At 48.5% G+C, this 137842-nt stretch overlaps 9 protein-coding genes and 1 long non-coding RNA gene across 23 annotated transcripts; 6 read left to right on the top strand and 4 right to left on the bottom strand.

The window, feature by feature from the left end:
- The first annotated feature begins 2539 nt into the window (after window positions 1-2539).
- PIGV (phosphatidylinositol glycan anchor biosynthesis class V) lies at window positions 2540-13141 on the top strand. 7 transcript variants are annotated; one of them, XM_036444732.2, is made up of 6 exons: window positions 3001-3367; window positions 3614-3696; window positions 6553-6671; window positions 10040-10133; window positions 10761-11161; window positions 12779-13141. In XM_036444732.2, the coding sequence occupies exons 3-6, from the start codon at window positions 6594-6596 to the stop codon at window positions 13058-13060; spliced, it is 855 nt and encodes a 284-aa protein (XP_036300625.1). In that variant the 5' UTR covers window positions 3001-3367; window positions 3614-3696; window positions 6553-6593; the 3' UTR covers window positions 13061-13141. The 7 variants fall into 7 exon arrangements, with proteins under 7 accessions (XP_036300623.1, XP_045440939.1, XP_036300625.1 ...); XM_036444730.2 differs by lacking the exon at window positions 3001-3367 and adding an exon at window positions 2540-2667 and having other exon boundaries at window positions 10040-11161; XM_045584982.1 differs by having other exon boundaries at window positions 3001-3268; window positions 10040-11161.
- Window positions 13142-28076: 14935 nt separating this feature from the next.
- ZDHHC18 (zinc finger DHHC-type palmitoyltransferase 18) lies at window positions 28077-61235 on the top strand. Of its 7 annotated transcripts, XM_036444737.2 has the most exons (10): window positions 28078-28495; window positions 32760-32920; window positions 47832-47981; window positions 49890-50027; window positions 50146-50194; window positions 50697-50799; window positions 52306-52418; window positions 53409-53508; window positions 55883-55960; window positions 56507-57253. In XM_036444737.2, exons 1-9 carry the CDS (start codon window positions 28179-28181, stop codon window positions 55922-55924), a joined length of 1173 nt encoding a protein of 390 aa, XP_036300630.1. In that variant the 5' UTR covers window positions 28078-28178; the 3' UTR covers window positions 55925-55960; window positions 56507-57253. The 7 variants fall into 7 exon arrangements, with proteins under 7 accessions (XP_036300627.1, XP_045440937.1, XP_036300630.1 ...); XM_036444734.2 differs by lacking the exons at window positions 55883-55960; window positions 56507-57253 and adding an exon at window positions 60638-61235 and having other exon boundaries at window positions 28077-28495; XM_045584981.1 differs by lacking the exons at window positions 55883-55960; window positions 56507-57253 and adding an exon at window positions 53000-53027 and having other exon boundaries at window positions 28077-28495; window positions 53409-55446.
- Window positions 37262-38007, top strand: LOC118722772 (60S ribosomal protein L35a-like). Its single transcript, XM_036444743.2, has 2 exons — window positions 37262-37472; window positions 37700-38007. The coding sequence occupies exons 1-2, from the start codon at window positions 37379-37381 to the stop codon at window positions 37936-37938; spliced, it is 333 nt and encodes a 110-aa protein (XP_036300636.1). The 5' UTR covers window positions 37262-37378; the 3' UTR covers window positions 37939-38007.
- Window positions 61236-62274: 1039 nt separating the features above from the next.
- SFN (stratifin) lies at window positions 62275-63722 on the top strand. Its single transcript, XM_036444742.2, has one exon. It carries the CDS (start codon window positions 62424-62426, stop codon window positions 63168-63170), a length of 747 nt encoding a protein of 248 aa, XP_036300635.1. The 5' UTR covers window positions 62275-62423; the 3' UTR covers window positions 63171-63722.
- A 9974-nt stretch (window positions 63723-73696) lies between these two features.
- LOC123652744 lies at window positions 73697-74392 on the top strand. Its single transcript, XR_006742233.1, has 2 exons — window positions 73697-74060; window positions 74295-74392. It is a non-coding gene; the product is annotated as an uncharacterized LOC123652744 (long non-coding RNA).
- Window positions 74393-74651: 259 nt separating this feature from the next.
- Window positions 74652-86471, bottom strand: GPN2 (GPN-loop GTPase 2). Its single transcript, XM_036444741.2, has 6 exons — window positions 86336-86471; window positions 85271-86062; window positions 84567-84723; window positions 82775-82935; window positions 79714-79844; window positions 74652-75025 (listed from the first exon to the last, which is right to left on the bottom strand). Exons 2-6 carry the CDS (start codon window positions 85679-85681, stop codon window positions 74953-74955), a joined length of 933 nt encoding a protein of 310 aa, XP_036300634.1. The 5' UTR covers window positions 85682-86062; window positions 86336-86471; the 3' UTR covers window positions 74652-74952.
- GPATCH3 (G-patch domain containing 3) lies at window positions 86326-93399 on the bottom strand. The gene is made up of 7 exons (XM_036444727.2): window positions 92726-93399; window positions 91043-91467; window positions 89061-89235; window positions 88424-88483; window positions 87740-87861; window positions 87494-87621; window positions 86326-87045 (listed from the first exon to the last, which is right to left on the bottom strand). Exons 1-7 carry the CDS (start codon window positions 93150-93152, stop codon window positions 86829-86831), a joined length of 1554 nt encoding a protein of 517 aa, XP_036300620.1. The 5' UTR covers window positions 93153-93399; the 3' UTR covers window positions 86326-86828.
- Window positions 93400-102774: 9375 nt separating this feature from the next.
- NR0B2 (nuclear receptor subfamily 0 group B member 2) lies at window positions 102775-105188 on the bottom strand. Its single transcript, XM_036447412.2, has 2 exons — window positions 104648-105188; window positions 102775-103239 (listed from the first exon to the last, which is right to left on the bottom strand). The coding sequence occupies exons 1-2, from the start codon at window positions 105186-105188 to the stop codon at window positions 102941-102943; spliced, it is 840 nt and encodes a 279-aa protein (XP_036303305.1). The 3' UTR covers window positions 102775-102940.
- Window positions 105189-110982: 5794 nt separating this feature from the next.
- Window positions 110983-124348, top strand: NUDC (nuclear distribution C, dynein complex regulator). Its single transcript, XM_036447411.2, has 9 exons — window positions 110983-111200; window positions 114772-114849; window positions 120177-120380; window positions 120469-120534; window positions 121724-121840; window positions 121914-122108; window positions 123426-123509; window positions 123604-123722; window positions 124084-124348. Exons 1-9 carry the CDS (start codon window positions 111120-111122, stop codon window positions 124133-124135), a joined length of 996 nt encoding a protein of 331 aa, XP_036303304.1. The 5' UTR covers window positions 110983-111119; the 3' UTR covers window positions 124136-124348.
- Window positions 124349-126624: 2276 nt separating this feature from the next.
- KDF1 (keratinocyte differentiation factor 1) lies at window positions 126625-137249 on the bottom strand. Of its 2 annotated transcripts, none has more exons than XM_036447410.2 (4): window positions 137058-137249; window positions 128783-129853; window positions 127778-127852; window positions 126625-127221 (listed from the first exon to the last, which is right to left on the bottom strand). In XM_036447410.2, the coding sequence occupies exons 2-4, from the start codon at window positions 129819-129821 to the stop codon at window positions 127139-127141; spliced, it is 1197 nt and encodes a 398-aa protein (XP_036303303.1). In that variant the 5' UTR covers window positions 129822-129853; window positions 137058-137249; the 3' UTR covers window positions 126625-127138. The 2 variants fall into 2 exon arrangements, with proteins under 2 accessions (XP_036303303.1, XP_036303302.1); XM_036447409.2 differs by lacking the exon at window positions 137058-137249 and adding an exon at window positions 136986-137051.
- Between the last annotated feature and the right edge of the window lie 593 nt (window positions 137250-137842).

The following is a 137842-nucleotide window of genomic DNA, read 5'->3' as shown; positions in this document are numbered from 1 at the left end:
AAAGAAGGTTAACAAACAAAACAAGAAAACAGAACCGGGCTGTGATTGTGGCTGGACAGTCGAGGGAAGGCCTCTGAGGAGATGACATTCGCTGACATCTGGATGCAGTGGGTTTGCCGAAAGGCAGTCTGGTGGGGAAGGGTTCAGGCAGAGGAAATGGCCTGAGCAGAGCCAGGCAAGTTAAAAAACCAGAAATGTCACTTCCATTCCAGGATTCTAGAAACAGAGATGTATTGTTTAGGTGAGGGATGTGTGTTATGAAGTTGTTTCTTGGTGGTGTACAATCTCTGCTGCTTCATGGAAGCGGCTGGGTGGTGTAGTCATTCTGAGCCCTGGGATCCCTCTCTGTCTCCCTGGCTCTCCCACAGTGCTGCTCACTCAGCTGGTTCAGTGCAGATGCAGCCACCATTTTAGCTGCCGACTCTAAAGCAGACAAGGTAGAGTTGCCTCTTCCACTACTTACTCACAGCCTTTGGAGGCTGAGAACCCCCTCCCATCCCACCCAGTCTTCTGTTCTGACAAGCAGGGGCTTTGAGAGCATGAGATTCAGCTTCCTTGTTTTCCTGTCGGAGCAGGAGCCAGAAAATGAAACAGGAAATAGAGCAGAAGAGGAGGGGGGTGGGTAGCAAAGAAGGGAAAGAAGGAGAAATCGCAGGGAAGTAGAACAGAAGATCTGGACAAAGTTCTATCTCTGAAGGGTGACAGATGAGTTTTTAGTTAACATTTTTACAGTCTGCAGTAAAAGAGACTCGTGCCCTTTTTTTAGAAAACAAAACAAAACATTTTTATTGATTTCAGAGAAGGGAGCAGGAAAGAAACAGAAACATCAATGATGGAAGAGAATCGTCGATGGGCTGCCTCCTGCACACCCCCTACTGGGGATAAGGCCTGCAACCCAGACATGTGCCCTGACGGGGGAATTAAACCTTGACCTTCTGGTTCTTAGGCTGACATCAGCCACTGAGCCACACTGGTCAGACCAAGGTTTTATTTTATTTTTACTTCTCCTTGCTCTTATGAGCATTTGTAGCGTCAGGGGATCCAGAGAGGTTGAGTGACAGGCCTGGGGTCCCACAGCCATTTCAAAGCAGAGCTGGGGCTGGGCTCCTTGACTTGGGGACTCTGTCTTTCACCCAAGACTCTGCCTCCAGCTCTTCCCTGTCCTGTCCTCCGTTGGGAGGAGGTGGATCCCCTGAAGTGCCCTGACCTGAATCAAACTGTGACCTGGTCAACCACGGAGCCACACAGGCCAGGGGAAACCACTGTCCTTTTCACAAGTAGATTTTTGAGGGAATTCAACGTGGGCAGAGGGAAACTTTGAATGCATTTCTTTTCCCCATGTGAATTCACAAAGCAAGGGCAGTTCGTTTCTGTTTTGTCTTTGCAAGCAGAGTGCTGCTTGGAGCCCCACAGGCTTCTGGAGTCTCCAGCCATAACCAAGTCACAAAGTTTCCGGAGCTGAGAACCAGTGTCTGCCACTAAAAAGTCTTCTCAACTCCATGTCCCCTTCTCCTCTAACGAAATGGGGTTTATATTTTATCCACCTTACACACAACAAATACCTAGAAGGGTTAGTTGAGGTCTCGGGGCCTGAAATGACTTACAAAGAACCAAGAGATGCAGTCCCTGGCCAGCACAGCCCGGATCTGGGCTAGTCTGCCTGAGAGCCGGCAACCATGGCCTTTGTTCGCAGCCACAGGAGAGGCTGGGGCTGCAGATAAACCCCTCCCTCGCCGGGGCTGCGGCCAGAGGCTCACCCGGCCCGGCTGCCTTCCGAGGGCTGATAACTGAAACCGCAGAGGCTTTGGGATCCTGAGAAACGAGAAATCGACCAACGGAGAAGGATTTATTATCTGCTTCCTTTAAGCAGGGCGCTAAGTTGTTCTAACAGTTTCCGTTACAGGGGTGCCCGCCGGCCGCTCCTCCCCAACAGACGGTTGTGTCGAGTCGGCTTTTTTTCTTCTCCTTTTTTGGCCCCACTTCCTATGAGAGCAACTGCTTGAATGAGGAAGAAGGGAGTCCTGGGGGAGGGCGTGGGGGAGGGGGGCTGTTCTCTGAAGTTCCCTTCTCCGTCCTCGCCAGCCGCCTGAGGTGGGGCCTGGACAGAACAGAAGGTCCCTGTAGCTGGAGGAGTTGAAAGTCGAGGGGATCCCCCACTTTCTTCACACCCAAGACGCAGGGGGCCGCCCCTGGCCACAGAAACCCCGAGAAGGCGTTTCTCTCCATTCGGAGAACATGTACTGGGCGCCGGGCCCCGGGCTGAGCGGTTGCCGCCACACGGCAGGGAAAGTGCTGCTCGGGCTTCGGTGAAGAGAGGCCGCGGGGCAGCCCCGACTCCGGAGCCTCGCGCACCCCGGAGGCTCAGTGATGTGATGTCTGCGGGTGGCGCTGGGGCGAGAACCCGCCCCCGAGACGGCTGCCCCGGGGGCCGAGTGAAGGCGGGGGAGGGGGCCGAGGACGGGGCAGTGCGGCGGGAAGCCTCCAGGTGTCACCGGGGCGGGAAGGTGCGAGACCGAGGGCTCGGAGCGGCGGGGCTCGGCGTCCCCGCCCCGCAGGCCCGGAGTCATCATGGCCGCCGCGGAGGGGGCGGGGCAGCGCCGGGCGGGGCCGCCGCCGCGGAGCCAGTGCGCAGGCGCGGCCGCTGGGGCCCCGGATGGAGGCGCGGAGGTGCGGACCCCGTCTGGGAGGTCGAGGCGGGCTGACGCCGGGGACTCGGCGCCGGCGTGGGAGCCCGAGAGTTCTTGGGGGAGGGAAGTTGTGAAACGGGGGGTGGAGGGAAGCGAGGCGGAGGCCGCCGAGAAGCGGGAGCCCCGCCCCTCCGCCATAGCGGCCTCGGGGCGCCGCCTCTTCCTCTCCAGTCTCCCGCCCTCCCCTACCTTCCGGCCCCGCGGCCCGGCCCGCCGCCCCCTCGGAAACACCCCTTCGCCCTTTGGGGAGAGGAGATCCCCGGGGCCAGCGGGGGGCTGTGTCTGAGAGAAGCGGGCTAGCCGCGGCTCGCGACGGCCAGCGAGGCCCCGGGCCTGGAGGACCCCCGTGACAGCCATTCCCCACCCACACAGGATGGCGTCTCCCCCAGAGCCAAGGTTCCAGTGCAGCGGCTCCCTGTTTCCTCAGGCCTCCCTCGCTCAGCTCACCCGGCGGGAGCTCGCGCCGTCCTCGGACAGACCGGGCGGGGCTGGGGAGACCTGGGCTGAAATCCTGTCCTAGGAAGAGCGCGTCCCCTCTGGCCCGTGTGAGGCCTGCTAGGAGGACCATGAGGTTTCAGAGTGTAAGAATGAAAGAAAAGGACGTTCTCTTTAAATACAGACTTTAGTGTGCCGCTTGCCCCCAGTGAGCCTCAGTTTCCACATCTATAAAAATGGCGACGGTAATTACACTGGCCTCACAGGGTTTAATGAGATCTCTGATGTAGAAACCGGGGAGGTTTTTATTACTCACCTCGGGGGCATATGTATCTCATGGGAAAATGGGAGCAAAACGAGTAGCTCTCTGTCCGGACAGCTCAGAGAGAGTGACTTGGCGAAGGGTTTGCTGGGAAGGGAGGGTGGCAATTAGCTGAGAGGGAGCACTCACTGGCTTTGTTTTGTTTTCACTTGGTTTGCCTGGAAATTAGGGCTGCAAGTCTCCCGTGGTCGCTGGGGCTAGAGCTTGACTCGAGAGAGGAAGGAAGAATGGCGGCCTGGTGAAGAGGCAGAGGTGGGTTAAGTGCTTTTCTGTTCCTAACTTCTCTTCTGCATGTGGGTGGGAACGGAAGAAGGGCAAAAAGTGAATTCAGGCAAGGGTAGAGAACCAGTGGACCGTGTGAGGTTTGATGGTGCCTGTTTCTGCGATTTCTCTCGATTCAGCGAGTCAGATGTTGGAAATGTTGGATAGAGTCACAAACTGCCTCTTTGGGGTTTTCCGAAGCTTGCCTTTGAACTGAATTTTGATGAGCAAACCGGTGTGGTGTTGGTGGCCCCTCCCTTCCTCTTGGCTTCCTGGTAAAGGAGTAAGCAGTAGGCGCCCCCTTGTGCCGAGGATAGGTACTGTTGCTATTGGCCAATCTTGCTTCCATTATGGAGACATTTTATTTTTCTACTAGAGGCCCAGTGCACGAAATTTGTGCGTGAGGGGTGGCCCTCAGTCTGGGAGCCCTCTGGGGATGACCCACTGAGGAGAGTGGGCCTAAGATGGCAGTCAGACTTCCTTAGTGCTGCCGTGGAGGCGGGAGAGGCTTCCTGCATTGAGCCTCTTCCCTCTGGTGGTTAGTGTGCATCATACTGGCCAGTCTTTCCACTGTTCGGTCGATTTGCATATTATCCTTTTATTATATAGAACTAGAGACCTGTGGGGTCCCTCAGCCTGGCCTGTACCCTCTCACAATCTGGGACCCCTCTGCAGATATCAGACTGCCAGTTTCTGCCTGATCCCAGCAGGCCAGTCTGAAGGACCACCCGAGCACGAATCTGCACCGGGCCGCTAGTATCCATATAAGATCTTTGGTTAATCTCTTCCCACCCTCTCGGCTCCTCCCTTCCCTCTGAGATTCATCAGTCTGTTCCACGTTTCCATGCCTGTGCGTTGAGTGTCTGCCCACTATGGTCAGTGTGTGTCATAGCTACTGGTCCAGTGGTCACTTAGGCTATTAGATATGTAGACAGCTTCTCATGACTTTGTAGTCTTGCTCTTAACACGAGTATGGTGAGAGGAATACTTGGAGCAGTGATTTTTATACCCAGAGTCAATGAACTGGTAATGACACATCCTGTGCTTGCCACTTACACTTAATCGGAACACAGGCTTAAAATAGTCTATTTGTATGCTAGGCCCTGAGGATATAGTTGTGAACCCTTAAGGTAGACACCCCCTACCCTCCCAAGCAACTTATTTAAGCAAGAGCACTAAGACCACATGTCAGAGTACAATGAAAGCATATCACATAGTCTGATGAATTCCAGACAAGGGATACCTGAAGGCTTGGTAGGTATTAGCCATATAAGAGAAGAAAGAAAAATATTCCAGTCCTCCCTGTTAGTTTTTCAATTTAAATTTTTTTTTTTTTTTTTTTTTTTAGGGATAGAACCCTAGCATACGTCAGGAACTCAGTGGATGTTTGTGGGGTGGAACTGGGGCAAGAACACCAAATCAGGGACTTGTATCTGATATTCTTGCCCTTCTTTCTGATTTCCCAGACTTGTTCTGTGAGAGCCATTGCTACTTCTTTTAGCCCAAGAGACTGTGTGGTGTATTATTTTTTTAATAATAAAAATCCTTGAAGTGCATTCCTTGCCTCAAAATGGCTTTGCAGCTGTTTATATGTTGCTGCCATTCCGACAAAGAAAGGCGAAATACGTTTCCTCTGTCTCTAGTAGTCAGCTCTGTCTTCCCCCTGAGTTTGTGTTAGCAATGTAAGCTGGTTTAAGTCCTCCCGAGTGGCGGTTTTCTTTTCCTTCTCCACTTACTTTAACAGACCAGCTGAACACACATCAGAGAGCTGAGCTGAAGTGTGTAGTCATTATGGTCTTCCAGTGCAGTTCTAGGCCCCATTTTTGGGACTCTGGTTTGGGCCCTCGTTTATTATTCTGGGCAAGAGGCAAAGGGCACACACCAAATAGCACCAACCACAAGACAACGAAGTAGTCCTTCTTCACACTTGAGTCCATTTCACCATCATGACAGTTTTGTGAGATGGGCAAAATAATCTGGTCTCATTGTTTACATAAAGAACCGAGGTTCAGAAGGACTAAATGAGAATTTGTGAGTGACAGAGCCCGGACCTGAACTTAGGTCCTGCATATTGTGTGGGGAAGGGAGGCATGCAACAAAGCTTTATTTTTTATTATTGTTTTTTAAATATATTTTATTGATTTATTTTATTTTATTTATTTTATTATTTTTTTTATTTTTTTTACAGAGAGGAAGGGAGAGAGATAGAGAGTTAGAAACATCAATGAGAGCGAGACATCGATCAGCTGCCCCCTGCACATCCCCCCACTGGGGATGTGCCTGCAACCAAGGTACATGCCCCTGACTGGAATCAAACCTGGGACCTTTCAGTCCTCAGTACGATGCTCTATCCATTGAGCCAAACCGGTCTCGGCACAACAAGCTTTTTAAAGATTTGCTGCGAGCCCTAGCTTTTTTGGCTCACTGGTTAAAATGTTGGCCCCGGGAGACTGAAGAGTCCCCGATTCCTTTCCTGTCAAAGGACGGGAATGAGTGCAAGGCAACCAACCGATGTGTCTCAGTCTCTTCCCCTCCTTTCCATTCTCTCTCTAAAAAGAAGAAAGAAATCAATGGTAAAACCATGCTTGGGTGAGGATTAATAACAAACAAACAAAAAGATTTGCTGTGAATTTAGATTTCAGATTTCATGCCTATGAGTGGAATTTTCCCAACAAGAATTCAGTGTTTCAGAATGACGTCTGCCTTCACGAGGCTTTTCCCTCATTTGGGAAGTTAAGTGGTCAAATTTGACTAGTAATGCTGAAGGGGGTAGTCTTCTGTGGAGAACGCTTTTAAGAATTTACTTTCAGCCCACGTGACATTTCCTTCTTGGGTTTTGGAGTTTAGAAGCCTAAGGGAGCTCAGTCCTGGATTCCTGTGGTGAGAGGATGTGGCCCCTGGACCCGTCCCGGAGAGAGGTGCTGAGGTTTGCGGTCAGCTGCCGGGTCCTGACTCTGGTGCTGCAGGTCAGTCTCTGATCTTTTGTGCTGAACATGCCGTTGCCACGTGACTGGGCCAGACACTAAGAATAGTCCCCATCTTTCCACCTCTGAGGTGTGCCCCTCCAGGTGGCGGAACCATAGACACTGAGACTTCATGGCTGGAAAATGGGCAAGACTTTTAGAAATGGTCTTGAATCCCTTGTCTTACTCATGAACAGCAGAGGCCCAGAAAGTTTAAAGAGCTTCCCTAAAGTCATACACGTTAGAGAAGGGCTAGAATCAGAACCCAGGTTTTCTAGCTCCTTCCAGCAGGCCATGATGTTCTGTACCCAGAGGTGACAGGGTGTGACAACTCAAAGCATTGGCCTGGATCCCCTGAGCAGGAGACTGAGCACTGTGTCAGTCAGTTGAATGGGAAAGAGGTGGAATGTCCTGAGACCATCTGTGTGTATTCGTTTAGTCAGTAGTGTCTCCTGCTCTTTGTCTCCCCTTGCTGTCTCACCCACACACAGCCCTCAGAATGCATTCACTTTGGCAAAACTCCCTTCCCCCTCCAAGGCTGTCCTTATACATATTTTAATTGCTTTTCATATATGTATGCGTTAAATGCAGTGCCTAGCACAATGCCCAATGTTTAATAGGTCCTTAGTATGTGTTGGTAAATGTAGTCAACATCTTAGGTATGTTGTTATATGAGCATAATTATTGTATGTGTATCTTTTATCACAAGTTTCATTCTCTCTGAGGTTCAGCGAGTTCCTTTGTGGAAATCCCCTTTTCTCTTTTCTCCCTTACTATAGGAGGCACAGTAGGCTCTGCTGGCTTCCAAGTTTAGTTAAAAGTCTTGCCAGAACCAGTTTGGCTCAGTGGATAGAGCGTCGGCCTGCGGACTGAAAGGTCCCGGGTTCGAGTCCAGTCAAGGACATGTACCTTGGTTTTGGGCACATCCCCAATGGGGGGTGGGGGGTGCAAGAAACAGATGATTCTCTCTCATCGATGTTTCTAGCTCTCTCTCCCTCTCTCTTCCGCTCTGTAAAAAAAAATCAATAAAATATATTTTAAAAAAGAATATATTAAAAAAAAAAAAAAAAAGTGTCTTCAACATGGAGACTCGGGCTGTTTTCACTATTAGAAATGGCCTGATTACCAAAAAAACTGACCAAAACAAGAAAGAGCCTTAAAAGTGGGGTTGTACTCCTGGTGCCAGGCTGGAGAAACTGACTCAGTGATAGCTTGGAACCAGTATTAGCTGAGTGATTGGCAGAACCAAAGGAGCAATACTGTGAATTGGCATCTGGGATAGGAAACCAGTACAGCTGGGTTCTAATTCAGTTGATTTGGAATCAAGGATGTTTTGTAAACTGTTCGCTCAATCACCAAAAGTTTATTTAGTACCTACTCTGTTCCACGAACTGCGCTAGGTGGCGAGTATAAAAGTAATGGTGTCTTTTCCCTAAGTAACTGACAATCTAATTGGGCAAAAAGATATTTAACAATATGCTATTTTGTTCTTTCTCCCACTGCCAACCCTTCTAGTTTTAAAGGTAATGCCATCAGAATATATTGCCAATTACCCTTCATTGTTGCTGTCATCTGTGGTTTTTTTAAAAAATATGTTTTTATTGATTTCGGAGAGGCAGGGAGAGGGAGAGATAGAAACATCAATAATGAGAGAGAATCATTGACCGGCTGCCTCCTGCACACCCCCCACTGGGGATTGAGCCCACAACCCAGGCATGTGCCATTGACCGAATCGAAACCAGGATCCTTCAGTTTGCAGGCAGACGCTCTATCCACTGCCCCAAACTGAGTATGGCTGTCATCTGTGTTAATGACAGCTCATTCCTCATTCCTTGAAGGTTTTCGCTTCTGATTCAGTTTCTCTTTCCAACACAACTATTGATTTCTTGATGGTTTGAATATTAATAAGACTAATACACCTGACCATTATCTCCTATCATTTCAGCTCACTTTCTGTAGTATCCCAGCTCTAATGATTCTTCTAACCCCTCAGGATTTATAATCCATTGATCCTACCACTTTTCATTGACTCTCACCCATCTCAAGGATTCAGCTCCACTTTTTACCTGGCTTGGATCACATGTTTCATCATGCATAGCCACACAACTCACTAACTCCGTACTCTGTATGTCCAACCTTGGTTAAATTCAGTTCTCTGTCATACCATGCTTGCATCTGCACAGAGTAAAACACACAACTGTAGTAACTAGTTTCCTTTTATTCAAGATCATTAATCCAATTGAGTCCTTAATGCTACCTGTCAATGTTAGTGTATTTCTCTTGTCCATCCACTGCACCCCTATAATCTTCCTTTCCCTTCTCCTTCCCCCACATTGTCATTCTCCTACTACCCCATTTCTCTGCTCGCCTTTACAGGAAATCTCCTCCAAATAATTGTCTTATGCACTATCTCCCTTCTTCCCTTCGCTGTTGAACCCAGTCTAGGCATTCTTCTCTCTCCTCCACCCCACTGAAATAGCTCTTGTCAAAGTCACCATTGACCTTCACATTGCTAAATCTACTGGTCAGTTTTCAGTTCCCATCTTATTTGATTTATTGACAGCATTTAACAAAGCTGATCACTCCCTTGCTTCACTTAGATCTAAGACACCATACTCTCCTATTTCCCCCCTACCTCACTGACTGTTTATTCTTTCTTGTGTGTGATTTTAAAAGCACATTTATTAGAGCTGGGGACAGTTAAACAAGGAAGAGCTTAGAATAGAAGAAGCAACTTTTCTATCCTAGGTAGGGCTGCTTAGCTCTCTAGACATGCTATAGAAAAGAAATGAGTCTAGGCGGAACTGCTTTGGCTCACTGAGAAATCAGAGAAAAGGGGAAATTGGAAACAATGAGGGTGAGTCCAGGACGAGCTGCCCGCTGCCCACGGTTCCCCTGGTTGCAAGTCTCCTGCGGTCCCTTAGAGTTTAGGAGATCCATGCCGGAAAGGGAAGAAGAAGGGAAAGGAAGAGTGTAGGGGTGCTCTCGGGAGGAGGAGTGTGCCTGACTGTTCTTTATCTTCACTGTTGGATCCTCACCCCCTTTCAAGTCACTAAATGTTGATGTGACCAGGGACCAGTCTTTGGAGCTCTATCTGTATGTCCTAGTGCTCGCATTCAGCCCCATACATTTAAATACTGCCCATTACTTATGACTCCCAAATTTATATCTCTAGCCCTGATCATTCTTCTGACCTTCAGACTCATATATCTCACTGCCTCATTGACCTCTGCACTGGAATGTCCAACTCAGATTTAACCAGTCCAAAACTGACTGATTCCCCCCAAACAAATCTGTTCTTAATTTTATTAAATAGTAATTATTTTCGTCTAGTTGTTCAACCAAACTCCTGGTTCTTCTTCATCCCACAGGCTCTCTTCAATGCCTTCATCCCAGATCACCGTGCAGAAGCCTTCTCTCCTCCTCGCCTTGCTCCCTCAGGCTCTGCAGACCAACTCATGGAAGGTCTTCTGGGCGGCCTGTCTCGCTGGGATGCTGAGCACTTTCTGTTCATTGCTGAGCATGGCTACCTGTATGAGCACAACTTTGCCTTCTTCCCTGGTTTCCCCCTGACCCTATTGGTGGGGACTGAATTGCTGAGACCCCTGCGGGGGTTACTGAGCCTGCGGAGTTGCCTGTTAATCTCGGTAGCATTGCTCAATTCCTTGTTCTCCATCCTGGCTGCGGTTGCCCTTCACGACCTGGGCTGTCTGGTGTTGCACTGTCCCCGCCAGGCCTTTTACGCAGCACTGCTTTTCTGCCTCAGCCCTGCCAATGTCTTCCTGGCTGCCGGCTACTCAGAAGCTTTGTTTGCCCTCCTGACATTCACCGCCATGGGGCAGCTGGAAAGGGGCCGGAGCTGGACTAGCGGACTCCTCTTTGCCCTCGCTACTGGGGTACGCTCCAACGGGCTGGTGAGCATTGGCTTCCTTGTGCATTCTCAGTGCCGAGGCTTCTTCTCTTCTTTCCTGGTGCGGAATCCTCTGAGACAGCTCTTGAAGCTCATGGGCTCTGTGCTCCTGTCTGTGCTCACCCTTGGGCTTCCTTTCGCCCTCTTTCAGTATTATGCCTACACCCAGTTCTGTCTGCCAGGCTCAGCCCACTCCATTCCTGAGCCCTTGCTGCAGTTAGCTGTGGACAAGGGCTACCGGATTGCAGAGGGAAACGAACCTCGCTGGTGCTCCTGGGAACTTCCTCTGATATACAGCTATATTCAGGATGTCTACTGGAATGTTGGCTTTCTGAGATACTATGAGCTTAAGCAGGTGCCCAATTTCCTGCTGGCTGCACCAGTGGCTATCCTGGTTACCTGGGCAACGTGGACATATGTGACCACCCACCCTTGGCTCTGCCTTACACTTGGGATGCGAAGGAGCAAGAGCGATGAGACTCTGGAGAAGCCGGATCCCGGATTCCTCAGTCCTCGGGTGTTTGTGTACCTGGTTCACGCTGCAGCGCTGCTGCTGTTTGGCAGTCTGTGCATGCACGTTCAGGTGAGTGGACTCCTGGCTGGGAAAGGATGTGAATTCAGACAGAATCCCTGGGCCAGGAACCGGGAAGACAGCTAACTTCTCCCATCTGAGTGAACCGTACCTGGTTTGTTTATTCACCAACTATGTGAGGGCTTTGTTTGTGTTAGACCCTGTCAGACCACTGAAGATGGAACATGAATAAGATAAGATTGCTGTTCTAATGCGTCTTGTGTTATAAATGGGAGACAGACATTGAACAGGTAAAATTATAGGGCAGTGGATGGGAGAGAATTTGCTGTTTTGAGATAAAGTATTGTGGGAAGCACAGAGGAAATAAGTAGCTGACTGAAGGAGGGTGTCATAGTTAGGCCAGGTTGTAAAGAATAAGAAGAAATTCCATTTAAGAAGCAAAGAAAGAATATTCTGGGCAAATGAAGGGTGTGTGCAAAGATATGAGAGTTGTAAGAGGACCTGATTTGACTGAGATAGAAGAATGGGCACAAGGAATACATCTGGGACCTTCCCCTGATACACAGTTATACCCGGAATGTCAGCTTGAGAGTTGGCTCTCAGGTACTCAGTGGGTGCTCAGTTTTCAGAGGAGACATCTTGTGCAATCAGTGTTCAGGGTGGTAGTGTAATATAAAGGGATGGGAAAGGTTTGATCATTAATCCCATTTCTTTTTTTTCTTTTCTTTTTTTTAATCCTCACTCGATATTTTTTCATTGATTTTTAGAGAGTGGAAGAAAGGGAGAGACAGAGAGAAACATCGATGTGAGAGAGACACATCTTTTGGTTGCCTCCTGCATGTACGCCCCCCAGGGCTGGGGGACCTGCAGCCACGGTACGTGCCCTTGACTGGGATTGAGCCCAGGACGCTTCAGTCTGTGGGCCGACACTCCATCTACTGAGCCAAAATGGTTAAGGCAATTTCATCTTTTTTGTTTCTGGCTGTGGCTCCAGTTTCAACTTAACTCTGAGGAAGTCTTCTTGTCTCCATGCTGGCCTCTCCTTAGCAGTTTCTGCCTCTTGGAGGCACACTTTGGCCGTTTGTAAAGTTCTCTGAACTGTGTGAATAAGAGGCAGAGGGGAAACAGAAAATAGCATTTTCTGTGTTTGTAGCTGGATTAGCTAGTAGAGGGAATGCCAGCAAACGTTAGCATTTCCAGGTAGATGAGGGAGGCCATTTGGCTCTGAACGCCCCTAAAAGGGAGAATGTTAAACCATAGTATCCTCTGCCCCCTTTCCCTCTGCTTTGTATCCCCATGGGATGAGGGAACCACCTTACATTCCAAAGCTCCACATCACAGCCTAGAGTTTAGAGACCAAGCCCTAAGTTATCATTGAACCCCTAAAAGGTGTTGTTTTTTTATTGTTTTTTTTATTTTTATTGATTAACTCATTATTTGTGGTAATTAGTTTAGCTATCTTCATTTGTAACATTGAGGTCACCTGGCTGGTATCATGCACAGCTTTATAAGGCATATCCTAAGCTATACTAAATTTTATATCCAATGTAATACATTTCTAGTCATGGGGTTATAGTTCACCCAGCAGCAGGCAAGCCCCAGGCTGGTCCAATTTCAGGCAGTGACATTCCAATAAATGTGTGGGTTTCCCCCTGTTATGATTTCCAGGTTCTCACCAGGTTTTTGGGGTCCTCCACTCCTGTCGTGTACTGGTTTCCAGCTTACTTGCTTCAGCATCAGGAGCCACTGCTGAGGTCTCTAGAGACTGTGCCTTGGAAGCCTCTTGCAGAAGACTCTCCACCAGGACACAACGTCCCCAGAAACGCTATCATTGGACTTTTGTACAACTGGAAAGCCTGTTCTCCAGTCACACGGTGCATTCTCGGCTACTTCCTGACTTACTGGCTCCTGGGACTACTTCTGCATTGCAACTTCCTGCCTTGGACATGACCTGGAGTCTCAGGGGACAGACTGGAAGCCAACTTAACCAGGAATCTGAAAGAACAAATATAAAAACACTGCCTGCACTGCCTTCGGATCCTTACTCTGTCTGTGGGCCAACACTCCGTCTACTGAGCCACTCCAACCTTCTCTATTTGAAGGTTGGTTAGGAGCGGGAACAATACGAGCCACTGGAGATCCCCTATGGTCCTGGCTTTGGGAAATTTTAGAATAGTAACTATTTTTGCTGAAAGTAAAAAAATAATATTCCAATTCTAAAGTATAAAAGTTACATTTAAAAATAATAATAATAAATAAAGTATACCTGGATTTGTCTCTTCAACCAAGAACAGCAGAAATAGTTTTAAATTTACCACTGACCCACATGTAATTTTGTTGTTGTTAATCCTCACTTAAGGATATTTTCCATTGATTTTTAAAAATATATATTTTATTGATTTTGTACAGAGAGGAAGGGAGAGAGACAGAGAGTTAGAAACATCGATGAGAGAGAAACATCGATCAGCTGCCTCTTGCACACCCCCTACTGGGGATATGCCCGCAACCAAGGTACATGCCCTTGACTGGAATCGAACCCGGGACCTTTCAGTCCCCAAGCTGACGCTCTATCCATTGAGCCATACAGGTTTCGGCTCCATTGATTTTTTTTTTTTTTTTTAATATATCTTTTTATTGATTTGGGAGAAGGAGGGATAGAAACATCAATGATGTGAGAGAATCACTGATTGGCTGCCTCCTGCATGCTCCCCCTACTGGGGATCGAGCCTAGAACCCTTCAGTATGCAGGCTGATGTCCTATCCACTGAACCAAACTGGATAGGGTTCCATTGATTTTTGTAGAGTGGAAGGGAGGGAAAGAGGAGAGAGGGAGAGAGAGAAAGATCCATGTGAAAGAAATACATTAATCAGATGTTTCCTGCATACCTGCATAAGCCCCAACCGGGGTCAGGGATCAAACCTGCACCCCAGGTGATGGAACCTGCTACCCTTTGGTGTTTGGGGAAGGGAGGAGGGAGATGGAGGACGCTCTAACAATTTAGCAAACTGGCCAGGACCCACATGTAAATTATTTAAATGTAAATTTCATCATCCCTGACTGGGTAGCTCAGGAACATCGCCCAATGCACCAAGGTTACGGGTTCCATCCCCAGTCAGAGCACATGCAAGAATGAATGAGCCTTAACTATTTGGCTCAGTGGATAGAGTGTTGGTCCGTGCACTGAAAGGTCCAAGGTTCAATTCTGGTCAAGGGCATGTACCTTGGTTGCAGGCTCAATTCCCAGTAGGGGCTGTGCAGGAGGAGGCAGCTGATCCATGTTTCTCTCTCATCCATGTTTCTATCTCTTCCTCTGTAAAAATCAACAGAATTTGCTAAGACCGGTTTGGCTCAGTGGATAGAGCGTCGGCCTGTGGACTCAAGGGTACCGGGTTCGATTCCGGTCAAAGGCATGTACCTTGGTTGTGGGCACATCCCCTGTGGGGGGTGTGCAGGAGGCAGCTGATCGATGTTTCTAACTCTATCTCTCTCCCTTCCTCTATGTAAAAAAATCAATAATATATATTTTTTTAAATCAACAGAATTTTTTAAAAAAGGATCAGCTTTATCTAATGAGTGCATAGATAGGTGAAATAACAAATCAATGTTTCTCAAAATAAATAAATATAAATTTCATCAAAAGCTCTAGCTAATAGGCTGCTGATAGTCCTCAGGTGATGGCAGAGGCCTGAACAGTGTCATGGCAGTAGTAAGTAAAGTAGAACCTTCTTTTCTAATTGGGACATTGTTTCTGATGATTTTTTTGATTCATTTATTTATATGGAAAGTCTTACAGAGATATGCAAATTAACTTTTGGTTAAAGGAGCAATCAGTTAACTTTTTTTTTTTTTTTAATATATTTTATTGATTTTTTACAGAGAGGAAGGGAGAGAGATAGAGAGCTAGAAACATCAATGAGAGAAAATCGACCAGCTGGGGATGTGCCCACAACCAATGTACATGCCCCTGACCGGAATCGAACCTGGGACCCTTCAGTCCGCAGACCGACGCTCTACCACTGAGCCAAACCGGTTTCGGCATCAATCAGTTAACTTTTAAAAAAACAATGCAAATTATTGGGGTTGTGGGGGTGGGGAGTCATAGTAAGAAAAGCATTGCACAAGGAAGCAGCAGACCTGGATTCTAGACCTCCCATATCCACTATGTGACCTTGGGAGAGTTTTCAGAGCCTTAGCATCTCTTCTGAAACTAGAGGAAATGATACCCATAGGGGAAGTTGGGGGTGGAGGGGGTGGTATTAATCTCTTATAGGTCCCTTTCTCTAAGATCTTAAGAACTGCCTTAAACAATGGAATTATCCCAATCTAAACACTTATATAGAGGCTCAAAAGTGATTTTAGGAGAAAATAGTTCTGCTTTCAGCTCTTAGAAGGAACTCTCCCCCTCTTTGGGTGCAAGAGGAGTAACTTAAGTGACCTTTTCTTAGAGGGAAAGCAGTGGTACCTGGTAAATAGGCTCCTTGTTCTGCATAGGTAAACCAGTGCCAGGCAATAAACGGCCAAAGTGGTGACTGGTTTGCCTGCCATGCCCAAGTACCTGTGCTTGCCTGATGGGTGGGCATGGGTCAGAGGAGCCAACAAGACAGCATGAGCTGATAATTTGTAGGTTGAATGAAAGGGTATCTGACGCCTCATTTGGTTATGAGCCCGTCACTCGAATGGGAGTAAGGTCATTGACCCCTGTGGAGCTATTTCTGCCCATTCTTTGAGCTAAAATAAGAGGCTCTGCATCATCACCATTCATTCCCCGTTTGAGTGAAAAATTCTAACAAGCAGAAACTTCAAAATAAATGGTTAATCATAAGCAGCTCTGGAGAGCCCTGAGAACTGGAATTCTGACACGCTCCTTTTGACCATGACAGAAAGCTAAACTTGCCAGCTGAAAGGAAGCTCCTGGCTGAGCCCCAGCACCCTCTGTTGGAGCTTCCAGTCAGCCTGGCCAATAAGCATTTCCCATCCATTACCCCAGCTTTAGCACAGCTGAGAGAATTTGGTCCAGAGTCAAATGCTTCTGAAAATGTACACACAGATTGGGGCAGCCCTCTGCCTTCTGCCAAGACACCGAGTGCCCTTCTTGGCAAAAGATCATCCCTGCCTTAGTGTCCTTCCAGTTGGCAGGAATTGTGCCCTCCCACCTCATCAACAGCTGCAAACCCAGGGACTTCCACTCTGTGCAGGAAGAACCGCGGTCCTGTTTCAGCTCTTCATTGCAGAGGTAGGAGCGCGAGGCTCTGCTCTCACGCAGTCTCTTCTTGGGGGACAATCAGGACTGAAAGAGGTGACTCAAACTCCACAGGATAGGGTGATTTCACTGCTCAGGCAACCTCAGCCTAACCTTTACACTAGATCTCATCACCCCCAGAACCAAGTGATTCCAAGGATCAGAGACCTTATAAATGGGAATCCCATCTTCTCAACTAAAACACTCTGGTGTTCAGCAAAGACCAATATGGTTACAATTGATCATTGAGGTGAAAACTAAGGACCCCAGCGAGGTGGGCACACCTGTGTGACCGGAGACCACAGTTTTCTCTATGACCTTGGAAGGATGGAGCTGCTCTTCTCTAAGGATCTAAGGGATGGGATGGTTTTATGGCCAGCAGCTGTCTCTTTACCATCCTAATAACAGCCTTTGAATAGTCTGGGAGAGGGACATGAAGGGCAGGAAGCTTCCTGTTTGCCCTGAGGTCTCACAATGCTGCAGCTGGATTGGGCGTCTACAATTTCAGAGAAAAGTAATTTCCTCCTGAGACATAGCTAAAACAGAAACCAGAGCTTCTTGTACCTTGAAATCGGTGCTTTTTTGTTCTTTAATGAAGGTGGGAGGAGAGGGAATGTTTGACATGTCTTCACCAGTCCCCCAAGGGAGGTGGAGGCTGCTTTTCTTGAACAAACTCTCACCTTCATCTAAAAATGTAATGTGTGCAGGTTCAAGGGATTGGAAACAATTCCTTCAGCAATTATTTATTCCTATTTTAGGGGAATAAAGATGACTTGCTATACCTCCTGTTCTCATGTAACTGTCTCATAGAGTTGCTAGCAGATACATAGAAACATTAATCAAGATAGAAACTGATCACCCTAGCTCATTTGGCTCAGTGGATAGAGCATGGGCCTGCAGACTGAAAGGTCCCAGGTTCACTGTAGTCAAGGGCACTTGCATGAGTTGTGGACTCGATCCCCAATAGGGGGCGTGCAGGAGGCAGCCAATCAATGATTCTCTCTCATTGAAGTTTCTATCTCTCCCTCTCCCTTCCTCTCTAAAATAAATAAAAATGTGTGTGTGTGTGTGTTTTTTAAGATTGAAACTGATCAGCCGAAGCCAGTTTGGCTCAGTGGTAGAGCGTCGGTCTGTGGATTGAAAGGTCCCAGGTTCGATCCCGGTCAAGGGCATGTACATTGGTTGCAGGCACATCCCCGGTAGGGGGTGTGCAAGAGGCAGCTGGTCGATGTTTCTCTCTCATCGACGTTTCTAGCTCTCTATCTCTCTCCCTTCCTCCCTGTAAAAAATCAATAAAATATATTAAATAAATAAATAAATAAAGATAGAAACTGATCAATTCTGGGGAATGAAATGAAGGGATACTTAAACGTCTCATTCTGTATCTCTATACTTGGACTTTTTATGAAGAGGATGAATTAAAGCTTTGCTCCCATGCTTAGGAAGAGGTCAGTGAGATACAGAGTAAGAACTTCATAAATTCACATAAGGTGGAGATCCCTTCCAGCTTGAAATACCTGAAAAGGCTTCCTAGAGAAATGGCCTTCGAGCTGGACTTTGAAGAACCAGTAGGGTCCTTCACAAAAACATTTATACTGTCCTAACCGGTTTGGCTCAGTGGATAGAGTGTCAGCCTGCAGTCTGAAAGGTCCCAGGTTCGATTCCAGTCAAGGGTATGTATCTTGGTTGTGGGCACATCCCCAGTAGGAGGTGTGCAGGAGACAGTTGATCGATGTTTCTGACTCTCTATTCCTCTCCCTCCCTCTCTGTAAAAAAATTAATAAAATGCATATTTAAAAAAATCGATACTAATAAAAGGGTAATAGGCTAATTAGACCAGGAGACCTTCTGGTCATCCTTTTGGACAAAGCTGTGGAGGCAGGGCTGAGGCAGAGGTGGTTAGGGGTGATCAGGCCAGCAGCAGGGGGGCAGGGGGAGACAGATGGGAGCAAGCAGGCCCGCAGGGGAGGGGCAGATGGGGGTGAGTAGGCTAATAAGCAGGTGAGCGGTTAGGAGCCAGTGGTGCCAGATTGCAAGAGGGATGTCCGACTGCTGGTTTAAACCGGCAGTCAGACATCCCTTGACGGGTCCCAGATTGGAGAGGGTGAAGGCTGGGCTGAGGGACACCCCCTTGCACAAATTTCGTGCACTGGGCCACTAGTACTATATAATAAAAGGCTAATATGCAAATTGACCAAACAGCAGAATGACTGGTCACTATTATGTGCACTGACCACCAGAGGGCAGAAGTTCAACACAGGAGCTGCCCCCTGGTGGACAGTTCGCTCTCACAGGGAAACACCACTCAGCCAGAAGCTAGGCTCACAGCTGGCGAGTGCAGCTACAGAGGCAGGAGCTTCTCCCGCCTCCCCAGCGCTAAGGATGTCAGTCAGACATCCCCTGAGGGTTCCCTGACTGTGAGAGGGCACAGGCCAGGCTGGGGACGCCCCCCTGAGGGCACGAATTTCATGCACCGGGCCTCTACTCTAGAATAATATTTGACCAAATATCTGCATACTGCAGCTAGCCAAGTTGACATACAAAATTAACACAACAGGTTTCTGTTCTATTTGCTGGTAGTCATATTCACGTGAGGCTAACCACACTCAAGTTCTTTCCTAGATATAATTCTCAACCTAAGATATTTATTTGCTTCTTCACCCCTTCCCTGACTCTCAGCGTAATGATGGCTCCATTAAAGCTGTGTGAATTAACTGGGAAGATCATGCTCTTCACTGGGTATTTGCCTAGAGGTGATCACATCTTTCAATTCCTGTGGCTCAATATCTTTTATTTTTATATATATATATATATATATATATATATATATATATATATATATATTGATTTTTAGAGAAAAAGGAAGGGAGGGGGAGAGAGAAACATCAATGTGAGAGGGAGACATTGATTGTTTTCATGCCCCCTACCAGGAATTGAGCTGCGACACAGGTATGTGCCCTGATTAGGAACCGAACAGGCAACCTTTTGGTGCATGGGATGACACCCAACCAACTGAACCACATCAGCCAGGGCCAATCTCCTTTTTCAATCTTATTTGTCGTCAGCTTTTCCCACCCTGAAAGTCCCATCACCTCTAGACTTTCTCTACAGGGTGGAGCAAAAGTAGGTTTACAGTTATTCATTTGGAAAATAATACAATAATTAATAAACAATAACAATACAAGAATAAACTCTATGAGTCCATGTACTGAGAACTGTAAACCTACTTTTGCCCCAAACTGTATTTCCCTTCTGTGTCTGCTTGAATTCCAGCTAATTGTCACCTAAGTCCACCTCTTCTTTCAAATACTTTATAAAGGAACCTGTGCTAGTTATTCAGCTATTGTCTTTCAGCCCCAAACCCACCATCCTACTTTCTGCTAGGAGATACTGGAGCTGAGATTCTGCAAATCACATTTCTGCTTTGTCAGTCTGGCTCTGCCAAAGATGGCCACCAGAGGGAGATACTGAGGTGGGAGGAGGAAGAAAGGACTCCTATTTGCTTCCTGTGCTGTGAGGTAACCCCAGCGATGCTCCCTCACCCTGGCGGCAGCAGTTCCTTCCTGTAGCAGGAGCTGATTCCACTTTGCAGTTTTTTCTCCAACAATTGCAGCTTCGTAGTGTCCCACTCAGAGACACCAACATCAACTGGGCAGCACCCCTTTCCTCAGAGGTGTTGGTCCCTCTTCCAAGTTCAGAGACACCAGCATCAGACTTGGAGGTCTGAGTTTCAGCTCTGTAGAGCCCCTTTCCTAAGTGTCTAAATTTTAGTAATTCCAAACTCTTTCCTTTGCTCTCCTAGTTCTGGGAATTATAGATGCTTCCTGTTGTTGTTACCTCTCAGAGTTTTTTTTTTTTTACCCTTTCAGTTGTCTAGTTAAAACTCGATATTTAGTTAGCCATTCTACCATTCTTTATATTAAACTAGAGGCCCAGTGCACAAAATTCATGTCTGGAGGGGGGCTGTCTCTCAGCCCAGCCCACACCCTCTCCAATCTGGGACCCTTTGGGGGATGTTCAACTGCCGGTTTAGGCCCTATGGAATCAGGCCTAAACCAGCAGTTGGACATCCTTCTCATAATTCGGGACTCCTGGCACCCAACTGCTCACCTGCCTGCCTGCCTGATTGCTCCTAACCGCTTCTGCCTGCCAGCTTGATCAACCCCTAACCATTCCCCTGCCAGCTCGATCAACACCTAATTGCTCCCCTGCCGGCCTGGTCTCTCCCAACTGCCCTCCCCTTCTGGCCCAGTCACCCCCAACTGCCCTCCCCTGCAAGCCTGGTTGCCCTTAACTGTCCTCCCCTGCTGGCTTGATTGCCCACAACTACCCTCCCCTGCCAGCCATCTTGTGGCAGCCATCTTGTGACCACATGAGGGTGGCCATTTTGTGCAAGAGGATGATGGTCAATTTGCATATTACCTCTTTATTATATATTATTATCTAAGAGTCTTCTCTGCCTAGTGAATGGTATGATTACTGTCTCATTGGCTGGACCCTGACTGCTATAAAAAGTGGGCTCTTGCCCTAGCCGGTTTGGCTTTGTGGATAGAGCATTGGCCTGCAAACTGAAGGGTTCGGGGTTCGATTCTAGTCAAGGGCACATGCCTGGATTTTGGGCTTGAGCCCCAGTAGGGGGCGTGCAGGAGGCATCTGATCAATGATTCTCTCTCATCATTGATGTTTGTCTCTCTCTCCCTCTCTCTTCCTCTCTGAAATCAATAAAACTATATTTTTAAAAACACACACAACATTTACAAAAAAGAAATTGGTATTAGTACTGGTCCTAGAAAATAGACTTTGAAAGTTAGGATTAGGGAACTGGCTTGGTTGTGTCATTAAGTTTGAATGTGCTAAGTAAGCTCCTTGCCAATGAGAAATGTGAAGCTACTAATCCATGGCATGCTGTGGCATCATGATTAATCAAATTATCACCCGGGTTATTTGTGATGAAGTGTTAACCAAAGCAAGTGCCTTGGAGGCCCAAATGGTTGTTGCAGTTGTCTGTTGTGGCAGTGGTGATGACTACAGGGACTTGATATGGGAGGAATTCTGAATGCATGAATCCTTGTAGAAAATGACAAATTTGGGTCTTTAAACTCCCCCCTCAAATCATGGTAAGAGAATCAAAAAGCTTCTATGATAGCCATAAAATAATCTCTTATTTCTTGTAGCCACAAGAGTTATTTGCTACAAATAAAACAAACAAAAATTATGCATGGTGCAGTTATATCTGTTTAATTCAGTCTTTTTTAAAATTTTTAATTTCTTTATTGATTAAGGTATCACATATTTGTCCTCAACCCCCCATTCCAATCCCCCAACCTTCCCCACTCATGCTCCCATCCCCTATTGTCCTTGACCATTGGTTAGGCTCATATGTATGCACACAAGTCCTTTTATTCCCACCCTCCCTTTGAGGTCCAACAGTCTGACCCATGGCTCCTTATCTCTGGGTCTGTTCTTGTTCATCAGTCTATGTTGTTCACCATTTCCCCTAGATGAATGAGATCATGTCCTACTGGAAATACACTTATAAGAATCGAAAATGAGACAAGCAATAATGGTTAGGCTGAAAGACATATGAATCAGTCTGTAGTGAGTTTCTTTCTGAGCCAATAGTTCTTTTGAGACCCAATTTCAATGTCAAACAGTTCCTTATGTGTATATGTCAGCAATGATATTTCAGTTCTGGATGGTGGACAAATGCAGGTCCAACCCTCTCTGGTTTGGTCCTGGACAACCTGCAGTGATACACAGCTGCTGACTGCTATTATGGCAAGGTGTCGTCAGCGTCTTCCATCTCTGGCCTGCTTCTCTTCTGTCTTCATGGTTAGAGTAGTCCTGTCAATTCCTCTCTGTTGCCGAAATCCACATGGTCTCAGAATTGTTTTCTGAAAATATACAAACATATTCTTGACCAAAAGTTAATAAAGAAATCTGGGATCCTTTTTCATTTTTTTTTTGCCCAAATGATTTTCCTCTGGCTTGTTTTGACACCATGTGTGTTTTTCATGGGTGTCTTGCTGTTAGCATTACAATTAATTTTCTAAAGTACAAATTTTCTAGATGTAATTTATTTATAGGATATTTTTTTCTTATATGATATTCTTCTACTTTCCCCCTTTTTTGATTTAAATATTAGGAGGCTTTTGAAAATTTTATAATGTAGTCTTGATAGCTTTTAAATTTTAATTTTTTGCACTTAATTATTTTATTTTTGTTGTTGTTGTTGTTGTTGTTAATATATTTTATTGATTTTTCACAGAGATGAAGAGAGAGGGATAGAAAGTTAGAAACATCTATGAGAGAGAATCATCGATCAGCTGCCTCTTGCACACCCCCTACTGGGGATGTGCCCGCAACCAAGGCACATGCCCTTGCCCGGAATCGAACCTGGGACCTTTCAGTCTGCAGGCTGATGCTCTATCCACTGAGCCAAACCGGTCCCGGCAATTTTTTGCACTTTAATATGACTGCTTTAGGTTCATTTCTGTTGTGAGATTTTATCATGAGATGAACTACCAATAAAAATTTTAGTAAACACTTTAGGAACAGCTTTTTGTCCAGTGCAATTAATTTTTCTAGAATATTTGCTTATTTCAATTAGCCAATTTAAATTAGCCTGAAAACTTGTCTACTATTTTACTGTCAAACTTATTACTCTAAAACAATCTTATTATTATTTTTTTTAATATATTTTTTTTATTGATTCTTTTACAGAGAGGAAGGGAGAGAGATAGAGAGCTAGAAACGTCGATGAGAGAGAAACATCAACCAGATGCCTCTTGCATACCCCCTTACTGGGGATGTGCCCGCAACCAATGTACATGCCCTTGACCAGAATCGAACCTGGGACCTTTCAGTCCGCAGACTGACGCTTTACCACTGAGCCAAACCGGCTTTGGCTAAAACAATCTTATTTATTAGTGGAAAGGATTATTTGCCTTCTTGAGTAGGCCCTGAGTATTCCTGGTGGTAGGCTGGATTTAGATATCAAAAACCTACTTCCCCACACCATGGGTACAAGACAACTCAAACAAGTCTTGTTGTAGTGAGAGGGCAGCTGCTGTCAGCCAAGTCTCTGTCTGTTACCTGGGTCCCAATTTGAGCTGGGCATGGGAAGTTAATCAGCCATGGGGGCAGGAGACTCCCTCATCAGGGGTGAGGGTTCAGGCCTCTGCAAAGTTGGGGGGTGAGGGTCTGTGCCCCACCTCAGATGACCCCCAAGTTCTCTCCTGATGGCCCCTCTTGACTGTGCTTGTCTTAGGTTGTTCCTTCCCTGAGGAATCTTACCTGTCTCTGGCTATCCAGTCATCCTCTGGGACCAAGCAGGGTGATGTGAGGTTCAGTTCTGTCTCCTTGGTATCCTATGCCCCCGTGGCCTCCATGTCCAGCTCCTGCCTTAGGATCCCCTTGCCTGCTGGTGGGGCCCCAGCACTGATCACATATTTTGGGGAACCCTGGTTTCTTCTCCAGGGAGGGCCCAGCTCGCTCCACTGGGTGAGAGACAGATCCACGCTACCAGTCATTATGAGGCTTCAACCTCGACATGAACAGAAAACTCGGCAGCGACTGTGGGTAATTCAGTCTTAATAAGTTTTTTTTAAAAAATATATATTTTATTGATTTTTTACAGAGAGGAAGGGAAAGAGATAGAGAGCTAGAAACGTCGATGAGAGAGAAACATCAACCAGCTGCCTCTTGCACACCCCCTTACCGGGGATGTGCCCGCAACCAATGTACATGCCCTTGACCGGAATCGAACCTGGGACCTTTCAGTCTGCAGACCGATGCTCTACACTGAGCCAAACTGGCTTCGGCTTAATAAGTCTTTTGTGATTAAAAATGAGTGGGATCCTGAAACTTGGAATGGGGGCATCTGGTTGACTTTCTTTAGGTCCTTAGAGTCTCCTCTGTTCTGCTAGCAGATGGGAGAGAGCAAGGATCGGCACTTCGGAGTTTTATGGGCCAGCCTGTCATTTTCACTCATATTCTATTAGCCAGAATTCAGTCCCTTGGCTATGCCTATTTATAAAAGAGTCTGGGAACTGTGGGTAATTGGTGAGAATGCCATACAAAATGCATCACTAGTGCCCTAGGCAGTTTGACTGAGCGGACAGAGCATCAGTCTGCAGACTGAAGGGTCCCAGGTTCGATTCCAGCCAAGGGCACATGCTTGGGTTTGGGGCTCGATCCCCCGTAGTAGGCAGCTGAACAGTGATTCTCTCTCATCATTGATGTTTCTATCTCTCTATCCCTCTCCCTTCCTCTCTGAAATCAATAAAAATGTTTTTTAAAAATGCATCCCTAGGGACATTTAAGGTAGAAGTTTTAGGAGAGTGATGTAGACTGGCCAAATTATAAGTTAAGGAATGAATAGGTGACCAGGAAATTGTAGTTGCTCTTTAACGTGACTCTATTAGAGAGAGAAAAAGATAAACCTGAAGCTATAGTAAGGAGGTAGCCAAACTTGGGAAGCTGTTTCTGTCATGTTTTTTATTTTTTTAAATATTTTTTAAATTAATTTTTTTAACAGAGAGGAAGGGAGAGGGACAGAGAGTTAGAAACATCGATGAGAGAGAAACATCAATCAGCTGCTTCCTGCACACCCCCTACTGGGGATGTGCCCGCAACCATGGTACATGCCCTTAACTGGAATTGAACCTGGGACCCTTGAGTCCAAAGGCCGACGCTCTGTCCACTGAACCAAACCATTTAGGGCTCTGTCTTTTTTTTTTAAATACGTGTCTATTGATTTTTTGGAGAGAGAAAGGGAGAGGGAGAGATAGAAACATCTTTGCATTAACATCAATTGGCTGTCTCCTGTTGGGAATCCAGCCTCAGGGCATGTGCCCTGACCAGAAATCAAACTGGTGACCTCTTGGTGCATGGGTTGGCATTCAACCACTGAGCCATACTAGCCAGGCTGTCGTCGGTTTTTTAGTTTAGTTTTGCTTTTTAATTGATAGAGGAGAATTGAGTATGTGTTTGCAGTCTCAATGAACAGGAAGAAATGAGGCATGAGTGGAGGGTTGGCCATAGGCAGGTCCACATATTTAAGACTAGAATTCATGCACCAGTGAGGTTCCTCGGCCTGGCCTGAGGGATCAGGCTGAAACCGGTCCTCCAACATCTCCCAAGGGATACCGGATTGTGAGAGGGCGCAGGCTAGCCCAAGGGACCCCTACATGATTGGGGATGGGGAGGGATGCAGGAGGTTGGCAAGCCAGGGAGGGACCAAGGGAAGACTCCAGGGCATGTCTGGCCCATCTCACTCAGTCCTGATGGGCTAGACCCCAGCAGCAAGCTAACCTACCTATTGGAGCGTCTGCCCCCCTGGTGTTCAGTGCATGTCATAGCAAGCAATTGAGCCTCCTTAGCATATCATAAGCATATTATGCTTTGATTGGTTGAACAGATGACCAGACAACTGGACACTTAGCATATTATGCTTTTTATTATATAGGACTAGAGGCCTGATGCATGAAATTCATGCAGAAGTAGGCCTTCCTTCTCCCAGCTGCTGCTACCAGCTTTCCTCTGGCACCTGGGAACCGGGCTGGCTTCCCTCCGGCCCCAGCTTTGTCTGGAAGGATTTCTGGACTAATTAGCATATTACCCTTTTATTATCATAGATAAGAGGAAAGCATAGATTCAAATAGAAATGATAAGGTAGAGAGGAGGAAAGCTGAAAATCAAGTTGGTTTGTACAAAGTGACAAGGAATAAGATATTTAGGGTTTAAAGAGGACTCACTTGAGGCGGGACAGCAGGAATGTGTACTGGAACCAGTGTGTCCAGTTTTGTAACTTTTCCCATAGCCAACAAGTGAGAAGGAAGGAAGCCCACAACTTGGTTCACTCCAAGGTAGGGTTTATCAAATGCAGAATCTTTGGCATCAAGGGCATATGTGGGTGGCCTTGGGCATTGTACCAGTTAGTGTTCCTTGAGGTTATTGTTGTGGCCTTTCTACCCCTTCTCATTGTGTATATTGACTTCCTTTCTTACTCTTTCCCACCGTAGTTCCAGCCTTCTTTCTATACTTTTCCAATAACCCCAGTCTGGTGGACAGACCCTAAGATGACTCCCAGTGATTGCTGCCTCCTCATATTCACACCTCTGTGCAATCCTCTCCTTGTGTGTTAAAGAGAGACCTCTGACTTTCTTCCAACCTAAAGGATATGGCGAAAGTTCTGGGATGTTGCTCCCGTTACATATATATCGATAGTTGAATCTTGAACAATGCAGGGGTTGCGGGTACCAACCTCTGTGCAGTCAAAAATCCATGTTTAGCCGAAACCGGTTTGGCTCAGTGGATAGAGCATAGGCCTGCAGACTTGAAGGTCCCAGGTTCGATTCCGGTCAAGGGCATGTATCTTGGTTGCGGGCACATCCCCAGTGGGGAGTGTGCAAGAGGCAGCTGGTCGATGATTCTCTCTCATCGATGTTTCTAACTCTCTATCCCTCTCTCTTCCTCTCTGTGAAAAAAATCAATAAAATATATATTTTTAAAAATCCATGTTTAACTTTTAACTCTCACGGTATCCATGGGGGAACGGAGGTTGCAAGACCCAGGCAGATACCAAAATCTGAAGATGCTCAAGTCCCCAATCGAAAACGGTGTACATCAATGCATATAGTCAGCCCTCCCATCGTGGACTCCCAATTGTGGGAGGGGGAAAAAAATACTTATTGAAAAAATATCTGTGTATAAACAGACCAGTGTAGTTCAAACCCATGGTGTTCAAGGGTCAGCTGGACAATAGAATAAGTCACGTTATAGAAAACGCTGTCCTGGCAGCCTAGAGCTAAAACTCTCCTGTGGGCTTGAAGTAAGCGCCCTGCTGGAGAAGCCCACGTGGCTCGGAACCGTGGTAACTGACCTTCAGGAGCTGCAGGTGGCTGAGGGGCACCTCCCATGGACAGCCAGAAAAATCACGAGCCCTCAGTCATCCGTTCGCAAGGAAATCAGGTTTGCCAACAACCTGAATGGGCTTGCAAGTGGATTCTTCCCCGGCTGAGTCTCCACAGGAGAATGCAGCCTGGCTGACACCTTTCCCTGATGGTAACCTTCTGAGACGCTAAGGACTCAGCTGAGCCTGTGAGATAATGTGTCGCTGTAAGCCGCTAGATCTGTTACACACCAATAGCAAATGAATGTACCCAGAATTCCCGAAAGACACTGCGTCCCTGAAGCACGAAAATTCCTCTTGTGCTGAAGTGGGACCTGTGACATGAGGTGACACCTGGATCCCTGGGTCTGTGTCCGGATCACAGAGCTGGGTAAGGAAGGCCAGAGCATGTGCCACACACAACGCCTGGGCACTTTGAACTGCAGGACGGCGGTTAACAGGCCCCTGGCTTTCAAGTAAGATCGTGTCCCCACTCCCACCCCTGCTTGCCCGGAAAATGTCTTTCCGGTCAGTCCTGAGACAGGTGGAGCCTGGCCCTGAATTACAGGCAGAGACTCCGCCACCGAATCGCGGCGTTGGGCACGGTGCGCGCACCCCGGGGCCGCCCAGCAAATGGCTCGCTGGAAAGGGAACGGAAAGCCCTGAGTGCGCATCTGCCGCCCAGGCATTGTGCGGAGGGGCCGGGCGGCTGGGGCGCAGGGACCGGCGCCGGCACCGGGCAGGACCGGCGCGGGCCCGAGCGCCATCCCCGGCGCGGGCGGAGGGGGCGCTGCGGCGGGAGGCCGCGCGGGCGGGGCGGGCGGGGTGGGGCCGCCCCCGGCGAGGGAGCGAGCGCCGCGCGCCGCCAGCTCCGCCGCTCGGCCGGTCCCGGTGCGGCGGCCGGGCCGCGGGCGCGGAGCGAGGCCGCGGCCGCATGAAGGACTGTGAGTACCAGCAGATCAGCCCCGGGGCCGCGCCGCCGCCCGCCTCCCCAGGGGCGCGCCGCCCCGGCCCCGCCGCGCCCCCGGGCGCCGGCCCCGGGCCCCCGCCGCCCGCCCCGCGCTGGGGCAGCAGCGGCAGCGGCAGCGGCAGCGGCAGCATCGGCCACCGCCCGCGGCGCAAGTGGGAGGTGTTCCCGGGCCGCAACCGCTTCTACTGCGGCGGCCGCCTCATGCTGGCCGGCCACGGCAGCGTCTTTGCGCTCACGCTGCTGCTCATCCTCTCCACCACCGTCCTCTTCTTCGTCTTCGAGTGAGTGCCCCATCCCCATCCCCTCCGGCCTCCTCCGGCCCTGCACGCCCTTCCCCCGCTTCGCCAGCCTTTGATGGGCACCCAGCCCCTCCGGTCCCCGCCGGGCACCGTCCTCTCTCTCTCCACCCTGCGCAGCACCTGCAGGCACCTTCCGATCCCCGGCTCCGGGGCCTGCATCCTCCCGGGGCCTGAGGGTCTGCCTTCAGGCCCCTCCTCCTTGCCTATCTCTTATCTTATCCTTCCTTCCTGGTCCCCATCCACCCTCCTAGCCACCCCATTCTCTGTGCTCCCTCCCTGGCATCCCCATCCTTCCCTGGCACCCCGCCTTTGCCAGCCTCTGCCAGGAACACCGCCCTCACATGTCCCTTGGCCCCCGACCCCCCTCCCGCTGCCTCCACCACCACCGCCTTCCCTGCTCCTTGGAGATCTCTCTCCTTACCTGTCCCCAGGACTGCCCCCCCCCCTCTCTCCCCCAGGTTCTTTCTGACCCCTTGAGGCATCTTTTCTCGATCTTATCCCTTCCTGATAACTTCTGGGTTTCTGCCTTGGCTTTTGGCTACACACTCCCCACCACAGGTTTCCTAGCCGTCTTCCCGTTACCTTCAGGGTCCCTCTAGGACCCGCTTGGTCATCTCTCTGCTCTGACCTCTCACCTTGCTCCTCTCCCATTGCTGGGTCCTCGGGCAATCTTCCGTCAGACATGTTTGGGCCTCTCAGACCCCCTTTCCCTCCCCAGCACTTTCCTTAGCTTCTTCAGAGCTTCTTTTCCTTCCTCCATCTCCCTGTTTCCCCCAAGACTGCTCCCCACCCCTCCCCCTCCTCACCTCCTGGCTTCCGCCCTCAGCACCGGAGCATCCCTCCGGCCTGCCCATGGCAGCAGCTGCGGCGCCTCTGTTTTTCGGGAGAGTCCAGAGTGCTTTTGTGTGACAGGTCATGTCTGCTCCTGTGAGTTCTAACGTCTTCATGTCCCCAGTTTGGCCCACATGCTAACTCCAGCTTATGGATGAGGAAGGGCACCTGTCATTTTACGAGGGTCACATATTTGGATCAGAAGTTTTCCATCTTCCCCTGGGGCCCTAGCTTCAGCCTTGCACGCACACATGTACGCACATGTACACGCCCACTCCATGCTGTATGAGCTGCACTTTCCCTCCGAGGTCTCCCCATCTTCTGTGGTCTTGCATCATTATCCAGTGTAGTTAGAGACTGCCATCTCTGGCGCCAAGAAACCTGGTTCAAATTCCGGATCCACCACGCGGTAACTGGGACTTCGGGCAGTCACGTCACCTCTCAGAGCCTCAGTTTCCTCCTCTATAAATGGGGTTTATAACAGTTTATAACCCACGCCCTCAGGCTGTCATGAGGGTGGCATGGTCACTCCTGTGGCTTTCAGTCTATAACGGGAATTTAATGCTAGTGGCAGCTCTGACTGTTATCTTTGCCAAAAACTCTTCCCTGGGGCGTGGGGCCATGATGAATGCGGCTGCCACAAAGACAATAGCCCCCGGCTAACCTTTCGGGCTGCCAGGTCATGTGTCTGCCACCTTGGTTTTCCCCTTGAAGCAAGGTGAGGACTTCCTACCACTGCGCTTCTCCTTTCACCCTTCCTTCTGAGGCGGGTGGACAAAGAGTTCTGGGGTAGTTTAACGAGCAGAAGCGCCCCCTCCCTGGCCCCTGGCTGAGTTTCAGATCCATGTCCTAGGGCCTGCCCACGGGATGTTTTGAAAGTTCCCTTTCCAGTATTCTGCCCGGTCTTCCCACCAGGGCCCCGCAGCGAGGGCAGGAGGGCAGGAGGAAGCGGCCCCGTGACCTGCTGTGTGGGATTTGGCCAGTTCAGAAGCAGGACTTTCTCTGGGCTGAGTGGGTGTCTTCACTGCTGACAGAGTTGTCCCCAGATGGGAGGAAGTGAGGACTTTTGGGGTCGGGGGAGCTTCTCCATTTCTGCTCCTCCCCGCTTGGGGTAGTGGAGTTGGCAGGGGGTTGGGGTTTGGGCCAAGTGCTCCCCTCAGAATGGATTGGGGAGGGAGCTGGCAGGCATGATGAGAATGCTGCCGTGAGGGTGTGGAGGATGAAAGGTGCTCATGCTCGCCTTTTGCTCTGGGGAAAGGCAGAGGCGGCTCTCTAGGGCCTTCCTGCTGAGAACGGTTTTGCCTCGTTGTTTGTTTGGTGGGTTATTGCACAGGCTCCAAGCAGGGCTCCCAGCTTCTGCCCTGCTTCCCGCCCCAGAGGGTGTGTCTTTCATTGTAAGTGCTCCCCGGCCCTCTGGATCAGGGCCAGAGCCCTGATAAAGGACTTTCTCCCTGTACCCATCTCCTCCCGCTCCCCCTGTGCATTTCCCTCCAGGCACAATGGCCTCCTGGCACACTCCTGCCCCAGGTCTTTCATCTTTAGGTAGCCTCGTGGCTCACGCCCTTTCCCTCTTCCGTCCTTCCCTTACCATCCCTATAACATGGCAAACCAGTCCCTTTGCCCTGGCTTATTCTCATCTGACATACCATATGTGTACGTTTTGTTTCAGGCCTCTCTTCGTGAGAGCAGGATTTTATTCTCCTCGCTATTGTAGTCTTAGTGCCTAGAATAGTGTCTGGTGTGTAGTGGCCACTCAATACGATATATTGATATATTTGTTGAATATGAACGGACAGAGCATTTGCTGGGAGCCCCTAGAGACGCAGTCCTGTTACTGGCTGGGTGACCTTGGATATGACTGTGTGTGTGTCTGAGTCCCCTTTTATAAAATCTGGGGGCTGGGACTTGCTGATTTTGAGGGCTCTATAACTCTCAGACCTCAAGTTTTCTCTATTCCCCCCAAAAGTCTGGTTGGACATGAACTGGTCAAGTTGTCATGTGGGTGACATGGAAGGCTCAGCTCTGAGGTTTGGACCTGGGAGCACTGAGAGGTTTGGAGCAGAATATGTCCCACTGGAGCCCTTGGCCTTGGCAGTCTCTGCTCCTCAAGGTGTGGGCCTCTCTGGTAGCCAGAACCTCAGATGATGGAAGCTCCAGAAATAGCACACAGGTGCCCACAGGTTTGCTTCCTGCTGTGATGCTGGTTCCTGGAATCTTGGCTGATTCGGGCCTCCCAGTGGCCAGTTATCCTCCAAATAGCAGCTCCTCACTCACTGTGGCTCCGGGGGGAAGGCAGCGGAGGACTGTGGTTTTTAATGTGGGAGGGCCTCAAAATCACACCTGTGCATGGGGTGTCCTCCAAGCCGGCTGGGGTCAGAGGCCTGACAGAACGGACTTGAGACACCAGTCTTTGGTTAACAGTGTTAGTGGCTGGACCATGCTCTTCTCCGGACCCCCTTCACCTGACTGATTCTATTCATTCTTTGTTTTTAAATATATTTTTATTCATTTCAGAGAAGAAAGAGAGAAACATCACTGATGAGAGAGAATCATTAATCGGCTGCCTCTTGCATGCCCCCTGCTGGGGATCGAGCCTGCAACCCGTGCATGTGCCCTGACTGGGAATCAAACCATGACCGCCTGATTCACAGGCCGATGTTCAACCACTGAGCCACACCAGTCAGGCTGTTTTTCCTTTTTAATATGCTTTCTATTGGTTTAAGAGAGAGAGAAGGAAGAGGAAGAGAGAGAAACATCGATTGGCTGCTCCCCCCCGCCCTGCAGTGGACACCCCCTACTGGGGATTGAGCCCGCAAACCCGGGCATATACCCTGACCCGTAATCACACCAGCGACCTCGCAGGGCATAGGACGATGCTCAGTTACTAAGCCACACCGCCAGGGCTAATCAGACTCATTCTTCAGGTTTCAGCTTAGGCGTCTCCTTCAGCCAGTCTGTTTTCCTGACTGTTCTACTCCCTTTCCCTTCCATCATACTATGCAGGGCCGTGTGGCAATTCTCTGCTTACGTGTCACTAGACCTAAGCCCCATTGAGAGAACAGGGGACGCTTGTCTTATCATGGCCAAGTATTCCTGCTTCTTACTGAAGGTGTTGCCTGCAGTCAATATTGTGGAGTGACGGACTGACCGGATGAATGAGTGGACATTGTCATGGGTGGGTCATCTCAAGTGCCATTCCAGTGAACTGGTAGAAGCCGCCTGAGGCTCTGTGTTTAGGATTCTGAGGCTGCAGCTAAGTGTGCAGTGCTGGATGTCAGGCGCTCATGGGGAAGTGGCTGCTGCCTCTGGGAGGGGCTCTGTTCACATACGCGGGGGTGTTTGCTGCCTCGCATGTTAGCCCTGTGCCCAGGGAGCCTGTGGGTAACTGCCCGTCTGTCTCTCCCTCTCTCTCCAGCTGTCCCTTCTTGGCCCGCCAGCTGACCCTCGCCATCCCCATCATCGCTGCTCTCCTCTTCTTCTTCGTCATGAGCTGCCTGCTGCAGACGAGCTTCACCGACCCTGGGATCCTGCCCCGGGCCACCGTCTGCGAAGCAGCCGCCCTGGAGAAGCAGATCGGTGAGGCCCGACTTCAGTGCCCGATGGGAGAGGAGGCCTGGCTTTCTCTCCCCACTCCGTGCTGGGAACGGGGGTCAGTAGTGAGGAAGGAGGCGGGAGCTGACACCAGAATGATAAGGAAGGGAGTAATAAACAAGAAGTGCTAGCAAGTGAATTAAAAAAAAAAAAAAAAAAATATATATATATATATATATATATATATATATATATATATATCACTGATTTTTTACAGAGAGGAAAGGAGAGGGACAGAAAGTTAGAAACATCGATGAGAGAGAAACATCAACCAGCTGCCTCCTGCACATCCCCCACTGCGGATACGCCCACAACCAAGGCACATGCCCCTGACAGGAATCGAACCCGGGGCCCCTTAGTCCACAGGCTGACGCTCTATCCACAGAGCCAAACTGGTTTCGGCTGCATGATCTTATTTAATCACCCAATAATCCTCTGAGGCAAGTAACTGTTGTTACTCTCCTTTTACTAATTAGAGTCTCAGGGGGGTTAAGTGGTCCAAGATCACACAGTAAATGGAAGAGCTGAGATGAGACCCCAGGCCAGGGGTCCTCAAACTTTTTAAAGTGGGGGCCAGATCACGGTCCCTCAGAGAGCTGGAGGGCTGGACTATATGAACTACTAATCCCTACTGTAACACCTCGGCTGCGCTCACTGCCCAAAAAACCTGGCGGGCCGGATCAGACTCCTCTGCGGGCCGCATGTGGCCCGCGGGCCGTAGTTTGAAGACGCCTGCCCCAGGCAGTCTGACCAGAGCCCCTCCTCTTAAACATGTGTATACACTTATCCATTTACTCCTCAAACATTTATTGAATTCCTGCTAAGTGCCAGGTACTTTTCTAGAGGCTGGTAACACAGCAGTAAACAAATCTGACAATAATCTCTGCCTCTTGGAGCTGACATTCCAGCGGAAAGAATTAAACAGCAACGAAAGAAAGATCTAGGAAGTGAGACAGAGAAGAGGAAACCAGGGAGGTGGGATGAGAGCTGGGGGAGAGTGGTCAGGGAAGGCTTTGTGAATGAGATGACATCTGAGCAAAGAAACGAAAACCTGCGGAGATGAGGGTTTGAGTTGTGAGGATCTGAGGGGAGAGCACAGTAGGTGGGGGAGTGGGCTAATTTAGATGAGGTAGTCAGGGGAGGCCTCTAGGAGGAGGTGGCACTTGAGATGAGCCTGAATGGTGCAATGGAGCCGGTAATATGTGGTTTGGAAACAATAAAAACAAAACCCTGGAGTTGCAAATAAAGAGGTGTGTGTGTGTGAGGAATGGCAGGAAAGCCGGTGTGGCAGAAGGTGTGTGCTCCCAGGCACTCCTCAGTGCGGGGCCCCCTGGTGGCTGGGCAGCTGCGGGTGCAGGGAGGGAGGCAGGGCCTTAATCTCAGCTTGCTCCACCCAAGCTCCTTCCTGCTGAGAAGTGACGTCAGTATTTGTACACCTCACAGGTTTCCGGTTCGTGGTTGGCTCCTTCCCCTAACGGGGTGACTTTTAGACAAGCTTTTAACACCCAGTTGGCCCTGAAAAGACCTCGTGGTTTATAAATGCAGAGGCTGCCGCACCCATCACTGGAGTCACTCCACTGATTTCTGCCGCAACTCGGGAGGGAGGTAGGAGGGGAGAGGATCTTCTCTTGCTCTCAGTCTGCTCCTTGTCTCATCCTCCTCCCAGGCCCATCCTCAGTCACGCCCTCGGTTGCTGTCTTCCTCTGCCTGCATCCAGCTTCCTTCCCTCTTGCATGTCTGAGTCACTCGGCCTGGTTTCTGCTCTGTCAGAACCGCAAGGTCTGACCTGGGCCAGTCCGCCCGGCAGCGGGGGGCTCAGCTGCAGCCCCATTCCTCCTACTCAGGAGGCAGGATTATTATCCAGCGCAACCTGAGCTCAGGCCTGGCTGCCTGGAGCCCTCTGCTTCCTGTGAGCTGTCCGGGTGCTGCTGACGACAGCAATCCCCACGTGTGGGGAGAGCGTGACTGTGCTGAGGGCTTCCCGTCCATTATCCCCACAAATCCTCCCGGCAGCCGGCCGCGCCCATGCAGAGACTGTGTGCCTGGACTTCCAAACCCCTGTCCTCATGTCTCTGCTCAGATGCCTTTGTGACCCCAGTTGGGCCACACCTCCCATGATGCACTCCCAAAACACCTTTTCCTGCCGCCTCGGTCCTGTGCTGCCTGATGATCTATGGAATTGTCAGGCAGCCCAATAGCCTTTCCCAGTGAGTCTCCACCTGTCAGCCGCCTGCACAGCTGAGTGACTGGGGCTCAATGTCTGAGCCTCCTTACTGTCCCCATGGGACGGTGGAGAGACAGTGGAACTTCTCCCGATTAGGCCATTTATGTGTGGATTCTATATGCTGACTACTAACTGTGTGTGTTTTGGGACAGGGGTGAGGAGCAGTGAGCAAAGGTAGACCTGACTGGCTGCCACAGGTGAGGTCAGGCTTTGGAAGAGGATCAGGAAACCAGGAGTACCTTCTGTCCAGAGGGCATGGGGAGGCCTCAGAGAGGGGTGCATTGATCTAAACTGTAAAGTTTGGGTCGGGTTCAAGCACAGGAAGATGTGAGAGGGAAGCCCTCCAGGCTGGAACAGAAGGAGGAGGACAGATTGGGAGGAAGGGGGACAGGCCATGTTGACTGGAACACAGAGGGTACTTCAGAGAATTTGAGAGATTCTCCTTGGAGGATGGATGGGGTGATGGCAGTCTAGTGGGGCCCACATGTCAGGGTTGGAGACCTTCCTTTGATAACTGTTGCCAAGCCTAGGCATCTTTGGGGGCTCTGTGTTCTCAAACTCAGGAGGCTTCCAATCAGGGTGAAACATTTCTTGAAAGGGACTAAGGTCACTGAGCATTTTTTTTATTTTTATTTTTTATTCTTTATTTCAGAGAGGAAGGGAGAGAGAGAAATATCTGAGAGAGAATCATCATTGATCGGCTGCCTCCTGCAAGCCCCTTATTGGGGACCGAGCCCACAACGGAGCACATGCCCTTGACTGGAATGGAACCTGGGGCCCTTCGGTCTGCAGGCCGACGCTCTATCCACTGAGCCAACCAGCCAGGGCTCACTGAGAGTTTTTGAAAAGTTGCGGGCTGGCTCTGGGCTGGTGGTGCTGTTCACATAAACGTGAACTGATTACTGGGCCTGGTTCCATGCAGCCTGTGGCCATCTTACTTTGGCCCTCAGACCAGCGGCCCAACAGGATCAGGCCCAGGCTCCCAGCGCTCCCACCCCACAAGCTCTGTCTGAGGTTGGAGGACCAGGGCCTCCCACTTTTCCCAGAACTGGCCCTGGCCCTGGCCCTGTCTTGGGGAAACCCCTGGTCTGAGATTCTGACTTGTCAGCTGGCAAGTCATGCAGCTGGATCACCTGCAGGGCCACACAGAGCTCAGTGCACTGGGCAGTTGGCAAAGGGGTAGGAGGCCCATAGCCTCCTGCTGCGATGGGAGAGGATAGAAACATCTAAACTCCATGGACAGACCCTCATCTGGAATCACAGCACATAGGACAGACACGAAGGCCTCTTCCTCTCCAGCACATAGCAGGTCACAGACCCCATGCTGTCCCCAGGATGTCTCCTCTCAGGTCCGTCCACAGTCCCAGGACTGACTCCATCCCGATGGGCTCTGCCGACCAGGCCTGGACACCTGGCCTCTCCTTTCGATCATGGTTGTCTCTCCAAGACTCCTATTTGGCCCTGGCCCTCCCAGGCTCAGAATGTGGGTGACTCCCTAGCGCCCTCAGCAGCATTTCCTGAAGTTCCGTCACTGGAGTACAACCTTTGTGTACAACCTTTGTGACTTTTGCCTTTTCTGCATCGGACCTTGTACCTTCATTTCTTAGTATTTTCCTTCCAATGGCTTGTTTTTAAATGTAGTTTACAAGGAAACGTTATATCATCCCTGTAAGCAGAAAGCCGCTTGTTCTGCACGGCAGCTAAAACCAAAACATAACGTAATGGGATTTTTGGTGGTTGCAGCTGCCTGCTGAGAGCAGCCGCTTTGGGGCCAGTGAGGACCACAGTTGTTAGTATTAAAAGTGGAGACTTCCTCAGAGTTGCACTTGGTTATATTTACTCATAGCATTTTGTAAAAAGATTCTTGATGGGGAAATTTTAAATTGAAAATATATCTCCAGAGAAATGATTATTACTTTAAACAAGTGTAGGTGGTCACAGTGACACACTGTGATGAGCGTTTTTCCCGGACGGAATCACTCTGTGCAGCGGCAGCAGTACTGTCATACCCAGAGTGTGTGGCCTGAGCATCTATTCACTTTCAAATAAAAGAATGGCCACTATAAAAAAATAATAATAATTAAAAAAAAAAGTGGAGACTTCCTCCTGATGGGAGGAAAGGCTTGAAACAGAGCTGAAAAAGGAATAACGTTGCCTTCTTTGCTCCATCGCGGAGCCTGTGGAGGCCTGATGGGAGCAGGGCTTCTGTAACAACACACATGTCTGGAAGGTTGTGGTTCAAGGCCACTTCTGTTGGCTCTCAGCAGGGTCTCCAGAACCAGAGGGAGCACACAGCTCTTCTTAAAATTAGAGGTGCTGCCCTAGCTGGTTTGGCTCAGTGGATAGAGCATTGGCCTTCGGACTGAAGGGTCCCAGGTCCCATTCCAGTCAAGGGCATATGCCCAGGTTGTGGGCTCGGTTCCCAGGAGGAGACATGCAGGAGGCAGCCAAACAATGATTCTCTCTCAACATTGATATTTCTATCTCTCCCTCTCCCTTCCTCTCTGGAATAATATATATATATTTAAAAAAAATTAAAGGTGCTTATGCTCAAGATGAAACTGAAGTCTATCTAGGCAAGAGATGTGCTTATGTGTACAAAGCAAAGAACAAGACAGTGACTCCTGGTGGTAAAAGGAGTGAAACCGGAGTAAGCCGGGGAAAGGGAACTTGTGCTCACGGGAACAGTGGCATGGCTCGTGCTCAATTCCAAAGCAACCTTCCCACTAAGGCCATTGGACACAGAGTCCGGGTAATGCCGCACCCCTCAAGAATGTAAACTTATTGAAAAGTAAAGATATAAAATGGATTTGTTTAAAACAAAGAAAAGGGAATAGCCCGGCCAAGGTGGCTCAGTGGTTGAACATAAACTTATTCTCTGCCAGGGCACATGCCCAGGTTTAAAAATTAAAAATTAAAATAAATATGCCGAAACCGGTTTGGCTCAGTGGTAGAGCGTTGGTCTGCGGACTGAAAGGTCCCGGGTTCGATTCCGGTCAGGGGCATGTACGTTGGTTGCGGGCACATCCCCGGTAGGGGGTGTGCAAGAGGCAGCTGGTCGATGTTTCTCTCTCATCGACGTTTCTAGCTCTCTCTCTCTCCCTTCCTCTCTGTAAAAAATCAATAAAATATATTTTAAAAAAATTAAAATAAATAAAAAGGGAATTAACTTTCTCATCACATGATTCAAGGTTGCTTAGTGTCATGGTCAGTGAACAAACTATCTTCCACTTTCCTGAAAACTCGCCTGTCCGCAGAGGCGCACTTGCCTGCAGGATCCAGGCAAGCCCCAGGCCCCTCCTCCTCCATCTCCTGCTGCTCTCCCGCTCTCCCGTGCCCCCGGCCATGTGGTGCAATTCACGCCTTGGAGCCTTTGCTCACTGCCATGCCCGCCTTCCCTGGCAGTGAGCAAAGGAAGAATCGTTTTTTTCCCCTGATCCAACTTACTGGTAATTGCCACTTCATCTTTTGTTGCTTTCTTGAACGCTGCTTCCTGCCCCACCCCACATATTCCCTGTATGCTCACGGTATTGAATCTAGACATCAGTAATACCATGAATTGCTTAGCTATGGGCTAGGCTTTTCTGTTATGTCATCTCTAATGTGCACCTTCATCTCATAAGGTTGATACTACTACCCAGTGAGGAAACTAAGGCTCAGAGAGGTTGAGCAACTTCCTCAAAGTCACAAGCTAACAAGTGGCCAGAGTAGGTTTCAAAATGAGACCAGGCTGGCTCCGGAGTCGCCACCCTTAAGTCATGGAGCCTCTTACACTGACTCTGTAATTATCACTTTGGCTCTTGCTGCCCTCAGAGGGAGCTCTTCCTGTATTCCCAGGTTACCACTAAGCCTGCATGTGGTGGAGGCTCCACAAACCTCTGGAATGAACAGAAATGGTCAGGTGGGTCAGGGTGCGACCCAGCACTCACAGCCTGTGCGCTGTGACTGACCTTGAGCTGAACCAGAAGTTGGGGAGACCGCAAGCCTACAGCCGTTTCCTCCACAGGTGGGAACAGCAGAAGGGCGACAGGGCCCTGCGGGGCGGGCAGATCCCCGCTTCCCCTCACTAAAGCCTTCTGAGAAGGTCATGGCCAGCCCCAGGGGACTTCCAGGCGAGCCACTGGCTTCATTCACAGCCCCAGCATTTGGGTTCTTACTGCAGGAGCCTGCCCGCTCCTCTCTGTGGGTTGTGGCTGGGGTGTAGCAGGCCTATCCCTTGGTCAGGGGAAGGATGTGGAGACCCATTGGTTTGTCATGGCCCTTCAGTGGGAAGTAGTCTTCCCCCCATTGCCACTTCCCCAGGGGCGTGGTGTCCCCCAGGAAGGCAGCAGGAAGGCCTCACGGTGGGAGGGCGCCTTTTGACTTCTTGGGGAAGAACCTAAAGTAGAAAGAGCCCTGGAGTGGATCTTAGATTCCCTTTCGGTAGGGGTAGCATCTCTTTTATCGCTCTCTTCATTGCTCTTTTTTCTTTTTTGATATATTTTATTGATTTTTTACAGAGAGGAAGAGAGAGGGGTAGAGAGTTAGAAACATCGATGAGAGAGAATCATTGATCAGCTGCCCTTGCACACCCCCTACTGGGGATGTGCCTGCAACCAAGGTACATGCCCCTGACCGGAATCGAACCTGGGACCTTTTAGTCCACAGGCCGACGCTCTATCCACTGAGCCAAACCGGTTTTGGCTTTTTTTTTTTTTAATATATACATATTTAATATATATATATTTTTATTTATTTTAGAGAGGAAGGGAGAGGAAGAGAGAGAAACATCAATGATGAGAGAGAGTGGCTGCCTCCCGCTTGCTCACACAATCCAGGCATGTGCCCTGACTAGGAACCGAACCGTGACCTCCTGGTTCATAGGTCTACACTCAACTACTGAGCCGCACTGGCCAGGCTCTCTTCATTTCTTCAACAAATTATTTTCTAAACTGGTGACCAAACAAAACATGTTTGACTCATCTATATGTACTTGCTTTTCTCCCCTCACCTGTCACCCTCAGTCAGGCCTTGTGCAATAGCTTGTCATAGTAGATGTTAATGTTTGTAAGAATGAACAGATGAATGCATTGGATGACAAAGATTTTTATTTCAGCCCCATCTTATATTGTTGGAATGAAGTCCGTTTTCCCATCTATAAAATGTGGGCACGTATCCCCTTACCCAGCCCAGAGCACTTTTTAGTGCATCAGTGAGACAGGGATTGTCAGTATACTTTGAAAATTGTTTTCCTCTATTGAAACTTAAGAGGCTTGAGCCCTGTAATAAGAATGGCAAAGGGACGTGCTCCGGGCACTAACAAGCTACCATTGGTAGTGGCTGCTGGGAGGAATGGGTTGAGGAGAATTCTGAGGCCAGATCTAGGGTGGTGACTGGCCAGGACTGTTTGGCCCGAGAACAAGCATGGGGTTCAGCCTCTGTAGGGGCATCCCCACAGAGCCTCTTTTGGTCCAACTTACATAGGGCCCTGCAGTTGTTGGCTTTCCTTCTGCATCTGGGTGGCCTCCTTGCTCCAGCACGACACAGTCTCTCCTTTGCCTCTGGCTCTTGGCAGCCTGAGGAAGTTGGGTGTGCAGAGCTTTACTTTCTCTGAGGTCTGGAGAGGGAATCCTGGCCCTGAGGCCAGAATATACTGGGAGGAGTTCCCTCCCTGCCTTGGAGGAGAGCCTTAGGCTCTTCCTGCTCTGGGGAGGGCTTGTGGGAACCCTGCAAGGACACCCATACTTTTAGTCCTGAAGAGGGTCTGTGCTGTCCTCCCTTAGGATGGGTTGTGTTCTGAAGGTTTGTGTGTTTTTTTTGTAAATCAGTTGTTTAGAATATAGTGTTACATAGAAAAAAAGCAATTCGCTAATATTTCTTTTTTTAATTTTTCTCTTTTGTATTTTTGTTTGGTTTACTTTTTGTGCTTTTTGTAATACTTCTTTTTTAAAAAAGATTGATTTTATAATATATATATTGATTTTAGAAAGGAAAGGAGAAGACAGAAACAAATGATGAGAGAGAATCATTGATCAGCTGCCTGCTGCACGCCCCCTGCTGGGGATCAAGCCCGCAACCTGGGCATGTACCCTGACCTGGAATCTTATACTGACCTCCTAGTTCAGTGGTTCTCAACCTTTCTAATGCCGAGACCCTTTAATACAGTTCCTCATGTTGTGGTGACCCCCCCAACATAAAATTATTTTTGATGCTACTTCATAACTGTAATTTTGCTACTGTTAAGAATGGTAATGTAAATATCTGTGTTTTCAGGTGGTCTTAGGCTCTATAGCAGTCGAGAACCACAGGTTAAGAACCGCTAGCAGGGTCGCCTAAGACCATTAGATTACGATTAATAACAGTAGCAAAAATAAAATTATGAAGTAGCAACGAAAATAATTTTATGGTTGGGGGTCATCACAACATGAGGAACTGTATTAAAGGGTTGCGGCATTAGAAAGGTTGAGAACCACTGTACCTAGTTCATAGGTCAATGCTCAACCACTGAGCCATGCTGGCAGGGCTATTTTTTATTTTTTTAGAGAAGGAGGGAGAGAGAGAAACATTAATGTGAGAGTGATACATCTGTCAACTGCCTCCTACATGCCCTGTCCTACAACCCGGGCATGTGCCCTGACTGGGAATCAAACCAGCAACCTTTTGGTGCATGGGACATTGCCCAACTGAGCCACATCTGCCATGGCTCTTTTTTTTTTTTTTAATTGATATTAGAGAGAGAGGAAGAGAGAAGGAAAACATCAATTTGTTGTTCCACTTACCGTATTTATTCATTCATTGTTTGATTCTTGTATGTGCCCTGATCAAGGATTGAACTTACAACCTTGGCATATCAGGATGGCCCTCTGACCAATGGAGCTACTTGGCCAGGGTTGCTAATATTTCTTAAGCTCTTGCCAGGTACTAGACACTTGACTAAATCCATTTAATGAATTCTCACCTAATACTTGTAACAACACTAAAAAAAAAAGTGGACTTTATTATGTTCCATTTTCATATGAGGGCACAGAGAAGTTAAGCAACTTGACCCTCATCACACAGCTAGTAAGTAGTTGAGTCAAGATTCATACCCACACATCTGAGCACAGCCACAGCATGAACTGTTTGTCAGGACCAAGGCTCCCGTGAACCTAGTGCTGTGCTCAGCTGTCCTAGCAGTATCTCATTCAGCCCTTTGAGATTGAGACTCTCTTATCTCGAGTCTATGGATGAGGACTCTGAGTCTCAGAGAGGTGAAGGGCGTCCTTACGTAGCAAGCGGTTAGCAAAACCAGGGTTTAAACTCAGGGTTGCAGACTCCAGAGCCTGCCCCTGGCTGCCCCTTTTGCAAACAGCTTCTAATAGGTAACTCACCAGGTGCCAGTTCCTTTATGGGTAGTAGTTTGGTCCTTACAACCCTTCAAGATAGATGTTCTTACCTGTCTGCTTTTACAGAGGCAACAACAGGCCCACAGAGGCTGAGTAACTTCTCTAAGGACACCAGCTCTTAAATGGAAGGGTCAACATTTGAACTTCAGGCTGCCTAACTCCAAAGCATATTTTATTTCCTCTTTGCCTGCCGTCTCACAGCTCGTAGGCCTGGGACTGCCTGTTTATTCCACCCTCCTTGCTCTCAGGGGATGTGTAGTCTATTGGAGAGACAGTGTGCACACACAGTAGTCCTCACACCTCAACACAGCCGTGAGCAGGATGAGGTGCTGTGGGCAGGCTGTGAGAGCACTGAGGCTGAAGGGGCCAAAGAAGCTCTTAGAGATTAGACAAATCCTGGTGAGCAACTACGAGGGAGGAACTGGGACGTGGTAGGAGTAAGGGCCGGAAGCCCTAAGCTCCAGTGACTCGTGAAGGAAAAGAAGTGGGAGAAAGGCCGGGAATGGAGACTGGGCCAGATTGTGAAGGGCCCTTCTATCATGACAAGAAGCTTTTCTTCTATTTTGTGTTTTAGGGAAGGCAAATGAATGGTTTTGAGCTGAGAGGTGACTCAAAAGGGGCTATTTAGAGGAATGTTCCAGTTGTATACAACCAGGAAGTCATGGTTCAGTTCCCATCAGGGCATGTGCCCAGGTTGCGGGCTCAATCCCCAGTATGGGCAAGAGGCAGCTGATCAATGATGATGTTTCTAGCACTCTCTCCCTCTCCCTTCCTCTCTGAAATCAATAAAAATTATTTTTTTAAAAAGAGACTCCAAGCCAAAACCGGTTTGGCTCAGTGGGTAGAGCGTCAGCCTGTGGACTGAAAGGTCACGGGTTCGATTCCGGTTAAGGGCATGTACGTTGGTTGCGGGCACATCCCCAGTAGAGGGTGTGCAAGAGGCAGCTGATCGATGATTCTCTCTCATCGATTTTTCTAACTCCCTATCCCTCTCTCTTCCTCTCTGTAAAAAAATGAATAAAATATGTATTTTAAGAGACTCCAAACTGGTTTCCCTTGTCCCTGCCTGTGTTACCTTGGGCAAATCCCCTAAACTCGCTGGGCCTCTTGTTTATAAACTGAATGGGTTAGAACAGAGGCAGTGAGCAAAGGGACATTTATCAATGGTCTGCCATGTGCTGGGGCTGTGTAGTCTGTTCTTTGAGGTTCCTGCCAGCTCTTGGTTGTGCCACCGGCAGAAATAAGGAACCAGGCAGGGGTAAATAACACTCATTATGACACTTTAAATTTTACACACACAAAAACCCTCAACCCGAAGCTTTGGAAACTTGGTTTCACATCCTGGTTCTGCCACTTACTAGCTGTGTGGCGCTGGACAAGTCACGGAAGCTCACTTTAAAGTCTCCGTGACCTGATGATAATGATAACCTAACCTCTTGGGATGTTATCGGGGTTAAAGAAGATAACTGTATACAGAGTGCTCAGCATACTTGGTACAGTAGACTCTCAGTGAAGTGTTCTCTTTCCCTTGCCTTTTCCCTTCATTTAAATATATATATATTGATTTCAGAGAGGAAGGGAGAAAGAGATAGAAACATCAATGATGAGAGAGAATCATTGATCGGCTGCCTCCTGCACAGCCCCTACTGGGAATCGAGCCCACAACCTGGGCATGTGCCTTTGACTGGAATCAAACTCGGGATCCTTCAGTCTGCAGGCCAAGGCTCTATCCACTGAGCCAAACCAGCTAGGGCGTCTTTCCCCTTCTTCCTCTTAGTTATTCTACGAGCCAGTAATAACAGGCACACTTCTTAAGCATTTACTTTGTGCTATTTCACAATAACCTGATGAGGAGGGTACCATAATCCCCATTTCAGTGACTGAGGAAACAGTCACAGAGAGGTTCAATGATTTGCCCTGCCACAGCCGATGGTATCATCAGGAGAAACCCTGCTAGTAAGAGGGGGAGCCAGGATTCATGTGCCAGTCTACCTGTTATTCCCATTTTACAAATGAGAAAACTGAGGCTCACACACAACCAGTCAGTGGCAAAACCAGGTTTCAGAGTGTGTAATTGGCCTCAATCCCCCTGCCCTTTACCATGCTGCTGGGTTTTAAGAAGAAATGGAGGCTCAGATACTTGGTTCCATTTCAAGCACACTGAGGTGATGGTGAAACAGCCTAGTAGCTGGACCTGAGAGATGTGTCTGTTTGCTTCACTGATGCCTGCCATGTGCTTAGAATGGTGCCTGCACTTGGTACATAGTCAGTGAAGAATCACTGGAGGCAAGTCATCAAATTGGAGCTCTCTGGAGAGTCTGTCCAGCGGAAGTGGTGGCTGAGTGCTGGGGACCACAGGCAGCCCATGTGACTAGGCAGTCTGTCTAGGAAGGAGCCACTGCTCTGTGGCCTGGGTACCAAGAGGCTCAGTGGGCAGAACTGTGGGCTTTGCATTGGCAGACCTGGTTTCAGATTCCTGTTTTGCCAGCATTCCAGCTTGGATGTGACTTCGGTCCTTTCTTTTTCTTAGCTTTTTACTAAAGTGTAACAGGCCTACCAAAAGTGTACAAATCGTAAGTGTCTGTATGCTAATATAGAATGCTGGCAGCATATAGATCAAGAAACACCCTAACCAGTTTGGCTCAGTGGATAGAGCATCGGCTTGTGGACTGAAGGGTCCCGGGTTCAATTCTGATCAAGGGCATGTACTTTGGTTGTGGGTACATCCCCAGTGGGAGGTGTGCAGGAGGCAGCTTATTGATGTTCCTAACTATCCCTCTCAACTTCTTCTGTAAAAAATCAATAAAATATATATTTTTTAAAAAGAAAAAGAAACACTGTATGAGCAGTCCCCTTTTCTCCCTTTCTGATCACTGTCACCCCGCCAAGTGTAACCACGGTCTGACCTCTAACACCATAGATTACTTTTACCTGTTTTTGGACATTTTGTGTTCTTACATGTGTGATTTCTTCATTTTACACAATGTTGATGAGATTCATTTGTATTGTTGTGTGTAGTTGTGGATCATTCATTCTCATTGCTATATTAGAACTCCATTGTGTGAATATATTCAATACCATTTTTTTAACTCATTCTGCTATTGATGGGCGTTGGGTAGGTCCAGCTTTGGGCTATGAGGAGAGTTGTTGTGAACATTCTGTGCATGTCTTTTGGCTCACTTCACATCACGCACCTTTCTGGTGGGAAGACACCAGGAGTGGGATTGCGGGGGGGCCTATGGTGAACTTTCATAGTTAGTACCCGTTTTCCAAAGTGCTCATAGGAGATTTCTAGTTGCTTTACATTTTTGCCAACACTGGATTTAATTTTTATTTTTAGCTCTTCTGGTGCGTGTGTAGTGGTAGCATATTGTGGTTTTAATTTGCATTTCTCTGATGACTAAGGAGTATGAGGACCTTTTCATGTGCTTATTAGTCATTTGAACAGCTTCTTTTATGAAATGCCTTTTTGAATCTTTTGTCCACTTTGAATTCAGTTGTCTGACTTTTTCTTACTGATTTTATAAGACTTCTTTCTATATTCTGGATATAAATCCTTTGTCTTTTGTCAGATATTATGTCATCTACTCTGAAAGTCACCTCTTTGTTCTTTGAATGATATCTTTAGGTGAACAGAAGTTCTTAATTGTGACATATGCAGTTTAGCAACTTGCTCTTTTATGATTAGCCCTTTTGTATCTTTTTAAAAAAAATGTTATTGATTTTTAGAGAGGGAGAGAGAAGCATCGATTTGTTGTTCCACTGATTTATGCATTCATTGGTTGATTCTTGTATGTGCCCTGACTGGGGATTGACCCTTCAACCTTAGCATATTGGGATGATACTCTAGCCAACTGAGTTACCCAGCCAGGCAAGCCCTTTTGGGTCTTGTTTAAAAAATATTTGTCTACTTCAAAGTCATGAAGCCATTCTCCTATTTTTAAAAAATATATTTTTATTGATTTTAGAAAAGAAGGGAGAGGGAGAGAGAAACATCAATGATGAGAGAGAATCATTGTATTGCTGTGTGTAGTTGTGGATCATTCATTCTCATTACTGTATTAGGACTCTATTTTTTATTTTTTTATTTTTTTGTTTTTGCTGCCTCCAGCACACCCTCCACTAGGAATCAAGCCTGCAATCTGAGCATGTGCCCTGACTGGGAATCAAACCGTGATCTCCTGGTTCATAGGTTGGCACTCAAACCCTGAGCTACACTGGCCAAGCTTTATCTTCAAAATTTAAAGGCAGCCTCCAACATAAACACAATTCCATGACCACATTTAGGAAAATTAATAATTCCCAAATTTATAATCTATAGTCGTTTTCTGCCAATTACCCTCCAACTGTCTTTTGTTGCTGTGTTTTATTTTGTTTTTCAAAACAGGATCCAAGCTAGGATCATGCATTGCTTGTCTCCTAAATCTTTTAAAAAATATATATTTTGCCGAAACCGGTTTGGCTCAGTGGATAGAGCTTCGGCTTGTGGACTGAAGGGTCCCAGGTTCAATTCTGGTCAAGGGCATGGACATGGGTTGCAGGCACATCTCCAGTGGGGGGTGTGCAGGAGGGACTATCTGTCCCTCTCCCTTCCTCTCTGTAAAAAGTCAATAAAATATATATTTTTTATTTTTAAAATATATTTTATTGATTTTTCACAGAGAGGAAGGGAGAGAGTTAGAGAGTTAGAAACATTGATGAGAAAGAAACATCGATCAGCTGCCTCCTGCACACCCCCAACCGGGGATATGCCTGCAACCAAGCTGGAACCTGGGACCCTTCAGTCCACAGGCCCAGGCTCTATCTACTGAGCCAAACCGGTTAGGGCTCCTAAATCTTTTTTAACTTAGGACCATTCCCCTTCTCTTTTTGTAAGTGACTGACTTTTGTTGGTGATCAGGCCAGTGGTCTTGTAGGTGCCCCACATTTTGGATCTGACTATTTCTTATAGCATTGCTTCCTTTGTCCCTCCACATCCTGAGCCTCCTGAATTTGGAAATTGGATCTAGGCTTGAATAGATGCAGATAAACCTCACCACGCCTTTCTGGGGCCTTCTCTGCTAGCCTTTTCAGAGTTGTGTAAGGATCTCTGTGTGTGAGCAGGCGTGTAAAGTTTTAACACTTCCCAGTAAGTGGTAGCAGTTCTCATTATTTGTCCCACCTTAGGCTGGCATTTTACTCTAACATTTGTTCCCTGGAAAGTTTCCCCAAGGCTTCTCTTGTCCCAGCCAGGAAGCAGTAGCTTCTCCCCAGCTGGGGCTCCTGGATCCAGGCTTGGACATCCCCTGTCTTTCTCTCCCACCCTCAGACAACACAGGCAGTTCCACCTACCGGCCACCCCCTCGGACCCAGGAGGTGATGATCAACGGGCAGATGGTGAAGTTGAAGTATTGTTTCACCTGCAAGATGTTTCGACCACCCCGGACCTCACACTGCAGTGTCTGCGACAACTGTGTGGGTAGGTGCGGGGCCACAGGGAGGGATGTGGAGATCCCTGAGAGAGATGAAGACTGGAGAAAAGGGAGTCACTCATGTGGGGCTGGAGCGGGGTGGCATGTTGGAGAGATCCAGGACTGAGCAGGAAATCTGGTTCACTCAGATTTGTTCTGACCAAGGAGTAACCTGAGAATGACCAGTGGCTCTGAGTGTGAGCACTGGTGTCTTGGCTTCAGCCGGGGATCAGTGGATTTCTTCCCCCAGCTCTGAAGTGAGGCAGACACTGAGAGGCCCTGAACTCTTCTTTTAGGCCTCAGCCTGGTCCTCAGAGGTCCAAGGTCCCAGAAACCAGAGACTTGGACCAATAACATTCTAGATGCATTTGGGCCAGAAAGGAAATGATTTACCACCCAGTACCTGGGACCAGTTATACTGAAATACTTTGATCTGACTCTCAGGGTTTGGGAGGGACAAGAGTCTGGGAACAGAGGGGTTTAAGCTGGTGAGGTGGAGAAGAGGTAGCCGGGATTGGAAGCTGAGCTGCTGACCCACAACTGCAGTGGTTGCTGGGGAACCAGAGACTGTGTTGTCCCCTCTCCCTGCTTTCCAGAGGCTGGCAGCTCTGATGGGGACCAAGGGTGTGCCCCTGGGAGGTATCATAAGGTAAATGCTATGCAAGAGGGCCCGGTGAGCTGTGCCTCTGTGACTGCACAGTCCCCAGGGCAGTGAGCTCATCAAGCTGGCTCAGCATTCCCTGAGCAAGAGAACAGTGGGGAACACCCCATGACGACAGGCAGTGAAGTGGGTGACTCAGTGGGCGTCATTCATCTGTGAGAATCAGCCCCACCCACCCTCTGCACAGGGTGCTGGGCTTGGTGCGAGGCCTACAATGGGCTTGTGACCCATATTCCCACAGGGGACTTTCCTCGCCAGTCTGGGTGTGACCCTGCCCCCGGGGACATGGTGCTGGTATAAGATCAGCCCTCTGACCAGGCCTCAGGTGCCAGTTCTCCACTAGTTACATAGCAATCTAGCCCCTCCGTGGGCCTCTAGTTCTAGCTCGAGGGACAAGGGTCATTAGTTTGCGGTGTGTGGCAGGGTTCGTAGGCTGGGCAACAAGTATTTTTTGTGGATCTTCCTTGTACCAGGCACACCTGGGCCCTGGTGTTCAGCTCATTGTGAGGCCAACACAGGCCTCCCTTGTGGAGCTTACAATTGAGCAGGGGACACTGGCCAGTCTACTAATTGTAAATAAATATGTGAAACTCTGGGGGGGGAGGGCATGTATGGGGGGGGGGGAAGCAATGGTATATGTACAAAGATAATTTAATTAAAATTTTAAAATAAATAAATAAATATGTGAACACCATAGACAAAGTGCTCCAAAAGATAAGTGCCAGGGAAACAGGGCAAATAACAGGAACCCTTACCTTGCCTGGGGTCAGAGGACACTTTTTTTTTTTAATATATATTTTATTGATTTTTTTACAGAAAGGAAGAGAGAGGGACAGAGAGTTAGAAACCTCGATGAGAGAGAATCATTGATCAGCTGCCTCTTGCACACCCCCCACTGGGGATGTGCCTGCAATCAAGGTAGATGCCCTTGACCGGAATTGAACCTGGGATCTTTCAGTCCGCAGGCTGATGCTCTATCCGCTGAGCCAAACCGGTTCCGGCAGAAAACACTTTTTTAAGGAAGTGACTTTGCAGCCAAGACATGAAAGAGGGATTTCCCTTCACCAGGAAAGAGGGGGAAGAATGTGTGAGCTCTCACAGGACCAGAAGCAGGGAGTGTCTGAGGAACTAAGAGCTGCTGGTGCGGAGAGTGAGGGGGTGGGAAAGCCAGCCAAGGTGTGAGGCCTCTGAACACCTGTGCTGGTTGGTTGCCAGCCAGGCCTGCACTAACCCCTCTCCCCCGGCCCTTTTCCAGAACGGTTTGACCATCACTGCCCCTGGGTGGGCAACTGTGTGGGGAGACGGAACTACCGCTTCTTCTATGCGTTCATTCTCTCCCTCTCGTTCCTGACGGCCTTCATCTTCGCCTGTGTGGTCACCCACCTGACGCTCCGTGAGTTGGCAGAGGCAGTGGGAGCAGGGACAGGCAGAGGGCGGGCCAGCCAGCTCAGCCAGGCTGAGGAGCCGTGGTCACCGTCCCTCTGAGCCGTATCCTCTCCTGTTTCTTCCAGGCTCTCAGGGAAGCAATTTCCTCTCCACTCTGAAGGAGACACCAGCAAGATATCCTTTGCCTTTGTCTGCTAGTGGGCAGCCTGATGGGAACTGAGGCCCCGCCACTGGGGTGGGTTCCCACACATCCTGTAAACAGAGGGCAGCCATGTCGAGCAGGTGTTTGTCCTCTAGAATCCAATACACACCCAGGCTTGAGCCGATCTTAAATGGGCTCTTGTGGGACCGAGTGTCTGGGAACTCTCAAGAGCCATGGTCCCTGTCTTCCCTTAAGGCACCAAGCTCCCTGGACCACGTCCACAGTAGCATGGAACCCTTAGTTCCAACTACTGTCCATCAACCTGGGCTGGTCCTGCTCTTGAGGGGAGCTCTTCAACCCTTCTTGAGGCCCAGGAGGTGATCCCGCTGAGAGAGGTGACTGCCATAGGACGGTTACACACCTATTTCCTTTCTGGGGAAGGAGAGGGGAGAAAGGCTGGGCGTGGCAAGATTTCAGGCGCAGGGGAGGCTCCCAGCCCTGATCCTGGTTGTGGATCCTTGACCGCCTGCTCACTGTGCTGGAGTTGGTGATCTGCTTCTTCTCCATCTGGTCCATCCTGGGCCTCTCAGGGTTTCACACTTACCTCGTCGCCTCCAACCTGACAACTAACGAAGATGTGAGTAAGGCTGGAGCAACCCCTGGTTCTAGGCAGGACCCTTGGCAGGAGGCAGGGCTGAAGGAGCTGGAGTGGCAGCAGTGCAGCCCTGACTCTCAGCCTGCTGGGGAACGTGGGTGGAGATGTTAGCCGCCAGATGGCTCCTTCAGTGCTCCTGTCTTCGCCCTAAGAGACCCAGGGCAGGCTTCTGTGGCCCCCAAGATGCTGTCTTGGCGCTCAGTGCAGGCACCAGGGGCCCCCAAGATGCTGTCTCCCTAATCCCAGAAAAGGAGCACTCGCACCATAACAGTCATCACATTCGGTCAGCACATTGTGGTGTCCAGAGTTCTTTCAGTTCCCATCATCTCTCGGTCCTTTTGCCAACTCTGAGGGATGCTTTTTCTCCACTTGATGGCTGGGTGACTTGGCCCAAGATTATGCAGCTGGGAAGGGATAGAGTTAGGATTTCACCCAGATGCCATGTCCATGTTCACTGTCCCCTGCTGCAATTGTAGACAGCAGAGATGTGACTGTTCTTTGGTGTCCTTGAGGCTCCCTGGGGCTTCCTTATTGAGGGGGAACAGCCCGGACAAGACTCTGAGGTTCCATCAGTTCTCCCTACCTGCTGCCTTACAGACCCTCACCAACAGGCATTGTCTGAGCACTCACTATGTGCTCAGCCCTGGGCCAGGGACCTGACCTCCCCATTCCCGTTCTCCCAAATAACGAATAAGCAAACAAGAGCGTCCACTCCAGGGTCACTATGTGATACTAAAGGGCCCATCGACCAACAGAAAATGCCTTCTGTGACCTCAGCTTCTCATTTAGTGAAACAAAACTTAACACACATGATAGGGTATCATGTGCCTGGTGATTGGTACAGAGCAGAATCTCCTACGGTGGTTTCCTGGGTGCTGGTTCTGTAGGTTATTACTAAGGGGTTAAGTAAAGAGGGCTGATATAGCCAAATAAATTTGGAAATCTCTGGGTTAAAGTTAAGCAGGTGTCCTTCACTGCTAAACTCCTCAGTGCCTTTGATAGTAGGCTTCACGGAGCTAGAGATGGGTGAGATTTCGTCTGTGCTCCAACAGTACTATCAGAAAGTTGGTATCAGAGAGTTCCCTATTTTTCAAATGAGGATTCAGAGAAGTAGTGATCTATCCGGGGTTATGCAAGAGAGTCAGGGGCAGGGAACGCAGCCTGGGCCCTGAGCCCTTGTCCTGCCCTCCACCTTAGGAGGCTGGCCAGAGAAGGAAGGATGCACCCCAGAAGTTCCTTTGGAGGCTTCTCTATGGCTCTCCCTTGTCTTCCTTCCTGTTTGGGGTCTCCTCCTCTCCACTAGGTGCCCCCCACCATCCCGAAGTGCCCCACGTTCTCTCTGAATGGCCCCAATTAAAGGCATGTCCTCTCCAGTAATCTAGTTGGAACTGGTTTTAGAATTTGCCAGTTTCCCCGTGCCTCTAGACCCCCCTCTTAGAAAAGCAAGCAAAGGGAGATAGGTGTCTGACCCAGTCCTTCTACTTGCAGATCAAAGGCTCATGGTCCAGCAAGAGAGGTGGCGAGGCCTCTGTCAACCCCTACAGCCATAAAAGTGTTGTCACCAACTGCTGTGCTGTGCTCTGCAGCCCCCTACCTCCCAGGTGAGACGGGTGACCTTGTGAGTCCACATCTCTCAAAGAGGTTCTGGAATCAGCAGACCTCTCCCCACGTTACACTCCTCTGTCCCCATCCCCTGCTGAACGCTCTCAGGACATCTGTCACATAAAGGAGTTCTATGGAGAGTTGTAATTTTAAATCATGTGCTCATTGTAAATAAAAATTAAGTACAAAATATGAAAAAGAAGAGTATTAGGTCTCACAGGTAATCTTACTCCCCAAGGATAACCACAATTAATCTATTGGCCACACTTGAGCAGCGCTGCCCTTCTGGTGCTGCTGGTGCTGCTGGTCAGACTGGGGCAGGGGGTGGGCGGACTGGGGGGCGGGGGGCGGGGGGTTCCTCCTCCCTCCTAGAAGGAGAAAGCCCTGTGGTTCAGCCCTTTTAAGAAGCGCCCCATCCATTCTGACAGCAGAGGGCGCCAGATGGGAGCTAATTGGCAATGGACACGGAGTAAAACTTCCCACACCGTCCCCTTCTCCTCCCACCAATTCTGCCAGAAAAGGGACAGTAGGAGTCGCACTATCTCCAAAAGCCCTTTCATCCCTTTCCTCTGGCCTGCAGCCTGGCTTCTTGGCAGCCGCACAGAAAAGTGAGCTAGTTTGGATTAACAGTGAATAAATTCTGTGGCCAAAAGCCAGGTGTCCAGAGTGTGGAGAGAGGGCCCTTCTGGAAGGAGGGAGTCTTGAGTTCCCAGCGGGAAGACAGCTAGCTCCCTTTGCCTCAGTCTTTCTAGGTCTTGGACTTCCCTTAGTGGGGCCATTTATTTCCCACCCTGTGTGCTAACCCCACACCTCTGCTCCCCAAACCCAGGTTCCCACGGCCTGAGGTGTGAGATTCCCCCCAGAGGGACAGGATAGAGAGGCCAGGGCCAGGTGCCCAGAGGACCACACCAAGTCTCTGCCATCCAGCCCCCAGTCTGGAGCCCTGGTGTCAGGCAGAGCCCTCACATGTCCACCTTGTGTTTTTGAAGCCTGATTGACCGGAGGGGATTTGTGCAGCCTGACACCCTGCTGCCCTCGCCCATCAGAAGCGACGAGCCAGCCTGTGGAGCCAAGGCCGATGCCAGCATGGTAGGAGGCCACCCCTGAACCTGGCTCAGCATTTGCCACCTGCTGGCCTGTTTGCCCTCCGCACTCACCTGCCGCACTCCACACTTGCCGGGACCCTTCCCATCCCACCCGAGGGAAGTAGAGCCACCAAAGACTCAAGTCTTTTCGTATTTATTTCCCACCCTGCGTGCTGTCCCCACACCGTTCCATGGCTGTACCCTCCGCTCCTCAGACCCAGGTTTCTTCGGCCTGAGATCCCCCCAGCTGTCCAGTGGCAGGAGTGACAGGATAGAGAGGCCAGGGCCAGGTGCCCAGAGGACCACACCAAGTCTCTGTGCCAGGGCGAGCCCTGTATGAGTGAGGGTGCGGACTGAGTGGAATGCCTCCAGTTGGGGGAGCTGCTGAACTCTGCTGAGCTGGGGTTCTGGGGTGAAACAAGACCCAGGAGCAGTGGCCTTGGACAGTGGGCCATGGGACAGATGTTCCCATGGGCTACTTTGGTTTGCCGGCTCCTTCATTCTTTTTGTGATGATCATTGTTTTTCTTCGATTTTATTTTTTTTATATGGAGTCGGCCAATAGGATAGAGCTGGGTTCTAGGTAGAGAAGGCAGAGTTGGAGGTTGATGGGGCGATGGGGGCAGGGTAGCCTGTGTCAGAGAAGCCAAACCAGCTGGCCAGGCACCCAAGACCTCATCTCCAGCATGATTCCTGGGAAGCACACTAGGAAGTGGGGCCTCGCCATTTCTCCGCCCATAGAGGGTTCTCTATGGGATCCCAGGCTGGGCCTCCACCTCTTTCCCAAGTCAGGTCTGGGATGGGTAGGTAATACTCATGCTGGCAATACTTGAAACGGGTTTATTAATGCTGGGTATTTTGCACAATTTTATAGACCTCTTTTCTACATTTTTTAAATGGAAGAAGAATTCTTAAAAAGTCAGCCATTTTTCTGTCTGTGTAGTGCCAGGTTAAGGATTATCAGAAGAAAAAAATTAATTTTAATAAGTTTATTACAAAAGACCTTTTGACTGTGAGTATATGTGGTGTGTGTGTGTGTGTGTGTGTGTATGCTTGCCCTTGTACAAATGTGGCTGGCTCCCACTTCCCCACATCCCCTGGGCTACCCTCCTCCTCACCATCCCCCTCCAGTGTCAGCCAGCAGCAGCAGTACCGGCCTGAGCCATGGGGACAAGGAATGCGCTCAGTGGTTACAAGAGATCCCTGGGCTCCCGTGTAGCTCAGCCCACATCCTCCTTCCTCCCCCTCCTCGAGGGACTTCAGACAGCCAGTGGCTGGGACTCAGCCACCCCCAACCCCACCCCTGCCACCCAGCCCCCCAGGTCAGGCTTCCGGCTGGGATCTGCCTAGACAGGCTGAGGCTGGGTGTGGTGCATGGGGTAATGGCTAGGAGGAGCCGCTGCCACCCTACAAGCCACACCCCCTCCTCCAAGCCCTGAGTATGGGACCCAGTGCCAAGGGCTAAAGGACAGGGAATCTCTGCCAACTGGAGGCCTCCATCCAGAGGAAAGGAAGGAAGGAATGAAGGAACAAGGTGGGCCAACGTGCGTGAAATTGGCTTAAATCTAGGCTGGAAACTCAGAGGATGTCCCTCCTCTGCTAGGAACTATAGTTTTTTGTCAAAATACATAGCAAATTGTTCCTCTCTCCCCCACTTGGTCCTTCAAAAGGGCTGAAGTCCTTGGAAAATGACTTAAGAAGTCCCCTTATCTTGCCCTTCCTTGCTCCAGAGGCTAGTGCGTCACAGGCAGCTGAGAAGTGGCAGCCACAGATCTCCTCTGGGAAAATAGCTTCCCTTCACCCAGCCTTAGTGCCCGCGCCATCCTGCAGTGGCACTGGGAGGGGAGCAGGAAGCTGGCTAGAGGAGGTTGATTCCCACCTGACTTTTATTTAAGCTAGTATTCTTTGTTTCTGCTTGTAATAAACTTTTGTTTTTAAGAGTTGATTTGCTTTGGTTTGGTTTTTATTTGCTCTTCTTTGCTGAGGCCCCAAATGGCAGCCGTCTATTCTTTCAGTCAAACTTTGTCTTTCCTGGGGATACAGAGAGAAGGCAGGCAGCCCACTGACCTGGCTGAAGTTCTCTCCTGGCTGGAGTCTGTCTGCTGGAGGCAGAACAGAGAGGACTGAGGCTAGGGATAGTGTGTAAGAAGAGGCCGCCTGTCCCCTCCACCTTCCCCTGCCACAGGGGCTTGGAGACCCCAAGTTCTTGTTCCTTGCTCTCTTTCTACTCTGACCTCCAGTGACGGCTCCACTAAGAAAATGTTTATGAGACAGTAGATTCCAGTTTGAGAGCTGGAGCCTTCCTGGCCCTCTGTCTGGGCAGCAGAGCCCAGCCAGACACCTCATAACACTGGCCCACCTCTCTGGTATCTCCCCCAGGAGGACACCTGTCAGGATTTTGCCATCTCCTGCACAGCCTGAGGGGAGCTAACAGTCCTCTTTGCAGAGGGTTAGCTGGTAAGACCATCTCTCCCCTGTCAGCCGGCACTGCCCGCTCCCCTCACACACCATCTCATCCTCATCGCATGCCTCACAACCCCATGGAGCCCATTCATCTGTCTGGTGTGTGGTGTGGTGTGTATGCTGTTGGTGGTAGAGTCCCCAGGGCTCCCCCCTGAGCAGAAGGATGGGGTCAGGGCGAAGAGCCCAGCCCCCCTCCGAAAGAGGAAGTAGCTTCGCACATAACAGCTCTCCGACTGACGCAGGAGGTGAAGGGTGAGGGTGGGGAAAGGCTAGCTACCTGTTCTCAGATGCCTGGGCCTATTCTGGTGGTGTCCTGGTGTATAGGGGCCTTTGATCACTAACACGGTGTCCTGGCTTTCTGTCCCTGCTGAGCTTGCTCTCACCTGCCTGTTTTCTCTCCTGCTTCGTTGCCTGCTGCCCAAGCCTTGGTCCTCCTGTGGGGAAGAGGCCTTTTTGTGGGACCCCTGTAGGCCTCTTCTTTCCTCCCAATCCACTAACCCTCTCTCTTCTCCTTCTTTGCTGTCTTTCCGGGATCTCCAGTGTGTGCGGGGGCTTAAGGACCTCCTGAGGACCGCTGCTCTCTTCCTCTCCAGGAGTGGTCTGGGGGGAGCCAAGCACCTGGCACCTCCACCTGCCTAACCTGTGGCCCATCTGCCACCATCTGTGCCTACAGGGTCTACCCCCAAGCCTGCCCCACATGTGTGCTCTCTAGGGTCCCCCCATAGGAGCCAGGGGACTGACCTCTTTGCCCCTGTCCCCACTCCATGCTGGCCAGAGTATAGAAAAGCCAGAACGCAGCTGTCAGCACAATGATGTAATACTATGCTGAAACTTACCCTCCCCTCTTTTACCTTACGTCCCCTTCCCCAGATTTGTAAGGTGTCAAGACTCTTTAGGAATCTTGCCTTACAGCCTGCCCCCCGGAATCAGGCATAGCCATAGTCGAGCTGAGCAGGTTTCTTTAGGAGCTGTCTGGGCTGGGGTGTTATGGTTGATGACGCTGCTGAACAAGTTTGGTAACAGTTTTAAGCACAACTGGTTTGACGCTGTTCCCACGGCCCCCTCCACCCCAGCACTTGAGTAAAAAGGTTGCAAGAAAGATGCTTGTACCCTTTGCTCCAGGCACCGAGGGACTGAGCGACGGTAGTTCTAGCAGCCCCTTGTTCTCCAGAGGAATTAAAGAAAACCGGGCTTGGCCTCTGAAATCTGCTTAGCCCATGGCTGGGGGCTGCTTCTCTGCTGTCCTGTACCTTTTTTAACCAAAATAAAGATTTCCCTCTTCTTGCCGTATCTTTGGCTGTCTGGTGCCACCTTTTAGGGGGTTTCGGGGTAGGGCCTATGATGAGTGTGCAGGAGAACCACTGCTTATAGCTGCCAGTTCTGTTCCAGCTGGTCAGTGCTGTTTGGAGATTTTTAAAAGGCACGGCATCCCTGCTGGGTGGCTCAGTTGGTGGGAATGTTGTCCCGAGAATGCCAAGGTTGTGGGTTCCATCCCCAGTCGGGGCACATACAAGAGTCAACCAATGAATGGATGGATGGGTGAACAACAAATTAAAGTTTCTTGCTCTCTCTCCCTAAAAATAAATTAAAAAAAAAAAAAAGACATAACAAAGCCAGGAGTGACACAGGGAGAATGACCAGCATCCTCTTCACTGTGCCCCTCCAGAACTCCTGGTGTCAGCTCCAGAGACCTTTTAGCCTTAGCTGACCTCTGAACTCTGAAAGGTCCCAGCCTTGTCTGGGACAGAGGGTTTGACTCAGTCTGGGACTGTCACACCCCTGAACTGAGCTTAGCCCGGGGTAACACTCATGGAGCCTTCCCTCTCCCAGATGCTTTCCTACATCAAATACACACACAGTATGCTAGGAGCTAAATAATAGTAATAATAATAACTACAGTGGCCATTTAGCAGGGACTTGCCAAGTGCCAGGCCCATTTTCTCACCTAAACATATGAGGAAAGTGCTGTCAGCCTTTACAGACGAGGGAACTGAGGCTCAAGGAAGGCATAGGAGTTGCTCAGGGTCTCCCCGCATATAAAAGCAGCAAATTCAGTATTTTACCCTGATCTCTGCCCTTACCTCTAACCCTTCTGCACTACCCAAAGAATGACTACTGCTGCTTCAGGAGAAGGGAATCTCAAGAGGAGAAACTCTAAAGTTAGAGAAGGTCATTCACAGCCAGCTGGGGGCTTAGAGAAGACCTGCGAGGCCTCCTTGAACCTATGGGGAAACAGGCCGAGAGGAAGGAACCTGCCCAGGGCTTTTTACCTGAGCTGGAATGCAGCCCCACACCCTGAATTCATTCCAATTTTCCCCCAAAAATTCCACACCACGTTAGACTGGACTGGTCTAGAAAATGTGGGATACTCTAAACAGCAGTATCTTATGGAGGAAAAGTCTCAGGACAGCTGACTCACTTAAAATTAATCTAATCCCCACCACCACCACCACCACCAAAGGCAACTAGTAGAGTGAGCTCTTGACTGGATAACTGAACTCTATAATTAGGGGGAGAAGATGATCACCTCTTTAGTTTGATCATTCTAAAACCGGAAAAATGGCCTAGGAAATTCTTCCTAGAATCTTAAGTCCTTCCTGCTGCAATCAGAGCCCTATCCTCTGTTCTCAGTAGAGATAGACAACTAGTTGCTGCCTTCCTCTCTCTGCTACAACCCTCAAAAGCCTATTTACCAGCTAAGGATTGGTTGTCTCTGGGACCAGAGGCCTTAAGCATGTTGGTAGGATGGATGTTATACAGAAGGGAGGGAGGTAGGCAAGATGAGGAAAGCCCCTTTGGGCTGCAGCCCCAGCTCTTGTCCTGCTGACTCAGGCGGCTGACTGTGGAACTCAGTGCCCTGCCGGGGCCTGCTGCCTCCTGCCTGCTGCCTCCTGCCTGCCTGGGCTTCTGGACTTGGGAAATGGAAGCCTGGAGGCAAAGGGAGGTGCATCAGACAGGATCTGAGTCAGGATATCAGGATCTCAGAATCGACAGGCCAGAGCCAGCAGGAGATGTCAGGCAGCCTGGCTCCCAGATTCAGCAGGGAAGGGGAGAGAGGGGCTTCCTTTCTCTTACCCAGAGTCTGTGCCAAGGGCATGCCATCAGGTCTCCAGGTTTGAGTGATGGAAAAGAGAATACTCCCTCTCTAGAGACTGAAATAGCTCCAAAATTGCCAGGTCCCAAGTTTATGTTGTTCTGGGACCTCCAGCTTTCCCTCACGACTTGGAAAGCCTGGGCTGGGTGACTAATCAAAAGAAGGTCCTTGAAGGGCCCAGGGTTTTCATAGGCCAGAGGAATGTCTAAGATGGAGAAGGAGGAGGCAGTATTGAATGAGCATATCTGACCATTCATCTGTCTTCCTTCCCATGTGGACACCCAGCTGGGCCTGGTGAGGGGCTCTTCTTCATTTCATAGGCTTCAGATCCATGTTCATGCTGTGAGTGTATATTTTTATAATAATAGTTAGCCAAAACCGGTTTGGCTCAGTGGATAGAGTGTCGGCCTGCGGACTCAAAGATTCCAGGTTTGATTCTGGCCAAGGACATGTACAATACCTTGGTTGCGGGCACATCCCCAATAGGGGGGCGTGTAAGAGGCAGCTGATTGATGATTCTCTCTCATCGATGTTTCTAACTCTCTATCCCTCTCTCTTCCTCTCTGTAAAAAACAAACAAACAAAAACAACCAATAAAATATATTTTTTAAATGTTTTAAAAAAATAATAATGAAGTTGGATTTTTTCCTACATGATAATAATAGTTACCATCCACCACTCAAGTAAGTACTTTCCATTAACTCATTTAATCCTCACAACCCCATTTTATACTTAGGAACACTGAGGCACACAGAGGTTATTAAATCATTTGGCAAAGGCCACAACAGCGTGTAAGAACTGAACCTGGCTGATCTGATTCCAAATATACTCGCTATTCTATCTCTCAGAAAAATAATACACATTCATGATTGATGATTTGAGTAAAATAGGAAAAGGAAAAAAGTCAGTTTCACTCCCTAAAGACACCCTCAGTAAGTTGTATTTTAGTGTACTAGTATTTCCTTTCCATCATTTCCTGTCTGGATTGAGCTAAGCCCTCAAGATATCAAGCCTAAAATCCCTTCTGCTTCTTTGGAAAACCTATAGCTTTAGCCCAAATATGTCCCTGTTTTTCCTTCTAAGGGGCAGATCTCATCTTGGAGCCTCAGAGTTCTAGGCTCCCTCCCTCCAGAAGGGGGGATGGGTGTTCAGACACCAAGAACAACCCAGGGAAGGACCGGCCTGTGACATGGTCCTGGCTCCAGGGTTAAGCTGGCTAGATCCCAGTGAGGGGAGCCCCACCCCTGAGCCCCATCTGAGCTATAGCTAGGGGTGAGGCAGATAAGCAGGAACCCACCTTCATGGGCACAGTGCCAACACCTTTAGATGAAAGAAACCCTTGACTGACACGAGGGCAGCTAACAACAATAGTTGCTACCCAGCTAACAGGGACAGAAGGTTGGCAACAGAGACCTCTCCATCCATGCCAGAGGTCAGAGGTGGGGCCATGGTCAAAGGGAAGGGGCAGCAAAACTCCTGAGAGTCAGGCTTTGGGAGGCAGTCCTCAGCTGGGACTGCCCCATAAAACAAAATGGTATGTGTCGCCTCTTTTTTCTTAGCCCTGTCTCTCTCCCCAGTTGCTAGCGTCCCCCCTGGGGAACCAAACTGGGCTGAGCACCCAGGTGGCCTGCTTCCCAGCCTCAGAGGGTGAGCTGAGTCAGGCAGGAAAGTGGGCCAGCCAGCATCTGGGCCCCCACCCTCTGTGAGGCCCACTCATACAGGATGGCTGGTGACTTGGAGGGGGCAGGTGACCTGGCATGGAGAGCCAGAGGGTAAGTCCTCAAACAAGTGGCAACAGGCCACCAACTTGAAAGGGAAAATTGTGCTGTGATGGGAAAGGTGGCCAACAAACCTACTGAGTGACTAATTACGATGGCTGGGCTGGAGCGTCAGAGACTGCTCATTAAACACCTCATTAAGTGGCACCCTGAAAGCTGCCACCTGTGCACTCTGGGAGTTCAGAGGGGACAGGATCCTGAGGGAGAGTGAGGATGGGGGATGGAACCATTCCAAGAAGCTCGGATCACACTTCTAAATACGTCCTGGAGCTCACAAACCAGAGGGCTTGATGGAGCGAGAAGTCAAGGAAGTAGGATGCAGGGGACTTAGTGGCTGTGTGACCTTGAGCAAATCTCATCCCTCTCTGAGGCTTAGTATTCCTGTCTCTAAAATGGGGTACCAGTTGGTCCGAAGGTTGTGGGTTATTGTTAAGCTGATTAAAATGGGGTACCTAGCCGAGATCGGTTTGTCTCAATGGATAGAGCGTCGGCTTGGGGCCTGAAGGGACCTGGGTTCGATTCCGGTCAAGGGCATGTATTATACCTTGATTGCGGGCATATCCCCAGTAGGGGGTGTGCAAGAGGCAGCTGATTGATGACTCTCTCTCATCGATGTTTCTAGCTCTCTATCTCTCTCCCTTCCTCTCTGTACAAAATCAATAAAATATATTTATAAAAAAAAATAAAAATAAAATGGGGTACCTAGTAGTCATAATCCTGCCCACCTCACAGAGACGTCACAGGGATTAGATTGGACACTGGATACCAAGGTTGGGTAACTGGAGCCCTAGCTACACATGAGTCCTCTCCCCTGAACCAAGGGGGGAACCTATCCGGCAGGAATAAGAACCCCATCCTCTAGAATAGGGGTGTCGAACTCAATCAGAGAAGGGGCCAAAATCTAAAATCCAGCCTAAATCGCGGGCCGAATGGTTTACTGAACAGTCATAAACTGTCATTGTGATGGAAACGCAGCGGAGTGCAGTGATGACAGCGCGGTGCGGGCCACATTGCAAGGCCTGGCGGGACAGATTTGGCCCGCGGGCCTTGTGTTTGACACATGTGCTCTAGAATGAAAAAAAAAAACCAACCCATCCTCCTGCACTTGGCTTTATGTGGTCTGCCTAGGGTGAGGCAGCCTGGTGGCTGAGCCATCCTTAGCCCCTGGAAGGACATCGTGAAGGAGAATCTGAGTTGAGAAACTGGGGCAGCTACCTCATGTGGGCACCCATGTAATGGAAGCCCTGAACAAGAGGGGGCAGCTTGGAGCGTGGAAAGGTTCCTGTGCAGGTGGAGCCAACACCCAGATTTCTCCTGGTGACTGTCCCGATGACTCACCCCACATCCCGGCCCTTTTACCTTTAAGGAAGAGCCGGAAAGGGTGTGGGGAGGAGAGGAGAGGCGAGGCGGTAGGTCCAGAGCCTCAGTCCCGCCCTCTGTCCCTCCCCACCCCACCCTGCTCTGAGCCAGGCCATCCAGCCAAAAGGCAGGTAGCGATCTGGGGAAGCACAGAATCCTGCTTGATCCCCGAGGCAGCCGTTTAGCCTGCCGCCTGCCTGCCTGTCTGTCTGCCCAAAGCTGAGCCATGGAGAGAGCAAGTCTGATCCAGAAGGCCAAGTTAGCAGAGCAGGCCGAACGCTATGAGGACATGGCAGCCTTCATGAAGAGTGCTGTGGAGAAGGGCGAGGAGCTCTCCTGTGAAGAGCGAAACCTGCTGTCCGTGGCCTACAAGAACGTGGTGGGTGGCCAGCGGGCCGCCTGGAGGGTCCTGTCCAGTATCGAACAGAAAGGCCAGGAGGAGGGCTCGGAGGAGAAAGGCCCAGAGGTGGGAGAGTACCGGCAGAAGGTGGAGACTGAGCTCCGGGGCGTGTGCGACACCGTGCTGGGCCTGCTGGACTCACACCTCATCAAGGAGGCCGGTGACGCCGAGAGCCGGGTCTTCTACCTGAAAATGAAGGGCGACTACTACCGCTATCTGGCCGAGGTGGCCACCGGCGATGACAAGAAGCGCATCATCGACTCTGCCCGGTCAGCCTACCAGGAGGCCATGGACATCAGCAAGAAGGAGATGCCGCCCACCAACCCCATCCGCCTGGGCCTGGCCCTGAACTTTTCCGTTTTCCACTATGAGATCGCAAATAGCCCGGAGGAGGCCATCTCACTGGCCAAGACCACCTTCGACGAGGCTATGGCTGACCTGCATACGCTCAGTGAGGACTCCTACAAGGACAGCACCCTCATCATGCAGCTGCTGCGAGACAACCTGACTCTGTGGACGGCCGACAACGCCGGGGAAGAGGGGGGCGAGGCACCCGAGGAGCCCCAGAGCTGAGCCATGCTGCTACCCTCCTGCCCTGCCCTGCCCGCTCCAGTCCCCCCCACCCCCAGCAGAGAGGACTAGTATGGGGTGGGAGGCCCGACGCTCTCCCTGAATGCTCTGCCCCAGCTCAGCGAGGCTCCATGGAGAGGGATCGGCAGAGTGGAGGCCCCCTGGAGCCACTGGATCCCACTCTTCCTGCCGCTGTCGGGTTCTCCTAACCACTGGTCATTCCACCCAGCCCTGCTCTCTGCGCCCCCTCCAGACCCTGCCCGTGAACCTGCCACTTCTGCCTCTTCCCCCCTCTTGACCCCCTCCTGCCCCTGCTGCCTCTGGATCTTAGGAATTGAGGAGCGTCCCACCCAGTGACTGAGAACTGGACCATGTCAGAGGCTGGAGATGAGAGTGAGGTGTGTGTGTGTGTGTGTGTGTGTGTGTGTGTGTGTGTGAGAGAGAGAGAGAGAGAGAGAGAGAGAGAGAGAGAGAGAGAGAGCGCGCGCACAGAATGAGAGGGAAAGCATGTCTGCTGGGTGTGACCATGTTTCCTCTCAATAAAGTTCCCTTGTGTCAATTCCCCTTGTCTTTTCCAGTTATTGGCAGAGGGCTGGGACTGGGATTGGTGTATGATTTACAGAAAGCCTGACTTGGGACCTCTGATTTAGGGCCCGAACCTCCCATGGGGTTGGCTCAGTGACCCGCAGGCCAGACTTTGGGGCCGGTGACTCCTGGCGAGCGGCCAGGGGACAGGCTCCCCGCCACCGAGGCCCCAAACAAGCCGGTCTGGTCTCGGGAGGGTCGGGTAGCGCCAAGGCGGCTCCTCAGCTCGGAGGGGACGGGAAACAGTGACGTCTCTGAGGTCCGAGCACAGCGCTGCTGGGATACGCAGCAGTGAGCAGCACTGAGCACCAGGTCTGAAAGCTCGGCGGTGGGGAAGGTTGGGGGGGTTGTCCCCCTGAGACGCGCAGATCTGAGGCGGGAATTCCGATCTGAGGCGGGGGCGTGACGCCACCAGGAAAAGCCCAGCTCGGAAGCGAGGGGAACGTCCCCAGCGTGCGCAGACGGGACCGAATGAGACGGGCTAGCGGAGAGGAGGCCGGTGTGGGGAGCGGAGGCCGGGGGGGGGGGGGGGGGGGCAGAACCGGTGGGGGGGAGTTGAGGCCGGTGTGGGGAACGGAGGCCGGTGAGGGGGAGCGGAGGCCGGGGAGGGGGAGCGGAGGCCGGGAGGGGGCGCGGAGGCCGATGACGGGGAGCGAGGCCGGGGAGGGGGAGCGGAGGCCGGGAGGGGGCGCGGAGGCCGATGACGGGGAGCGAGGCCGGGGAGGGGGAGCGGAGGCCGGTCCCCGAAAGCCCACCCGCCACCTCAGTCCAGAGGCAGCACTACAGGCTCGGCAGGCGCCCCCCTCGGTCCCGCCCTAAAAGCCCGGGCTGGAGGCGGGCCCGAGGCCGGTAGCGTCCAATCACGGGCGGGCGATGCTCGGATACTGGCCAATGAGAGCGCGAGCAGCGGCCGCGCGCTGCGGCGCGTCTTCCCGGCGGCCGCGGGCCGGAGGGCTCGGAGCCGCCCCTGCGGGGCTGAGGCGCCCCCGCCGCCCGAACTGCAGGGCGGCGCGCTCCGGTTTCACTCAGACAAGTCGCTACCCGCCGGGCCGGAGAGCCAGGCCTCCGCGGAGCGCGGAGCGGCGGGACGGGGCGGTGTGGAAAAAGCAGCCCTGCCCTTTGAGTCATCGCTTAACCGAGGGCCCCCGCTGACAGGACGGCTGGGAATAGGCCACCAAGGCGTCTCCGCCACGCACCAAAGTCCAGGCAGCCTGGCGGGTGGCGGGGAAACTTAGATTGTGTCCCAGACCTGGCTGTGCGACCTTGGAAAAGCCTTTTTATACCTCCCTGTGCCTCAGTTTTCCCTTCTGTGTCAAAGGGGCTGGAACTAAACACTGACGAATCTGGGTTCTGGAGTCAAACTGCCTGGGCCTGCCTCCCAGCCTGCCTCTGCCAAGGCTCTTAACCTTGCTTACTTTTTGTGTCCTCATTTATAAAGTGGGGATTAAAAAACAGTGCCTTCCTCTTCTTAAGAATTGCTATTGCCCAAATGAGTTTGGCTCAGTGGATAGAGCATCAGCCTGTGGACTGAAGGGTCCTGGGTTCGATTCCAGTCAAAGGCAAGTACATTGGTTGCGGGCACATCCCCAATGGGGGTTGTGCAGGAGGCAGCTGATCGATGTTTCTCTCTCATTGATGATTCTGGCTTTCTACCCCTTTTATTTTAAAAATAAAACATATTTTTAAAAAAGAGTTACTATGAAGTTTGAGAAAATAAATGCACTTAAAGTAGCTCATAGTGCTTGTTAGCTATTACCAATCCTTCTAGCATCAGTAGTCTAGGATTTACCCAGCATTTCTGTGCCAAAAGCAGAATCATCATCCTGGCAGGCTTGGCTCAGTGAATAGAGCATTTTGGGCAAGAGCACATGCCCAGGTTGCAGGCTGGATCCCCAGTAGGGGGCGTGCAGGAGGCAGCCGATTCCCTCTCATCATTGATGTTTCTCTCTCCCTCTCCCTGCCTCTCTAAAAAAAAAAAAAAAAAAAAAAAAAAAAAATAGTAATAATATATATATATATATATTTTAATTTTTTTAAAGCAGAATCATCAGTCAGACCCAGTTCTGAGGAGCAGCTGATCTGCATGCTCACTGGGCCACCCCAGGATGCTGGCCTGACTTCAAGTGGTCACTCCTCACCTGGCATGATTGGGGGAACTCAGTCCAGCACCATCAGGTTCCCAGAGCCCAAGTTTGGCCACACCCATGAGACTCAAAATTGAAGGGCTCTTATCAGAGTAGTAATTCTACAGGGGAAGTTGGCAAGACCACAGCGATGCCTTCTGAGCCCCTGTTTTCTCCCCTCCTTTCCTGAAAGTGTGTTGGATTTCCAAGCCTGGCAGAGATTCTGGGCTAGGGCAAGTGACTCCCCCTCAGCTCTGAAAGTGACCCGGTTTCTCTTACCAGACAGGTCTGGTAACTTTCTCTTAAAGGGGTAGGTCCTGGGAAAGGAACCTCCTTTCTTTTCTCTCAGCCTCCCTACACCACTCATGGTTGCCCTATGGGGAAAGAAATGAGCATGTTGGTGTTGAAGGATTTCAGAAGTACATGGTGTGGCCCTAGCTGGTTTGGCTCAGTGGATAGAGTGTAGGCCTGCAGACTGAAGGGTCTCAAGTTTGATCCCGTCAAGTCAAGGGCACAAGCCCGGGTTTTGGGCTCAATCCCCAGTAGGGGGCATGCAGGGGACAGCTGGTCAATGATTCTCTCTCATCATTGATGTTTCTATTTCTTTCCCTCTTCCTTCCTCTCTGAAATCAATAAAATATATATTTTTTAAAGTATATAGTGTGGATTGCTCAGATGTGGAATCTCATTAACAAAATAAACTGATGAAAGGAGTGCATCCAGAGACATGGGGGCATGGACCAGAGGGTGGAATCTTAGAGGCAAGGCAGGGGAGGGAGGAGCATGGGAAGTAATCAGCCAAAGACCTTGTATGTATATATGTATAACCCATGGACGCAGACAATGGGGAGGTGAGGGCCTGGGGTGGGGGTGGGCTGGGCTGGAGGGGACAATGGTGGGTGAGGTGGGTGGGGGAGGGGACATATGTAATACTTTCAACAATAAAGTTGTTTTTTAAGTATTGATATATGGTGTGGATTGGAACATCATCAAATCAGATGGCTAAATGTAAGCTGGCTTAGGCATCAGACCATGAGGGTTCCAGACCTTTTATTTTTGACATATTTTTTGTTTTAATCTCTGTAAAACTATTTATTTTTAATATATTTTATTGATTTTTTACAGAAAGAAAGAGAGAGGGACAGAGAGTTAGAAACATTGATGAGAGAGAATCATTGATCAGCTGCCGCCTGCACACCCTCTACTGGGGATGTGCCTGCAACCAAGGTACATGCCCTTGACCAGAATCGAACCTGGGACCTTTCAGTTCGCAGGCCAACGCTCTATCCACTAAGCCAAACCGGTTTCAGCTAAAACTTTATTTATTTCAGAGAGGGGGGAAGGGAGAGAGAGAAACATTGCATGAGACAATGCTCCAACTAACTGAGCCACACCCGCCAGAGGTCTGTAAAGTTTTCTTACTATTAGCCAGAGTGGGGTTTCCATCAGCATTTCCTGCCATCTTTCCCTGGCCTACATTGCTGTTTTAGAAATGTTAGTTCTACTGCTAATGGGTATAGAGTTTCCTTCGGAGAATGAAATGTTCTGAACTTATTTATTTTGTTTTTAAGTTGATTTTAGAGAGAGAAACATCAATTTGTAGTTCCACTTATTTTTGCATTTATTGGTTGATTCTTGTATGTGCCCCGGCTGGGGATTGAACCCACGACCTTGATGTATCAGAATGACACTAACCAACTGATCTACCCAGCCAGGACAAAATGTTCTGGATTTAAACTGAGGTAATATTTGTTCAATTTTGTGAACATATAAGACACTGAATTGTACACTTTAGAAGAATAAAGTTTATAGTGTGTTAATTATAACTGTTTTAAAAACCTGTACCAGCCGGGACCAGTTTGGCTCAGTGGATAGAGCGTCGGCGTGCGGACTGAAAGGTCCCAGGTTCCATTCCAGTCAAGGGCATGTACCTTGGTTGAGGGCACATCCCCAGTAAGGGGTGTGCAAGAGGCAGCTGATCGATGTCTCTCTCTCATCGATGTTTCTAACTATCTCTTTCTTCCTCTCTGTACAAAATCAATAAAATACATTAAAAATATATATAAAAATCTGTCTCAGAAGCCCTGGTCATGTGGCTCAGTTGGCTGAATGTCTCCCTCTGCCTTCTCTCTCTCATTCCCTCTTAAAAAAAAAAAAAAAAAAAAAAAAAAAAAAAAAAAAATTCAGTCTCAAAAGGCAAAGCAGGTTCCACTGGAAATTCCATGGTGGCCATTTTCCCCTTCACAACATTATCCTTTCCACTTGAGCACCTGTTATAACCTCTAAATTTCAAAACCCAGTTTCAGGTCAAAACATGATTAACCAGCTTCCCTCTCCCTTCAACATATACAGAGCTTTGGATATGTGCTCTTTTACCAACTCCTTTCATTTATTAAATGCATTTATTCAGTTATGATTTCATATCTACTTGATTCTACCTTTGGGTTTGTAACTATGTCCTGGGTTTATTTATTGTCTCCTCAGAAAGCTCTCTAAAAGAAGTAACTTTGCCCCTGACCAGTTTGGCTCAGTGGATAGAGCTTCGGCCTGCGGACTGAAGGGTCCCAGGTTCAATTCCTATCAAGCACATGTACCTTGGGTTGTGGGCACATCCCTAGTAGAGAGTGTGCAGGAGGCAGCTGATCGATGTTTCTGACTCTCTATCCCTCTCCCTTCTTCTCTGGGGAAAAAAAAAATCAATAAAATATATATTTTTAAAAAGAACTTGATTGATATGGGAAAATTTGTAACTTAAGGTTTTCTAGGGAAGATACATGCTCTTAATTTAATTGGCTCTGTAGATCCACAGGTGATGGAGGACAAGGCATTGGGTTCAAAGTGCCTTCTCAGAACCAAACAGGCACCCTAGGGAGGCCAAGGGTTAGGCAGGCCTCTGTGGCTCCTTCTAGAAAGCCAAGATACTCCTATACACACATGTCCAAGGTATACATGTCCAGTGCCTTTGGGGGGAAACCTGATTTCAGATGCTTTCACCAAGATTGTTCTGTCCAACAGTGCCCCATTCCTGCTTCTTCCTAGAGAACAGAGCACTGTAATAATAGCAGCGTGGTTGGTTAGAACATTGTCTTATACGCCAAGGTTAGATTCCGAGGTCAGGCATTTAAAGAGTCAACCAATGAATGCATGAATAAGTGCAACAACAAATCAATCTCTCTCTCTCAAAATAAATTTTTTTAAAAATAGCAACAGACATGACTGCTATTATCATCTTTGTTTTGCAGATGAAGAGAATGGGGCTCAGTGCAGCTAACTAACCTAATAATGTGCCTGGGGAATGGAATGGATCGGACTCCAACGTCCATAGTTTTTAGACTACAACAGCTGTTTTCAAATTGTGTTCAGAGGGTTCCCCAGAAACTAGCAAGGGCAGGAGCCCAGTGGTCAGGGTTTCCCATTTCCACATATGGCTAAAATAGCCACACAAATGTCTATAATTGTGAGTTAAAAATAAGCTTGAGCTGAAGCCAGTTTGGCTCAATGGATAGAGCATCAGCTTGGGGACTGAAAGGTCCCGGGTTCGATTCCAATCAAGGGCATGTACCTTGGTTGCGGGCATATCCCCAGTGGGGGGGGGGGGGGGGGGAGTGTGTGTGTGCAAAAGGCAGCTGATCGATGACTCTCATCGATGTTTCTCTCTATTTCTCTCCCTTCCTCTCTGTAGAAAATCAATAAAATATATTTTTTAAAAAATAAGCTTAAAAAGAACCATGTTATGCTATGCTGCCCTGCTTCTAAAAATCAAGAAAGGCTTACTCTACTCTCAATCTAATGCCACCCTAGGGCCCAGCAGAAAGGAATTGTCTTAAGTGAGAGGGGAAAAAAACAAAAACAAAAAACTGTAGTGGACCAATTTCCTTAATCTGGTTACATCCTTTGTTCCTTTTCAATTCTTCACCTGTTCACAGGGTCTACTCATCCCCCAAACCTTGCTGTGTGGGGGGGAGGGGGGGCGGGGGGAAGGACTTAGGGTAGAGGGGGAGAAAAGCAGGTTTCTGCAGAGTAGGCCCCCCACCTCTCAGAACCCCCAGCCCCACCTACACAGTGAGTCAGGGGCCAGGAATGTCTGCGGGGGCAGTAGACAGGTATGTCAAAGGCTGATTCATCTCTCATCTCCACCCAATTTTCTCCTTACTGTTCTCTGGGAAATTTAACTCTTTATTTGTCTAGAGATAAAAGAGGGAGATCCCAGACTCTGAACTCATGGAGTCTTCAATCTATGGCTACATACAGTACTTCATACATCAGATTATGGCACTTAAGAAATGTATGTTGAAAGAGAAGGTGGGAGGGAAGAATGGAGGGAAGGAGGAAGACACATTCTCCCCCCTGCCCCTTCTTCCTCCAGAATAAAGTCATCCTGAAATTTCCTTTTCTGAGTGTACAGGGGACTTACGTTTAATTCAGAATAGATTGTGCAACCACTGGCATGCTTTATGAGTTGGGGAGAAATCTCACTCATATCCCAATATCCCTTCTCTGCAGTTTATATGATTCCACAGAGCAATGTGGAGGTTCCAGGATGAATATACAGGAAGAGGCCACCAGTGTGAAGGGAGCTGTACTTGCACAGTAAGCACACTTCTTGAGAGTTTGCATTCATTTGGGATAGATTGAAGGGGCCTTTCATCTCCCTTCTCCACAGTTGCTTCAGGGTTTTGGATGTGGAAAATTTCCAGCTTTGCTTTGTATTTTAGTTCAGCACATTTTTATAAAACTCATCTTTTTCATCTTAGTTGGGCTCCAAATACCAGCCCGTCCCTTCACACTCCGCAGCCTTAAGCCTCCTGGACACCTGAACTTCTGGTGCTATCTTGAAGTTGGCTTCCTGGCAGGAAATGGACAGTCGGTTGTTAATGAGACTTATGACTTCCCCTGTCCTCAGTAGGCCCAATGCCATTGAGATATGTGCTAATTTGGGATTCTTCCTTCTTCAGGGGATAGGAAGTAGGGGTGGGCATACCAGATCAGGCTGGGTAAAGGCTCATGGCCAGGGGCAAGAAAGAAAAGGGGAGGGACAGGAAGGGGGCTACTCAGCTTACTAGAGAATTTCCTTCCAGGTGTCTGGGGCAGTTGGGCCTCCCCACTACTTTCAAAAACTGGGTGGGGCCCTGGCTGATTTGGCTCAAGTATAGAGCCTCAATGAAGGGTCCCCAGGTTCAATCCCATCAGGTCACCCAGTGGGGGATGTGCAGAAGGCAGCCTATCAATGATTCTTGCTCATCATTGATATTTCCATCTCTCCCTCTCTCTTCCTCTCTGAAATCAATAGATATATTAAAAATAACAAGCTGGGTGGGCCTTGGTAATGCTGGGATGGGTCTGTAATCACTCCCCTGCCCTTCTTGAAAGGGAGCCTTGAGAAAGGTCAAAGATTTTCCAAGATCAACCTTTCCACACACCCTACTGGGATCAAGCTTCCTATCTCAGCCAACTGGAGGGGAGCTTTTTGCTAATTCAGAAACAGTGGAAAGCAGACTGGCTGGTGGTACGTTCGATTGCTGGTCAGGGCATGTACCTAGATTGCAAGTTAGATCCCTGGTCCAGGCATATTCGGGAAGCCACCAATCCATGTATTTCTTTCACATCTATGTTTCTCTCTCTCTCCCATTTTAAGATTACAAAAAAAAAGAAAAAGAAAAAAAAAAGAAAAAAGATTCAGCTGAAACCAGTTTGGCTCAGTGGAAAGAGCGTCGGTCTACGGACTGAAGGGACCCAGGTTCGATTCCAGTCAAGGGCATGTACCTTGGTTGCGGGCACATCCCCAGTAGAGCGTGTGTAGGAGGCAGCTGGTTGATGTTTCTCTCTCATCGATGTTTCTAGCTCTCTATTCCTCTCCCTTCCTCTCTGTAAAAAATCAATAAAATATATTTAAATTAAAAAAAAAAGATTCAGATAGCGCTATTTCCAATAGCAAAAAATTGGTAATGATTTATAGACTAACCATGGGAATTTGAGTAAGTAAACAATTTTATAGCCATACCACAGAATATTATGATGTAAACATTAAAAGGACTTCATATTTTTAATTATATGAAAGTGTCAACAAAAAAAGGCAGGTTACAAAGCAATAATATATCTCACTTATATAAATGCCATAACTGTCCCTCGGTATGTATAGAAAAAGAAAATAAACAAAATATACATTTCAATATAAAATTATAGGTTGTATTTTTATTTGTTATGTGATTATTAGCCTAATTTTATTTTCCAAGTTTTTCACTGCTATTTTTATCAGGAAATTAAATTTAAAAAAAACCTTAAGGACCGTTGCCATATCCCAGCCATACTGGAGGACAGTCTTTCTCCTACCCTGTACATTTCATGATGAACAGACCTCACATGGAATCCAGAGTCCTTTCTGCACTGTGCTATACCCTCCCCAAGATGAAAATCATTCTGCTATCAGTGGGAGGTGGAGAGATACGTTTATTAGAGAAAACAACCCTGCTGTCATACCAATGCCTGAAAAAGTTTTGGATTATCCCATCCATGTCTACTCCATGTCTGCAGAGAATAAATGCTCATACAAGCCCATAAAGTTCTAATGACATCTCTCTGCAACTGATTTGTTTTGGTGATGGCTGTGGCCTCCGTGATGGAGTAAGAATCAAAATCCATGACCACCAGAGACCGGTTTGGCTCAGTGGATAGGCCTTCGGACTGAAGGGTCCCGGGTTTGATTCCAGTCAAGGGCATGTGCCTTGGTTGCGGGCACATACCCAGTGGGAAGTGTGCAAGAGGCAGCTGATGAATGTTTCTAATTGATGTTTCTAGCTATCCTTCTCTCTTCCTCTCCGTAAAAAATCAATAAAATATATTAAAAAAATATATTTTATATATATATATATATAAAATATATAATATATATATAAAATATATTATATATATATTTTATATATATATATATATATATATATATATATATATATATATATATATATAATTTTTTTTTTTTTTTTTAAACACACAAAAAAAAAACATGACCAGCCCTGGCTGGTTTGGCACAATGAATAAAGTGTTGGCCTGTGGACTGAAGGGTCCCGGGTTCGATTCTGGTCAGGGGCACATGTCCAGCTTGTGAGCTTGATACCCAGTCAGGGCGTGCGGGAGGCAGCTGATCAGGGATTCTGCCTCATTGATGTTTCTTTCTCTCTCCCTTCCTCTCCGAAACCAATAAAAATATGTTAAAAAAGAAAAACCCATAACCACAGCTATTGGTACTATTTTCAAAAACACAGCATGCATCCTCAGTCTCTGATGAGAGACTTGTTCAGTGGCCTGGGCGTCAGGATTCCTGGACTCCAGGCCCCACAGGTGACTCACAGCCAGCCGAAGGCTGTGGCTCCTGGCCTCAGTTTCCCTGGCTTGCTCTGTTGATACTCTCTACCTACTGTGCAGGGTATTAATAGGAATGAGGTGCTTTGAACTCTGCAGATGAAAGAGGCTAGGGAAGCAGCACCCAATTATTATCCCCTACAAGGCCAGGCGTGGGAGCAGAGGTTGGCTGCTTTCATACTGTTCCAGACACAGCAGCCTCCTCATAGCCCTTCAGTCTGCTTTGGCTGTCAAAGTTGGAAAGCAGAGCGGTCATTGCCATCTCAAGGCTATTTCTGAATAGATCTTCCTAAACTGCCCAAACCACCAGTGACCTAACTGCCCCTTGATTTGTGACTCAGTAATACTCTACAGGTGTCAAAATTCTTTCTTCCAACTGGCCTCAAATCCTGTGGGATATGAGCCATATAGTTTCACCTTTAGTATCCACAATTAAGAAGTCAACAAACTATGAGAGAGCTAGGCTGCCTGAGGTTTAAACACATCTGTTTCCTTTATGTAAAGTGGGGCTTAGTAATAGTCCCAATCTTATTTGTATCTCTAGAAGTTGCTGTGTGAACCACATGAGGACCATGTGTATGAAGGCACTTTGTAAAATGCCAAGCCCTTCATAATGTATTAACAGGACCAAGTATCTGCAAATAAGACTTCTGGCACAACTGCTACAAGGTATGACTGCAAAACTAAGCCTGGGGTGCCACCTATTGGTTGCCAATATAAATTGCACCCAACCAGTTGCAACAAGAGCAAAGAAAGCAATCACCACCAGTCCAACTTTAAACCACCTTAATTTTTGCCATGCCCCTCATGCCATATTATATACTTAATAGTTTTCTTTTTTTATATTTATATATATTTTTGATTTTGTACAGAGAGGAAGGGAGAGAGATAGAGAGCTAGAAACATCGATGAGAGAGAGTCATCGATCAGCTGCCTCTTGCACACCCCCTACCAGGGATATGCCCGCAACCAAGGTACATGCCCTTGACCGAAATCAAACCCAGGATCTCTCAGTCCCCAAACTGATGCTCTATCCATTGAGCCAAACCGGTTTTGGCAATAGTTTTCTTTAAACAATGCATTTTGTATAAATAATTTCATTTTAAAGTAAACTTTTAATCCCTACTATAAATGAAAACCAGCTAGCACTTGCCAAAAATAGAATAAAACCTGCCAAATGAATGCAGTGAAAATAAAACATGAAGATCTAGATAAGAAGTGTCCCCTGTAAACCCCAGGCTTCAGGATCAGTTAAAACTGGAGTGCACCGTTGGAGAACAAGTGTTAAAGCTCCGCGTTATCCTGTTCTTTGGGGAAATACTGCCCTGGATGAAGAAATACAACTCTTCGAGGGAAAGTGACATTCACTCATTCTACCCCAGCTCCCTGGATGGTTGAAGGAAGGTAAAGTCACAGCATGTAGGAGAAAATAAACTTTTGTATTCACATTCCACAATAGTCTGAGTGGAGCCAGTGCTGAATTCCTGGTGGCAGTGCCCAGAGCTCATGCGCACCGAGGGTGTGGTGGGTGCTCTGCTTGCACCTTGTCTGACTTTGGTCAGAAGTCATTTGCAGGGCTGGGTGTCTCTTCATCAGCCTTCCCTCTGGCTGGGAGGACTGTTCTTGGGTCTGCAGCCTGCTGAGCTGTCCACTGTTCACTGGGGTTACAGCTTTCCCCAGCACTGGGTTACATGACTTGTTCTCCAGAGCACAGCCTCTTGTTACAGGTCCATGGCTTCTTGCTCCACTGACTGGTCTGAGGGTGCCAGGTATTTCTCCTGGATTCCCAGAGTGCTGAGAGAGGGCATGTCAAGGATAATAGCATGGGCAAAGATGGGAAACTGGTCTGAGTGGGATCTGATCGCTACTAATGTCTTCCAACCATGTCTGGCAGAGTAATTCCATCCTTTCCCCTGCCTCATAATTATAGCTTCAGGCAACAGGGACAATAGTGTCCGAGAAACCTATCAAAGCAATGAGATTCAAATGCTCCTCTTCCTCAAATTGCTGAGGATCAAAAGACCAGAATGCTGTCGAAACCAGGTTGGCTCAGTGGATAGAGCTTCAGCTTGCGGACTGAAGGGTCCCGGGTTCGATTCTGGTCAAGGGCATGTACCTTGGTTGCGGGCACATCCCCGGTGGGGAGTGTACAGGAGGCAGCTGATAGATGTTTCTCTCTTATTGATGTTTCTGATTCTTTGTCCCTCTCTCTTCCTCTCTGTGAAAAATCAATAAAATACATTAAAAAAAAAAAAAAAAAAAAAAAAAAAAAAAAAAAAAAAAAAAAAAAAAAAAAAAAAAAAGACCAGAATGATAACCCTTCAACTCTGTTATGACAAATGCTTAGTGCCAGACCATGGGGATTTAAATCCTGACTTAACATTTATAACATCTGTAAAACAAGAGTTGTTATAAGGATCAAATGAGGTAATGATTAGAGTGCCTAGCATGGCACCTGGCACACAGTAGGTACTTAAGAAATGTTTGTGACTTCTCTTCTGCCAAAGGAGAGAACACAAGTGAGCTCAAAGAAAACAAAAAATTTCTGCTTGGGCTATAGGGTGCCTTCTACCACTCTGGGACAGCAGTAAGGACATAAACCAGATTCACAAGGACAAAGACCATGACACTGCTGATGGAACCCTGTAAGATTGGCTGGCCTGAGTCAGGGTCTGGGGTCTGAGTGGGAGATAGGGGTTGACCATGTTGGCCACCATGGCTGCTCTACTAGATGACTCCAGTGTCAGCAACTGAGACTCTTCAACCAGGGAGACCGAGATTTGAATGGTTCTTCTAACACATGCTGAGTGAGAGACATTGGGGTCATCACTCTTAGAGCTCCAACTGCTTCATCTATAAAAGGGGATTGAATAAAGATTAAGTAACATCCTGCAAATGGAGTATGTAGCCCCCCAAACGATGTTCAGGTTAGACCCGTGGTTGGCAAACTGGCTCTCGAGCCATATGCGGCTCTTTGGCCCCTTGAGTGTGGCTCTTACACAAAATGCCATGGCCTGGGTGAGTCTATTTTGAAGAAGTGGTGTTAGAAGAAGTTTAAAAAATTTGGCTCTCAAAGAAATTTCAATCATTGCACTGTTGATATTTGGCTCTGTTGACTAATGAGTTTGCCGACCATGGGGTTAGACCTTTCTTTACCACCTCATGGATCCATCTCAACTCGACACAAACTGACTCTGAACCTGTGCCCTCTTCCCTTCGCTTTTCCTCAGGAGGCAATGCCTTGTTCCTGTGCAAGTCAGTCCTGAGGATCATTTGCTTGACTTGGAATAACATCAAACCTGTCTTATCTCTGGCCTGAAGCGTACATTCCTGAGCAGGGCACATGAACCCTGCGTTCACCTGCCCGTCTCCTGGCACTATCACTGCTCCCCAGCCAGAAGTCTGTCCTGCACACAAGTCACCATTCTACTTGCAAACCCCCTCCAGACATGTCTCAATCTTAAATTCCTAAGCCTTTTTTTTTTTTTTTTTTTAAATATATTTCATTGATTTTACACAGAGAGGAATTGAGAGGGACAGAGAGTTAGAAACGTTGATGAGAGAGAAACATCAACCAGCTGCCTCTTGCACACCCCCCACTGGGGATGTGCCCGCAACCAAGATACATGCCCCTGACCGGAATCGAACCCAGGACCTTTCAGTCCGCAGGCCGACGCTCTATCCACTGAGCCAAACCGGTCCCGGCAAATTCCTAAGCCTTTGTATACATTGTTCTCTTTGCCTTGAATTTCCTTTTCCTCTTAATCAGCCAGGCTAACCCTCACTTTGAGATGATGCAAATCAAACGTCACTACCACTTTGAAGCTTTCTTTCCCATGTTTATACCAATCCCTAATTGCCTAATACACAGAATAAAGTTGAACCTTAAGAAGGTTGGGGGGAAATAGAATCTAAAATCAGCATAAATGTATATGGTGAGAAATACCCTTAAAATTCCTTGGTAAAGTATATGATTATCTAATCACTAGGCTGTATACCTCAAACCAATACAAAATAATATTGAAAGTAAACTGTAACTGAAAAATTAAAAACCAAAGCAATTCAGGGAATCAGAACAATAACAAAAAAACCTTAAAATTCCTTAAATCACTTATTAAATACAGTATACACCAAGCATGTCAAACTTGTGGCCCTTGGGCCACATGAGGTTCACAATGAATATTTTTGTGGTCCAGCCAACGTAACAATATCTAAGAAACGTTTTAATACAAATTTCTAATTTAATTTTTATAATATCCTGTTATACATAATTATTAATAACAAACTACAACATTCACTAATGACTGATTACTATAATTGTGTTGCATTCATTTCCCTTATGTGCCTTAAGTGCAGACGCACCATTTCGCTCCACTAAGTCACTCTTAGAGCTCCAACTGCTTCATCTATAAAAGGGGATTGAATAAAGATTAAGTAACATCCTGCAAATGGAGTATGTAGCCCCCCAAACGATGTTCAGGTTAGACCCGTGGTTGGCAAACTGGCTCTCGAGCCATATGCGGCTCTTTGGCCCCTTGAGTGTGGCTCTTACACAAAATACCATGGCCTGAGCGAGTCTATTTTGAAGAAGTGGTATTAGAAGAGTTTAAAAAATTTGGCTAGCAGCGAATATTTTAGCAGCTGACTGCCACGTCATTAGTCCTGTACTGACTTGTTTAGTGTACCAACAGGAAATATTTCGCTTTCGGAGAACAAGAAAAATAGTTTTATTTGCATTACACTTATTAATTTGTGCAGTTATTCAGTGTCTGGTAAGTTAATATTCAAGAAAAATATTAATTTTTATTAAAATGTTCTATTATTTTGTGTTAATAGTTATTTATTTCAGCCATTTGTATTCAGCATGCCTCTATTGAAATAAACCTATGTTTCTATGAAGATTGAAGCTGTTTTTTTTGTTGTTTTTTTGTGGCCATATAAACTTAAACCATGTTTATGTGGCCCGAGTTAGCCTGAATTTGACATGCTTGGTATATATGGTTTTATGAGTAGAATATGACTGCATAAAATAATGTACAGTGTGCAAATATCACAGCCCTATTAAAGTGCCCTTCCCCTTTTCTTGCTGAGTACGTACAGTTGAATTTGCCATTAACAGCATGTTGTGTAAGGCAGGTCCTCACCCCTTCTTCAGGTACTTATGGCACACTCTAGTGCCATCATCTGTAACTAGTCTACTTCCCCGTGAACTTTGTTTCCTACGTGTGAAAGAGCCTGACACAGATCAGTAAGTGTTGGCTGGAACTATTTTCCTCCCTACACTAGGACTCTGGAATGCACCTCCCCAACGCTGCCTTGTCTCCAGCATCCCGTGTAGATGCCAAATCTCTGAAACCAGCCTGGAAAGCCTGTCCTACCTCACATGTACTTGTGGCCTCTGTGACATGAGAGACACCTACACAGGACCTCAGCTCTACCACCGCCAGCCCAGTTTTAAGGTCTGGCTGCCTCCCAGACAGCTCCAATTGTCCCAGATCCCCCTCACACCTAGCACATCTGCTAGCTCCCATCCCTTCATCTCCATCACAAACCGACAAACTTTCCTTTCTTTTCTTACCTCAGCAACTAGCACAACCACCCATACCATCTAAGACTGAAACCAGGAGTCCAAATTCTGCTCTACCTCTACCTATCACCTTAATATTTTCCCAATTCACACAGTTCTTTCTTTCTTTCTTTTAATATATTATATTCTATTGATTTTTTACAGAGAGGAAGAGGGATAGAGAGTTAGAAACATCAATGAGAGAGAATCATCGATCAGCTGCCTCTTGCACACTCCCTACTGGGGATGTGCCCGCAACCAAGGTACATGCCCTTGACCGGAATCGAACCCGGGACCCTTCAGTCCGTAGGCTGACGCTCTATCCACTGAGCCAAACCGGTTTCGGCCACACAGTTCTTTCTATTCTCACTACTAACATTTAATCTCTTCTCTTCTAGAAACTGTAAACACTCTCCTACCTCCAATCACATCCCTCAAATGCATCTCCACACTTGGAGGGGCTTTTCAAAAATGTGCATTTGTTCATGGCCTGAGCAACACCACTTTGCTGGTCCTACTGCTCACCCGTGAGCCAAAGTCCACATGCCTTAGAAGGGCACTCAAGCACCCCCATCGCCAGCCTGCACCTCCTCCTTTCCCCTTCACTCTCAAGACACCGGACAAACTGAACACCTTACTGCTCTTTCAAGTGACCAATGCCCTTTCATTCCTAGGTCTCTGTATTTTTGCTCCTTCTGATCACTATCTTCCTTTGTCCTAAGGTACAACCAACCCTGAAGCAGCCTTTTAACATGAAAGACAGTCACCGGAGGGGGGGGGTGGTGTAGGGCAATTGGTCAAAATCAATCAGTCATCTACAAAAGTATAAGTAGCTACGTAGCTATTTCTGAGTCCCATACACTACTCATACCCCACCACCACTGGTTGTGGCTACGAGGCTAGAGAGCAAGGATACGAGGAGAAGTGGAAATCAGCTCCCATTGCAGCAGACATCATGGCCTCCAGGCTTCGCTGCTCTTGGACCCCGAAGCAGTAGCCGTTGGCTTTATCCACAGCCTGCAGAACCCGCTGGACACTCTCCTTGTCCTGGGCAGGGAAGAGAGAAACAGCTGAGTGAAACGGAGGTGTGGAATTTAAGTTGTACCAAACTGCTTGCAGGCCCCAACCCCCACCTCAATCTTGCCTCATTAAGTCTCTGTATATGCAGCTTCGTTGGCCTGAAGTAGTTCTGCATGTTCCCAGTGGCCTGGCTACATTCCATTTTTCTGACCACCATCCCACCTAATTTAGAGCAGGTAAGCTCCTCTATACACAGCCATAGTTCCCTGGATTTATTCCTATTGCAGCTCTGATCCTACCTAGTAAGTTATTAACTCATCTGCCTCCCCTACTCCACTGATCTCCAAGGTCAAGGTATTTCCAGTGCCTGGCTCAGTACTCAGCTAGCAGTAAGCACCGAATAAATATGCATGCAGCCTATTTATTTATCCACATAAAAGTAATAAGAACAATTCATACATCACATGATAGGAAGGAAAGATCAAAATAATGCATTAAAGCCCTGGCCGGTGTTTCTCAGTTGTTAGAATCAGCCCTTGCTCTGGAGTCACAGGTTCGATTTTGGGTCAAGAGCACAAACCAGGCCAGGCCCAAAGCAGCAGTTGCCAGGCTGGGAGCGGCCAGGCCCGGAGCAGCCGGGTCTGGTGCGGCCAGGCCCGGAGCAGCAGCTGCCAGGCTTGGAGCGGCCAGGCCCGGAGCAGCGGTTGCCAGGCTGGGAGCGGCCAGGCCCGGAGCAGCCGGATCTGGTGTGGCCAGGCCCGGAGCAGCTGCTGCCAGGCTGGGAGCGGCCAGGCCCGGAGCAGCGGCTGCCAGGCTGGGAGCAGCCAGGCTGGAGCAGCCGGGTCGGGTTTGGCCATGCCCGGAGCAGCAGCTGCTGGGCTGGGAGCGGCCAGGCCCGGAGTGGCCGGGCCCGGAGCAGGCGAGCTCAGAGCAGCCGGGTTGGGTGCGGCCAGGCCCGGAGCAGCAGCAGCCAAGTCCAGAGCAACTAGGTCGGGAGCGGCAGTGACCAGACCCGGAGAGGCTGGTTGTGGAACGAACCAGAGCAACAGAGGCCAGGCCTGGAGCAACCAGGCCCAGAACAGCTCGCTTCTCGCCTGCCCCCGCCCCACGGCTGCCTCTCAGACATGGCTGGAAACTTTTGTGGGAACTTGAGGGTCTGCTGAATCAAGTGATGAAGGCTTAGATCTGGATGTGTTGAGTTAGTATAGGGCTGGGGTGTTGATCTGTGAGTGCCTTGGGTGGGGCCTGGATGAGGCTGGTTGACCTATTTGGAAATATCTTTTGTGTGAAATGTATCATTGGGCATGTGGAGGTATTATTGATATGAGAAAATGCTAAGTAACTGATTTACTATTTGAAAAGGGATTTACTATCGGGGAAAGGGAGGGAGGAAGAGACTGAACATAAACTGCACCTATGGATGAGGACAATGGGGGATGGGGAGGGGGGAGAGGGTGGGGTGGGAACCTGGTGGAGGGGGAAATAAATGAGGAACCTTTGTAATAATTTGAACAATAAAGATTAAAAAAAAAAAAAAAAAAAAAGCACATACCAGGTTTGATCCCTGGCCCCGGTTGAAAGGTGTGTGGGAGGCAAATAATTGATATGTCTCTCTTATACTAATGTTTCTCTCTGTCTCCCCTCCCTCCCATACTCTCTCTCTAAAAATCAATGGAAAAAATATCCTTGGGTGAGGATTAATAACAACAAGGTATTATGTCCTTACCACAATGCCTAATTTAAAAAACCTGGCCCTAGCGAGTGTGGCTCAGTGGATAGAGTGTCGGCCTGCGGACTGAAGGGTCCCGGATTCGATTCCAGCGAGAGCACATGCCCAGGTTGCCGCTTGATCCCAGGGGGGACATGCAGGAGGCAGCTGATAGTTATTCTCTCTCATCATTGATGTTTTTCTCTCTCTCTCCATCTCTCTCTTTTCCTTTCTCTGAAATCAATAACAAATAAATAAAAGAAAATAAATAAAAGTATTTAAAAAAAACAAACTGCCCTAGCCCGTTTGGCTCAGTGGATAGAGCATCCGCCTGTGGATTGAAGGGTCCTGGGTTCGATTCTGGTCAAGGGCATATGCCTGGGTTGCTGGTTCAATCCCCAGTGTGAGGTATGCAAGAGGCAGCCGGTCAATGATTCTCTCTCATCATTAATGTTTCTCTCCTTTCCTCTCTGAAATCAATAAAAATATATTAAAAAAAAAGAAAAAGAAAAAGAAAACCTGCAGTAAGTGGTAGTTAAGATTAATATCATAGGTTTAACCTCATTTTTAGAGAAAAGTGTGGCATTAAAAAGGAAAAGAAAGAGACAAGTTTGCTCAAACATGTACTGCAGAAAGGACTCAACATGCACGGGTGTCTCCCATCTTTTTAAATATATCTTATTGATTTTTTTACAGAGAGGAAGGGAGAGGGATAGAGAGCTAGAAACATCGATGAGAGAGAAACATCAACCAGCTGCCTCCCGCACACCCCCCACCGGGGATGTGCCCACAACCAATGTACATGCCCCTGACCAGAATCGAACCTGGGACCTTTCAGTCCCCAGGCCAAAGCTCTATCCACTGAGCCAAACCGGTTTCGGCTCCCAGGTTATCTTTGCAGGGTGAAGGTGAGAGACACAGGGGTTGGTACTACTTTGCAAAGACAATAAGCAGTTGCTCATCTTGAAGGAACCTGAAAGACTTATCCCTGACCTTGGTCAAGTCCCTTGCTGATGACTTTCAGGGAACATTTGTGGACACAAAATAGGGCCAAAGTTTGGTCCAACCTCTTTAGTGGAATCCTGCCCACAGAGCCCCTGCTATCAAAACAGAGGGGGACCGAATGGCAGCATGACCCAGGACAAAGACCACTGTTTGAGCCTCAAAGCCTCCTGTACTCTTGGCTTGGCGAGGTCCAAGGCACTGTCAGAGCCCATACCAAGGGAATAGGCCTCTTAGTCCATGGTACCTGGATGTTGAGAGGAATGAAGGAGACCAGGCTGTAGTCTTCAATAAGCTGCACCAACTTCTCATTGAGCTGACGATAGTGGCGGAAGAAAGGATCAGAAGCCAGGTGGTCAAGCAAGTAGGAGAGGTCCAGGACCTCTGTGTAGTAGTCCAGGTTGAAGGCTATGGAGAGAAACCAGTCAGGAGCAGGTGGCATCAGGCTAAAACCCCAAGGACAGAGACCATATTTTTTCTTCCTTCCTCTGCCTTCATTCTCTCACCGGCTGGTTCTCTATGGACAGATACCCACCTCATGGGGCTGCTGAAGATTAAATGCTATGAACCTCATGCCTGGTAAAAGAAGTGCTTGATCAGTGGTAGCAAATAATGATACCGCACATTTACCAAGTACAGTACTTGGTGCTGCCCTCATGAAGCTCGGTCAGGTAGTACCCCCGGGACCCAGCACACACTGTAAGGACTTTAGCAGGGTGGCATCTGGGTAAATCTTTCCCTTTCTGGGCCAGTTCCTTCTTAATGTAAAATGAGCAAACCAGACTAGATAACTCTGGGGTTTCTGACTCAGTTCTATGTCTACAAACTCCCCACCAAGAGAAGTAAAGTGGGCTTGCACTGTTCATTTCAGCCTGGAAAACTCAAGTGATTGGACTATTCGGCAGATGAGCCAAGGAAACAGGCCATCAGAGATTGATCAACTCACTGGTGTGCTCTGACTTCCACACTCTAATTAGAAACTGACACCACTACAAGGAAGAATGTCCAACAAACTTCTTGGGTTGCTTGACAGGTAGGTTTCTCAATGAGAATTAAGAAACTAGAGCCAGGTACACTTGGATTTAGATTTTACCTCAACGAACATACTAGCTGTGTGATTCATGTAAAGTCTTGGGCCTCAATGGCCTCATCTGATTTATCAGCCTTTTGTGAGGGCGCCTATCAAGAGTCAGGACTAGGAAGGTTAAAGACCACCATGCAGCCACCTGGTGGAGGCTGTGAAGGGAGTGAGAAGCTTTAGGTGACTGCAAATCTGCACTTAGGTAAAATGGGGCTTGTGGGCTTGCCAAGAGATGAGCCAGGACTCTGACTGACCAGGAAGTGCTGACATTCTTAATTTCTCTGTCTCCAGGTCCAATCCACAAATAAGTCCTATTTCTTGAGCAAGTTTTGAATCTCATTTTCTCCATTCCCACCACCACTGCTTGGGCTGTTGCAAAAATACGGAAGGGGTATTTTCATTCTTGCCCCTTTCAATTCATTCCCAAAGCAGCCAGAATGACCTTTTCAGTTCATGCTATTCCCTTGTTTGATATTCATCAACGACTTTCCTCTGTGTTTAAATAGTCCAAGTTTTGGCCCCTGCCAACCTCTCTGACCTCATTTCCTACCACCCGCCCCTAAACACTATCTCAGCTACCCTACCCACACCTTCCTTGAAAAAAACAAACAAACAAAAAAACTCTTTGCTACCTGAGGGCCTTTACTCACTACTGGTCCCTCTGCTTCGAACAGTTCTCCCTTAGCTAGCTCCTCACTATTCAGGTCTCAGCTCAGATGGCACTTGCTCACTCCCCACCCCTCACTGTCCATCATTTCATTTTAATTCCTTCATAATACATATTACCATCTATAGTTTTCTTGTCCCCAAACCCCAGAACATAAGTGGCACAAAATAAATGGGGAGGGGTTAGCACCTGACTGTGGCCCTGGAGGAAGCTTCCTTCAGCTGAGATCTCTGCATCACTCCAGCCCAGCCTCTGCCCTACACCTTGCCTGGCCCAAACGGGAGCACTTACCTAGCTTCCCATAGTGCTCAATGAGGTCCATCTTGGAGAGGAGGTTGACGTGGGGCAGCTCTACATGCAGCATAGTGGCCAGGGAGGTGCACAGTACTGAAATGAACTTGGCAGGGTCTGTGCAGTAGTGAGAATCTACCAGGTGGACAGCAGTCAGCTGGGAGGGGAGGGAGAGACAGGATGAGAGTGGCCTGGGGAGGCAGGGAACATCAGGGCCTATATGTCTCCCCATCAGATTGGGGATGCCTGTCTTCCCCATTAGTCTTTTCCTTCGGTTTCGTTCTAATGGCCACAACTCATTTCCTTCTCCCAGGAGATATGGGCATTTTTCTTAGAAGATGCCTTGGGCTGGGCCTCCCAGTGGGCAACTGGTTCAATTCCCACTACATTTGACTCCAATCTTTCACTTACGTTTGCCCCCAACTCACAACAGTTGTCATGCTATTTTCCACATAACTCCTTCCTTACTTCTAATAATCCCAAATTGGGTGCTAACACATCCATTTACAGATGAGAAAACTGAGATTCAGAAAGATCAACTGACTTGCCCAGGATCACACAGCGTCAGTGGCAGAGCCAGATTTCGAAAGTTATACTCCAAAGCAACTCTACCCTTGCCTCGCTGTGTGACATGGAGGTGTGGCATGCCCTCCCTGTCTTAGTTCCTTCATCTGCAAAATGGGCCTGCCCGACCCAAGACGCACCCTGAGGTCCCACTGAGCCATCTGGGAGAAGATGCTGCGCAAGGAGCCATGGTGCGTGCAGAGTTCCACTTGGCCTGGGCAGTCGAAGAGGAAGTAATGGCCGCGGAGGGGGTCAAGCTTGGCACGCAGCCAGTCCAGATTGGCCTCCAGGTACTCCATGCAGTACAGCAGGCCGCCGTTGGGCCCCAGCCGCAGCGCGTCCATCACGTCGCCCAAACCCACCAGCTCGCTCACGTCCACGGCGCACTCGTACGGCAGCCCCTCGTTGGCCGGGTCCAAGTTCACCACCGCCACGCGCCGGCCCATCGCGCGCAGGAACTCGCTCATGCCCAGGCAGTAGGTGGTCTTCCCCGAGCCCGGCGGGCCGATCACAGCCTGTCCAAAGGCCGGGGTCCGAGCGGCCCCCGCCATGGGTGGCACTCAGCCCCGTGCGCAGCGGGAAAGCTCGGCAGGGAAACAAGGCGGGCGACCGCGCCAGAGACGGGAGCCGAGGGCGACGGGATTCCCGACGTGCACTTTGGGGGTGGCGCGGTGGCGGTGTCCCGGAGTTGCCTACGGTGGGAGCCCGGCAACGCAGAGTAAACCGCCCGGTACTAAGCAAACCAGCAACTTCCGGAAGACCTCGGAAGTAATAGGGTCCCGGAGAGGAAGTCCCGCCCTCACGGTGACGACACAGCTTAGCGCCGAAGGTCTCGGCGGCGCGCACATTTCACCAGCAGCGAGGAGATGGGTTCGGGTGGGGCAAGGAAACTTTAGGCCCAAGTTGGAAGAGAAAGAAAACCGGTCATAAACCTTTTTTTTAAAAAAATAAATAAAATTTTTTTATTGATTTTTTTTTTTTTTTTTTTTTTTTTTTTTTTTTTTTTTTTTTACAGAGAGGAAGGGAGAGGAATAGAGTTAGAAGCATCCATGAGAGAGAAACGCCTGTCAGCTACCTCCTGCACCCTTGCCACTGGAAATGTGCCTACAATCAGGGTATATGCCCTTGACCAGAATCGAACCTGGGACCTTTCAGTCTGCAGGCCGACGCTCTATCCACTAAGCCAAACTGGTTAGGGCATAAACTTCTTTATTCTACCATTCAATCGCAGATCCGAACCACCTCCCTCGGATTCTCTGCCGTCTAGTCCCAGCCCGTCAGGGGGACAGGCAGTGGAAGGCCCGCCCCGATACCGTCAGTTCCGAACACCACAAATCCTCTTCTCTTCCAGGTCCCTTTCTCATTCTTTCTGCTCTTCAAGGTGACACCACCCAAAGAAGGTTGTGTTGATAACCTCAATCAATCCAGCTTTTCATGGTACAGGGGGAGGTGACAGGGGCAAGCCCAAACGGACCAGGATTAGGAGATCAACGAAGAGCAGTCATTAAGCCCTAATATCAAAGGAGAGAATAGGGGGCTTTTTGAAAAATGCCCCTGAGGTAGAGAGCCAGAAGGCAAGTTCAGAACAAAGCACCCTGAAGGAGTGCGGCAAGTTGCTGCTCCATCTTCTTCCTGCTTCAGAGGAGAAAAGGCCAGGGCAGTTATGAGTGATCCTAACTAAGGAAGTCCCTGAACTTGTCACTCAGGCTTTGAGAAGCTGTCAAAGGCGGAGCTGGAACCCTTCACAAAGGTCATATCTGTCCGAAATTTCATGCTGGTGGGTGGCTGGCGTCGGAGCAGCAACTCCCCTTGGTCCTGGGGCATGGGTTCATCATAAATGGTGGAGATGAGTCCCAAACCAGTTCTACGGGGCCTCTTCAGTTGCCCAAATGGCTGTAGCTTCTCTCCGTGGTACCTGGATTATTAAAAAAGGCTCTCGATGAGAGGACGGCTCTCTCAAAACCCAGTTAAGGGAGTTGGGAAAGGACAGAGAAATAGCTACTGCATTTGGTTTGTCCCCAAGACAGAGCCTTTAAATCTGAACTTTTCTTTATCCATTCATTGACAGTGCCAGTAACCAGGGCCCTCAATGCTTTCATTTTAAATAGTGTACAAAGTTTAGAACAACTGTCACCACTCTGACTTACAGTCACCCCCCAAAAGCAATCATCAAGTCCAAACTCCTCAGACTAGGAGTAATGACCCCACCAGGAGATCCATACCTATTTTTTTCCTTCTAACTCTACTTTGAAGTTCACTCTCTAGGACATTCCAGCATCTACCCCAAAGCCAGAGAGAAGGGAGGACCAAGGTACAGCTGAAAGGGCAGCTTGGACCCCTATGGAAATCCCTATCATACTCACCCCAGTCCACGCTTACATCTGGGGTGCTGGCCATCATTATCCAGGGCCTCGGGCACACCTGAGCACCGGCTGCCCAGGCCCTGGCCCTCAGCCCAACCCTGTCGCTCCATCACCTTCCGTCCAATGCCCTGCAGAGGGAAGGGAAAAAACGAGATAGAACTCTTATGGAGGGTAGGGGTTGGGGGTGGGAGGAAGAGTGGGGTAGAGAAGGAAAAGAGAGGTCAATGGATTGGGCATACTGCTCACCTTGGTGTGGCGCTCAAAGGTGCCCACCTGGCACTCAGTCACAGAGCCGTACTCCTGGCCATCACGGAGTCTCCGTTCCAGGCGCATTTGGACAGAGTCTCGGGCATCTTTGTCTCCACCATCTGAGGAAGCAGAGCCCAGTTTGCAGAAGGGGGGAAATCAGGTATCTAAGATCTCCTCACAAAATTTACATATTCATATTTATAATGATTTTATTACCTTATAATTTTCTCATTAGACTGGTAGCTTACCAAGAATAGGAACCATGGTTCTCTCATCTTACAAATGAGAAAATTATGGTGCAGAAAAATCATAGAGCCAACAAAAAGAGAGATTTAGAGCCAGGTCTTCCCCTCCTTTCCCTACCCAGGTCATTTTTGACTCTAGAATCTAAATTCTTAACCAGAGTGTGAGCTACCAATGCCCACAATTCCAGGGTCTGCCTACCAGAAGCAGAGTTCCCTGAGGGCTATCCCTACTTCTCCTTGCTCACAAAGAAAAAGGCTTTGCCTACAATCAGCACTTAAGACACTCAACTAGAGATCTCTTAAGAGAGGAATCATCTCAGTGAGCTGCCCCAAGGGAACTGATGTTCTGTCTCAGCCTTTGCTAAGCAGCTCTGATAAAGTGTCACTGCAAGACCACCAGTTCCACCTCCCAGTAATGCAACCCCTGGCCCAGTACCTCTGTCGTAGTACACACTCATGTCCACGTCCCAGTCATCGGCTGTCTGTTCATCGAAGTCTGTAGGTATAAAAGTATCAAACAGAGTCAGCTTAAGGACTCTCAGTTCTGTTGAGAGTTAAATCTAGACTTAGACATATGTTCTAGAACTTGGGGCTTTTGATAGTTTTAAATCTCTCGTCAGGGAGAGTCATTCAGAATTTGTGGGAGGGCACTTTCTCTCCACTCCACTGATCCCTCCACCCCTAAAAAGGATGACTGGTCTCACTGAAACCGGTTTGGCTCAGTGGTAGAGCGTTGGTCTTCGGACTGAAGGGTCGGGGTTTGATTCCGGTCAGGGGCATGTACATTGGTTGCGGGCACATCCCCGGTAGGGGGTGTGCAGGAGGCAGCTGGTCAATGTTTCTCTCTCATCGACGTTTCTGGCTCTCTGTCTCTCTCCCTTTACTCTCTGTAAAAAAATCAATAAAATATATTAAAAAAATAAAATAAAAAATGACTGGTCTCATATACAGTCAAGGTTAGCCACTTTCCTAGCCTTTTATTGGGCACTGTCAGGGATTCCACCCTGTGAAACATAAAGCCCAGAGCAAATGCAGCAGGGAACACTCCTGTCCTAGTCTGGTGCCAGCATCACCTCCTTCTTCCTCCTGCCAGAACTGGGCATCTGTGTAGAACACCAGGCCAGAGCCGCCCTTCTCCCACTTGAGCTCGATCTCCTCCTCAAAGAGCCGCTCAGCGGTCCGCTCCTGCCCGGTCACATCCTCATGCAGCGCCTCGTGCCGTTCCCACTCCTCACACCGGTCATCGTCCTGGAGAAAGAGGAGAGGTGACTTGCCTGTTTAGCTTCCTGACCTTATGCCCACAAGGAGGGCAGCTCAAGGTACAGGAGGCCCATGAGATAAGTCCTCAGCATCATTCCTCCAAATTTTTCCAGGATGCAACACATATTAGGCTCTTGAAGTCTTTTTTTAAAAAATAAATTTTTATTTTTTAATTTTTTATTGATTTCTTAGGAGAGGAAAGGAAAGAGACAGAGAGTTAGAAACATTGATGAGAGAGAAACATCGATCAGCCGCCTCCTGCACACTCCCAACTGGGGATGTGCCTGCAACCAAAGCACATGCCCGACTGGAACCGAACCCAGGACCCTTCAGTCCGCAGGCCAAACCGGTTTGGAAGGCCCTTGAAGTCTTGACCAACACATTTCTCCATCTGTTTCTCAACATCGCTCTTTCCCCTGACAAACCTGATTCACTCTTATTTCTGTGTTTTTGGTCATACTGTTCCCCCTACCTGAAATATCTGCTTTTCACTCTCACCACCTTCTCTTTACTTGGTAAAATCCTCTTCATCCCTCAAGTTTTACAGCCTACATGGAGCTGGCCACACTGAGGCCCAAAGTAGTCTCATTGGTCTCTGAACTCAGTTTTAATCGGTACACCCTGTTTAGGTCTTTAAACATGACTAGAGGTCTGGTGTACAACATTTGTACCCTGGGGGGGCTGTTGCTCAGCCTGGCCTGTGCCCTCTCACAGTCAGGAACCCCTCAGGGGATGTCCACAGGCCTAAGCCGGCAGTTGGACATCCCCCACGAGGTCCTTAGTGCTGCTGTGGATGTGGGAGAGGCTCCCGCCACCAGTGCTGCACTCATCAGCCGTGAGCCCAGTTCTGGCTGAGCGGTGCTTCCCCTGTGGGAGCGCACTGACCACCAGAGGGCAGCTCCTGGGTTGAGCATCTGCCCTCTGGTGGTTAGTGTGCATCATATCATCCACTGTTACATTGATTTGCATATTAGCCTTTTATTATATAGGCTATCACAAAGAAAGAAGGGGCAAGTAATACCTACTATCTACTGGATGTCAGGCCCTACACATAACTTAGCTCCTTTAATCACCCCAACAATGCTGTGAGATAAGTATCATTATCCCCAGTCTACAGATGAGGAAACTTGGGTTCAGAGGAGTAAAGAGATTTGCCCAAGATAAACCAAGAGAGTGGCAGAGCCAGCATTCAAAACCAGCTTGCCACCCCATACAGCCTTTCCAGATGCTGCTGCTCTTTTTTCAGGGATATTTAAGGCTTTTTGAAGGCAGGAAATGGTCTTAGACTATCTTGGGAATCCTACGATAGTTGCAATGTTTACAATTGCTTGACTGGACTTATGGAATGATAAGATGACTCATGGTTTGAAATCTTGGGGGCCCCTATCTGAGTTAAATTTCAAGAGACCTCAGGAATCACTGTTGCAGAATAGGTGCTGGAGAAAAGTCAAGACAGTACCACACAAGGATGTGGTCCAGATGTGTTAGCAACTCTGCTTGGAACTTTGGGGACATAGATGAATTATTAGTTTTTAAACTGACTTCAGAGAGGAAGAAGGAAAGGGGGACAGAAACATTAATGATGAGAGAGAATCATCAATCAGCTGCCTATTGCACAACCCCTAATGGGAATGGAGCCTGCAACCCAGGCATGCACCCTGATTGGGAATTGAACCTTGACCTACCGATTCATAGGTTGATGCTCAACTTCTGAGCCACCATGGGTGAGAATGGTATTCTTAATGCCTTGGCCTCTCTAAGCTGCCAGCAAGGAAGGATGGCTCACTGTACTCACGTCATCTGAGTGTGATTCTTCTTCCTCCTCCTTTTCCTCTTCTTCCTCGGGCTCTCCACAGGGGCTGGCTGGTATGTCTGTCAGGCAGGTTCCCTGGGGTATTTCCTCACCCTCAGCCGTGTACACAAGCTCTTCCTGCTCCACAGTCTCTGAGTCCTCATATCTGAATGGTACATTGCCGTAGCGTCGGGAGGAGCCTGTCTTGGGGAACTGGAGCTGCAGCTGGGTGATGATCCGAGGGGGTAGGCGGCAGGCCCGGATCAACTCCAAAAAGACCTGCAGGGGCGTCCCCACATTCCCACTGGGCATTAGCACTGGTGGGTTCAGCTCTGGCAGTTGCCTCAGGTCAGCGAGAGTGAAGGCTTCCCTCGTAGCCTTCCGACTCTGCAGTTCCTTCCGGGTCTTGAAGGGAAAGGAGCCCAAACCTTGGAAAAACAGAGAAAAGAATGGCGCTTGAAACCTAGAAGCCTCCAGGAACGCTTGAGCCAGAAGTCGGTCAAGGTTTAAATCTTTTAGTCCAATGTTGTTGGTCCCTTTCAAATTCCCAGAATCCCTTCCTCCATTCCCTGACCAGAGCCAACTAGTAATTTCATGCTATTTCTCATCACTTCTGCTGAGCATCACGTTTCTTCCTGATCTGGTTCCTGTTGATCTTTTGATTCTCAACTACCACCAACCGTGAGCCCCTGCACACCTCCCTATCATGTGCTCCAGCCACATGAAACAGTTTAACTTGCCCTGAAAGTCTCATGGGCTTTCACATCTCTACCTGTGTCTTTGCAAATACCATTTACTTTTGAACACCATTCTTCCCCACAAACTTGTTCTCTTTCTCAAGAAAAGCCTGATCTCTATTGGAAATCCGGTTTTATCTTCTCACAGCACTCGGTGACAAACAGCATAGGCTCTGAAGTAAAATGCTTGGATTTGTACTGTGATTCTGCCATTTACTAGCTCTGTAATCTTAGACAAGCAACATAATTTCCGCAACCCCCATTTCCTCACCTATAAAACGAGTAACAATAGATCCTACCTTATAGTATTATTGTGAGGAATCAATTTTAAAAAATGAAAGGCTTAGAACAGTGCATGGTAAGCACACAGGAAGTGCTCAGTAAATATTAACAAGAATGGCATCTTTGTGACAATTATTACAAATCTCTGGACTCTGCACAAGAACGTGTCCAATTCTTTGCCTACCAGCTAGAGTAACACTAGGCCTAACAGTATAAGCTAGGTTTGTTGAATGAATTAAAAGGCTCCGCACTGTTTCCTGTTCCCCATCGAAGTAATTTCCAATGAAAATGGAAGCTGTCCTGAGAAAAACTGTCTCTTCATTTGTATATCTTGCCAAGAGAAGACTGGGTGAGGAGCAGGAGGAGAGCGAGATAAAGATAATAAGAGGATTGGAAACCTGACTTCCTTTTTACCCTTCTGTGTCAATGCAAAATCAACCCCTTGGATCGAAAAAGGGGTCTGGAAGGGGACATAATAAGGTCAGGGCACATGGCCGGTTACGGGCTCGATCCCCGGTGTGGGGCTTGCAGGAGGGAGCCGATCAATGATTCTCTCTCGTCATTGATGTTTCCTCTTCCTTCCCCTTTGAAGCCAATAAAAATATATTTTAAAAGAGAGAAACGTGCCTGCGTTCCAGACCCAGTCTATTATATTCCCCAACCGTACCTGCTGCCTCAGTAGGTAGCCGAAGTCTGCGGATGAAACAACGACTGGGCAACCAAGTCCCCTGAGAATCTAACCACTGGCGGCCGGAGTACATGCGAAGAAACTTCTGGGCTTGAGCGGCCCCTCGTACGGAGACCACGCAGCAGCAGGTGCGGGTCTGGGCCGGGGCAGAGTCCCGAGTGCGGCCATCGGTGACGGAAGCCTGGGCAGGACTCTGGCCGGTAGGAGTTAGGGCAGATGCGGGAGTGGCCTGCGGAGGGGCCCGCTCAGGACGATGGCGGTAATGGAAACAAAGGAAGCCACAGTCGCTCTGTTCCCGGAACTGGCTGAAGTAGCTCCGTAGCTGGGCCGAGCGCAACTCCGAGGGGATGCCACTCACTATTAAGTAAACTGCCGCATCTTCTTCCGCCTCGCCGGGCACCGCCATCTTGGACTGTCACATGATCTACTTGAACCAATTCTCGCGAGAACGCCACGTGACGCAGGAATCTGTGTCACAATTGCGTGACCCCCGATCCGGCTGCCGAGGCTGTGGTTACGTAGTTGTGGAACCTGGAACTGGAGAGCTGTGGGATAAGTTGTTCGGGTACTTCTTCTACAGAGAGAAGCCGATGATGATGGGGAAAATCACCTGAGAAGTGGGGTGACTTTCACAAACTCTTGAGAATCAAATTAGAAGCCTGTGGGAGGCGCGTAGTTTTCAAGATTTTCAGTTGTTGGGGATCTTCCAAACCTAATCTCCTTTTAGAGACTTTAAAAGTTCATCCATTTAGCCGAGACCAGTTTGGCTCAATGGATAGAGCGTCGGCTTGGGGACTGAAGGATCCCGGGTTCGATTCCGGTCAAGGGCATGTACCTTGGTTGCGGGCATATCCCCAGTAGGGGGTGTGCAAGAGGCAGCTGATCGATGACTCTCTCTCATCGATGTTTCTAACTCTCTATCTCTCTCCCTTCCTCTCTGTACAAAATCAATAAAATATATTTAAAAAAAAAAAAAAGTTCATCCATTTATCTTCCAAGACATACTAGTGGACCCACATGAGGAGTGGAAAATTACTGACCTTGCCTGGACGGTAGCTCCCTTCCCCTCCTAGACCTGAAGGCTAAATCAACAGTCTGGGTTAGTCAAGGCTAAAATAACAGAACGAACCAAGAAGGGAGATTAGGCCATCTGGCCGATGCATGCAACCACAAGGCTAAGCGATATAGAAACTTAACAGCTTCAGCCCAGTGGACCTCCACCCCCCTTGTTTGAAATGTGCTTGTTTGAACAGTGCTTAAAAGGAGACTGCTTTGTAACGGCTGCTGCTGCTCCTGGCCCGCGCCGTTGCCGCGGTGGCAGCCCAGATTCGAATCTGCAATAAAGTTTGTTATTTGACTCCGCAATTGGCTAGTTGGAGTTATTTCCCGGGTAGGGGGTCTCTGCCTCTTGGGTGGTCTTGTCTCCTCCATTCAACACCACACAAATCAGTAAGAAAAAAAAGATAATCCAGTTGCAAAGTGGGCGGAAGTCACTTCACAGAAGAGACTTAAACATGTTCAATCTCATTAACCAAGGAAAGGCAATAAAACCCACCAGATTGGCAAAAAATATTTTAATCCTGCCGAAACCGGTTTGGGGACTGAGGTCCCGGGTTCGATTCCGGTCAAGGGCATGTACCTTGGTTGCGGGCATATCCCCGGTAGGGGGTGTGCAAGAGGCAGCTGATCGATGACTCTCATCGATGTTTCTAGCTCTCTATCTTTCTCCCTTCCTCTCTGTACAAAAGCAATAAAAATATATTTTACAAATGTTTTAATCCTTAAATGTTAGTGATAATGTAGAGCAAGTGGAGATACCATACACTGTTAGTGGAAGTGTGAACTTTGGGAGAGAGAGAGATAGAAGGAAGTGTGAACTTTGAAAACAATTTGGCATTGTCCAATAAAAGTGAAGTTACACACATCTTTTAATCCACAATTCACTTATAAGTATATACTTTAAATAAATTCTTGCTTATGTTTATCAGGAGATCTATTGATGTTGTTTCACTTTACCAACCCTGTGATCCTGGAAAATAGGCAGGGTTATGAAACCCCTCCCACCCTTCTGTGTTCTGAAACATAGGTAACTGCAAAGAAACACCCTTCTATGATAGATAAAACTTACGGGCGCCCCCTTGTTTACCTATGACAATAGACAGACTCCAAATTCCAATTCTCACCTCATAAACATTTAGATTGTCTGTTTGTCCTCACTGATCAGTCACAATAAAAGACTTGTTAAGGCCCTACTCGGTTTGGCTCTGTGGATAGAGTGTGGGTCTACTGACATAAGGATCTTGGGTTCCAGGGTTCCAGGGTTCCATTCTCGTCAATGGCACTTACCTTGGTTGCAGGCTCCTATCGGCCCTGGGCCCTGGTGGGGGCCACTGCAGGATGCGTTTCTCTCACATTGATATTTCTGTCTTTCTCTCTTCCCCTCTCTCTAAAAGATCACTGGAAAAATATAAGTAATAATAATAAAAGGCTTGTTAACTACAACTGTGGTTAAGCTTCTCTCCTTTCCCCAGGTCTCTGAACTTTATGACCCCAGATTCCCCTCAGCTTAAGCCATCCAACAACCCCTTAACAGCCCCCTCCAAAGAATAATCTGGCTTCAGAGTAAACATTCTCTGATCTATTGACCCATCATGCCACTCATGGTCATACCACATCCTCACATCCAGTTCTTTCTAGCCTTGTTTACTCTTCCCTATGAAAGAAGCAACTTTTTTTGCCCGACTCTTGAAACACGTGTAGATCTTATGATCAGAGTGTTCTCCCATTGACAAAGCTTCTCTTTTTCTATAGCAATAGTTTGTTTCCTCCCTTTCCATATCATTTCAAATAAAGTCTCTCCTTATTAAGTCCAGATCTGTTTTTATTTAACAGTATACATGAATATTCATAGCTTCATTGTTTATAAGAAAAAAGATATTGACATTTATCTTATTATTACACACAATTGCCGTTTTTAAAAAATATATTTTATTGCCGAAACCAGTTTGGCTCAGCGGATAGAGCGTCAGCCTGCGGACCGAAAGGTCCCAGGTTCGATTCCGGTCAAGGGCATGTACCTTGGTTGCGGGCACATCCCCAGTAGTGGGTGTGCAGGAGGCAGCTGATCAATGATTCTGTCTCATTGATGTTTCTAGCTCTCTATCCCTCTCTCTTCCTCTCTGTAAAAAATCAATAAAATATTATATATATATTTTAGAGAGATAGCTAGAAACATCGATGAGAGAGAGAGACATCGACCAGCTGCCTCCTGCACACCCCCTACTGAGGATGTGCCCGCAACCAATGTACATGCCCTTGACCGGAATCAAACCTGGGACCTTTTGGTCCCCAGGCTGACGCTCTATCCGCTGAGCCAAACCAGTTTTGGCCACAATTGCCATTTGTGTGACTAAATTACCAGGACCTCACATGATGCTAGGTAAGGTGTGTAGAAGACTCTCAGTAAATCATCATTGATGGAATGAATATTCCTGGCACTAACATGGGGATGTGCCACTGGGTGTTGACTGGGAACTCTCTCTAGAAAATGTGGGGCCATTTCCGTGGGAGAACACACAGGCCAGGTTTCTCATCAAAACTTAAATCCAGCCGAAACCGGTTTGGCTCAGCGGATAGAGCATCGGCCTGCGGACTGAAGGGTTCCAGGTTCGATTCCGGTCAAGGGCATGTACCTTGGTTGCGGGCCCATCCCCAGTAGGGGTTGTGCAAGAGGCAGCTGATCGATCATTCTCTGTCATCAATGTTTCTAACTCTCTATCCCTCTCTCTTCCTCTCTGTAAAAAATCAATAAAATATGTCAAAAAAACAAAACAAAAAAAAATCAACAACACTTAAATCCAGCCCAGCCTCGTGTGGCTCAGCAGTTGAGCTTCCATCCAGGAGCCAAAAGGTCACCAGTTCCATTCTGTCAGGGCATATGGCCAAGTTTCAGGCTCAATCCCCAGTAGGGGGCCTGCAGGAGGCAGCCAATCAATGATTCTCATCATTGATGTTTCTATCTCTCTCCTTCTCCCTTCCTCTCTGAAATTAATGAAAATATATTAAAACCAAAAACCAAAAATGCAAACCCAAAGTAACCAACACTATACATTCACTCTCATTCTGCCCTGGGGAGGGAAAGGAGTCTGGATGCTGGTATTTATTTTTCAATTCATCATCCCTGACCTTTCTTTTTTTTCTTTTTTTTTTATCAATCTTTATTGTTCATATTATTACAAAGGTTCCTCATTTATTTCCCCCTCCACCAGGTTCCCACCCCACCCTCCACCCCCTCCCCATCCCCCATTGTCCTCATCCATAGGTGCACAGTTTATGTTCAGTCTCTTCCTCCCTCCCTTTCCCCGATAGTAAATCCCTTTTCAGATAGTAAATCAGTTACTTAGCATTTTCTCATATCAATAATACCTCCACATGCCCAATGATACACTTCACACAAAAGACATTTCCAAATAGGTCAACCAGCCTCATCCAGGCCCCACCCAAGGCACTCACAGATCAACACCCCAGCGCTATACTAACTCAACACATCCAGATCTAAGCCTTCATCACTTGATTCAGCAGACCCTCAAGTTCCCACAAAAGTTTCCAGCCATGTCTGAGAGGCAGCCTTGGGGCAGGGGCAGGCGAGGAGCGAGCTGTTCCGGGCCTGGCCACTCCGGGCCTGGCCTCTGTTGCTCTGGTTCGTTCCACAACCAGCTGCTCCGGGTCTGGCCACTGCCGCTCCTGACCTAGTTGCTCTGGATTTGGCTGCTGCTGCTCCGGGCCTGGCCTCACCTGACCCGGCTTTCTGGGCCTGGTTGCTCCGGGCCCGGCCGCTCCCAGCCTGGCAGCTGCTGCTCCGGGCCTGGCCGCACCCGACCCAGGCCTGGCCGCACCCGACCCGGCTGCTCCGGGCCTGGCCGCTCCCAGCCTGGCAGCCGCTGCTCTGGGCCTGGCCGCTCCCAGCCTGGCAGCCGCTGCTCCGGGCCTGGCCGCATCAGACCCGGCTGCTCCAGGCCTGGCCGCTCCCAGCCTGGCAGCCGCTGCTCCAGGCCTGGCCGCATCAGACCCGGCTGCTCCGGGCCTGGCTGCTCCCAGCCTGGCAGCCGCTGCTCCGGGCCTGGCTGCACCCGACCCGGCTGCTCCAGGCCTGGATGCCCCTAGCCTGGCAGCCGCTGCTCCGGGCCTGGCCGTATCCAACTCGGTTGCTCTGGGCTCGGCTGCCCCGGGCCCGGCCACTCCGAGCCTGGCCGCTCCCGGCCTGGATGCTCAGGGCTTGGCTACTGCTGTTCTGGGCCTGGCTGCTCCCAATCCGGCTGCTCTGGGCCCGGCTTCTAAGGGCCCGGCCACTCCGGGTCTGGGTGTTCCTGGACTGGCCTCCCTGGGCTTGGCTGCCTCCACCTCAGGCCTGGCTGCCACTGCCCCAGGTCTGGCTGCTCCAGTGCTGGCTGTTGATGCTATGGTTCTGGCTGCTGCTGCTCTGGGGCCTTGTCATTGCTGCTCCGGGCCTGGCTGCCACTGCCTTGTGCCTGGCCACTCTAGGCCTGGCCGCCGCTGTTCCAACATTCTGTCCTTTTTCTTTTTTTTTAAACGCATTTATGTTGCAATGTTGGCTGGTGAGTTGAGTTCTGACTTAGTCTTTGATTTTTCAAGATCTTCTTTGTATTCTTTCTTAAGTAATTTTACTATCATTTGCTCTCACTTGATTTTTTCACATTGAGAACTTCTTTGGTTTCTTCCTCCTTGTCCTGGAAGCTCAGCAGGTTGGCCTGTGGCACCCCTTTGTTCTCCGCGGGCTCCTGCGCTGCTTCAGCCTGTTGCTGCATCCCTGACCTTTCAAGACACAAAATAGCATACCTAACTGGTTTGTCTCAGTGGATAGAGTGTCGGCCATGCACTGAAGGGTCCCAGGTTTGATTCCGGTCAAGGGACCCCTACCTTAGTTGCAGGCTCAATCCCTGGCTCTGGTGGGGCACATGCTGGAGGCAACTAATTGATGTGTCTCTCACATTGATGTTTCTCTCTCTGTGTGTCTCCTCCTCCCTGGGGTTGCCTTTCTCTGCTCCATTGTTCTGTCTCTGTCTACCATCTCTTGCTGCCCTGGGTCCCAGGGGCAAGACTACTTGTAGTTAGCTAAGCACCTTTGCTCTCTGATAAGTCTATGCCCTTGCACCTACCATCCTGTCTGTTTGGAATGTTCTTCCCTAGATTTGCCTGGTAACTCCTGTTCATTCTCTTTAGGTCAGAGCAGTCGCCACTGGGTTAAAGCATTTTCCCCACCTCCAGGCAGATTCCCCACCCCCCCAAGGCAGATTTATTGATTGATTGATTGATTGATTGATTTACATTTTTAAAATTAAATTATTATCTGTGTACCCCCAAGGCAGATTTAATCATTTCCTCTTCTTATCTCCTGCTGCCCATTGTATTCCTTCTATTACACTTCAGATCATTCTGTGTTATAAGTACTACTTATGTGTCTCTCTTCACCTTAGACAGGATGTTCAAAGAAATCAGGGACCATATCTTATTTATTCTATGTCACTTGGCACTAGCCCAGGGTCTGGCACAGTGGATGTCAAGAGAAATGTTGAATGATGGAATGATGGATGGATGGTGAGTGCATGTTGGCTTTTTGTGGCATCATCAATTCTAGGATCTGTCACTATCCCAAGGCCAGGGTGTGTCAGTGCAGGGCACATCCCACGTCACTGGCTAACTGCTTAATAAGCAGTCAATGATTTGGCTAATGAAAGTAGTGATAATAATAATAAAGTAGTACCTGAGGCTGACCCTGCTTCCTAGTGAGTCATCTCTGTCTGGACCTGAGGACAGAGATCAAGGCTGAAAGGTAGATGGTCACTGAACAGTGGCTGAGTTGGCTCCAGACAGCCTGACCCTGACCATGACTCACTCCAGCCTGTGCTGGTGGCAAAGCATGATCTCCAAAGTCCCATGGGCCTGTGTTCAAATCCCAGCACAGTGATCTTAAGTACATTTTTTAAATTTAATTTTTAAAATATGTTTTTATTGATTTCAGAGAGAGGAAGGGAGAGGGGGAGAGAGGTAGAAACGTCAATGATGAGAGGGAATCATTGATCGGCTGCCTCCTGCATTTCCCTCACTGGGGGATCAAGCCTGCAACCCAGGTGTGTGCTCTAACTGGGAATTGAACCACAACCTCCTAGTTGATGGGTGAATGTTCAAACACAGAGACATATCAGCAGGGCTTGAATAAGTTTTAAACCCTGTCTGAGCCTATTTCTTCCTTACTCTCCCTGGTTGATGAGACACAGGTCCCACTCCTATGATGCTGATAGTGAGAAACAGTCCCCCACATTTGGAAAGCCTGCGGTCTCACAGAAGAAGCATTCTTTTCCTAATTGCCTTGTCCTACAATTCTCTCTTTAGTTTTGCTATATTTGTCTTTGGGTTTCTGCCAGGGTTGTCAGAAGTGACTCGAGATACAGATGAGAAACAGACTTAAGTGTAGCTCCCAAATCACAGGGAGGGTAGGGAAGACATTTTAAAAGGGGCAAGGTAGGGTTAATAAGGGGAGTTATTTGGGCGATTGGAACATAAGTTGAGGGGGAAAGGCAGGGGTGGGAAGTGGAGAGCAATATCTTCTAATTAATGGCTTTTCAAGGCTGGAGACTCAGCCTGAGGGTTCAAAGAAGTACAACAGTAAATTCATGAGATCAGTTAGAGAAGAGACACAAACAATAAAATGGCCCCAAATCCCTGAACCTCCTATGGGAGACAAGGCGTCTGCTCTGAAAAGAATGGCCTCCTGCATCTGCAAGGTGAGAGGGGGTGGTGTGTGCCAAAATGCTGGGAAGGGTAGGGCAGGGCGGAGTGCTTGAGGGCCTGAGGTCTGGGTCTGGGGTGTCTGGAGGGGGATAAGGGATTAAGGGAAAAGCAGGATTCTTTCTGGGCTCTAGAGGATGCTTCCATTTGGGGATTTGATTAGGTCCTGGCTAGGAGGAACTGTTGAACAGGGCATGATCTGGTGGAGAAGAGAGTGGCTATTGGGGTCACCATAGGGAAAGGGGTTGATTGGTTAGTGGAGGCCCCAAATGCTAGGCAGAGCAGTTTGGCCTGGATTTGTAGCCTCTGAGCAGACCTGGTAGATATGCAGATGCAGTTCTGCCTATTTGGGGGGTCACTTCTCCTTTTACTGTGACACAAAAAGATGTAGAACATATCTTGGTGTGAGGGTGTCTCTGTGTTGTGTGCCACACCCTTGGGTACAGGGATGTATGTGTGATCGTCTGGCCTGGGTGCATTTCTCTGCAGTGTGAATGTGTTTGGTTGGGTCTGTTGTATATCATTGAGTAAGTGTGTCTGTATTTCCAAGCTGTGTGTGGGTAGATGGAGGGTCTGTTTTATGGATCTGTGTAGGTGTGTCTGAGCTGTACAACTTAGTGTATGGGTGTGTGTGAGAGAGAGCTGTAGGTCTGAGTTGTATGTGTCTTCATGTGTGTCTGAGTTGTGTGTGGGATCTGAGCTGTGTGTGTATGTCTCATTCTGGGTTTCTGAGTGGTGAGTGGGTGACAGGGTAAGGAACAGAGGGCCTTGCTGCTGCCACTGGGTGTCCCTAATGCATACAGGACCAATTCAGCTGCTTGGCTCCTAGATGTTGTCCCTGAGTGAATGACCTCTCATTGAGCAATAATGAACTTGTCCCCCGTGAGAAGAATTCAAACTGTGTTGGTGAAGGGGGTGGGACCTGGTGGAGACAGGTCTTAATTTATTTTTTCTTTTAAATATATTTTATTGATTTTTTACAGAAAGGAAGGGAGAGAGATAGAGAGTTAGAAACATCGATGAGAGAGAGTCATCGATCAGCTGCCTCTTGCACATCCCCTACTGGGGATATGCCTGCAACCAAGGTACATGCCCTTGACCGGAATCGAACCTGGGATCCTTGAGTCCGCAGGCCGACGCTCTATCCACTGAGCCAAACCGGTTTTGGTGAGACAGGCCTTACTGCCAGAGAAAGGAGGAGGTTTGAAAGGGGGTCCTATAGGCATGTGTGTTGTTATCATTCCCTCCCATCCACCCTGCAGGTCAGTCACCCTGTCCTGGATGCTATTCAAAATAGTGAGCAAACAGTGAGGAACAGAGATTGACCAGTTAGTACAGATATAAGCCATGCCTGAAATGGAGCAGTTCTGGAGGCCATGCTATGCCAACCATCGTCTCTCTAGTTGCTGGACAAGGGGAATGGATTCCAGGAGAAGGACTGGGAACGATACAGTGCAAGGGAGCTGGGGGAGCTTCGGCAGTGGCTATGAACCAACTGTCATGAAGTGTTTCAGACTTTAACAGCTAATGTGGCAGCTAAATCTCTGCTTGCCTTGACCTTGGAGCAGCTGCCAGGCTAGCCCTAGGTGTCCTTGACCCCTCCCATTGGGAGAACAATGGACCCTCTTCTTCTGTTTTCTGCAGGCATAGGGGAAGTGAATGATGCCAATCTACAGAAATTCCAGTGACCTTGTCTGTTTCAGTTTTCTTTATTGGCTATGATCTGACTCTCCCTGAGGTGAGAGGGAGCCTTTAGGGGGTAGGAGCTGAGGGAGGGGAAGGATCAGTGAGGGGTTTGTGGACAGAGAGAAACCCCTTCCCCCCAAAGATAAAGACAAGAAGGTGACGAGGTCCTGAACTGAGCCTAGCCTCTGGATTCAGACCCAGGCAAAATAAATATCCCCAGAAATGAATCATCCACTCTGAAATTAATATCCTAGTTCTCTGAGGCCTGGCTCCTGCATCCCTCATGGTTCCTTCCTCTTGGGCTCCCTCTGATAGGGGCTGGGAGCTGGGGGCTGAGATGAGAAGGTTTCTTCCACATGAACAAAGGTCCCTTCCACAGTGTCAGGATCCATGGATGTAAAATCTTTTATTATAAAACCCAATAACTTAAGTCAGTTCTGTACAAAATCAGTAGAATGTCTGGCCCAACAAACAGTCTAAGCTTCCATCGCCATTCCAGGAGAGGACAGGAATCTTGGTCCAGAGAATCTGAGGACTACCAAGGGCCAGCCACACAGCTGGAGCAGGATGTCCAAACCAAAGAAGGACAAGATGGGGTGTGTCTGAGTGAGGATTCATACAGTCCATCTAGCTGGGCCAGGGTCTGTACAGGCTTGCCTCCTCTGGGAGCATTGGGTCACCCCTGGGGACAACCTGGCCAAATCATTGCAGCCATCTTCTGCCCAGGCTACAGCTGATCTCTGTTTGGGCTGGAGCAGGTCGGCTCAGCAAAAGCATGTCTTCGAGTAGTCCGGCGATGTCAACATCTCCAATGATAGGGCGGAAGAAGAGATCCCCAAGCAAGCTGGGAGGAATGGACTTGAGGGTGGAGGCCATGAGGAGGACACGGGCCAAACGGCTTTGGCCTGCTGGACACCAGGGCTCCAGGACCTCACAGAGTGCTCGATGAGCTTCCTGCTGCAGATGCCAGATGTGGGTGGAGGCCTGGAGGCCTGGCATGTCTGTAGGCAGAGGGTAAAGAAGGGTGATGAGCTCCCCACTCCCTGCCACCACAGGGTGAGATTGGCCTCAGACCTGAGGCCACAGCTCAGTCTTTTGAGGCCCCTTACTGCTTCCTCTATTTACTTATTTATCATTTTATTTATCCATCCATTTATGGAGAGGCAGTATAGAGTAATGGTGAAGAGCCACGCTGTCTGAGTTTGAATCCCAGGCTATCACTTATTAGCTGTGTGACCTCAGGCAAATTATGTCATCTCTGTGCCCTGGTTTCCTTATATGTAAGATAGGTATAGCCTAGCCATCTTGGCTCAGTGGATAGAGCGTCAGCCTGCAGACTGAAGGGTCCCGGGTTTGATTCCAGTCACGGGCACATGCCAGGGTTGTGGGCTAGATTCCCTGTAGAGGGCGTGCAGGAGGCAGCCAATCAATAATTTTCCCTCATCATTGTTGTTTCTATCTCTCTCCCCCTCTCCCTACCTCTCTGAAATCAACAAAAATATTTAAAAAATAAAATAAAATTGATACAAATACTATCTCTTAGGTTTGTTATGAGCTGTATATGTAAAACCATAAAATTGGGTCTAACATATGGTACGTGTAGTATGAGTATTTCCCTACTATTATTATAATTAATTACTATAATTTACACATTGCTTAAGAGCCCCGTGGTGAGGACTTATCATCTAGAATCTAGATGCTCTCCAGATTACAAAGAACACTACCTCTATCCGTTGCTCTCCTAGCTGAATTTTATAAAGGCTCCTACCTCTCCTCTCCCACATCCACTCACTTTCATTCCTCTATATCAGGGTTTCCCAAACTTCTCTCATGATGAGAATCACCTGGTGGAGTTGTTAAAATACAGATTCCTGAATCCCAACTAAGAAGTGCTAAACTAGAATTTTTGGGGACATATAGGTAAAATAGTATACTTAACTTGGAGCACTAGTTAAGTATACGATTTTACCTATATGTTCCCAAAAATTCTAGTTTAGCACTTCTTAGTTGGGATTCAGGAATCTGTATTTTAACAACTCCACCAGGTGATTCTCATCATGAGAGAAGTTTGGGAAACACTGCTCTATATGATCTTTCTGAATCCAGAGATTACCTGTGATTGAGGCACAGCTGTGTCTGCTCCCTCCCCCTCTCCTATACCTACCCTCCTTGTGGGTTAGGGCCAATTTTGGGGGGGCAGAATGGCAAGGGTGAATAGACCTGATTTCTGCCCCTACCTGGCCGTGACCTTCAACAAGTCACTTAGCCTCCTGAGCCTCTTTCATGAGATGACTGTTGTAATAAGGACACAAAGAGGTAACAAATGTCAAACCCTTAGAAGGTGTCTTCCTGGCAGGGCCCCGCCCCCCTCCAGCCTTGGCCCTGATCCTGGAGTGTCCGGGAGCTCACCAGGGTTGAAGAGGATGGTCCCTTTCAGGTAGGCATACTCTTTAGAGCTCAGCTCCAGGCTCCAGAAGGACTCCAGGCAGCACTGAAGCCACTGCACTGCAGCCAGCGAGGGTCGAGGCAGATCTGGCTGCTGGCCACTGCCTGTGCTGCTGCTGGGCTCCTCCAGCAAGATCTTCTTGAGTATGCTGGGAACAGGGGCCTCTGCCACCTCGAAGGTCACAGTGTCTTGGGCCAACCCAATCAGGAAGAGAGAGCTCCAGCAGTCCCGCAGCAGCTGCTGCTGATCCTGGAGGGGCAGCTGGCAGAAGGATGGCAGGTTCCTGAGGAAGACCACTGTCTTGGCCAGAACGTCCAAGGCCTCCCGGCAGGTGCGATGAGGAGCACACAGCTGGACAGGCCGGTGCTGCTTGCAGAGGCAATGCCTACGGGCTGGGGGCGCAGAAGGCCTGGCCCTGAGACTGGGGCTCAAAAGTGCATACAGAATGGCTGGGCGCCCTGCGGCATGCTGGCATGGGCAGGTCCCCGGCTGGCTGGAATTCATGGTTGAGAATCTGTTCCTCTTTCCTCCCAGATCTCCCGCCCTCTGATCTGCGCTGTGGGTGCTATTTATATCCACAAGGGTAGGCGGGGGGAATGGTTCAACAACCTTGACTCTAGAAAGTCATGTTCATTGAAAAAAAAAAAAAAAGAAACAACCACACACTGACCCTGGCAGGACTGGTGGGGAAGTGCTGGGGGAGGGGACTTGGAAGCTTCACGTGGCCCTGATATCACTTTAGTCAATGAAGTGGATGGCGCAGGGCATGGGGCCGCCCGTTCGCTGCCCCGGCTGCCCCTTATCGGATGACTCAAGTGGATAAACAGGGTCATTAACCCAAGCCGTACCAGGGCACCAAGGCCTCAGGTGCACATTCAGCAGGTGGCCACGGCAGGTGTCCCTACTGGTGCCTGCAGGACCCTTGCTAAGCTGAGATGTCAGCTCCAGAGCTAGACAAGCCCAACACAGGCCCAACCTGGAAGTGCCTTATCGCTCGCTTGTTTGCCTAACCTTGGGGCTCAGCTCCTGTTTTTGGTGAGGAACAAGCTGCAGGGAAGGGAGCCAGGACCTTGGGGGGCTGCGAGGACTTTGTCCACTGTGCCGTTTAGGAGGCCCCTTCCTCTGACTCCAGTTCTGGAGGCCCTGCAGAAACAAGGTCCTTAAGAACTCTCTTTCCCCTCTCTGGGTTTCTAGAGCTCCTGAGAGGCTGTGTTTGCTGAGAAGCCCTTGCAGAAGAATAATAAAATATGGCTGCTGTTTACTGAATACCTACTATGTGCCAGGAACTTTCTACTCGAATATTCTGGTCTTCCCTACGATTAAGACTTTTTTCTTTTTTTAAAATATATTTTATTGATCATTTACAGAGAGGAAGGGAGAGTTAGAAACATCGATGGGAGGGAAACATCGATCAGCTGCCTCTTGCACACCTCCTACTGGGGATACGCCTGCAACCAAGGTACATGCCCTTGATTGGAATCAAACCTGGGACCCTTCAGTCCGCAGGCCGATGCTCTACCACTGAGGCCAACCAGTCAGGGCTAAGATTTTCACTTTTTGAGACTCAAAGAGGTGAAGTGAATTGCCCAAGGTCATGCCACTAAGAAAAGGGAGAGCCCAGATCTGTCTGATTTCAAAGTCCTTGTTTGTTCTTCTGGACCCATTGGCCCAATTGTGCAGCCAGAGCTATGCGACCGAGTTTCTCAGAGTTGGTGGCTACCTGGGCCCTCACTTTGATACTGCCTTGTCTGGAGATGTTGCCCACCTATGATCTAGACAGTCACATGGTGACTGTCCTGGCAACGGTCTCAGATGGTGGAGCATAGAGTGTGAAAATGGTGGGAAGGTCCTTGGCTGTGTCATGTCTGTGGACCGTGCCAAGCCCAGCCTGGGCAGCTATCACCATCCCTGACTTCTGCTCCTGGACCCCAGTTGTGTTACCTTGAGCTGATCCCCAAGTCTCTGTGGGCCTCCGGAGCTGCATCTGGAACCGTAACGCCTGCCTGCAGGGCTGCTGTGTGGACAAAGTGAGGTCCGGGATGTCATATTCCAAGCAGCTTCTGGCATACATTAGGACTTTGCTCCCCATTGCCCCTGCCTAAGGGCCTCCGACGACAAACAGGCATGAATTTTTCATTTGATCGTTAATAATCTTTTTTTTAAATATATTTTTATTGACTTTCCACAGAGAGGAAGGAAGAGGGATAGAGAGCTAGAAACGTTGATGAGAGAGAAACATCGACCAGCTGCCTCTTGCACACCCCCTACTGGGGATATGCCCGCAACCAAGGTACATGCCCTTGACGGGAATCGAACCCGGGACCTTGCAGTCCCCAAGCCGACGCTCTATCCACTGAGCCAAACCGGTTTCGGCTGATTGTTAGTAATCTTAATCCTTACATTTATAAAGTTCCTGTCATGTCTTTTTTTTTCTTTTTTTTCTTTTTTTCTCGCTGAATCTTCACACACTTCTCAAAGGAGACTCTAGAGTCAGACTGGCTGGATCTAAATCCTGCTTCATCACTTAGCTGAGTGGCCTTGGGCAAGTCATTTGAGATTTCTGTGCTTCAGCTTGCTCATCCTTAAAAGGGTGGCAAGAAAAGCAATACCCCGATAGTATATAAAGGCAATACCTGAAGCCTATGCAATTTGGAGCACCCTCTTTAATAATAGAAAAGCAGGTATAAAAGTGGATATTTAAAATGAGAAAATACGTTACTACCAATTACAAAGTAAAATAAACTGACTGAAAACAGAAACATCTCAAACCTAGGAGAATAACAAAATACTTTTACTGATCAGTTTCCTGACAATATTTGCCAATGTGTTTTAGCTGTATGCTTTTTGCTAACCTCTTCCCATGTCAATGCTATTTATTTTGAGACTATACAAACACAGAAAGGTTGCAAGTACAGTACAGGGAACTTTTTAAAAAACCTTGAACCATTTGAGAGTAAATTGCTAAACCTGATACCTTCGAACTTTCAAATACTTGAGTGTGTAATTGAACCTCTAATATCAGACCCTAGCTCAGTTTCACCATATGCTCTCATGAAATAAGTTACAGTGAGAGGGCTCAGTCCAGAATTTCAGTGTCTTTCTTCCTTTCTTCCTTCCTTCCTTCCTTCCTTCCTTCCTTCCTTCCTCTCTCTCTCTCTCTTTCTTCCTCCCTCCCTCCCTCCCTCCCTCCCTCCCTCCCTCCTTTCCTTCCTTCTTTCCTTTCTTTCTTTTAAAAAAAATATGTTTATTGATTTCAGAGAGGAAGGGAGAGGGAGAGAGAGGTAGAAATATCAATGATGAGAATCATTAATTGGCTGCCTCTTGCACACCCCCTACTGGCCATTGTGCCCACAACCTGGGCATGTATCCTTGACCTGAATTGAACCTGAGACTCTTCAGTTCACAGGCTGACGCTATATCCACTGTGCCAAACCGGCTAGGGCTCACAATGCATTTTTAAAAAATAATTTCTCTTAGTCTGTCAGTCAGGAAACTTTCCCTCAGTCTTTCCTTGCCTTTCAGATCTTGATGCTTTGAAAGAGTTGTAGTTGTTTGGTAGCAAAGCTCTCAATTTGGGTTTGTTCAAGGCTTCCTTATGATTAGATTCAAGTTATGTGTCTTTAGTAGGAATATCACAGAAGCAATGCTGTGTTCTTTTTGTCGTTGTTGTTGTTGCTAATTCTCACCCAAATATATTTTTCCATTGGTTTTTACAGAGAGTGGAAGGGAGTGGGAAACATTAATGTGAAGAGACACAAAGATTAGTTGCCTCCCACACACACCCTGATCAGGCTGGGAATCAAGTTTGAAACCCAGGTACACCTCCTTGACTGGAAAATAACCCTGGTCCCTTCAGTTTGAGGGCCAATGCTCTATCCACTGAGCCAAACCAGCTAGGGCCTGTGTTCTTGATACATCCTATCAGGAAGCACACATTTCCACTTGTCCCACTTGGGTCACTGATTAAAGGATGTCTGCCAAACTTCACTATAGTTTCTCTTTCCTTTTTGTAATGAATCAGTATTTTTTGAGGAGGCATTTTGAAATGATATAGCTATTCCTCCTCATACTTTGAATGCATATATGTATGTATGTATGTATGTACGTATGTATTTAAGTATGAACTCATGGTCTCCTATTTTATTCAGTGGCTTGTAAACTGTTATCATCCTTATTTATTTTGATGCCAGATTGTCATAGCTTTGGCCAATGGGAGTCCCATTCAAGCTGGAGTCTATATCCTTTGACATTCCCCATCATTCTCCGAACATCCTTTATTTTCTGGTATAACAAGATGTCATTTTTCCAGCCCCCTGAAGTCAACCACTATGCTAAGAAGCTCTAGTTTAATCTCTTAGTGGAGAATAGGATTTAAAAAATGATCTAGGCACTAAGTCATATTTAGAGACCAAGATCTGCTCATTGCTATTATGGTGTCACTGCTCCCAGGCCCTCCCACGCCTAAGGAACATAGGTGAATGTGCATGCACACACACATTTCTATTTAGTTCTATACCTATACATATATAATAAAAAACATTAGCCCTAGTCAGGTTGGTTTAGGGATAGAGGTGGGCCTGCGGACAAAAGGGTCCAGGGTTCGATTCTGGTCAAGGGCACATACCTCGGTTGCAAGAGGCAACCTATTGATGTGTTTCTCTCTCACTTCAATGTTTCTCTCTGTCTTTCCCTTTCTCTTCCACTCTCCCTAGAATCAATGGAAAAATATCCTTGGGTGTTTTCTTAAGCAAAAAGGAAGTGGTCAGCTGTGTCAAATGCAGCAGAGAAGCTGAGAAAGATAATAGTGGTCCATTGATTTGGCATGGATGGAGATCATTACACATTGGCCAATGGCTTTTAAGAAAAGACTGATTAAACTAAGGTGAGATGGAAAGTAAGGAAGTAGAGAAACAAATATAGCATTTTCCCCCAAGTTTTTCTGTGAATTGGGGTGGTAGAAAGATAAAGTGGGTCACATAATAGTATAAAGGTAAGTGACATTAAGCATGTTTGAAAGTTGAAGGGAATGATCCAGAAGAAACAAATTTGTGAGACAGAAGTTAAAGGATAATAATAAGGGTAGAGTCCCTGAAAGACTAGGATGATGAAATTCACTGCAAAGTGGAAAAGTTGGGCTTAGATGTTTGGGACCTGTTCCCCACATCAACAGGAGTGAAGGTTGAATACAAAACATTATGCAATTTGCAAGGCCTAGTGCACAATGAAAATGTGAGGTTTCTTTTTAAAAAGTATTAAGAATTTCAGGACTGCGACAGAAGAGCATTCAACCAAGCACAGAGTCCTTTTAAACTCGGGGCCAGTGCTTCTGAACTTGGTGTATGCCCATGGTGTTTGCAATGAGGTAGGTAGGCTCTTTGGGCAGGTCCCTTCTCCTTTCTTTTCTTTTCTCTCTCTCTCTCACTCTCTCTCTCTCTCCTCTCTCTCTCTCTTTTTTTTTTACAGTATCAAGAATTTACTCATTTATTCAATGACAATCATGTCATCACCTTCTGTAACATCATCATAACAATCCAATTCCTGAATTTCCTGGTGAATTTCTTGTGACTCCATTTCTTTCAGAATCCTTGGACCAAATCTCTCATGTTTAGCAATAGCATTCTGAGACAGAGCCTAAGGGGGCCTTATTTTCGAGGGGATGCCTTATATTTCACTCAGAAGGAAACCTGTAAATAGGTCTTATTTTCGGAGGATGTCTTATTTTCTGGGAAACATGGTAGATATGTGCTCTGACTGGGAATCCAACCCATGACCTTTTGGTGTGTGTGATGATGCTTCAATTAACAGCTACCCAGGCAGGGCTAGATGTTTTTTGTTTGTTTGTTTGTTTTTCAAATTTTTATCTGTAGACAGGCTGACATGGTTTTTTCTCACTGGGCCCATACTTCCGGTGGTCTTGTGATGGATGATTTTTTCTCCCTTCTCCTTTCTGAGAGGACAGGAAGAGATGCCTGACACTTTCAGCTCAACCATTCCACAAACTGGGAAGCCCCACTCAAGACGGGCGAGTCAAGTCTGTCCCTTTTTAACTTCCAACACTCCCTTCACCCCCTTTTAGCGCATCGATTTCTGGAAGGCTCCAAAGCGTCTGGTGACCATAGCAACTCAATCCAAACTCCCGGGCCCTCGGTCCCGCCCTCCGCTTCCAGGACGCTCTCTCTGATTGGCTCAGCGCGTTGGCCAATGGCCGGAGACGCGGGTTGTTGGCCGCGCGCTCATTGGTCGTTTGCCGAGAGGAAGGCGGGAAGAGAGGGCGGGCCGGCGGGCCGGAGCGGGCGGGACGCGTGCGTGTTTCCGGCTCCGCTGCGGAAGGCGGAGGGCCGGAGTCGTTGGGCCGGACGCGAAGCGTAGGAGCTGGGCGAACGCGGGACGCCAGCGCGGAGCTCGTATCGCGGAGCGTGGCTAGCGGCCGACACGATGGGCGGAGAGCAGGAGGAAGAGCGGTTCGACGGCATGTTGCTGGCCATGGCGCAGCAACATGAGGGCGGCGTGCAGGAGGTAACGGCCCGCGCGGCAGCGGCCGGGCCCGCTTTACCGGAGCTCGCCCACCCCGGCGGCCCTAGTCAGGCTCCCTCAGCCCTTCTTCAGGGGCCGAGATCCACGCTTGGGCCTTCCGGGCTTCAGGGCTCCCCCCCCTCTCCACAACCTCCCCGCACCCCAGCTTCCGGTCTGGTCTCCCCGCCTAAGGTGGTGTGTCCCCTTCGTATCAGCCCGGGGTCCGGGCACTGCTCAGGAGTTTCTATCTTAGCAACTCCGGCATCCCTGGGAAACCCCCAGAGCCGTGAGATTCCCCTCCCCTAAGCCTCACACATTCTTAGGGCCACGTTTCCTTCTCTGATGGCTGCCTGCAAAGAACATCCCAGGAGCCATCCCAGACATTGAGATTTGCAGCTACCGGCTTGGAGCGAGCCGAGGAGTGGGTGTGGGGTAGGGTTTAGGGGGGCGGGGTGATGTTTACACGTATTTTTTTTTTTTAGGCCTTGAATGGGGAATGAAAGGCCTGGATTCACAATTGATTTCCACCACTCCCGCTTGGGACCCTTACATGTCTCCAAGTATTTTCCGGCGTATAAGACGACCCCCTAATTTTACAGTCAAAACAAGTTTAGGCCTATATTCGTTGTATAAGACTACCCCCTACTAAAAAGAAAAAGACTTACTTTGCCGTCAAGATCTGCAGGTAATTTTTGTGCAATTTTGGTCTTTTGCCCCCGATTTTCGGTTGACCTTTTCGTTTCAAAAGTCGTCTTATACGCCGGAAAATACGGTAGTTTCTTTGTGTTCGCAAGAGAGTTGTGAATCCCTGTTTTCTTAATCTTTGTAGGAGCGTAGTGTCTGGAAGGGAAATGTGTTGAATGATTGATGTGGGTCAGACACTCATTGGAGTGGGACATGGGGATTCAGATCCGACCCAAAACCTCTCCTTGGCCTGATGGAGCTTACAAGAGCTTTTCAAAACCATAATTCATACCTAGTGATCACACGAAATAACACATAGTTATTTTGTTTAGAGTATGAACAACATGGACCAATATATTTTGGACCAGAAACATGGAAAGTTCGCGATAGAAAAGCCCATTAAAATCAGTCCAAAAACTCTCGTTCTGTAAAGAGACAAAGAGAACTTGCTCAAGATTATCCATCAGGTTCCTGACCTTACGGGACCAGACTCCTTAGGCGTGTGTGCTTTCTGCAGTTCTTTGCTGATTCTCTATCTCACTGGGACGAGTTTTCACTGAGCTTTCCATTCCCATCTTTACCCAGGTGCCTATGGTGGCCAAAGACTCCTAAGCCCTCTGAGGTGGGGAGAGAGTTCCAATTTGCAAGTATGAAAAGGTTCTCTCCCTCCTCCCCCCCTAAGTTGTTGACACAAAACTGAATTTGGATATGAATTCATTTTTGAATGAATTTAAAGTGTCTAGAAGCAGGAGTTGAAACCAATAAAATAAATTGTAGCATCAGATTTGGGATCATTCATTTGGGCAAATAAAAGAGCTTAAATGGGTTTACCCTAGGTCACCACTAGATTTTTCACTCAGCAAAAGTGTTACTAAGCATGTACTCTGAGCCAGATTTGGTGCCAGGCATTGGAGGTGTAGACAGAATATGCCATGGTTTGTGGTGCCTGTTTGTGAGTTACTGAAGCAACAGGCCTCTTGCTCCAGGCCAGGCCCTCACCTCCAACATCTCATTTAATCCTTACAAGGTACCTAGAAATAGGTCCTGCTGCTATTTCACAGAGTTAAGAAACTTCCCCAAGGTCACAGACCTAATATATGCCAATTTGCTACTCAAACCCATGCTCTTATTTGCTACACTGGTGTCCCAGCCAGAGTTAGTTGGTCTTAACCTTCTTTGAAGTGGCTTCATTTGCTCCCCTCCTTCTGCTGCTGCCCTAGTAACTCAACTGTTGCCTCTGCACTTGGGCTTTTTACTCTTGGGAGAGAAAGGCTAGCCACAGGCTTTTTTTGTTTGTTTGTTTGTTTTTTTTAACTTATGAATTCATTGGGAAAAACACCACCAATAAACTCATTGCATGCTAATATTATAACATTCTTTAAAAAAAATATATTTTATTGATTTTTTACAGAGAAGAAGGGAGAGGAACAGAGTTAGAATCACCAGTGTGAGAGAAACATCGATTAGCTGCCTTTTGCACCCCGCACCCCTAAGGGGATGTGCCCACAACCAAGGCACATGCCTCTGACTGGAATTGAACCTGGGACCCTTCAGTCCGCAGGCCAGTGTTCTATCCACTGAGCCAAACCAGTTAGGGCATAATATTAATAACATTCTTTATGAAAAAGAACTGTTTCTAAAACAAATTTAGGGCGAAGCATTATTTTTACTTTTTGGGGGCTAAATCTCTTTAATGTTTGATTTAATCGAAAACAGATTTTGCTGGATACTCATGTCTGCTTCTTCATTCAGTCTTGCAGTATCACATGTCATGTAGCCTCTGGAAAACACCACTGTATATACCACATGTGTCAAACACAAGGCCCGCGGGCCAAATCCGTCCTGCCAGGCCTTGCAATGTGGCCCGCACCACGCTGTCATCACTGCATTCCGCTGCGTTTCCATCACAGTGACAGTTTATGACTGTTCAGTAAACCATTCGGCCCACGATTTAGGCTGGATTTTAGATTTTGGCCCCTTCTCTGATTGAGTTCGACACCCCTAGTATATACACTTGTGAGGAAATGAGATGAAAAAGACAAATTAATGTCTCTGGACCACATCTTGAGTATTATTGCTCTATAACAAGACCAGTGTCTTTCTTTAAAGAAAAAAAATTTTTTTTTTAAATTGATATCAGAGAGGAAGAGAGAGAGAGAGGAAAATCAATGAAGAGAGAGAATCATTGGTTGGCTGCCTTCTGCACACTCCAAACTAGGGATCAAGCCTGCAACATGGGCATATACCCTTGACCAGAATCAAACCCAAGACCTTTCAGTCCACAGGCTGACACACTATTCACTATGCTGAACTGGCAGGGCAAGACCACTTTATTTCTTGCTAAAACATATACCCATCTGAAATTATCTTGCTTCCTTGTCTGATTCCTGTTTATTGTCTGTCTGCTTGATATTTTTTCTTTTTTTTTAAATCACATCTTTTATTTTTAAATCTTACTGAAATTATCAAGGTGATCGGTTAATAAAATTATATAGGTTTCAAGTGTACAGTTCTATCATACCTCATCTGTATGTTGTACTGTGTGTTCATCACCCATAGTCAAGTCTCCAAGCTTTTTAAGCCCCGTCTTCAGGAGGAGTCCTCCCTACCCTTAGGCTGTCTCTAGGGCCACAAGGAATGTGAACCATGTGCACACATATACGGGAGAACGAGAAACCCGCCTTTCAGGTGATGTGGGTCAGGTTAAGTTAGGCTTCCTGGCAGAAGTGGCTAAGGTTAGCCTGTGTGAGAGGATTTCTCAGTTGAGAGGCTCAGGGATGAAATAGTCACGCTCTCAGTTCCCTTGTTGACTAAGGAAGTTGACTTCTGTGCAGTTGCTGGGCTCCCAGAAGGACATCTCCATAGTTACAGTCTTCTTTTGTCTTTTCAGCTTGTGAACACTTTCTTCAGCTTTCTTCGACGCAAAACGGACTTTTTCGTTGGAGGAGAAGAGGGGATGGCAGAGAAGGTGAGTATTGGGAGCTGCTCTTCTTTTGGTAGTTGTGTTTTTTCAGAAGAAAAGCTCACCTGGCCTTTCTTCAGCATAATAAGATTGGTAAATCATGGTGCCACCTCACTGATTTTTATAACCATAATACTTGTTTTCACTTAAACTTGGGAGACATAGTAACAAGAAGGAGACATTTTGCAAGCCCTTTTCTGTAGCTCCAGGCCTCTCGGGCTCTAGAATGCACTATAATGCATCTTGCAGACCTGGGCTAGGAGTCCCAGGTTGTTGGCCTACTTGTGTGGCTTGGTTGACTTCTCACCATTTTTCTGGTCTTGTTAATTTTTCATATCTGTAAAATGGGAAAAGGTAGACTCTGATATATAGGGCCTGTTCTATCTCAAATATTCTTGTGTATTAGCACTAGAACCTCCCACTTTTTCTGTGGGCCAAACTACCTTATAATATCAGCAGTCATTCATTTGTTCGATAAACATTTATTAACATTTTTTTCAATGAATATTTATTGAACATTTAACACTTTGCCTGTGTTAGATACTCTGCCAAATCCTTCAGGATTACAGAGGCAAATACAGACATGGCCTTTGTTTTCATGGATCTCATAGTATAGCACCCCCACACACACACACAAAAAAAAAATAGGAAAGGAAAATGAAGAAGTAGGTAGGTATTAGGGCAGAAGCCCTGGGAGCTTAAAATGAGTATTAACCTTGGCTGTGGGCTTCGGACAATTGTTGGCAAACTGCAGCTTACGAGCCACATGTGGCTCTTCGGCCCCTTGAGTTTTTAGCAAAGGCCAGCTTAGGAGCACCCTAATTAAGTTAATAGCAAGGTACCTGCCTATATAGTTTAAGTTTAAAAACTTTGGCTCTCAAAAGAATTTCAATCATTGTACTGTTGATATTTGGCTCTGTTGACTAATTTAGGAAGACTTAATGAGGACGTAATGTGTGAGGCGTGAAGGATGAGTAAGATGGAGCTGGTAGAAGGGAAGGAGATTAATATTGAGAAGCCTCAGAAGTACTGTGGTGATGATAGCTACTGGCTGTCTGCAGGTCACTTCTTACCTCTTGTTATGCTCCTTGGCTCTTTGTTACTGTAGGTTCAGCTCTTTCCCAGGAGGTTAGTCTGACTCTTAGGCAGGCATAAACCTGTCCAGCCTTTTCCACTCGTCTCCAGTTGCACACAGTAACTCCTTTGTGTTGACCACACTGGGTGTAGCTCTGCCAGGTACATCTCCAGGTATAGTGAGTGGGAAAAGAGCAAAGGCTCTGGAATCAAGCAGATGTGAGTTTGAATCCTGGTCTTTTCACTTCCCACTTGACAACTGTGTGGCATCTGAATTACTATCTCTCTGAGCCTCAGTTTCTGACAAGCAGGGATGATAATCTTATGGGGCTGTCATGAGGATAAAAAGGAAATGTAGCCTGGCCATATGGTGGTGTCCCATTCACTGAGAGGGCAGAGGTGCGGTACCTGGTCAGGGCACATGCTCGGGTTGCTGGCTTGATCCCCAGTGGGGATTGTGCAGGAAGCAACCAATCGATGTTATCTCTCATCTGTGTTTCTTCTCCCTCTCTCTCTCTAAAAAATTAATAAAATCATGGTTTGTTTTGTTTTTTTAAAAGAAGATAATGTTGATGAAGTGCCTGCCATATGGAAATATCAGTTCAGAGCCTCTGTTTTGAATCTCCTGGGCCATATGCTTTGGGGATTTAGAATTCTTTGGAATTCTTATCTATGAGGCAATAGTGTAGACTCTATATTTCATACTATGCCCCAACCCAGATGTCAGGAGCAGCATCCTATAACCAAGCACATTAAAAAATATATATATATATTTTTAAATATATATATATATATTTTTAAGTTCTTATTGATTTTAGAGAGAGAGGAAGGGAGAGGGAGGGAGTAACGTCAGTTAGCTGCCTCCTGCATGCCCCCTTCTGGGAATTGAGCCTGAAACCAGGGCATGTGCCCTGACCAGGAATTGAACCTGTGACCTCTTGGTGCATGGGATGACACTCAACCAACTGAGCCACACCAGCCAGGGCACATTTACATTTCTGCAGAGAAATGTCTATTAATATTCATACCAAGTGGGAGATAAGAGACTATAAATACTTTCGTGCCACAAACTTACAAAAAGTGCAGAAACACTTTTAGTTTTTGTGGCTTTAGGGGCTAGGAATTATGGAGGAGAGATTGTAGATTTGAGTAAAGCCATAATGATCAAGTCATTATGGTATGGGCACAGAAAGAGAACTACACCAGTGAAGCAGAAAAGAGAACCTAGAAAAAGTCTAGCATATATAAGGGTTTAATATGTATCTAATATGGCAATTCATTTCTGTAGGCAAAGGATGATTTAATGCTGCTACAAGTGGCTATTTGTAAAAAACCAAAATTTTCCATCTGTTTACTCCTATGTAATAATAAAGTGCAGATCAAGTAGAGCCTTGTAAGGAAATCTGGGAAACTGTATAATCTTATGGGGGGAAGCTTTACAAATAGAAACCTAGACGCTATGAAAGAAAAAGGTATCTGGCTGAAACCGGTTTGGCTCAGTGGATAGAGCGTCGGCCTGCTGACTGAAGGGTCCCAGGTTCGATTCCGGTCAAGGGCACGTACATTGGTTGCAGGCACATTCCCAGTAGGGGATGTGCAAGAGGCAGCTGATCAATGTTTCTCTCTCATTGATGTTTCTAACTCTCTATCCCTCTCTCCTCCTCTGTAAAAAAAATCAATAAAATATATTTTTAGAAAGAAAGAAAGAAAGGTATCTGTCTCTTCAAAGATTGAAAACTTTCGTATGGCAAAAGAGATGTTGACATATAAAGTCAACTGAAAAACAATAGATTTGGGAAAATGCAATGCAGAGGACAGGTAACATTTAATAACTGATTTAATGTGCAGGAACTCTTGTAAATTGCCAAGAAAAGAATAAACAAAAAATGAGCAATTACAAGGAGAGCAAATCTAAAGAGCATTTGAACAGATGCTCAAATTCACAAGTAGTCAAGGAAATGTAAGTTAAAGAAACACATGCTCTTTCTTCCTATCAAAAATTTTCTGAATAATTGCTTGTAAGGATGTGGGGAAAGGCTGCTCTTTGGACATTGCTGGTAAAAGTGAATTGTTGTAGCTCTTTATAAAAACTTTTATAAAAGATGCTCAACTTTCCTTATTATCAGAGAATTGCAAATCAAACCAAAAAATACCACCTCATACCCATTCCGATGTCTTCCGTCAAAAACCCCCACAAACTAACAAGTGTTGGTGAGGATGTGGAGAAATGGCAGCCTGTGCACTATAGGTGGGAGTATAAAATGGTGTGGCTGTGGAAAACAGAATAGCACTAACTATCCACAGTCTCACTTCTGGGAATATACCCAGAAGAATTGAAAGCAAGGCTTTGGAGAGAGTTTTGTTTATAGCAGAACTGTTCCTAATAGCCACCAGGTGGAAGCAACCCAACTGTCCATTGATAGATGAATGGATAAACAAAACATCATGTATACGTATAATGGGATATTATTCAGCCTTTTAAAGGAAGATGAGCATACAAAAGAAACACATATTGTAAGATTCCATTTATATGAAGTTCTAGAATAGAAGTGTGTCATCTTTAGACACTCCTCTCCCCTCCCACACACAGGTTTAGAATCTCAGCCGTTGGATTCTGTGTCTTCTCTGGTTAGACTGGTGGGAACCACTCTTTACCAGCCTGGGCCAGGAAAAACCTGTGTTCGATGTGTCCACTGAGCAGACTAGGGCAGCGTTTTTCAACCGCTGTTCCGCGGCACACTAGTGTGCCGCGAGATGTTGCCTGGTGTGCCGTAGGTGCAGACAAGACAAGAATTTTATAATTTTTCACTATTTTGTTTACTTAATATTTTATAATAAAGTAATTATAAAATACTTTCTTTGTGTTTATTTGATTCCTATTCAAGAGAATTACTTTATATATAGTCAATATAGGCACAGAGTTAAATTTTTTAACATTTTCTAATGGTGGTGTGCCTCGTGATTTTTTTCATGAAACAAGTGTGCCTTTGCCCAAAAAAGATTGAAAAACACTGCACTAGGGCCTGTCTTCTAGAGCCAGCTCAGCTTTCCTCACTCCTTCTCCACTTTTCTGGGCCGTGATTCCCAAGGATGCTCCAGTGGAAGAGCTTGACTGTGGCAGCCTGTCAGTTGGCACCTCTGTAGGCTACATACCCCTAGGGTCTCTGCTTGGGGCTGGGGCTGGGTAAAGATGGGGGGAGGAGACCGGGTGGCAGCTTCAGAGGCTGCTGTGATTGGTCTTTACTCTGCCCTGTGGTTCAGCTCTGCCCTCACCTAACCTCACAGCTGGGAAGGAATAGGACGGATGGGATGTAACCTGATTCACTGGGGCTGGGAGAGGGGAGGTCCCTGTTCCCGCCTACCCTTGGCTACTGGTTGGCAAATGGCTTGAGTTCAAGGTCTCCCTGATTAGGGACTTGGGACCAAGGCCCTGTGGTGGAACAGCCTCTGCTGGTGTAATTGTCTCATGACTAATTATATTAAGTGGCCTTCAGGTAGCTCATTTCTCTCTCTCACATTCCATTTTATTAACCCAGTTGGTTTGGGGGGATCCAGTGCAAGTGGGCCAGTGGGCCTGAGCTCAGGAAAGGCTCCTTAGAGGGGTTGAGTCTGGAGTTCTTATAGCTTCACTGGCTATTGAAGAACTTTCAGAGCACTGATCATTTCATCTGCACAACAACCCTGTGAGATGGGATTCATCCTTACCGATGAAGGTTTTGAAGCTCTTAGAGGTTAAGTAGTTTGCTAAAAATACAATAGCTAGTGAGTGACAAAGCCAAGATTAGAACCCAAGATGTTCAACTTCAATGCCCATACTCTTAGTTGTTAGAATGTTGTTTTTAAAAAATGCATTTTTTATTGACTTTGGGGGGAGAGTGGGGGAGAGAGAAACATTAATCAGTTGCCTTCCATATGCACCCCTACCAGTGATTGAACCCACAACCTGGGTATGTGCCCTGATCAGGAATCGAACCTGTGATCTTTTGGTGCACAGGACAATGCCCAGCCAATTGAGCCACACCAGCCAGGCCAAAACTGTTTTGGTTTTTTAGAGTAGCCACTGTCTATTGAGCCAGGTATTTGCAGATATTGTTGTTATAACTCGATCAGATATGTGTGTATATTCCCATTTTCTAGATGAGGAAGCTGGGTTTCTAAGCGCAGTGCTTTCCTTCGGCACCTGGCAGATAGAGACGGGACTGTGCTTTTGGGATACTACCCCTATCTTGATGGCTCGTTGCTTTCACTTTCGTCCCCAGCTCATCACACAGACCTTCAACCACCACAACCAGCTGGCACAGAAGGCCCGGCGGGAAAAGAGAGCTCGGCAGGAGACGGAGCGGCGGGAGAAGGCGGAGCGGGCAGCTAGGCTGGCCAAGGAGGCCAAGTCAGAGAGCTCTGGGCCTCAGATCAAGGAGCTGACTGATGAGGAGGCAGAGAGGCTGCAGCTGGAGATTGACCAGGTAAGAATGGGCTTCCCTCCCCTGTCCCCTCAAGTATTGGCACTAGAAGAGGGGACCCTCTTGCCAACTGCTTTGCCCTTTGCCATAGAAAAAGGATGCAGAGAATCATGAGGCCCAGCTCAAGAATGGCAGCCTTGGCTCACCAGAGAAGCAGGTGAGATGACTGGGGGTGCTTGGGACTAGCCAGGGGTTGGGAACTTCCAGGGACTCTACAGCCTTACCCTGTCTCCAGGATGCCCTCCCCTGCCCTCCTTCCCTCAGCTTTGTGATCCTCCCCATACTTCAAGATCTCACTCAGAGATATTGGACCAAAGGGTTTGTATTAAAAACACCCAAAACCCGTTGGCCTTAAGCTTTGGGAGGGCAGTCAGTGCCTGTGCAGGTGCCATTCAGGTGGCCTGGGTCTGGGGGTCCATCCTGGGCCTTGGTGGGGGGTCACTCTGACACATCTGTGAACAAGCCCCTCAGAGCTTCTCCCACTTACTCAGGTCCAGATTCACAAACGATTTTGGGGGCATTCATTTGGCTTTTCAGAGGTTCTGATGTGAGACTAGTGGTCTTAACCCTACAGACACAGAAAAAGGATGTTGATCATTAGGCATCCTGGTTTTATTTTATTTTTTAAATTTGTTTTAAAGATGTTTTTATTGATTTCGGAGAGGAAAGGAGAGAGATACAAACATCAATGATAAGAATCATTGATTGGCTGCCTCCTGCATGCCATGCTCCCACTGGGGATGGAGCCTGCAACCCAGGCAGGTGCCTTCACCAGGCGTGGAACCGGGACCTCCTGGCTCATAGGTCAATGTACAACCACTGAGCCACACCAGCTGGGGGTGTCTGGTTTTGTTTTGTTTTTTTTATTGATTTTTTTACATAGAGGAAGGGAGAGGGATAGAGAGCTAGAAACATCAATGAGAGAGAAACATCGCCCAGCTGTCTGCTGCACACACACACCCCCCCCCCCACACACACACACACCAGGGATGTGCCTGCAACCAATGTACATGCCCTTGACCAGAATCGAACCTGGGACCCTTCAGTCTGCACACCGATGCTTTATCCACTGATCCAAACCAGTTTTGGCGGGGTGTCTGGTTTTATTTTAGGACAACCCTGCTCATGGTTACTTAGTGACCTTTTCTTTTTCTGTGCTTGGCTTTCTAAGTCCTTTGGCTTGACACCCCCAGCTGGGTCCTATGGGTTTATCTCTCACTGTCACGGCGCCATGGAGTAGGCAGCACAAGTCTGTTTCATTTTGTGGTTGTATGTCCTGGGCCTGGCCCAGAGAGTTTCAGTCTGTGTCTGTCAAGTAAGTAGCTGAGCACTCCGACTATGAGCAGGAGGCGGAGGAAGACGAGGAGGAGGACGAGAAGGACAAAGGGAAACTGAAGCCCAATCTCGGCAACGGGGCAGACCTGTCCAATTATCGCTGGACCCAGACCCTGTCGGAGCTGGACGTGAGTGGCAGGGCCAGGGCAGAGGTGAGGGAGCCAGCCGGGGGCCCCTCCTGACTGTCTCTGTCCCATGCAGCTGGCAGTGCCCTTCCGTGTGAACTTCCGGCTGAAAGGGAAGGATGTGGTGGTGGACATCCAGCGGAAGCATCTCCGGGTGGGGCTCAAGGGGCAGCCTGCCATCATTGACGGGGAGCTCTACAACGAGGTGAAGGTGGAGGAGAGTTCCTGGCTCATTGAGGACGGCAAGGTGGTGACGGTGCATCTGGAGAAGGTGCGAAGAGGCCCGGCCTTCTGGCTGCATCTTAATGGAGAGAGGGAGGGTTTCTGCTCCTTCAGTCGGAGACCATGCTAGGGACCTGGTGGACATTTCTCATTTAATCCCATAATACTTATAGTATGTATGTCCCTTTTTTAGGGAGGGGGGGAGAAAGTATTTTCTTAATCCTCACCTGAGGATATTTTTCTGTTAATTTTTAGGGAGAGTAGAAGAGAGGGGGAAAGACAGAGAGAAACGTTGATGTCAGAGAAACATATATTGGTTGCCTCTTGCACTAGCCTGGGCCAGGGACGAGTTGCAACCAAGGTACTTGTTCTTGATCAGAATTGAACCCAGGACCCTTTGGTCCAAAGACCCACGTTCTATCCACTAAGCCAAATTAGCTAGGGCCGTCCCATTTTAAAAATATATACTTTTTTTTAAATTGATTTCAGAGAGGAAGAGAGAGGGAGAGATAGAAACATGAATGATGAGAGAGAGTCATTGTTTGGCTGCCTCCTGCATGCTCTATACTGGGGAGTGAGCCCACGACCTCCTGGTTCATAGGTCGACACTCAACCACTAAGCCATGCCGGCAGGCAGGTCTAGTAGAGTCAGGAAAGGGTAGCTCATATATTTGCCCAGGCTCTTACATCTAGGAAAGGGTGGAGTCAGGATCAAAATAGTCTTCGTTAACCAAATCCTCACCTTTCCTTAGGTTCATGCATGTATTCAATTTAACAAACACTTGAACACCTACTATGTGCCAGGCACTGTTCTATATACTGGAGAGAGAACAATGAACAAAACGTAGAAAATGCCCTCAGGACACCTATGTTCTCCCCTCCCCTCAAAAAGAGATATGGGACACAGACACACCAGTAATAAAGATGGTCTCTGTAAAGTGCCAAACATCAAGGGAAACTCCCCATGGCACACAAGGCCTGTCCCAGCCTACCTGACTGGCCATGGCTGCCTCTCAGTCACCCCTCCATGCCCTTGCACTTGCTTTTCCTCTCAACTGGAATGTCCTTCCCTGAATTAGTCTGGCAAACTGCTTGTCCCAGCTAGGTGTCACTCTGTAGCTTCTCCCCCTTCACCCTGGATGGTATCTCCCTCTGTGCTTTATTTTGCTTGTTCTGATCTGTTACTGTATTCGGGTCAGTCTTCCCAACCATGCCAGCCGCTGTGGACGGGAGAGATCTTGCTCCTCTATACCTCAGTCCCAGCACAGCCCTGCTTTGGGTCCTAAATGTAGGGTGTGGGTGGGAGAGAGTTGGTTGATGGGTGGTACCTAGGTGGTTCAGAATGAGTGACCGGTGGTTCTCACAGATCAACAAGATGGAGTGGTGGAGCCGATTGGTGTCCAGTGATCCTGAGATCAATACCAAGAAGATCAACCCTGAGAACTCCAAGGTGAGCCCTGGTTGGTTGGGGGAGCTTCAACTGGGAGATGAGAAGCCCAGGTGGTCCAAGTGCTTCACCTGACCCTGCTGCTGCCTGCCCCCAGCTATCAGACCTGGACAGTGAGACGCGCAGCATGGTGGAGAAGATGATGTATGACCAGAGACAGAAGTCCATGGGGTTGCCCACCTCAGATGAGCAGAAGAAACAGGAAATTCTGAAAAAGTGAGCACTTTAAAAATGGGAGTTGGGTCGGGGGGCCTTGGATCTGGGTAACAACTGCAGTGAGGTCACTGAGTAGGGCACAGGAGCTGCCCTGCCCCTCCAGAATGAGCTGCCAAGTTTATGGCTTTATGGCCTTGGCTTGCCAATCCTAATCACTAGCTGAGGTAATTTTGAGGCCAAGGCCACCTGCAGATAGGAAGGAAGGTAATGGGTGGTCATTGCCATCTACCGGTGAAAAGCGCCTATGTTGGCTCCTCAGGGTTCCAAAGAGATTAAACCTCAAGTGGGAGGCTAGAAGTAAGGGACAAACTTTAGGGAAGAGGGACAGTCTGTTTCACTATCTTCCTATTTCCCTTCCCAGGTTCATGGATCAGCATCCAGAGATGGATTTTTCTAAGGCCAAATTCAACTAGCTTGTTTGCCTCCCTGAACTCTTGGAGCTGAGCCTTCAGCCATCAACCTTTCTTTTCCGCCCTTCCCTAGGACTTGAGGTCCTCAGAGCTGGGACAGGCATGGGACTGGTCCAGGCACAGAGGTCCCAGGGCACCACGGGAGAAGGGCTGGGGCCTTTGGAGGTCTTATCCTCACTAATGACACACTGTTACACATTAAAACTATTGGCGCAATTCCACTTGTGTTCTCTCTTCCCTCTAGTCCAAGCATGTCAAACTCTTGGCCCCAGGGACCACATGCCTCGTTTGTTTGGCCTGTGTTAGCCTTTGAGTTTGACATGCTTGCTGTAATCTTTACTGGGGGTCAGGCCCCCTATGGCTGCTGCAGGGAGCTGGGGGCTTGTCTTCTAGCTGATTCTGCCTTGTGACCTAGGGCAAATCGTTGCCCCTCTCTAGGGCTCAGTTTCTCACTACTTGGAGAATAAAAGGAGACTTTTAGTTTGTGTATAATTCTGAGCAAAGGTGAGTTTTTCTGGCTACAGGACCAGAACATACGTCTAATTCTCATAGGGGCCTATGACTCAGCAGAGCTTAAGACCAGGACTTGATTTCATTTTCTTTTTTTTTCTTCTTTTTTTTAATATATATATTTTTTATTGATTTTGTACAGAAAGGAAGGGAGAGAGATAGAGAGCTAGAAACATCGAGAGAGAGTCATCGATCAGCTGCCTCTTACACACACCCTACTGGGGATATGCCCGCAACCAAGGTACATGCCCTTGTCCGGAATCGAACCCGGGACCCTTCAGTCCCCAAGCCGACGCTCTATCCATTGAGCCAAACCGGTCTCGGCTTGATTTCATTTTCATCTTTAAGACAACTTTCAACTGCAGTGGGTCCTCCAGCCCTGGATCAATCGTTTCTGAAGCTGCACACTGTTGTTTCCCAGGGGCCGAGAGCCACAAAGGCTGGGGGACAAGCCCTGGGCTCAGTCTGCTCTGAGTGTGGGACAGACACCTGCCTGGAGGGCAAAGTCCAGTGGGGCCCTGTTTGTGCCTCTGACCCGACCTCTACAGATTCCAGGACTTCTCAGGCACCTGCCAAGGCAGTGCCAGGTGCTCGCCTCTGCCCAAATCCAGTCCCCAGAGTTCACCCTACCCCACTTTGGCCAGAGAATGGAGGTCACTGAGGGTAGAAGCCAAGAGGTTATGGTTACAGCAGGAATGTCTATGTTGACTCACCCAGAGTGGTTTGCTCTGTGAAGGGGACCCCTGAATTTCTGGAACACGCCATATCCTTTTGACATTTTAGAATAGCTTATTGAAGACTTCAGGAGGCTATGTAGTATCTAGCTTTGTTTCCCAAACATGACAATCCTCTCCTCTTTAAAAATTGATTTCAGGAGTGGGGAGAGAAACATCAATGATGAGAGAATCATTGATCAGCTATCTCCTGCACACCCCCTACTGGGGATTGAGCTTGCAACCTATGCCTGTGCCCTTGACCGGAATTGAACCTGGTACCCTTCATTCCATAGGCCGACACTCTATCCATTGAGCCAAACCAGCTAGGCTCCCCACCCCAGCTTCTTTATTTGAGAAAGCCAGTATTGGTTCCCAGGCTGTGTTTGGGAAATTGCTCTGGAGTGAAGGGTAGGGTGAAGGAGTGTTGAATCCTATGTCCTGTGATATCCCTGGGCTCCAGCGTCCTATGGTCATTTTCAATCTTGGAGAAGGCTTGATCTGGATGACACAACTTAAGAGGCCAGTTTTATCACATACTGGGCCCAGTGATGATAATCCCAAGGGATCATCCTGGGTGTGCCATAGGAAATTGGATAGACAAGTACTAGTCACTTTCCAGTGGATGCCCATGAGAATAGTAAAAAGGGCTAAGGGGACTAGGTGAGGTGGGGGCAGAGGTCCTGGACACCTAGTTTGTAATTGGCCTGGTGACCTGCTCTGGCCTCACTGTTGAAAGATTCTGTGTGAGTAGCTAAGTAGACCCTTCTGTACCTACCTGGTCTCCAGAACCCTGCTTCTGCTCCAAGCAGGTCAGTTGGCCAGCTTAAGGGCAGAAATCTAGGTTCAGAGCCAGTTAATTACATTTCTTGACCTCTCTGAAAGGATCCCACTCCAGTATGGTTGGGAAGGTCAAGAAGGTAACTGAACATAGTGCTCTCAACACCAAGGAGAGGTGGAGGGAGCAGCAGGTCTGTGGCTGGTTGGGGACTTGGGATGGCCAGTCTGCAGGCAGTGAGCCTGGGCAGCAGGGGTAGTGCAGATGCAGCCTAGAACCTTAGTGACAAACCATGTGAGACCTTCCTCAAGTACAAACTGCTGGCTCTATCTCCTGGCACTCGGTGAATCTGAGAGGTAGGTGTTCTCACTCCCATTTCAGCCTCTGGCTTTGTCCCTACAACACTGCCAGGCTAGATGCTGTTTTGTTTCCTGCTCTGGGCAGCAGTCAGGCAAATGGGACTGAAAGGACAGTATGACAGCCAAGATAACAAGGTAGACATCTTTATTTCCTTGGTACTTGTAACTATGGTCATACCAGTGTGTAGAACATCAACGAAGAAACAAACTGCTCAACAGAATGAAACGCGGAGTAGGCACTGCCCACAGAATTCAACAGAGGCCCTTTTGCCCCCTAAGCCTATCTATTTAAGATAAACTGCTTTTAGCTGTCACACTCTTCCCCCCACACAGGGAGGGGGAAGCCTGCATGATTGGTTAGGATGGCAGGTTATAGGGGTAGAGCAGGGATTCAATCCCAGAAGGTAGCTCCTAAGTCTGTTTTCCATGGCCCAGGCTGCCTGAAGAAGGACAGGTCAGGCCAGCTGGGGGTCCGGGGGGATGTGGGCACTGTGGCCCAGTGAAATGCACGTGGTCCAAGAACCAGTCAGCCAAGATCGGAGGAGCCAGAGTGGGCTCTGCCGCTCCCTAAGGGAGTCCTGGTCCCCCTCTTCATTCTGCAGGCTGTGCTCCTCTCAGAAGGGGTGTGGCCATGGGCCAGCAGGGGTTAGCAGTACACCTGGAGCAGGGGTGCCCCTGAGGAGTCTGTGTCGGTGCCCTGGAAGGACGAGTCGTGGCTGGCTGGGTATCCTGAGGGTGAAGAGAGAAAACAGGCTGAGAGGGAAAGAAGCTCGTCCAGGTCCCAGGGGCAGGGAGAAAACCCCTAAAAAGGGCAGAATGGGACTTAAGCCTGGGTTAGTCTGATCCTGTCTGGGCAATTTACTCAGTTCCTTAAACTTTGAGCCCCAGCCTTCCTCTGCACCAGGGTAACCACCTGGCTCCCAAGAGCTTGTGAAGGCCAAGAAGACAGCAGTAGAAATCACAGAGTGCCTTCAGCACCAGGCCGGAGGGCCTCCTGCTCCCCACTTCCTTCCCCAGTGCCTGGAGCTTAGAGGCTGGGGTCCCGTCACTTCCAGCTTGCCTGTTCTGGGAACCATCCTGCTGCTTCAAGGGCAGGCCCCTGAGTCTCTCCCAACTGAACCCTTTAAGCTAGCTTGTAGGATTGGGATGGCATCTGTGGCTTCTCAGGCTTCTCGACCCTTACTGATCCCATCCTCACCCACCCCAGGAGGAAGCTGGAAGAGGGGCATGGGGGCTCCTAGGTCACGCCCCTCTCCTCAACACACTCATCAGGTCAGGACCAAACCTGGGGCTCCGAAAGGCCTCAGCTTCCTGGCGATGGCATCTGCCGTCGTCTCCTGGGAGATCTGCACTGTGAGTTCTAGAAAGGGAACATGAGGGGGGCAGTGGTCATTATCACAACTTTTCAACTCCAGTTCCCACTTTTGTACCCAGCACAATGGGGCCATTGTATGTATGTATAATTTTTAAAAATTGATTTCAGAAAGGAAGGGAGAGGAAGAGATACAAGATAGACAAATTTGTCACAACATCAATGATAGAAACATCAATGATGAGAGAGAATCATTGATTAGCTGCCTCCTGCATGCCCCACAATGGGTATTGAGCCCGTAACCTGGGCATGTGCCTTGACCAGGAATCAAACCATGTCCTCCTGGTTCATAAGTTGACATTCAACCACTGAGTTACTTTAGCCAGGCTAAAGAAACAGTGTTTAAAACAAAGACAGATAGAGAATGTGTGTCTGTGCATGTGCTCATGGGTACACACAGTGGTGGGTGATGGGTATATTGGTTAGGCCAGGTCAGGTCAGAGGTCCAAATTCATATGAGTTCCTGAGTCCTGTTAACCAGACCAGACCTGGCAGCTACCCTGACAGTTGGTAGCAAGAGATAGAAGGAGCCGAAACCGGTTTGGCTCAGTGGTAGAGCATCGGTCTGCGGACTGAAAGGTCCCGGGTTCGATTACGGTCAAGGGCATGTACATTGGTTGCGGGCACATACCCAGTAGGGGGTGTGCAAGAGGCAGCTGGTCAATGTTTCTCTCTCATCGACGTTTCTAGCTCTCTTTCCCTCTCTCCTCCTCTCTGTAAAAAATCAATAAAATATATTAAAAAAAAAAAAAAAAAAAGATAGAAGGAGCCTGTTAGGGGATGCAGATAAGTTGAGAAAAAGGAGGAGGAGGAAGAGCAGGGATTGGTTGAACCCATAGAGACTAAAGGCCCCAGCACTGCCCTCCCTTGACCAGAGTCTCCTCCATTCTGCCCTTCAGCCCTGGGGGCCCCACATACCATCCTGGCTGAGCCCAGAGCCCACCATGGTCTCATGGCCACTGTCAGGGGCCATGGCAGCAGGGGCAGCAGCCCGGGTTGAGCGCCCCTCTGTGGTCTGCGGGCGGGTCCGGCTCTTTCGGGTACTGATGCGAATGATGCCGCGTACCAGGCGACCCTCAGCATCCTGCTCATCCAGGTGGTAGTCCTGGGTGATGCTGTTGATAAGGTCTGAGATCTTACTGGTCTTCTCCAGGAACACAGTGTCTGACGTGCACTTGGCCAGCTCGTCGATCTGGTGTACGCTGAACAGCTCTGTCAGCTTCTTGAAGATGAGCACATCGATCTCTCGGCTCGACAGGGAGCCGCTGCCTATCTCAGGTAGGTCCAGGTCTGACTCGTGGAAGGAGTAGTACTCCTCAGAGCCTCGGGGGCTGCTGGCGAGGGTGCTGGGCAGGCTGTGCCGCATGGGTGGGGGCTCGGTCAGTGGCTCCTTGCAGCAGGAGTCCGCATCGGGGGCTGGGGCAGTGTTACTGCGATAGGGGTATACAGGGATGCCTTTGAGCTTGACGTCAGGGTAACTGAAGCTGCTGCCCATGGTGGACTTGAGCCGCTGGCCATCCCGCCGGCTGGGTGGTGCACGGTCGGGACTGGGGGGCACTCCATTGTGCTCCTTGGCCCAGTTGGCTTCGGCAGCCCCATCGGGGGAGTCCCCGGTGGACAAACAGGGGCTGCAGCCCCGTACGCAGGCTCCGCAGCGCTGGAGGCAATCCCGGCAGCGGCGGAGGCAGAAGGCAGCCAGGCACCAGTCCCACACCCAAGGTCGCCAGAGCAGGCAGCAGGCTGGGGGCTCAGCAGCAGGCTCAGCAGAGCCGGAGATGAAGGTGAGGCTCTCAGGCCCATGGTGGCCAGGATCCTTGGGGTCTGGCTTCCGAGTGCGGCGGCTTGGTGGGGGCTGAGATGGCTCATCATAGGTCTCCAAACACAGCTCTGTGGGCCGCTCCCAGGGTCCCAAGCGTGGGGGCCCAGATGATGGGCGGGGGTGTCCAGGGCGGGGCATGGCTCATTACATGGTTTACTGTAGCCAGACACCTGTGGGGAGAGACCAGGAAGGAGTCAGGATCAGAAATGAGGAGTTTTAGATTTTTGGTTTCTTTTTTCTTTTTTAAAAAAATATATTTTATTGATTTGTTTACAGAGAAGAAGGGAGAGGGAGAGTTAGAAACATCAATGTGAGAGAAACATCAACCAGCTGCCTCCTGCACAGCCCCCACTGGGGATGTGCCCACAACCAGTGTACATGCCCTTGACTGGAATCGAACCTGGGACCTTTCAGTCCGCAGACCAACGCTCTATCCACAGAGCCAAACTGGTTTCGTCTAGATTTCTGGTTTTCTGAGAGGCCTGTGCTGTGGACAGACCCAGGCTGGCCCAAGGAGGAAGTTCTCTCTATGGTCTAACCTAAATGTCCAAATCTCTAGGACTTCACATCCATTAGAATGACTATTATTACTGGGCGGGGGGGAAAACACACATACACCAAAACAACAGAACAGAAAGTGACAAGCATTGGAGAGAATGTAGAGAAATTGGATTCATTCATTCACTCAATTAATAAATATTGTGCATTGCTGGTGGGAATGCAGAATGGCGCAGCTGCTGTGGAAAACAGTCGGTTGTTCCTCAAAAAATGTAAACATAGAATTATGATATGATCCAGCAATTCCACTTCTGGGTATATATAAAAGGACCAAAAACAGGGACTTAAACTTATATGTCTACACAAATGTTCACAGAGCATTGTTCACAAGCAAAAGATGGAAGCAACCCAAAGGTCCCTTGATGGATGAATGAATAAAATAAAACATGATGTACAGTAGAAATATTGTTCAGCTTTTAAAAGGAATGAAGTTTTGATACATGCTACAATACAGATGAACCTCGAGACATTGTGCTAAGTGAAATAAACCTGACATAACAGAACAAATATGAAATATCTAGAATAGTAACATTCATAAAGACAGAAAGGGGAATGATGGCTGCCAGGGACTGGAGGCATGGGAAATGGGGAGTTAGTGTTTAATGGATAGAATTTCCGTTTGGAAAGATGAAAAGTTCTGGAGATAGATATATAACATTATGACTGTGTTTAATTCCACAGGAATCTATATATTAAAAGCCTAAGCAACCATTATGGCAGAACGACCAGAATGACTGGTCACTATGATGTGCACTGACCACCCGGGTGCAGACCCCCTTATGGTCAATGCACTCCCCCAGGGGGAGTGCCACTCAGCCAGAAGCTGGGCTCATGGCCAGTGAGTGCAGCGATGGTGGTGGGAGCCTCTCCCACCTCCACAACAGCGCTAAGGGAGCAGGTGGGAGGTAAGGAGCGAGGGGTCCTAGACTGCGAGAGGGATATTCGACTGCCGGCTTTCGCCTGCTCCCCCTGGGAAGCAGGCCTAAGCCGGCGGTTGGACATCCCTGAGGGCTCCCGGACTACAAGAGTGCACCTTCCACCTGCAGTGCACAAAATTCGTGCACTGGACCTCTAGTATATGATAAAGATTTTTTTTATATACATTACTTCATTCTGTTTTAAAATATATATATTTTATTGATTTTTTTTTACAGAGAGGAAGAGAGAGGGATAGAGAGAGAATCATCGATCAGCTGCCTCTTGCACAACCCGCACTGGGGATGTGCCCGCAACCAAGGTACATGCCCTGATCGGAATAGAACCTGGGACCCTTCAGTCCGCAGACCGACGCTCTATTCACTGAGCCAAACCAGTTTCAGCTGATAAAGATTTTTTTATTTTATTAATATATTTTATTGATTTTATACAGAGAGGAAGGGAGAGAGATAGAGAGTTAGAAACATCGATGAGAGAGAATCATCATCAGCTGCCTCTTGCACACCCCTACTGGGGATATGCCCGCAACCAAGGTACATGCCCTTGACTGGAATTGAACCCGGGACCCTTCAGTCCCCAAGCCGACGCTCTATCCATTGAGCCAAATCGGTCCCGGCTGATAAAGATTTTTTAAAATGTTAAATGCACAACAAAAAAAGAGAGGAAAGAATAAACAAACAAAAAAGAAAACAAATAAAACACACACACAAAATTTTTTTTAAGTGATAAATTTTATGTTATGGATATTTTACCAGATAAAAAGAAAGAAAAATCTCCTAGGATCTTGCTGTCTGGGGAATGGTCTCCCCCAGTTTATTCCCACTGTTGGTAAGCCCACCCAGCACAGCCTCTGAGGCCGCTCAACAAAAGCCTCTCCATGTAACTTGCTACAGAACTTATCATTACCATCTTCTCTTACTCTCTCCCTTCAAATCAGAGATGGGAATATAACAAGTACTCCATCAATATTTTAGCATCAGTATTTTAGTCTGGCTCAGATTTGCCTTTCTAGAAACATTTATTTATTTATTTATTTATTTATTTATTTATTTATTTATTTTTAATATATTTTATTGATTTTGTACAGAGAGGAAGGGAGAGAGATAGAGAGTTAGAAACATCGATGAGAGAGAGTCATCGATCAGCTGCCTCTTGCACACCCCCTACTGGGGATATGCCCGCAACCAACTACATGCCCTTGACCGGAATCGAACCCGGGACCCTTCAGTCCCCAAGCCAACGCTCTATCTATTGAGCCAAACCGGTTTTGGCCCTTTCTAGAATCATTTAACACCAAGCAGTTAAATGTAGAATTTAAATATGATTAGACAAGGAAGCTGAGCCACAAAATTCGTCTTTCCCTTTATGACTTAGTTACTAGCAAGCTAAGAGCTGATTCATTTCATAAATACTGAGCCTGGTCCTTTTATAATAGATACTGTAGAACCAAAGATGAATGAACTTTAGACCCTGTTCTTGTAATTTACACATGGTTTTGTAACATGTAGTTTATTATTGTGTGGTGGTGTTTTTTTGGTTTTACTTTTGATGGGGGGGGTAATATAGTTTAGCTGAGGCATTATGGGAGTAAATAACTGCTGGAGGGAGTGGAGGAAGTTGGGGAAACATTATGTACTGATATATTTGGGAGGGTCCTTGATCACCTGTAGGGATTTGCAGGACAGTAATTTCCCTTAGCCTGGATTTTCTAAAATATTGATCCCTTATCTTTTTAATCCTGATTTAATGGCACTGGGGTTTCTATAACTGGTGATGTGGGAGAAGAACTGTGTATCTGGATAACTGTATTCTAATCCTAGTTCTGGCTTTAATAGACAATGTGCTTCGGGCAAATCAATACCATCTCCCTAAACAAAACTACCATCATCTCTCACCCAGGTACTTTCAAGACCCCATTCTGGCCACCTCCATTCTTTTCTACTTACTGCAGCCAGTGAGAACTTAAAAACCCACAGATCTGGAGAAACTTGGCAAACATCACTTTAATCAAATGATCAAAGTTAATATCACCAATAATGGGTGTATTGGCATCATGTGCTTCTTGATACTACACGCTAAGGCACATATGTCAAACACAAGGCCTGCGGGCCAAATCCGTCCCGCCAGGCCTTGCAATGTGGCCCGCACCGCGCTGTCATCACTGCACTCCGCTGCGTTTCCATCACAATGACAGTTTATGACTGTTCAGTAAACCATTTGGCCCGCGATTTAGGCTGGATTTTAGATTTTGGCCCCTTCTCTGATTGAGTTCGACACCCCTACGCTAAGGATACAGAATCAGTTTTGAAGTATTCCTGCCTAAAGTGCATAACCTAAAAGTAATCATGAGGAAACATCAGACAAGCCCAAGTTGAAGGACATGACAAGCGCAATGTGTGATCCTGGACTGGATCCTGGATCAAGAGGAAAAATTGGAAATTGGATAATGTGGATAGCTGGTGAAATTTAAACATTGGCTGTATATTATTTAACAGCATTGTGTCAATGTTAAAAGATATGTCAGTGTTAAATAAATTCCCGGAACCTATATAATCTATAGTTATATAAGATAATGTTCTTATTCTTAGGAAATATACACTGAAGAATTTAGGGATAAAGGAGCATGATGTCTGGAATTTCTCAAAAAGTTTCCCCTAAAATCAGAGAAAGAAAGGGAGGGAGGGATTGTTAGCCATGGTGCCTGGGGATGAGGACACAGGAGTTCTTTAATTATTCCTGCAGCTCTTCAACCTACTCTGCTGTCCCCACCAGCACTCCTTCTCCAAGAACTCTCCAGAACCCAAGTCTCTCTCCCCACAGCCTTGAACCCATTGTTTGAAGATTAGCCTATAAGACCCTGAAGGACAGGGACCATGTCTAATTCCTTTCTGCCTCAGTGTCTGAAACAGGTTTGGGTACAGGAAGTGCATTCTGTGTGACCTCAGGGTAGAACAAGGACCACTGGGTGGAAATCAGAAGGACTTGGGCTCTAGACTGATCAGAGTGGAGGTGGCAGTGTCTGCAGGGGTGTGTGTGTGTGTGAAATCCCCTCTCCATAATGTACAAACCGACATTGTAATAGTCCCTCACAGCCCAGAGAGGCAAGGCAGATGGTTAAAACCTTAGCCTTCGCTTGAACAATGTGGGGGTGGGAATAGATTTATTCATTCACTCAATTAACAAATATTAACTGAGGTCCTACTGTGAGTCAGACACTGTTTTAAATTCTATGGACACAGTGATAAAACAGACAACATTTCCTACCTCAGGAGTTTGCATTCTAGTGATTTATTATTGATGGCTTACATTGTTATAAGTGTTTAAATATATTAAACCAATTAATTATCATAACCCTACTTTTAGATATTATTATTGTTATTACTATACTGAGGCACAGAGAGGCTAAATAAGTTGTTCAAAGCCACACATTTATTTGTACCCAACCTGCCTGATCCATACTCTTTATTTTTTTTAATATATATTTTTAAATTTTATTTATTTATTTTTTTTACAGAGAGGAAGAGAGAGGGATAGAGAGCTAGAAACATTGATGAGAGAGAATCATCAACCAGCTGCCTCCTACACACCCCCTACCGGGGATGGGCCTGCAACCAATGTACATGCCCTTGACCGGAATCGAACCTGGGACCTTTCAGTCCGCAGGATGACGCTCTATCCACTGAGCCAAACCCGTTTCGGCTGATCCATACTCCTATCCACCACCGCATCCCGTCTATTACTTGGGAGAAAGGGGGCAGGGTGGCCAGCTGCCAGCTCCATAGACAAGCCTTTCCCTGAGGAGGGTCCACAGAGGGAGCCTGAGTCCAGCTCACACCTTGGATGAGGAGAAGGGTGAATGTATGAACACTGTTTCAACCACACTGAACTCTGGGGTACCTGGGGTTTATAAGAATAAGGGGTTACTGATGACAGTCTGGATCAGTCTCTTCCACCTCTGAGGCTTTAGGATTTGCCACTAATCATTAAATTCAACCAACAAATTTTTACTGAGCACTTACTATGTGCCCAGTGCTGTGCTAAATGCTGGAGAAACAGCAGGGAATGGGCCAGGAACAGGCTCCAGCCCAAGAGGATTACATCCCAAACGAGCCCTATGTAACACTCACAGTTGCTCTGTAAATATACCTCCACTTTACAGACTAGGAGACTGAAGCCCAGGGAGCTGAGGTGACTTGTCCAGAGACACCTAGCTGGAAAGAGAGCTGGATTTGTACTGTGGTCCGCCAGACTCCAGAGCCCATGCACTTGGCTCTGTGCCAAACATCTCGAATGGGAGTGGGATGGAGGGACGGGGAGCAAAATCTGAGGTAAGGAAAATGCCTAGCCTCAGTTTCCCCTCCCCTCTAGGCCTTGAACCATCATGAAGTCAATTTCAGCCCATTTCATCCAGGCTCTATCTTCCCCTCAATGCTGCTGCCCCCACCTCCAAAACCCTAAGAACACTTGGTCATTTGGTTTTGTGAGGGGAGAGCCCCTGCTTCTTTTTTTTAATTAAAAGTTTTAAAAATATATAATTTATTGATTTTTCAGAGAGATGAAGGGAGAGGGATAGAGAGAAACATTGATAAGAGTTGCCTCCTGCACACCCCTACTGGGGATATGCTCGCAACCAAGGTACATGCCCTTGACCAGAATCGAACCTGGGACCCTTGAGTCCGCAGGCCGACGCTCTATCCACTGAGCCAAAACCAAGCCCTTGCTTCTATTGAGGTCTAGCCCAAGAAGACTCTAGGCTGTTTCCTCATCTTTTTGTCATTTTTTATTGATTTTTTTTAAAGAGAGGATGGGGTGGAGAGAGAGGGAGGAAAATCAATTTGAGAAATATCGATGTTGTTACACTTACTTATGCATTTATTGGTTGACTGGGATCGAACCCAGCAATCTTGGCATATCCGGAGGACACTAACTAACAGCTACGCTGGCCAGCAGTTTCCTCATCTCTAACGGGTGAGATGAGTATCTTCCCGCACCAGGTGAGGTTTAAATGAGACACTGCGTGCAGGGGCTGCAGCACCCGGGAGGGACTGAGTCACTGGGAGCCCCAGGACACTGCAGAGATTTTCTGGGGCCAGAGGCTCCCACACCCACCCTCCCCACACTTCTTACTGATGCGCTTCCCATCTCCGTGGTCCTTGGGAACCTACACACTCCGGGGTCTGTCTCCCCACCGACTCCCTCCTCCCAAGGTCCCGGGACAGGCCCGCCGCACCGGCCTCGGCCTCCACCCCTGCGCGGCCAGGTCCTGCACTCCGGGCGGGAGGGACACCAATCCTACTCGGGAAACAGCCGTCCGGGCTCGCGCCCGGCGTCCCTGCACCTTCGGTCAGCCGCTCCCAAGGCTCAGCCTGCCACTCCCGCACTCGCGGGCGCCGGGTCCCGGGCGAGAGAGAACCGGACCCCGAGGCGAGGCTGCCCCTCGAACCCCCGCAGCCCCTACATCAGCAGTGAGTGCCCCGGGGCGAGCACCACCCCTCCGGCTGCAGAGGCCTCCGCCCCGCGAACCCAGCCTCTCGCCGCCCTGACACTTCCGCGGGTGTGCACGCCCCCGCCCCGAGCCAGCGCGGCCCGAGGGCGAGGACGGCCCCCCGGACCCGGGACCCCGCTCCGCCGGCCCGGCCCAGGGTTCTGCCCAGGCCGCTCCCCGGCCCGGCCCGCGCACCCCGGAAGTGGGAGGGTGGTCCCCGCGAACCCGGCCCGGGACCCTCCCCCGCCCGCGCGCAGCCTCCCAGGTCCCTCCACGCCGGTGCCTCCCCGGTTCGCGCCCCCTCGGGCCCGCGCGGGGCTTACCTGTCCCGCCAGGTGAGCGCCTCCGGCTCGGCCCCTTCCCCCGCCCCCTCCGCGCCCCCGCCCGCCGCTCACCTGGGGTGCAGGTGAGCGTCTCGCGGGAGCGCCGCACGGGCCGCCGCTGGGGACACACTTCCTGCTCCGCGAAGCGCCGCCGCTCTCACCTGGCCGAGGCCCCGCCCTGGGCGCGGGGCTGGCACCGAGGCCCGGCCGGGGCGCCCAGCCCGCGGCCTCTGAGCGGTGCCCCGCCTCGTCCGGGAAGTCAGGCCTCGGGGCAGAGTGGACGGTCGTCGGGGCCCCTTCTCCTCCGCGGTGGGAGGCGGTCCCAGCATCTCTGGGCCCAGCAGCGCCCGCCAGGCCTTACAGGCTCAGCCCAGCCCGGTGCGGACTTATGAGCCAGGAGATCGGGGCCAATACCCGATACCCGGTCAGGGCGCATTCCTGAGCTGCAGGCTTGACCCCCAGTGGGGGACAAGCAGGAGACAGCCAGTCGATGATTCTCTCTCATTGATGTTTCTCTCAATCCCTCTCTGAAAAAAAAAATAAAATAAAATAAAATAAAATAAAATAAAAAAAATATATATATATATATACACACACACACACACACACACACATATATATATATATATATTGCTGAAACCAGTTTGGCTCAGTGAATAGAGTGTCGGTCTGTGGACTGAAAGGTCCCAGGTTCGATTCTGGTCAAGGGCATGTACCATGGTTGCGGGCACATCCCCAGTAGGTGGTGTGCAAGAGACAGCTGGTTGATGTTTCTCTCTCTCTGTTTCTAACTATCCCTCTCTCTTCCTCTCTGTAAAAAATCAATAAAATATATTTTAAAAAATATATATTATATA

This window comes from Pipistrellus kuhlii, unplaced genomic scaffold (assembly GCF_014108245.1).
Source record: "Pipistrellus kuhlii isolate mPipKuh1 unplaced genomic scaffold, mPipKuh1.p scaffold_m20_p_2, whole genome shotgun sequence".
Lineage (NCBI taxonomy): Eukaryota > Metazoa > Chordata > Mammalia > Chiroptera > Vespertilionidae > Pipistrellus > Pipistrellus kuhlii.
This window is presented reverse-complemented; position numbering and strand designations above follow the sequence as displayed.

What these genes read in the sequence shown, in the direction of transcription:
- KDF1 (XM_036447410.2), bottom strand. Translation starts at nt 129,821, where the DNA reads ATGCCCCGCCCTGGACACCCCCGCCCATCATCTGGGCCCCCACGCTTG. An exon ending in CTCTGGGCTCAGCCAGGATG is followed by an intron (nt 127,853 to 128,782) that starts GTATGTGGGGCC and finishes TTCCCTTTCTAG; the next exon opens with AACTCACAGTGCAGATCTCC. An exon ending in GAGGCCTTTCGGAGCCCCAG is followed by an intron (nt 127,222 to 127,777) that starts GTTTGGTCCTGA and finishes CTTCACCCTCAG; the next exon opens with GATACCCAGCCAGCCACGAC.
- NR0B2 (XM_036447412.2), bottom strand. Translation starts at nt 105,188, where the DNA reads ATGAATTCCAGCCAGCCGGGGACCTGCCCATGCCAGCATGCCGCAGGG. An exon ending in GACCATCCTCTTCAACCCTG is followed by an intron (nt 103,240 to 104,647) that starts GTGAGCTCCCGG and finishes CTCTGCCTACAG; the next exon opens with ACATGCCAGGCCTCCAGGCC.
- GPATCH3 (XM_036444727.2), bottom strand. Translation starts at nt 93,152, where the DNA reads ATGGCGGTGCCCGGCGAGGCGGAAGAAGATGCGGCAGTTTACTTAATA. An exon ending in GCTACCTACTGAGGCAGCAG is followed by an intron (nt 91,468 to 92,725) that starts GTACGGTTGGGG and finishes TGTTTTTCCAAG; the next exon opens with GTTTGGGCTCCTTTCCCTTC. An exon ending in CCTTTGAGCGCCACACCAAG is followed by an intron (nt 87,622 to 87,739) that starts GTGAGCAGTATG and finishes TTCCCTCTGCAG; the next exon opens with GGCATTGGACGGAAGGTGAT.
- LOC118722772 (XM_036444743.2), top strand. Translation starts at nt 37,379, where the DNA reads ATGTCTGGAAGGTTGTGGTTCAAGGCCACTTCTGTTGGCTCTCAGCAG. An exon ending in AGCTCTTCTTAAAATTAGAG is followed by an intron (nt 37,473 to 37,699) that starts GTGCTGCCCTAG and finishes AAAAAATTAAAG; the next exon opens with GTGCTTATGCTCAAGATGAA.
- SFN (XM_036444742.2), top strand. Translation starts at nt 62,424, where the DNA reads ATGGAGAGAGCAAGTCTGATCCAGAAGGCCAAGTTAGCAGAGCAGGCC.
- GPN2 (XM_036444741.2), bottom strand. Translation starts at nt 85,681, where the DNA reads ATGGCGGGGGCCGCTCGGACCCCGGCCTTTGGACAGGCTGTGATCGGC. An exon ending in TCATTCCTCTCAACATCCAG is followed by an intron (nt 79,845 to 82,774) that starts GTACCATGGACT and finishes TTCCCTGCCCAG; the next exon opens with GACAAGGAGAGTGTCCAGCG. An exon ending in GCTGATTTCCACTTCTCCTC is followed by an intron (nt 75,026 to 79,713) that starts GTATCCTTGCTC and finishes GCCCTCTCTCAG; the next exon opens with CACTCTGGGAATCCAGGAGA.
- PIGV (XM_036444730.2), top strand. Translation starts at nt 6,594, where the DNA reads ATGTGGCCCCTGGACCCGTCCCGGAGAGAGGTGCTGAGGTTTGCGGTC. An exon ending in TCCTGACTCTGGTGCTGCAG is followed by an intron (nt 6,672 to 10,039) that starts GTCAGTCTCTGA and finishes TTCATCCCACAG; the next exon opens with GCTCTCTTCAATGCCTTCAT. An exon ending in GTCTGTGCATGCACGTTCAG is followed by an intron (nt 11,162 to 12,778) that starts GTGAGTGGACTC and finishes TATGATTTCCAG; the next exon opens with GTTCTCACCAGGTTTTTGGG.
- ZDHHC18 (XM_036444734.2), top strand. Translation starts at nt 28,179, where the DNA reads ATGAAGGACTGTGAGTACCAGCAGATCAGCCCCGGGGCCGCGCCGCCG. An exon ending in CGCCCTGGAGAAGCAGATCG is followed by an intron (nt 32,921 to 47,831) that starts GTGAGGCCCGAC and finishes TCCCACCCTCAG; the next exon opens with ACAACACAGGCAGTTCCACC. An exon ending in CCAAGGCCGATGCCAGCATG is followed by an intron (nt 53,509 to 60,637) that starts GTAGGAGGCCAC and finishes CTCTCTCCCCAG; the next exon opens with TTGCTAGCGTCCCCCCTGGG.
- NUDC (XM_036447411.2), top strand. Translation starts at nt 111,120, where the DNA reads ATGGGCGGAGAGCAGGAGGAAGAGCGGTTCGACGGCATGTTGCTGGCC. An exon ending in ATGAGGGCGGCGTGCAGGAG is followed by an intron (nt 111,201 to 114,771) that starts GTAACGGCCCGC and finishes TTGTCTTTTCAG; the next exon opens with CTTGTGAACACTTTCTTCAG. An exon ending in AAGAGGGGATGGCAGAGAAG is followed by an intron (nt 114,850 to 120,176) that starts GTGAGTATTGGG and finishes TTTCGTCCCCAG; the next exon opens with CTCATCACACAGACCTTCAA.